The 118,529-nt window shown below is 36.1% G+C and overlaps 4 protein-coding genes and 1 long non-coding RNA gene across 7 annotated transcripts; 1 reads left to right on the top strand and 4 right to left on the bottom strand.

Moving 5' to 3' along the window:
- Positions 1–3,803: 3,803 nt before the first annotated feature.
- On the bottom strand, positions 3,804–6,923 carry LOC127633361 (uncharacterized). Its single transcript, XR_007969199.1, has 5 exons — positions 6,785–6,923; positions 6,557–6,620; positions 5,917–6,244; positions 4,213–4,582; positions 3,804–4,082 (listed from the first exon to the last, which is right to left on the bottom strand). It is a non-coding gene; the product is annotated as an uncharacterized LOC127633361 (long non-coding RNA).
- Positions 6,924–9,510: 2,587 nt separating this feature from the next.
- Positions 9,511–45,850, bottom strand: mapk1 (mitogen-activated protein kinase 1). Of its 2 annotated transcripts, XM_052103746.1 has the most exons (10): positions 45,423–45,850; positions 24,163–24,345; positions 21,371–21,560; positions 19,592–19,708; positions 18,987–19,101; positions 15,399–15,530; positions 15,073–15,182; positions 13,009–13,031; positions 12,903–12,928; positions 9,511–10,772 (listed from the first exon to the last, which is right to left on the bottom strand). In XM_052103746.1, the coding sequence occupies exons 1-10, from the start codon at positions 45,566–45,568 to the stop codon at positions 10,660–10,662; spliced, it is 1,155 nt and encodes a 384-aa protein (XP_051959706.1). In that variant the 5' UTR covers positions 45,569–45,850; the 3' UTR covers positions 9,511–10,659. The 2 variants fall into 2 exon arrangements, with proteins under 2 accessions (XP_051959706.1, XP_051959698.1); XM_052103738.1 differs by having other exon boundaries at positions 9,512–10,772; positions 12,903–13,031.
- A 5,519-nt stretch (positions 45,851–51,369) lies between these two features.
- On the bottom strand, positions 51,370–76,667 carry ppm1f (protein phosphatase, Mg2+/Mn2+ dependent, 1F). Its single transcript, XM_052108711.1, has 8 exons — positions 76,413–76,667; positions 74,937–75,196; positions 69,180–69,310; positions 61,349–61,551; positions 60,142–60,330; positions 54,033–54,176; positions 52,402–52,495; positions 51,370–52,053 (listed from the first exon to the last, which is right to left on the bottom strand). Exons 2-8 carry the CDS (start codon positions 75,110–75,112, stop codon positions 51,719–51,721), a joined length of 1,272 nt encoding a protein of 423 aa, XP_051964671.1. The 5' UTR covers positions 75,113–75,196; positions 76,413–76,667; the 3' UTR covers positions 51,370–51,718.
- Positions 76,668–78,342: 1,675 nt separating this feature from the next.
- Positions 78,343–101,992, bottom strand: top3b (DNA topoisomerase III beta). 2 transcript variants are annotated; one of them, XM_052106382.1, is made up of 18 exons: positions 101,836–101,867; positions 101,600–101,703; positions 98,286–98,417; positions 98,032–98,138; positions 97,655–97,729; positions 97,319–97,515; positions 95,994–96,150; positions 93,098–93,211; positions 92,891–92,981; positions 92,168–92,322; positions 91,919–92,024; positions 90,238–90,384; positions 89,825–89,998; positions 85,622–85,750; positions 85,226–85,375; positions 84,808–84,908; positions 80,440–80,641; positions 78,343–78,870 (listed from the first exon to the last, which is right to left on the bottom strand). In XM_052106382.1, the coding sequence occupies exons 2-18, from the start codon at positions 101,667–101,669 to the stop codon at positions 78,392–78,394; spliced, it is 2,586 nt and encodes an 861-aa protein (XP_051962342.1). In that variant the 5' UTR covers positions 101,670–101,703; positions 101,836–101,867; the 3' UTR covers positions 78,343–78,391. The 2 variants fall into 2 exon arrangements, with proteins under 2 accessions (XP_051962342.1, XP_051962335.1); XM_052106375.1 differs by having other exon boundaries at positions 101,600–101,992.
- Positions 99,396–101,391, top strand: LOC127629245 (interleukin-17F-like). Its single transcript, XM_052106394.1, has 3 exons — positions 99,396–99,542; positions 100,383–100,558; positions 101,015–101,391. Exons 1-3 carry the CDS (start codon positions 99,432–99,434, stop codon positions 101,232–101,234), a joined length of 507 nt encoding a protein of 168 aa, XP_051962354.1. The 5' UTR covers positions 99,396–99,431; the 3' UTR covers positions 101,235–101,391.
- Positions 101,993–118,529: the final 16,537 nt, after the last annotated feature.

Below are 118,529 nucleotides of genomic sequence, written 5' to 3'. Positions count from 1 at the left end.
AAGAAAGTGGATATTTATAGTAAATAAATAAAAAAGGACTTAAATATTTATCTGTTTCTTATTCACACCTATCATATCGCTTCTGAAGACATGGATTTAACCACTGGAGTCATATGGATTATTTTTATGCTGCCTTTATGTGCTTTTGGAGCTTCAAAATATTGGTACCATTCACTTGCATTGTATAGACCTACAGAGCGGAGATATTCTTCTTAAAAAAATGTTTTTGTGTGTGTGTGTTCAGCAGAAGAAATAAATTCATAAAACTCTGGGATGGCATGAGGGTGAGTAAATGATGAGAGAATTAAAATTTTTGGGTGAACTATTCTTTTAAGCAAGGAAAATAAAATAATGTATGCCCGTAGCAGAGTACATGTGATATTTATTGAGTGTATTTTTTTTTTCCCCCCTATCCATTATTATTTTTTATTTCAAGTTTTTTTTTTAATAATAATGCTAAATTATATCCTATATAATAGGAGTTAAAAGGAACATCCAAATTCCTTTATTGTCACTCAACCCAATACACAAGTGATTTTGTGTATATTGAAGTGAGACATATACAAATATACAATAACATCAGATTTACACAACACAATTTACATATCTCATATACACATCATTACACACAACACAATATACAAATGCACAGTATACAACGCACACAATATAGAATATACAGTATACAATAAAAATAGTATACATTTGAAGACAAAATTATTAGCCCCCTATGAAATATTTAGTTAATTCCCAAGTGCTGTTTAATGGAGCAAAGATTTATTCAACATAGCATTTCTAAACATTTATTTACACAACTTAGAGTGTTTATAATACAAATAGAAACAAAATTATAACCAATAATAAAAAATCTACTCTGATGTTAATAGTCAATAGGGTATCACTTTTGCTTGCTAACAGTCTTTAGTCGTTTGTTGTAGTTCTCAACAAGTTTTAGGCATTTCTCCTGAGTCGCCGCAACCCATTCCTCCTTAGCAAATCTCTCAAGCTCCTCCAGATTTGTTGGTCTCCTGGCATGGACTCTAGACTTCAGTGTGGCCCACAGATTTTCTATGGGATTCAAGTCTGGACTTTGTGCAGGGCAGTCAAGGATGTTCACTTTGCTCGGTTGGAGGTAGTTCTTCACCAGAAGTGAGGTATGCTTTGGGTCGTTATCATGCTGGAAGACAAAATGTCGACCCAAACCAAGTTTAGTTGCAGATTGCCTGAGGTTGTCTTTCAAAATCTTCTCGTAGTCTTCCTTTTTCATGATTCCTTCGACCCGGATGAGATTCCCAGTTCCAGACGCACTGAAACATCTCCACAGCTTATACTCCCACCGCCATGTTTCACTGTGGGAACGGTGTTCTTTGGGTTGAGCCCCTCTCCCTTCTTTCTCCAAACAGGTAACATCTCTATGGCCAAAGAGCTCTAGTTTTGTCTCATCTGACCAAAGGACACATTTCCAGTATGCATATTTTTTTTTCTCTAGGTTGTCCTTGGCAAAATTCAGTCTAGCTTGGAGGTGTCTCTTCTTCAGAAGTTGAGTTTTTCTTGGTCTGCAACCTCACAGTCCATTCCTGCGCAGGGCTCTAGTGACTCTTCGTTGAGCCATCAATCCCAGACTTGGCTAAATCATTCACAAGTGCCTTGGCAATTGTCCTTGGGTCTTTAGAAACCTCTCTCACCAGTTTTCTTTCCAAGGTTTTTTAAATCTTTTGCTTCCTGCCTCTGCCAGTCTTGTTCTCCACTGTGTGGGTCTCTTCAAACTTCTTGATAATACTTCTCACGGCAGTTCTTGACACCTGAAAACGCTTTGATAAACGTGTATATCCTTCTCCTGCTTTGTGAGCATTAACAATTATTTTTCTCTAGTCTAAACAAATGTATTTTGTCTTTGCCATGATGACAGTTGTTTTGCAAGATACCAATCCTCAATTTGAAGTGCAATTTATAGGCTTGGGGGATTAATTAGGTGAGTTAGGTTAATTAGGCATGTCATTGGATAAGAGGTTGGTTCCGTAGCCAATCAAACAGATAATTTCTTAAGGGGGCTAATAATATTGACCTTTGCAGTTTTTTTTTTAAATAATTATTTTATTCCAGGCAAACTGAAATAAATAAGGCTTTCTCCAGTGGGAAAATACAATAAGAAATGCTGTGTTAAAATCTCCTTGCTCTGTTAAACATCACTTGGGAAATATTTGAAAATGAATTTAAATTTCATATGGGGGCTAATCATTTAGTCTTCAACTGTGTATAAAATATACAGTAGGGTTGTATGTGCTGTATATACATTCAGGCTGTCGGCTGATAGTCAGTTGCCAGTGTGTTGTTAAGAGAGAATATCATTTATGACAGTCCAGTGAAAGATAAAGTGCAGTGCTGATGTATATTGATCTTGAGAGATCAAGGGTTCAAAAGTCAGATTGTTTGGGGGAAGAAGCTGTCATGGAGTCGGCTGGTGCAGGTCCTGTTGCTGCGATTCCACCTGACTGATGGTAGCAGTGAGAGCAGCCCATGGCTCGGGTTGGCTGGAGTCTCTGATGATCCTCCAAACACCGCCTGGTATATATGTCCTGGAGGGAGGGAAGCTCACAAATGTCTGGTTTGGTGTCAAATGGATACTAATGGGGCTTTAGTGATACATAAGACAGAAAAATAAAAAATAAAATTGGGAAGCACTAAACTAGACTGTACATAAATACATGTCTAAACATTTGTAAATGCCCACAAACTGTTGGAGCTTACTCTAAAATCATGGATCAGTGTTGCCTACACATCAGCAGTATTTATTAATCTGTCATAAAAAAGGGCTTTTTCTGTTCTGAGGGTTAACTGAGAGTCTAGTTTGTTTTTATTGAATGGCTATCTAATAATAGTCTACATAAACTGTTATTTTAGAGTGGCAGATATTGCCACTGGTAACCATGGATGCAGACTCTCACATAAACTAAATTAGGTTTAAGCCACTGATCTATATATATATAATTGGATAGCTCATAGAATTCTAAACTGCCAGCAGTAGGTGAAGCTACCGGAAGTGCTCTGGCGGCCATCTTACTATTCCCTACCGACAGAGGGCATCGCGGTATGTGCAGCGTTTAACCGCGAAACAACACTCACTTAAGGATGCGGCTAAAGTGCCCACAGGTTGTAATTTATGACTATGTACATATTAAGCACACATTAGTCGTTATCCCCATGTAGAGTGTCCATAACGATCATAATCTTTAATAATCAACAGTAAAAATACAACACCAAAGTGTATTAATACCCCTTTTTAAAGCAAAGTTATCCATCTGCAGATTGTTACAGGATGCAATGTTTCTCTGCATTCATAGTTTAAATCTGTTGATGCTCATTGTTCATAATGTTGACAAATTATACATCTGCATAATTTGCCAACATTATTAACCATTTTTGACTAGATTATATAGTAAATGTGAATCATGCACATCAACAAATTTTAAAGTTAATAAAAACGACTAGCTTTGTGTTGATATTGTAACTAGACAGTACCTCTTAGAATAAATCCAGAACCAAATATAAAAATGTAGCATAGTATACACACACACACAGGTTCATATGTAGTATGTGTGTGTGTATATATATAGAGAGAGACAGAGAGAGAGAGAGAGAGAGAGAGAGAGAGAGAGACACACACAAACTAATTTACATTTACTTAATGGAATTATCCATTTCCATTCATTTCTGGAATATGTACATACCAGCTTGTGAGCATTTAATTATTTCAACAATCCCTTGATATTTTAAATCATAATCGAAAATAGGTTTATTGACATATGCACACTCAAGGAAATCATACATATTTATTTGTTCAATAACAAAAGCTTCCAAGTACATAAAAAAAATTGACTTAAACTGAACAATACAATAACAATTTGCAGATATGTGGGAACAAATCTGCTAATGGATTTAACAACAATCCCACATTATTCAGCTTTCAAAAGAATGGTAGCAAGACGTGCCATCAGAGCTAGTGGCAACAGTTCTCCACCGGATATCACAGTGACACTGGAGGCAGCATCTTCTGATATGCATTTCAGGCAGTGACGTTCAGCCTGAAACAGAAGACGAAGAGAAAAACATCACTGTATGTCTTCCCAGCTTGTCCATGTTCAAAGCGGCTGTGGTAGGGTACAAAGCAGGCTTTGCAGTTAAAAAAACTATGAAGATGATTCTGTGCACTACCTGTTTATCAGCACTCAGTGTCGAGAGCTCTTCCCAAGATGAACACACTAATCGACATGAAGTCCTGAGGTGGATTTATAAGACCGTCAGACAGCGTCCTGCAAGTCTGCAAGACAGCTGAGAGATTTCTTCAACAGCACACACTCACAAGGCCCATCTCTGTCCCCACAAATGTTCTGGATCTTCATAGTGGCTCTGCATTCAAGGAACTTGAGGCAAACATGTTCAACCTAGAACCATACAACAATCACATCTTCATACTCAGTGCATTGCAGAAAGCTGCACAAACATCAGCCTCCACTTCATTGCCAAGGAAACATGTGCTGCATCACACTCCAAACGGCTTAAGAAAACTCTGGGCAAGCATGTACTGCAAAAAAGAAGAAAAAAAGAAAAGTTTGATATAAAGATCAGGAGCCGGTTACACCAGCTATACAAAAGTTTAAACTTAGCCTAGTTGTGGCGTAAATGGGCACGAAGTCACAATTTACGCACTACTAAATAATTGAGCATTGCAGCATTAAACTTCAGTACGACGTAACCCTACGTATAAACTAAATATTTACGGAAGACTCCAAGCAGGTGTAACTGATGGAATAAAAAAGCAGACTGATATTTTATGACATCAATAAGCTCACGTTTTGCATAACAGGCATCAATCAAATAATTGTGATTATGACAATGAATTGCCTGTTTTAGGCGTTTCATAAATATGATGAATAATTACCATACAAACTCACTAATTCATTTATACAAATTTAGCTTGAGTCATAAAATAAAATAAGGGTATGATTTCCTTTTCAGGCTTCAAAAACATATGAATGACAGTCAAATATAAAAGTATAAAATGTTAATTAAAATAATATCTTAATTATCAAAATATGTCTCTCAAGAGAGCTGCTCTTGTGACGTCTGCAGTGACGGTTACGTAAGCAAACAACGTTTGTACATCAACCGTAACAAAATCACATTTAAGTTCACGGCTTTTTAATACTTCTGTGTACAAATATGAACGCTGCTTATTGGATCAATGCAGGTAAACATCATAGTATGCACTACGCATCACTTTACGGAGAGTTTACAAATACTAGTTAAGACTTGCCTTAAGAACAGATGGAGCAACCAAATTAAGCACCAACTTAGTTGCAAACTAGTAGTTACGAAGCCTTGAACTTTATACCCCAACTTAAGACCTTACGCACAGCTATTTACTCAACCTCATGTCCTTCCAAACCTGTATGACTTTTTCTGTGGAACACAAAAGATGACATTTAAAAACATGTTTTTGTCCATATAATGAAAGCCATTGGTGACCAAAACAAGCTATTTTGCTCACCATTTACTTTCATTATATGGAATACAAAATACATTTTTGGGGGTTCTGCAAAAGAGTCACATGGATTTGGAAGGACATGAGGTTGAGTATATGATGACAGAATTTACATATTTGGGTCAACTTTTCTATTAATATTAAATGTTATAATTATCTGAAACACAGTAATTTTATGAGACTTATACTGCATGTTGCAAAAGTATCTTCACTGCAAATAAAAACAGACAGTATAATATTTTTTACTCTGTTAAAACAGCTCTTCAGTGAAGCCAGGCTGACTCCTCATACAGCTTTTCCTCCTGTTGCAAACCAATTCCAGTTTTATCTAGCATTCAGTGCGATGTTTATTGAAATCCAAACGGCAAATTTACCTTGTTTAACTTCAACAATATCCATGTGCACCTTTTCAGGGCTGGACTGGAAAGAGAAATCGGCCCGGGATTTGACATAACTGCCAAAAAGTTGTTGTTGGGGGGGTAGTGTTCGCTAACGCGGCGGCTCGTTTTAGATTATCGCGGACGACACAGCGACCCGCTCGGTTCTCCCGATGGCCAGTCCACCCTGATCGGCCCCAAAGTTTGTCGGTCCACCGGAAAAATGTCCGGTAGTCCAGATTACCAGTCCTGCCCTGCTCCTCGTCTATTCCAATTGATCACTTTATAAATGATGCCCGTGAGCTGGTCCGTATTCAGGCCTGCACTGCAAAAAGTACAAATCACACACAGAGAATTAATGAAAGCCCACATTATATTTATCATATGTAACCGGTGTTGATCTGCAATTAGATATTCAACTTGACCAAAAAGGCTGACTTAGGAAAATAACCACAATGAATCACAGTATAACTCACTAAGTTAACGTTAGCTGCATAGCTAATATTCATTTATCCTAAGAAAATAACCACAATGCACGTTCAACGTAAACAAAAGCTACAAAACATAATTATGTATTCAGAATAAAAACTTTAAAGCCTGCAAAAAATATGTTTGAAAATGTCTACTCATATCTTACCTCAGTTTCTTAAACTTGTTTCTATTGAAACACGTGCGCACGTGCGCCGCTGAACGTAATGCTGCTGCAATAAAGAGTAACATAACACGCTCACATTTAGAATAAGCAGGGGGATTAAAGTCAAAATAAATAATGAATTACATATTTAGGAAGATTGCATTGTGATACAGTGTATGCAGACATAAAAAAATGTGTTTTAATGTGACTGGATGGGTACAAATTACTCACCAAAACAGACGATTTCCCATTGAGACACATAGGAGTACAGAATGTTAGGGAATACCAAGATGGCGGCGCAGTAGCTTCACTGTTGTGACGTCATGAGCTATCCAGTTATATATATAGATCAGTGGTTTAAGCTCATTTTTTGATTACATCACAGCACTTTATCTTCTCTTATTCACTTAATCAAGAGTGCAAACTGAAGTACCTCTGTTGCCTTGCCAACCAAGACAACAAAGTGGAATCAGAGCATTACATCCATGCCCTACAGCCAGACTGAACAATGCCAGGCACATTTTAACCGGAGCTTAAGATCTCTGCTAACAGATGATCTTATGCAGATATGCCGATATTTGTTCCATTTATTGAGACAAGTCAAACACAAAATACTAGAACTAAAATCACACTTAAATACATCAAACACGAGGCAGAAATATAATACAATTAGTTTTATTCTGCTGTTTCTAGGTTAACTTGGCAGATGCAAAGATCAACATTGATAATTAAAATTGGCCATCTTTTTCAGCAGTAAAGACATACCTCTGAGACATATTTTTTTTATTATTTTCAATAGATTGAAAGGGTTTGAACAGATTAAAATGTTTGTAATCATACATTTCCTCCGTGATTATACTGGCACCGCATAAAACACAACCAAGGGGTCGGTTTTGAAACTTGCAAGTGAAATTCACAACAAAAGTTTGCCATTGATAACAAAGGAGATTAATCCACAAAGATAATTTTTGTTTTTACAAAATTAATATATCACTAGACATGAATGTTTTTACAATAATAAAAAAAAGTTCAATAACTGGGGCAAAAGGCAATGTGGTTAAACCAGAAATGGGGGAATAAAAGGCCTGTTTAATTTTTCTTCCACAAACAATCACAAAAGCTGAGAGAAATAAGACTTAAAATTACAGAAAGAGAAAAGTTTTTTGGGGGGGGGGTTCACGTATATAATTTCATTAATATACTGCAAAAAAAGTCACAACTGATCCCCAACAAAAAGCTGCACAATAAATTGTTATTTGTGACGCATAAAGGCACACAGAAACAGACAGGCTGTACACTGATTCAGCAAAGGCTATCTTACAAGAGTTTTTTTTTTTTTCTTTCTAATTTTTGTTTTATTTTTATTTGTTTTTAAAGAGAATAGCTCATTCTCTGCTTGATCAACCAATATCTTGCTAAGCAAAATCACCACAAGGTGGAGTCTTGGTCGGATATCTACGCAAAAAAGGGCTGGTAAATCAAAGAGGAAGCAAGAGTGGGAAAGAAACACTTTGCTCAAGCCATGCACAATGATGCATACATAGTGTCAATAACATAACCATGAATTTGACTGCCATTGTGGTCCATTTTACAAGTGCTGTCTTGCTCATTAATTGCACAAGTGCGAATAGTTGAAAAATTATGCAACCATCAGTTAAACTTTGTTTTTCTTAGGGTCTCAATGCACCACATAATTCATTCACCAGCAGTGATTGAAAAGGCATAATAAAAGTTATATTTACTGTAGTGAATGCATAACATGGCTAGAGGCTCCTAATTTCTATTTATAAGAATTAATAAACTTGACATTCTGGTTGAGCTGGTTGATTAAATTCTTCTAAAAATCTAATTTCTCACATTTTTGTCCAAACACTGAAAGGTTCCTGGATTTGAAAGAAGTGCAACCAAAATGTGCAAGCAAAATAAGTGTATTTTTAAAACTCTTTTTTGCACTCGTAATACTCAATATAGGAAATGTGAGACCACAAAAGGTAGGATATAACAAAAACCTGAGAGTCCAATAGTGGAATCCCCAGCAGGAGTGGCACTTCCATTTTCTTTGTATAGAAAGCTTTTTTTTAACAGTCATGCAAGGGCACAGTCTTATAGATAGATACAAGGCGGTATAGGGCAGGGAGGAGGCAGAGAAAATGAAAGAGAAACAGAAATATACAAAAGGAAAGAATGAATACAGATGAGGCACTGACTTTGAATAATACGACACTCAAAATTGACAAATTATCACAGAAAAATTTGATTTCAAGTCCCACAAAACAATATTTTATAAACCTAACTAATATGATGCATCTCTAGATATATATATAAAAAAGAAAAAGATATTTTGGGATATAAGTACACCTGCAGTTTAAAGGAATAGTTCACACAAAAACTAAATTCTCTCATCATTTACTCACCCTCATGCCATCCCAGATGTGCATGACTTTCATCTGCAGAACACAAACGAAGATTTTTAGAAGAATATCAAAGCTCTGTAGATCTATACAGCGTAAGTGAATGGTGACCAAAACTTTGAAGCTCCAAAAAGCACACAATGGCAGCATAAAAGTAATCCACAAGACTTTTAATCCATGTCTTCTGAAGCGATCCAATCAATTTTGGGTGAGAACAGACCAAAACGTAACTCATTTTTACTGTACATCTTGCCATTGCAGTCTCTAGGCACAATCATGGTTTCAAGCTCAAATACACTTCCTGGTGCTCAACGCATGGGCAAAGCGCTAGATGGTACAGGGATGTGTAATAGAGCTTGAAATCATGATTGCCAAGGAGACTGCTTGTTTCAAATTGAATAGTGCAAAATTAGTTACATTGATTAATTACATATAAACTGACTGGATTGCTTCAAAAGACATGGATTAAACCACTAGTCATATTGATTACTTTTATGTGGCCTTTATGTGCTTTTTTCAAGCTTTAAAATTTTGGTCACCATTCACTTACATTGTATAGACCTACAGAGCTGAGATATCTTTCTGAAAATCCTCATTTGTTTTCTGCAGAAGTCATACACATCAGGGATGGCATGAGAGTGACTGAATGATAATACAATTTATATTTTTGGGTGAACTATCCCTTTAACACAGGCGGACCTCACCTTTTTTGGTGGGTAAGGTGAGGGCTTAGGTCTTCATCAACTTTTCTAAATATATGGACAAAAGTAAAACAATTTCCAAGGTGGTAAAATAACCTCAAATCAGTTTTTTCTTTGGTGCATAAGCAATTTTAACAGATTAGTCTCTTCTCTATGGATCCTATATATTAATTTAAGTGATCCAATTGAGTGATTAAGTGTTTAAGATTGAGAGTTAATGTACACATTTTAAATGTATAGGTGCGGTTCATTTTTCTGTTTGAAATATTACACAATATCCCTTGATTGCCTAAAGGCACATCCTGGGTGGTAATTAAAATGAACTACAAATGGAGGAAAATAATTCGATGAATGAATAAAAGTAAGGTTTTTTTATACATTTTGAGGGGCAGAAATACATGGCAAAAACATATTTGTGTATATGAAAATACATGAATCAGTTTATTAAAGCCTCAACTGGCACCTTGGCAAATTTCCATCTTTGTGCATTTTGAGGAGTTTGGCGATGCACAAAGAGAATAAATTTGTTCCTGTGTATATGTATATATATATAAAATAATCAAGGAGATCCAGGCCTTCAGTTTGGCCTCTGTGGGACTTAAAAATGGCTTACAGACACCTTAGTGAAAAGCAGCTTGTTGGAAATATTAACAGGAGGCTAAAAAGAAGCACAATAATAACAATCATATAATTTTTTTACTGAAGTGTAATAGAGGTCTGACCAAGACGAAAAGGGTTACCATACCCAGAGTCAAAACCTCACCTAGATGGGTCATCTCAGATCCATAATCTCCACACACACAGGTTACGTTTCACAGATAAGCAAAAATGAGAATAATAAGATAGAGAAAGGGTGTGAGAGAAGCTCTGCACATTTCTTCCATTATAATGTGGAGTGTATGTAAATGACTGTAAGAGAGCAGGAAAGGTGCAAGAGTCCATGTTTTCTGCTGCAGTTTGGATGAACTTTGAGGGTTGCCTGTAGTTTTGGGGTTCAGTTGGAGAAAGAGGAGTTATGATGATGATGATGGTGAAGACCAAAAGAGGACCACAGCACACAGTGTAGTGGAGATAGAAGCATCACCATGACTGAATCTAGAGCAACACCTACAGACATAAACATTGGGATTAGTCATTCCTGTTTAAATTAAATCTGCATCAAAAGGTAAATATTGCAATATTATCTATTATCTTCAATATGCTGGGATGCACAAATCTGAGCAACTAAACTTAATTAATATTTTTCAATTGGCCAGTAATTTAGATGTGTACAAATCCATAAATGCAAGTATGAGCAATATCAATATTTACCACTAATAACAAAACATTTGACATCATAACCCATTTCAGTCCATCTATAGTTCATTATCATCCAAGAGTAAAATAGTTATTCTGACTATTTTATTATCAGGACTATGTGGAGCCGTGAGTAATTTCATCTTTCTAATAATATCCATATTTTTGGCACTGTTTTGTAATCTAGGAAGGGTAAAATGAAAAGACATGGAACAGCTGCTCCCTCTAGAAAAGCATCAGGATTACACACAGGAAACACTGTCTTTATGCGACTGACAAACAGGGTCCCAATCATTTTCAGTATAATTAAACATGTACTTATTTAAAACATTAAGGTCTATGATAAATAATTTATTTTCAATTTAGAAGTATTTAGCTGAAATATTTAGCACTATTGGCATTAGAAATATACAAAAATACACAGCAAACAATCTATTTCTTGTCTTGTTTTCCAGAAAAATGTCGAAATATTCTTTAAACAAGATAGATTTATGTAATGGAGAAGCAAAATAACATGTATATTAAGTAAAATCTAACAAAATGTTTTGAGTTTTTTTTATGAAGTCCCCTAGAAGACATGGCGGGAATTTTGTTCTCAAATAGATTTGGGTTCCATCACAATACATTTAGCATTCTCTTGCAATACATTTACCGTGGTTTTACTAGAGTAACCATATTTTAACATTGATATTCATAGTAAAACCATAGTAATAATGCAGAAAAATGAAAATTATGGTATTTAAATCATTATTTTGTGGTTATGTTTTTACTACAAACACCATGGTAAAACCATAGTAACCACAAGATTAACCAAGTTTAATCCATAGTAAAACCATGGTAAATATATGGATACAGTATACTGTAGTAAAACCATGATTTCCACCAAAAAACTATAGTTCCTACAGTCTACAATATTACTATAGTAAAACAATGGTTTCCACCAAAAACAGTTTAAACTACAATCACGGTTACCTCAGTATTACTATGGTAAAACCAAGTTTTCGGAACTGTAATGTTACATAAAGTAAAGCCATGGTTTGAGCACAGTACCATAATTAAACTATGGCATTTGTATAGTAAAACCTTAATAACAACACAATAATGATTTTTATTACCCTAGTTTTCGTTTTCCTGTATCATCACTATGAGTTCAAACTGAATATCATGTTATTATATGGTTACTATAGTAAAACCATGGTAAATCTTTTGCGAAGGCAATACTACTACGTGGGCATGCAAAACTAATTCAGAAATAAAAAACATTCCTGCATTTTCCAAAGAATTAGCATTTTGTATTATTATTTTGTCTTACCCCATTGGAATATAGTTTTATATTTTCGTGTTCAATACAAGTTAAGTTCAGTCAGTAGCATTCGTTGAATAATGTTGATTTCCATGCCTTTCCATGACTCATGCCTCTTTTGTTTAAAAATACAAATAAAAAGCATATATAACAGTTACAGTGAGGCACTTACCATGAAAGTAAATGGGGCCAGTCAATCAAGTTTCAAAAGTATAGCCACAACACAAACATTATATATGATAACATGATTTTAGTGTTTTGAATACAGAACATTACGTTAAAATAGTAAAAATAAAAAGTTATTTTATCTTGTTTTAAGGATGTTTAGTTATTTTTACTGGAAATGATGGCACAATAACTCAGTAAGAAAATTATTTTATGTAGTGTAATAAAACATTCTGATCTGCTGAACAAATACTAAACAAAACATTTGTTATTTGCACGCAGTGTGAATCTCTAAGGGCTTTAGAAATCAACATACTGAAATTCACCCTTAAGAGTTTGTGCAGCAGACTATTATCTTCAGTCATTTATACCAGTGTAATAGGAAAATATAAACTACAGATTATAGCCGATGCATATTTGGCTTTGGTCTAGGCCTATTATTTACCCATACAAAATTTTGTTCTGCAGTTTACCTGTGCAGTAGGCTATGGTCTGTAGCCTGATTGGAAGCGTTCAGTTTCTTGAAAGATCAGCTCTTTCAAAGTCTCTTTGGGCAAGTCATCCAGCTCCATATCAAACTTAAATGGTGCCTCAGCAACAGGCTGTGAACAGTAAACATAGCATAGTTACCATAGAAAAACTTTACACTTTACCATAATTCCCTTGTTACGTGTACAATTGACAGTACAAAAGCTGTTACTCAGTTCTGATTTATGTCCCCAGTGCACAAATCATGAATAGCATTCATCAATATATTAGTATGGTGTTGCTGGATGTATGGCATGTTTGTTTCTTTCCATGTCCATATTTTATTGCTACAGAAATCTTATGTAGTTTTGTGGCTGAGCACAAGCTTTGATGGGTGCCAAACTCCACATAACAATATCATTTGTATTTACAAAAAAAGCCATTTACAAAACGGGAATGTGCGGATCACACACACAACACTGTAGTGGCATTAAAGTTCCATTCACATGCTTAACATCTAACCACATTCTAACTGACACAATATAGTTGGTCCAAGGTTATTGTGGCCATTAAAAATGCAATTCATAATGTGCACGTATGAAACGTTCATGACCTTTGATCGTTAGAAATTGCTACAATTAGCAAAAGCAGAAGACATTATGGGATTTGATAAAGTTCATGTTCTAAGAAGCTGTAAGGAACAAAATGCAGACAGAAAACTTTGACTTTAAAAGGAGTAATTAACCCAAAAAGAAACATTGTCATAATCTATTAACTCTGATGCCATTCTAAACCATAATGCCTTTGGAATGTGGAACACAAAAGAAGTTAAGGAATATCAGTTAATAGGGACTCACTTTAAAGCTGAAAAAGGTCCCAAAAGTATAAATAAATGAGTGTATGCAACCTTGATTATAGTGTTACACAACTTTGAAAGTTCTCACATGAACAGGCCACTGTGACAGAGTCCCTCTTATAGCGCTCACTGATGCACAACAGACACCAAATTTGTTTTATTGCAAAAAAATCTCACCAAACCCTATAATATGCCTTCGAAAGATTTGGAATATAACTGGGATTAACAAGCATGGACTACTTTTATGGTACTTTTTGGTCCTTTTAAAAGTAATATTCTGCGTTCAATGCAAGTTTTGCTCAATCAACAGTATTTGTGCCATAATGTTGATTACCACAAAATATTATTTTGACTCGTTTGTCCTTTTCTTTGAAAAAAGCAAAAATCGAGATTATAATAACCATGTTTCCATCCAAGGATTTTTTGGCAAAAAAGCCTATTCAGGTTTAGCGCATCAAAATATTTATAGATATTGATGATGGAAACACAAATTATCGATGACATTTCACATGTATCAACGTTTAACTTTAGCGCATCACTCCTATGTCAACACATCAAATGTCAGGAAAACAATTTGGCAAAAAATATGGTGTCACATGACAGAATATCCATCACATCTGTCCTCAAAACAAACAGCATAGCGGAGAAGTATACTTGGACTGATGAGAAGACTCGAGTTTTCCTCAATTTCATTAAACCCAATGCCATTACCTTTATTCTTGATGGAAGTTTTTCCAGAATTTTTAATATAGATAAAAAGATAACGTCTTTTACCAAAACGTCAGTTAGAAAGAACCCATTTTACATTAATTCCTTCCGAACCCAGTGAATCTGCACTGTCCAGTCTGTAAGCACGTTATTTATGGTTAGGTAAGTTCTCAGTGTCTGAAGACACAATGAGAAGACACAAAAACACACTTCTTTTTCTTATTGTAGTCCAATAACAGACAAGAGTCTTCAGAACAGAAAAGCAAAAAGATTAAACAAAAGTGCAAAATAAATCATAAGGTGTACAGAGACATAACCAACCTCTCTGTTTTATACAAATGTTGGGACATCTGGGACGTGAAAGGTATTCAACTTGCAATGTACACAAAATTCTGTATGGAAAGGCCTCTAGGGCAGATTTCTTTTGAGCTAAACCAAAACTTATGGAACAATGTTTTTGTTTTTTAAAGAATGACGTCACGACACACACCATTTTTTTTAATCCCCACCCCATACTTTGTAGCAAGATTAAAATGCAATCAAAGTTATTCTTGATCCTAACCCAGACAAAAAACTAAAAACAAAGAGAAAATGTGAAGTAGCAATCTGACCTCATCTGTAGGGTCATAGTACTGCTCCAGATAGGGGTGAGCCAGCGCCTCCTCCACCTCAATCCGCTTATGAGGGTTAAAGGTCAACATCTTATCCAACAGATCTAATGCTACAAGAACAAAACAAAATCTGTTCAGCACTCAAAATGGAACAATAAAACAAGATCACTGATAAACATTATTTTACGACTATATACATTATTTATGATTTATGAGTCATAAATCACATTTAGCATGTCCCACATCCTGGAGGTGGCTTAGTCTGAAAATATGAGGACAAGATCATAAGTTTGTTTCAGTCAAGGTTTGTGGAGTTGAACTCTGACCTTTAGGGTCTGCGTTAGGAAAGAGGCGGTTCCAGGGCACTTTGCAGCGCAGAGGCAATGACAGTAGGTAATTTCTTGCCTTAATGTTGATGATGCAGTTGAGATCTTCCTGAGAGGGAGAACCCAAAATACCTACAGGAGAAATAATGGATGTATTAAGAGGATTTTAGAGTATAGACAACAGGGTGGGACAGGAAATAAAGAGAAAAAGGAAATACAACACCAAGGGAATAGAGTAAAAGAGTTAGGAATTTAGCAAATTTAGGAAGTTGCAATTTAGAAATGTATTTTATCGTGTCCATTTTATATGATACTGTGCAAATGTAGCCGATCCTTTCTTAATTTAACTAATTTGGATTTTAGAAAAGTTCAGAAAAAACAAACAAAAAACTTTAAAATAGCGTATAATATTAGGTCAAAACCATGAATGAGAAGATGTCATTGTAACTGAGGCTAACATTCTGCCTAACATCTTTGTTTATGTTTAACACAAGACGGAAATTCATATGGATTTGGAATGACATATAGGTGAATAAATGACAGAATTTAAATTTTTTTGTGTGAACTATCCCTTTATCAACCTTAATTTTATCATCTAAGATTGGACAGCTACTTGTATATCCAAGACAAAACTTACAATTTGGCAACCAAAAAGCTCATCAATGCTGCTTCCTGTGATACTAAGCCTTCAGAGCATAAGCAATAGTATTACAATAACCCACTGCAGCTTGATGTGCACACACACACACACACACACACACACACACACACACACACACACACACACACACACACACACACACACACACACACACACACACACACACACTCTCTCTGAATGAGGAAATTAGTAGTTATCAACAGGGAAACACATGCTTGCACAGGCCAGAGAGGTCCAAAAACACAAGTGATAATGGAAGAAAACCTGCTACAGAGATTTTTTTTTTTTTTTGCCTCTTTTGAACCCAAGAAACATTTACTGCGTGTTTGGATGGAAAAAATACACACCCTCAAACACGTAGCAACATGCACAAGGTTCTGGGAGTGATCAGCTTGTATACAGGCCAAAAATCAACAGCATCTCTGACAAGAAATAGTTTTTAACGGATGTAACCTAGAGAAAGGGAAAACGAGAGAAGGGAAATGATGATGAAGCTGTTTCAGCAGAAAACCATCAAAAAGTCCTACGGTGCAAACCTCACCACAATGTCTCATATTTCTACCCAGAGATGGATGGCCTTTTCAGAGCTTTTGAAGAGCACTCAATATGAATCAATTATTCATTCGAGCGAATAAGCATGTTTTCCTTTAAAAGATGAGCAACATTTTTAAGGACCATCAAAAACATTTTTGATTAACTGCCTAAAACCAGAGTGCGACTGCTGCATGCATTTTCCATTTCCCTTTTTTATTTGTAACCAGTAGCATATAATAAACATGAAAAAAATTCAATAAAATAAAAAAAATATATATATATATATATATATATATATATATATATATATATATATATATATATATATATATACATATATATATATATACACACACACACACACACACACACAGTACTGAGCAAAAGTTTTAGGCACGTGTGAAAAATGTTACAAAGTAAGGATGTATTCAAAAATAATGCCATAAATAGTTTTCATTTATCATTAAACATAATACAAAGTCCAGCAAACATAAAAAAGCTAAATGAATATTTGATGTGACCACCTTTGCCTTTAAAACAGTACCAATTCTCCTAGGTACACCTGGAAATATTTCTTGGTTGTTGGCAGGTAGGATGTTCCAAGCTTCTTAGGGTGTGTTCAAACTTGGCAGGTTTAGTTCGATTTAAACGAACTCTGGTGCGATTACTCTGTTAGTGCGGTTCATTTGAACAAGTGTGAATGCTGCCACCCAAACCTTGGTGCGCACCAAACAAGAGGACCGAGACCACCTGAATAGTGGGACTCGGTCCGCAGGAGTGGTTCAATTGATATATGAATGCAGCATGGACCAAAGATGTCTAAACGGACCAATAACAGGAAGTAATTTGCCTAATACTGACCTCAAGCATATCTGGTTCTTCTCATTATAGGAGCTATGTCGCCCATTATAGTTCGGTACAGGCGTCAGAAATGCCACTCCTTGCAGCAAACTTAATTTGTGTGTGCAACAGAGGAATTTTTCCTGCCAGTTTTTTTAATGCCAGTGTGAACGCTAAGCAAACCAGGACTAAATGTATCATTTTCGGTCCTGACCAAAATTTTTATTTAATTTGTGAACACACCTTTAGAGAACTTACCACAGTTCTTCTATCTATTTAGGCTGTCTCAATTGCTTCTGTCTCTTCATGTAATCCAAGACTGACTCGATGTTCAGTGGAGGACTCTGTGGGGGCCATGGCATCAGTTTCAGGGATCCCTGTTCTTCTATTCTATTTCCAGAATGAATGTTTGGGAGACCAAATTCATATTTCCTATTGACACACTAAAGCTGAAGATATAAATAACCATCTTAATACAAATGTTTTTATGAAACATTGTATGTGTCTAAGACTTTTGCAGAGTACTGTTTATTTTTTCGAAACATTTATGGCAACGTATGTGGACAGCGGTACTAAGTTGTGAAATAAAAAAACAATACCAAGCTATAGAAATATAGAAGCATATATAGATTTATTTAATTTTTTTAAAATCAAATTGTTTATTAATTTTCCAGGAGTGTTTATTATTCATGTTTGAGAGACGTTACAGACATTACATTAGAAATTAGCATAATTAATTTGGATTCAAAGTAATGGCCAGCATCATCCAATAACTTCCAATCATGTTAAAAGAAAATTATACATTGTAAATTCTGAGTCTATGTACTGATTACCATTGTCCCATGTCTGCCAAACATGTTGAGTGGTCCAAACATCATCTGCAGCCTGAAACTGAACTTTTGGTCAGATTTTAGTAGTGAATACACTTAGCTGCATAAGAAAGCTATAGGATGCTCCCTTGCTCCCTATTTATTGAATGACTTAACCTCCAGTGTGCAATTCACCTTATTTTCATCCTAACTCAATAAAAGGCCTCTAAAAGGAAAAAGTTTCAGCTTTTGGATGAACCCATTGATTCTCAATGTGAAAATGCACAGTACAGGATTTCCAAGGGAAAAATTAGCTAAAGTACAAATAAGTGTACATTATACAATCGCTCAAATAAAAAAAAAAAAAACGAAACATCGGATGAAACTAGAGGCTCTAGTCATTTGACTCAAACAGGTTTCAATGTAAAAACATAATTACGTTTCTTACAAGATGTAGTTTTGTTGGCATTTCTCCCAAAGACAAACTCCGCCGTGATCAGCGGCATGATGTTTTGTCACATGTTTCCGTACTTCCGTAAAGTTGAACCCTTCACAAACAGCCCAGAGTCTTCTGAACTGAGATCAATATTGATTCAATGAACTTAAATTAAGCGTTGTGCATAGCAAAGCCAAAATACAATGTCCACCACGCTTGTGTTCGAGCAATAAAACTTTATGGGATTCGAACCGCCTACAGCTTTTAAGTTGCCAGCCATGAGCTTTCGACTGTGCATGGTTGTTTACCTAAAATGTGATTTAGTTGGTCCAGGTAGTGTTTCCCAGGGAAGATGGGTCTATTTGAAAGCATCTCAGCCAGAATACAACCAACTGACCAAATATCAATGGACTTCGTGTATCCCTGAGAGAAAGAGAGAGAAAAAATAAAGTAAAACAAAAAGTATCATGTTTTAATGAATGGCATAGTTTTTGGGCATGTGTCATGGTGATACCATGGTATCCTTTGAAGTACATGTTAATGCCATGGTATATGAATATGGCAATCATTCAGTACAACAATATACTGTATATCAACATGCCATGGTATTACCATCGCTGTACCACCACTATACCACTGCTACCTTAAGGAAACCCTCACTTTAAATTCAGCACTTTTAACAAGCATTAAAATGTTTGCTAAAGACTTGAACACAGAGTAGTAGTTTAAGAGAAAAAATGAAAATAATTAGCATTGATTTGCTACACCTGCAATGGCCAAACACCAAAAAGCTAAATAAAAAGCTAGATACACAAAACAAACAGTAACATAGTAATCAACTCTACCAATAGACTTAGTCTGTGTTCAACAAATCAGTCCAACAATTTTTGAAAGATCAACATTGACAGCTTACCTTAGAGTTGAGCATAATCTCTGGTGCGCGGTACCAACGTGTGGCTACATACTCAGTCAGGAAGCCAGTGTGGTCATGGTCTGGATCGGCCACTCGGGCGAGCCCAAAATCACAGATCTGAGAGAAACAGGATAGCCAAGGAGAGTATTTAGTATTACTACAGTAGGTATCCAACCAGAATTACCCTTACTTTTGAGTGAATTTACACAGCGGCAAAACGTTAAGTCTTTTTCGCAAAATGGGACATTTTTGGCACCCTTGTTTAGTGTGAAGAAAGTGTGTTATTATGAATAACATTGTTAATTTTATTATTGGTTTTGTATTTTTTACATTTTATATCCTGTATTATATTAAAATATGATTTTTCACAAAAACTGATGATAAAGGGCATAAGGATTTGGTTTGATTTACATTTCTGAATTCACGATTCTATACTGTCACAAACCTTTGAATAGAGCCATCATGAAATGTTATGTTTGGATTTATTATTCATATTATTATAAACAGTTCCTTTACTTGTAACAATTATCAAAAAGTGCTCATCATTAAACAGTAAAATGATCCATAGGGCATGGTGTGGGACAAAAGATCATGCCCAGCAGAGGGCAATAGTGACAGGAGAATAGAAATATTAATAACTCAAAAAATACATAATTATGTTAGATACATATGCTTGTACACTGTCACTGAATACATACATTTAAGTATTTTAATATTATAGTTTTTAAAATAGTATTTTCACTGATTACATGCTTCTAAACAATTCTTAACAAAAAAAAGTGTCATGCTATATCCAGTAAAATAATGTTTGCCATAGTATACATTTACGAGTGAAATCAGACATTACACGTGGCATTATCAGGAAGACTTTCAAATATCAGGACCCTTAGCATTATAATACATTATATTCAGCATTACATACAGTTTAATATAGTACAATCATCTGTAAACCCTGTGTTCACCCTCCTGCTGAAAAGACTCATCTTGGTGCTCACTTACAAAACTGGCACACCTTGACCGCTAAGACTTCAGTCTGATGTCCATGAAAGCTGCACAACTGATTACACTGAAACTGAAATTGTGGTATGATGTTGGACAGTTTAATCAAAATGATTGCTCTACCTTTCTCAAATGCAATCAGTTTGATTGACGCGGATGTGCGCGCCCGCTTAAAGTTTAACAGAGACTCACTTGTGATAAAAACAAACAGTTTCGACGAAATATGTGGCAGATTTAGAATTCATAACATGTTTACATTATAAAACATAGAAAATAGCAGTAAAATGTAATTGATGCACTGGAGAGAAACAACTCTCGCCCATCATACAGCACAAGCACTCTGTAAACGCACCTGACGAAGCAACCGCTCCACATTAATCTGTATGATTATTATGATCTTCTTTGAAGTGTTATAAAGTGCTTTGAAAGCTGGACAACTTGGGTCCTATTTTTATCGCTTCAACTTGAGTTATCATGCGACACATTTTTCACTTGTCTGTGAAGTGACGTCAAGTGATGCCCTAGTTAAAAGTGATGCATGACATTTTTATTTTATTTAAAGATTACTCAAAACATGGTTGACAGAGTCAACTATAAGTAGGCCATTCATAGGTTGATTTCCCTGAAAACTGTTAACACTGTGCCTCTGTGGTGCTCTCAAAACATTACTCTGTTTGTCTATGTATCTTGCCTTATCTATGTATTGGCTCAACTAATTGCATGAGTTTGGGGCTGGAAAATTAAAATGGCATGATGGCAAAGAACTCCAGTGTACTTCACCTTGAGGTCGCAGGTAGTATTGAGCAACAGGTTAGATGGTTTCAGATCTCGGTGGAGAACATTTGCAGAGTGTATGTACTTGAGGCCACGCAAGATCTGGTACAGGAAGTAACAGATGTGGTCATTGCTCAAGTGCTGCGTCTTCAACAGCTTGTACAAGTCTGTCTCCATCAGATCCTGTACAATGTAGCTACAGAGTGCCAACGTCAAGGATAAACACAAAGCTTGACATTTCAGCAATGGTAAAAGTATGCATATACATGAACTGACAAATGCATTTTGTGAAGTACACTCAACCTTTACACACTCAAGAGTGAAAATTGCTGTAGATATGCAGAGCTATTTCAAGAAATGTACATTTCGCCCACGTTTCATATTGTCTGAGAATCTTCTAAAAGCACTACAGGGCCCTTGAAAGACCCACTCTGTTTCCACCTACTTCTCTACTCCGCTATTTGATATCGGATTTCAACATTACCCATGCGCTCACTTCCATCCCACAATCTACCTATATACAGTAGATCAAGCCTGAAATTAACAACCTATCCAAATGTTTTTTTAAAGACTCTCTGAAAATTAAAATAGAAGTTTTGTGGCTTTTAATCCATATCTGTTAGCGCTGAGGCCATCTATATGCTAGTGTACTCCAAAATACAAGTTCACAAAAGACTTTCTCTTACAGGAATTTGGACCAAAAATATTGATTACATCATCTCCTGCTCAGGGGCGGACCCATTTTTTGTCCAATAAAATGATCTCTAGAATGAGTATGTATCCTCCCAGGTGCCATCGATTTGTATTACCAAGTAGTACAGTCAGTAAACACATTACCAAATTGATTTACTATACAGCATTAAATTTAATGTTTTTGATAAATTTATGTGAAGTACTTGCGCTGAATATGTAAGCGTGGTAGGATAATTGACCCACAGGGATTGCATGATAGGAATATTAGCATAGCAGGCTAATCAATTTAGCATGCTAACTGGAAACTAGGGCTGTCAATTTAACATATTAGTTTAGTGCGATTATTTAAATGAAAAATCAAACCAACAAAAGTGAGACGCTCAGAAAGAATCCATCTGACGCATGAGAACTCAAGCTCAAACAGAAGTAGGCCAATAATAGCCACTTCTTGATTTGTAGAAATGCTTAAAGGGATAATTCACCCAAAAATTTTAATTCTCTCACCATTTACTCACTCTCATGCCATCCCAGATGCGTATGTCTTTCTTTTGCTAAATACAAACAAAGATTTTTTTGAAGAATATCCAAGCTCTGTTGGTCCATACAATGCAAGCGAATGGTGACTAGAACTTTGAAGCTCCAAAAATCACACAGGCTACATAAAATAATCTATATGACTCCAGTGGTTAAATTCATATCTTCAGAAACAATATGATAGGTGTGGGTGAGACACAGATCAAAATGTAAGTCTTTTTACAATAAATCTCCACTTTCACTTTCTCTTTCACATACTGAAAGTGAAGATTATTGTTAAAAAGGATTTAAATATTGATGTGTTTCTCACCGTAAGTGATTGCATCACTTCTGAAGACATACTAAACCACTTTTTGCTGACTTTGTGATTTTTGGACCCCGAAAGGTCTGGTCACCATTCACTTTTTGTGAATTGTATGGACCTACAGAGCTGAAATATTCTATATAAAATCTTAGTTTGTGTTCCGCAGAAGAAAGAAATTCATACACATCCGGAATGGCATGAAAGTGAATATATTATGAGAGATTGACATTTTTGATTAAACCATCCCTTTAAGTTGTCTACTGCCACAATACATGTATATAATGAATTTGAATGATCTGAATTATAATATTTAATATATATAATACATATTTTATTTATTCTATGCTAATTTATCTTTATTTTGGGGCCTTTCTCAGTAAATACTTAAATGTGCGATCAGTACGATTAAGTGGCACACCATGCAATTCATTTGAATACAAATTCAATCAATTGACAACCCTACTGGAAACACAGCGTTTAACTTAACCATGTGTTTAATTGGTTTTATCATTTTATGTCATGTATAGCTTACATTGTATACACATGTATTTTCATGATTAAGACAACATAAATCTAGGATTTACTACCAGGCACCGAATAGAATACACAAAACAACTTCTTTAAACCATTGAAATCAATTCATTGTCTTACGGGGAACAGGATTTCAGGGTCCACACCCACTTTTGTTTCAATCAGAAATACATAAAAAAATTAAAATTGTTTCATCAACCTGTTGTTTCCACACAAAATGCCTGCTTATATCATACAAAACTACTCTCACTATCCACCCGCCTACGGACTATTGATTCTGGTCCTAAAATTAACTCTTACTAGAGAATGTTTCATATTCTCAGCCTACACATTGGGAGAGGAGAGTGGTTTGTGCCAGAGGCTTTATTTTCAGTCTGTACATGAACATTTAGAAATTGAAAACTTTTTTTAAATGAACATAACCAAATCAGTAATCCATTTCCTACTGATTTCCGAAATAAATCATATTATGCCTGAAGGTCAACAGACATAGGACACCGATGACATTGCATCCTGCTAGAGATGCACCAGTGGTGTGTAAGCATTAGTCTATGTGTATGTGTGGGTCTGGACATATACAAAGTCTAAGACTACAAGTGAAAATGCTTCTATTTTGCATTCAGAATGTGCACCCTCAGAACATTAATGTTTTCAATATAGCAGAGCAACAATTCTTGAGATATCATGTGTGTTTGTGTCAATTCCTTGCTTATCCAGGCCGTAACTAAAAGGATACACGTCTTTCATCTGATCGATTGTGGGGGTGCGGTTGATGTCGTTGATGCTGATGATGTTCTCATGCTTGAAGCGAAGCAGGATTTTAATCTCTCGGAGTGTGCGCTGACAGTACGTCTGGTGCTCAAATGGACTGATCTTCTTTATCGCCACACGCACTTTCCTATCACGATCGTACGCTGAGCTAAAGAGAAGCAAAAGAGGAGAGAGGGGGAAAAAAACATGATCAGATCAAGAAACATTGTTTATCAAGTGACAGGAAAAAGGTCATGCATAGAGTACAAAATGCAATATACTGCATATTAAAAGGGGATAAAAACCGTTTAAAACTGGGTGTAAACAAGCTGCCTTCAGTTCACTATCAAATCAACACTAACCTTCAACTATGCTGTGGCTTGAAAAAGTTTCACACTCTTTGTCCCTGTAACTCTTCACACATGTTGGGGGTTTATAAATGTGAAAAAATTTAAATGCAATCAGAGATGTAATCTCTTCTTAACCGTAACTTGCATCAAGTGGAGGGACAACTCTTCATTCACTCTGCATTGTTAATGCTTAATCTGTGTCAGATGCACCAATAAATGCACCAACAACCCTTTTCTCTTACACAGCAGAAACATGCTCATCCAGCAACTTTTTTTATGGTTGTCATTATATTTATAGCAAAGATGCAGACCAGATTAACCCGCATCACCTGTTTGAGGACCTCGGTTCAACCACCAGGCCATGGCCTTGTCAACCTGTGTAAAGGGCCGTTCAGACCAAATGCATTCTTGCAAGAAAAAGAAAAGATGCATTGGAATAATGTTGAATATGACAGAACGCAGGTGTCTTCAGACATGGTATCTAAGAAAAACAGAGGCACGGCTGTGAAAGGTATAAAAGGAATAGCGAAAGGCTGTGCAGCTGTAAAAGACATCCATGCAGTGGTTCTCAACCCTGTTCCTGGACCCTGTTCCATTTTTTAATTGTCTGTGAGCTTGCTTGTGTGAATAATCCAAGGTTATATCTTTGATGCCCAGAACAAAATATGCATTCCAGCAGGAAAACCATGCTAAACACATTTTTGGAAATACGCTCACCGACCAGTGAGTGTTTATGTTATCGACTATTGATAAAATAGTATACATCATTGAAAATAGGAGGCTCCCAGTTTCTAATTAACACCTTGTTTGAGCTTCTAGTCCACTCAGAGGCTGAGATATTCAATGAAACAATGGGGGTGGTGCATGAACTGAAAATTAGGTTGAATGTCTATGGACGAGCACATCTGCGAGGGCTAAAATGTGTTAGAGCATTACCTACATTTCTTTTTTTATAGTGCTTGCTGCCATCTAGTAGAATAAAATAAGACTTTTTGCAGAGAGGTGGAATTAACAGAACCAGAATAACATGCTTACAACGTTTTTTAATAAAAAAAAATGTATTCTATTCATCAAAGGATTGTAAACATATACAATATTATTTATGTCTTTTATATTTTGTTTATGAGAAGCGCATTAGTCTTTAAAACACAGAAAAGTCTAAATGTTGTAATGTAAATGTTCAACTGCATAAAGTTTTTACAACATATAATCTTATACTTAGTGTAATGTGTTTTATAAGAGCTCAAGGTCAGTTTAAAAAAAAAAATTATATTATGTTGCTTAAGTATTTATAAGTTAAAGCATTTTTTATTTTATTTTACATGAATTGAATATTTGGTTAAACTAAAATGCTTTTTTCGTTGCCTATAATTACATGCCATTTTAGTTAGAATTAAATAGACTACAATCAATGGATGATGAAATATAAAAAATGTAACTACATCAAAATGTGACATTGTCAACAAAAAAAACACAACTGTCCATTGGAATTTGGTTACGGATTATAAAATTGTGCATTCTATTCTATCCATAGAGTTCACCACTGCAGCACTGCGTCTGTAAACATGTATGTGCTAAGTGGAAAGCTTAAAGATACAGCATCTGGTTGCACACACCACATGCCAAATTGTGTAGAATTTAGCAGAAATGAACTGAGACCATGACAGAGAGAGAATTGGAGTCGGAGGGATATATCAAAACATCACAGAAATGAAAAAAAAGAAAAAGGAAAAAGGCATGGTTTCCACAGAGATGGACAGGCGAGACTTTGCGGTTAGGAGTTATGAAACAGGACGTTGCCATGGTAATGTGAAGGAGGGAGGCGGAGATAGGCTGAACATGCATAGTAAATTTACACAACACTTTGATAATGCCAGATACCCTTGGTGCAACAGGGGAGGGGAAAAAAGACAAATGCTCCAATGGCGTACCATCATGCCACCAAATAATAAAGATGCATATAAATATGACGGATGTGCGTGCATCTTAGAACAGAAGAAATGGATGTTGTATGTGAACATCTTGAGATAAATGAAGACTAGAGATCAGCACATGGTTTCAATTCAGAACATGAAAGACATGGTACTGAAGAAAATGTTTCTTGGGCAAACAAGTGATGAAATGGACGAAACTGAATTGAAGTTCTACTGCAGAGTCAGAAATGAAAGGAGCACAAAATTCCCTTGTAATGAATTCTTTAACATCTGATATGTTCTATTGTTAATATTCTAATATAGTTATTTGAATTAGGGCAAAAATATGCATTGATGTTGATTTAAATCTTAGGGTAAGAGGTAATAAATCCTCAATCTTGAGAAACTGTATTAATGAATTGATTAAATTTACTAGAAAAAAAAAAAAAACGTATGGTACATATGACACCGAGGCCTCAAAAGCAACTATCGAGTATGCAGGCCAAACACTTGGCCCTCCTTTTTTTATCGAGTTATAAACCTTTATTATTGGGTATGCCACTGAAACAGGACATCTTTAAAAACACCCTAAGAGCTTAAAGGGCACTGACACTGTTCTTCTGCCAGTTTAACTTATGAACATTATATAATTTGGGTGAATCTTGCGAGTCCTAGTTCACTCCCGAATCAAAAGACAAAAATTATATTTTGCATAAAGAAAATTAAGCCCATTTTGAGTCTATTAAAGGGACAGTTTACCCAAAAATGTGAGTAAATTATGACATAATTTTTATTTATGGATGAACCATCCCTTTAAGATTTTTGACAAATTAAGTACACCCCCCTCCGCCCCAAATTTTCCTTACTGTAAAGCATCCAAACAAGGTTTTTTATAATGATCTTTCTCATTAGATTCTCATTACTGAAAAAGAGATTTTTTTCTTTCCTCTAATACAGTATAAATTACTACCATCATAAAGAGAGTAACAACCAATACTAGTATAATATATAAATACTTTTATGATTGAAAAATAATTTCACATTTTAGTAATTTATAGTAAAAAGAAAAGAAAAAAAAAACTAAAAACTGTCATGATAATAATGCCACAATGCCAAAGAAAATATGAATAATTGTACAAGAAATTTTCTTTAAAGCAAATGATCAATTATTGATTTAGTGGTGGAATTCGATATTTCATGAGATTCACTAGGGATGGGTATATCGAGTATTCTTACCCAGAAAAAAAAAAGTTATCGATTACTCGTAAAATAAAATGTCCGTTCAAAATATCAAGTATGACACATATGTAAAATGTATTTTGTTAACGTTACCAAGAACGGTTTAAAAAAAACAGTTTTTTTAAGATGCTTTTTGTTTAGGGTAAAAAAATGTATTGAATAATATGCATCAATAATAATAATAAAAAAAATACAAAAACACATTTGCACTCACCCAGAACTCACATAGAAAACAATATTGTCAGCATTAGGGTAAAGCACATACATAAACTCAGAGTCTACATAAAACGTCCATTTCAATTTGACCATTTCTCGTGTTATTGGTTAAAGTATAGCTTTAAATAAAAAATGATCTGCCGATGTTCAGGTAATTAACACACAAAACGGTCTGATAAGCTTTTAAGTTTCTTGTACTGCTTCGCATTTCCTTTCCACCATATAAACAGATCCATGTCCGTTGGTATGCATGACTTCAACAAGAACCGAATACCAAGAGTAGATTTCTTCCATACAAATCAAAATGTTACAAGTATTTCCATACACTGCTTGCTTGAAAGCACACAAAGACACCATCATGTCTCCTCTCATCCAACACCTTAATGAATAGCACCCCCAGTGGACTCGATTGAAACTGCAAGATTCGGTCCAGAGGGAAATGGCAGGATAATTCAGCATTGCCCACGGTAGGCCAATGCGTGAAAAGTAAACAAGTTTGCAATATTTCAGTAGTGTTTTTAAAAGTCGACTACCTGTTGCAGAATTCAAATAGTTGGTTATTCGTGCACATCCCTAGAGATTCACCCATTTAGATGCATTATATTGTTAGAAATTGGGTGTATGTGTGCATTTATAAAGATCCCCTTTTCACAGTTTCCTCCACTTGCTTTAAGGAAAATGACGTGTTTTCCTTTTAATGTACCTTTTTGTGGGTGGATCTTAGAACGGGGCTGTAACACCACAAGCGTGGGTAATCCTTTCCTTTCTGTTCCTAACCAAGAAAGCCTGCACATTTACTGCTGTGCAGTAAGAAGCTTTCACTTTCTATAAAACACAACATCTAAAAGAACATTTCTTGAATCCAGCCCCTGGTCCCTAAAATGGCTTTGGTCCCTCCTTAAATGCAAGTCAAAGATTGTTTCTCATTTTATTATCTGCCAGGTACAAATCAGAAGTCTGACTGCTTAATTAATAGCAAAGTAAAGTTTTAGTTTCTACAATAATAACAATTGTTAGCAAATTTATTCAACTCATCAATGGGCCAAAGAGGAAGGGATCATAAATCCACCCCTTCAACATATGATAAAACAAAGCCGAATTGTTGTAGAATGCAATACAAAAAAAGCCTATCAATTACAACATGAATTCTCTCAAATATCATAACTGAAGCAGCTATATTTCCATGCTCTTGAATCAAAGCTCTTTCATAACAAGCCTTGACAAAGTCTGCAAAAATTACCAACCATGCAAATAAAAATAATCAAGCACTCATTTTCCATTGCTTTTTTTTTTTTGCTCCGTCTGTTGCCTGCACATTCTGACACTCCTCCCAGTCAGGCTGGATCGCATGACGGCCGATTGACGTCCTTGACAGAAGAGTTACCATGGAGACTGGCACCGTGGTAGAGTTTAGCATGGAGGCACGGCCCAGGCAGTAGCCACACAGCCTGCTATCAAACAGTGTGTGTGTGTGTGTGTGTGTGTGTGTGTAAGTGCAGACAGGTGTGAGCATGTACATCTATTGACTGATATATCTGTATGTACATGCACAATGCTGTATAAGGGCTTTGTTCAAATTGCAGGAAAAATCTAAATTTTCTTCAAATCCAAAACGCTCAAGCGTTCTGTATTTGTGTGAGGTTACTGCACCTTAGCGTATCTCTTTTGCTAAGTTAAGCCAATGTCTGTATTATTATAACAGGTTTGCAGTGCTTTGCGTGCCCTGTAACATATAAATGACACAAGGGTATGTATAAATTTAGAAGTGATTATCTCTATGCCATGTTAACCTTCCACTGTGAGAGTTTGTATGGCTGAATGTATAATAAAACAGACTGAACTCACTTTTGAAGTCATTTTTATTGAAAATTCTGTTTGTAACAATCCTCCTTGAATTAAATTCAAAGTGCCCTGTGAAGGCATTAATTATGTTGTTCGGAGCTCACTAGGTTTTCTCGTGGGAAAACCTGACGCATAACAACCGTCGCGCACAGCAAATGAATTATTATTTTTTTTTCATGAAATTCCATCTGACCGTTCAGACTTTAAAATTGTTTAACGCACACCTAGCCATGGATTATCCCGCTTATACCATGGTCACTTGCCAGAATTGATAAGTTACAGCTGTAATACATTTCTTACAGCACAAATTTTGACTGGAAGCATAAAAAATTATGGTTACACTAACTTCTAGTGGCACTTCAGCACATAACATCCACAACTTTCATATCCATATGGAACCATATCACTTCGCCAAATTATTTCAGTTATTTCAAAGAGACCTACAGACTACCACAAGAAAATAATGAACTATAACAAAGACATTGGTTAAAGTAAATTGGTTAAGAATGTCTAAAATATACTACATTTATTTCAATTTTGGTTAAAAATAGGCCCCACGCTCCCTTGTCTTCCCCGCACTTAGGATGCACTGCTTTTCGGCATTAAAAAGGTAGTGTGTGTGTGTTTGAGAGGGAGCGAACGAGAGACAGCGAGTAACTGAGAGAGAGTTGAATTGCCTGTGTTTAAAGTAGCTCTCGTCAGGCCTAACATCTATTAAAATTGCCAAAGTGTAAGTTTAAATCTCAGCAGCAGCAGCAGTTAGTTTTGCCATTCTTGCATATAGCTTTTCTATTGCTCCTGCATGAGAAAATTCAAAATCATCAAGACAGTCTCGGGTACGGGACGTGTTTCATTTTAAGGCCCATGCGGACCTCTAGCGCTCCTGCACGAGACACTTCAAAATCATCAACACATGGCGCGACATCCATCTAGCGCAAGTTTAAATGGGTGAACATTTGAAAAAACAGCATGAAAAGACACAAAACTGAAAATTTCAAAAGGGCTTGATTTGACCCACAGGCCGCAAGTGTAATAATTAGGGCTGTCGATTTAACGCGTTAATTCAGTGCGATTAATTTGACAAAAAAATAACACGTAAAAAAATAAATTTACGCGATTAATCGCACCATAATAAGGAAGATTCCTGAGAAATGCAAGCTTGTAGTACCACCTGTTTACTCCAGAGGGCAGTAAGTGAAATTTCAGCTGTATGAGCAACGCACAGTTTATACAGTGAAGAAAACACTTCAGTAGGAAGAACAATGCGTTCAAAACACTTGAAGGAGCGCAAATGCGATCTAAGAGATCTCAAGATGTGTTTAAAGATTGAGTATTAAACTATATTTAACATGAAACAATTAACTAAAAATTATGTTAATGATGCAACGCACCAGAGACGCTACACAAGCATGTCTGAAGCAGGTGTAGATTGACGGGCTCTTAAACAATCCCTCATAATAAATCTCCAACTGACTGACAAATTCACTGGTGAAATGGATTGCTGTGAACTGTATGCAATGATTGACTTATGATCAATAATATGGTAGTAAACAATACATTGTTTTCTAAAGCTGCTTTTTGCATCGTCTTATCAATGATTAACTCTTCTGCCATGAGAATGTAATGCATTTTAATTATCTGAATATTTTTATATATAAATATACATATATAGTAATAAAACTATTAATAAAGTAATAAATTAATAAAACTATGACATTAGAAAACTGAAAAGGGAGTTCTCAAACAAAAATGGATTAGTGTGGATGTGGCTAAATCAGAAATGTTTGCGTCACTAGCTACATCAAACATACTTGCAAAGAAAAAATAATGATTTTGGATAACTGCCCATCGACCAACAGATGGCTTGCTTGTCCTTGACTCTGCATATTGAGGTAAGATAAGTATTACACACATCATCTTTAACTAACTGCAGTAAGTATTTCTTTAAATGTCTAGAAATCAGCTTTGGTCATGTCAAGATTTTATAGAAAATTCTCAGAGATCATGGGGCCCTACAAATTTCCAAATATTGGCTTGATCAAAACTCAACCTATACAACATGATGGGTTTGTTACAACTTAATAGATACCCCAGTTTACAGATGTCAAACAAACAAAGTTTTTACAGGCTGAACATATTTTTTTTAAATAAGGTTGAAGGTTTTCTATGGTACTTTTTCAAATGGACTGCTGCATCTCGAATTTCCATGTGAAAGCTCTGAACGTTCCAAGTTCCAGAAGCTTGATGGTGTAGTACAAACATTTATTTGTACAAGCAAGTCCCATCATTTGATTCAAGACTTCTACATTGTTAGGCAGTTTTTCATCTTGGATAATCAACATTGCAATCAAGAAAAATAGATTTTTACATTGGCAAACCATGAATCAAGCACTTCAGATCTATCTTTTTTTTTATTATTATTAATATTTAAATAGTTATACAAACGATTTTACAAATTTGCTCTGCTTTTGTTAAATGAATAAGTCCCAATATGCTTTCAGAATGCATAAAATGTTCAACCCCTACCTCTCCCAGAAATACGAATACCGGCAACGTAAATTCAACCTGCACCCACTCAAGTGGACAAACCATCATTATCATAATTATTCACAGATAATAAAGAGGTGCTATTTGAAATGAGGACACGAAAACCTCAATTTACTCAAGCTATAGATACATATCAGCCATAGAGTGATAAGCTTGAACTCAAAACCTGAATGACACATTTAATGGTCTAAGCTTCAGGAAACTCTCACCCTTCAACAATGAAGGAAAATTATTTTAATTACCTAATAAGCAGAAAAACTGCAGTTAGAGATGCATAATATTATTTGTACTAACAGTAACATTTTGAGACCTCTTAAAAGTTAAATTGCCCATGTAACACGTTTACATTTTTACACTTAAAGGGATAGTCAGAAATACAAATTCTGTCATCATTTACTCAAGACAAATGTTGTTCTAAATCGGTTTGACTAACTTCCGTGGAACACAAAAGGAGATGTTATGTAGTTTGGCTTCACTCGCCATTCACTTTCATTGCATCTTATTTACATTCAGTGAAAGTGAATGGTGACTGAGGCTCACATTCTGCTTAACATCTGCTTTTGTTTTCCACAGAAGAAAGGACGATAAATGGGTTTGGAATAACATGATGAAGGTGACAGAAATGCAAACTGACATTTCTAAACAGATGTTTACAAATCATTAATAAGATCCTATACGGCAAGGGTCAAACTGTCTGTGGAGCATGTGCTGCAGCAGTGCATTAGCGATTCGCTTTTTTCAACATCGCAAATGACACTAAATGTGCATAACAGACATGAGATACAGTGTGTAAGACAAGACGGTGGTATTTCAAACAGAGAATTCAGATGTTTTAAAGATAATGGTTTTAAATATCCATTACTTGCAAATGTATGGCCTAATCGCATGCTAAATCATTTTGATAATGCATCGAAATTGATTTAGGAATATCAGGCTACACTTTTCAAGGCTTCCATGGACATTGCAAGGGTAAAAAAAAAAAGAAAAAGAAAAAAAGGTAAAAACAAATTTGGAAAAGTGTAAAAACTGAATGAAAATTGTCATTTCCACAAGGAGAAATTTTGAAGAATGGAGCTGCTCTTTACCACACAATAAAAGTAAAGACTTTGTCAATCAATGACATTCTGCCTATTTCTCCTTTTACATTCCACAAAAGAAAGTCATACAAGTTTAGAACAACATAAAGATAATACTATGGCAAGGGTAATCACGTAATTTCACAATGGGTTCAATATAAGTTATGCTAATTTAACAGCATTTGTGGCATAATGCTGACTACCACAAACATTTTTATATTAATTATATTACAAGAATAATTATTCTCATCCTTTTCTTTAAAATAAATAAAACATCAAGGTTACAGTGAGGCACTTACAATGTTTTATAAAAGCACTTCTGTTAAAACTTGTGCTTTGAGCTTTAAAGTTGTTTAAAGTTTCGTTTTTACAGTCGTTTCAGGATTTACACTGTTACACATGTTAAAGCACCGAAGTTTAAAAATAGATATAACTTGACACAGATAAGGTTAGTAAGCATTTTAAGGCTAAAATCATGTTAACATCTTGTGGCTGCTTTTGACAGTTCATATTTTAACGTTTATGGATTGGCCCCATTTACTTTCATTGTAAGTGCCTCACTTGAACCCAAATTTATGCTTTTTCTTCTTCTCAAGAATAAGAGGGACAAGTTAAAATACATTTTTGTGGTAATAAGGGATGGGCATTTTGGTCATTTCGTGTACTAGAGTACTCAAAGTAATTACTCAAGTATTTGGGGTGAGGGCGCACAGACATACATATACAGTATAGTATGTACATATATCTCATACATCTCTGCTGCATTATGTGTCGTTGTTCTAGTGTTTATTCATTAATATAGGCTGTTATAATGTAGTCTGTTACAATAAGTACAAAAGAGGGCATAATCAAAATATAATGCATGAGATTTTGTCATTATGTGAAGACTCACTGGCCAATTAATTGAAACAATGTTCAGAAGCGTCTCTGTTCTTCCTTCAGATTACCTTAATAAGATTAGTAGGAGCGCACCTCTGTTTCTGAACCATGTATCTGCAAACCGCGGTTGGCGTGACTAGAGACGCCATGACCACTGAGTTTTTAAAATGCTGTGTCAAGTTGAAAATAGTTTTGAAGACCCTGAATTCCGTTACATTCAGCTGTGCTTCATCTAAATGTTTGAATGAAAGATTTGCCCTTGTTTGTGTGCACGCTTCTCTAGAGTTCAGAGTGCTATCTTTGCCCCTGACAGAAAGTCATGCTGCTCTCTGTTGAAATATGTTGATGATTCATTCTTCCTCCCATTTAACTCGGAATTTTAAACTTCATGCAATGGAACGCCACTTTATGTTGGACTTACAACTCGTGTGGAAAACTTCAGCTCTGAGTTTGAAGGTAGGCCTTAAAATACATCCACAAGTACACCTCCAGTTCAGTACATCTCCTATCAGAAGCTAATTGTCTAAAGGTTTGACATCATATTCTGGAACTTTCCAAGCTGCTTAAAGGCAGTTAACTTGGTGTATGTAAACTTCTGAGCCACTGGAATTGTGATATAGGCAACTAAAAGTCTATCTGTCTGTAAACAATTATTGGAAAAATCGGGTTGTATGCCTTCATATGCGGTTTCATCAGATACCATCTTGTGAGATATTGAATACATCTATAGAGCGTGCACCAGTGTCTCGTGCCACTTTTCACCCATTCTGTTTCTGACAAGCTCGCTGCACTGCATGCAACAACAAACCCAGCGCGAGAGAGTCATTATCAAATGATTCTTTTGAACCGGATCTTTTTCATGAATCACCCGAAAAGAACTGAGGGTTTGCAGTAAGCAAGGTTTGAATCAGATTCAATTTCTCAGAGAATCAGCTGTCAGGAAGCTCACAACTGGGAGTAGTTCAGACATTTCAAAATAAGAGTCCCATGTGTATTTCGGGCTACTTTATAATTAAAATTCCTGTATTGTGTACCACATTCTTTTTTCTCCTGGTAATTATTGATTGGGATAACACAATAAACTGCATCTGGGATTTCATTCAATTTGCACTCTTGTAGTCTGTATTAGTAAAAGACTAATACAATATTGTAAAAACTATAATATACTGATATATATATATATATATCTACTATATGCATACTATACTTTGTTATTCTCTGTAATGTACATTTTGAAGAGCAGTATTGAATAAAAAAAAAATTGTTTCTCTTATATTTGTATAAATTATGAAATGGGTGTGAAAATTTATGAGACAAAAGGGAATGCAAACTTATCTTCCCAACTATATACTGTATACTGTTTATTAAATTGAACCTCAAATTAATGGGTTATCAACTGTCTCCCTTTTCTTCTGCTTTCTATATTGTTTCTGAACAGCAACCTAAATTGAGCAATTCTGTGATCTGAAGACTAAAAACAGCCATTTGGCTCTTTAATGTTTCAGTTTAGCAGCCAATGGCTCCCGAGTCATGTTTTTAGTCTGGAGCTCTTATTACTGTATATGACAATAAAACTTATTTTGCAAACGTTTGCAGAGACAGATGTTTAAAACACAGTGGATTAAACCTTCTTTTGATTATCGTAAACCTGTAGAACAAACGCTAGCACTGCAGCATCGTTTATCATTTTGGTTCCTATGAGATGTCTCTGTTGTCAATCAAGGTACCGTTTAAAATCACACAATCTCAAAATTAAAAGGCCCATCTTTGACACGTTCTTGTACAGTTGTCAGAAAGTTGTCACTGAATTTCGAATTCATTGAAAAGTCAAGCCAAGCATTATCATTATCATAATACTCGAGTGAATTCAACTAGTATTGAACCCAGAATATTCCTTTAAAAAATACATCAGATTTTCTTAAGCATTGAAAACTTTCTGAAACACAGAGGCAGGGTCATGCCCCCAATGAGAACAATTAAAGGAACTGTAACTGGCAGTCAAACCCACAACAATCCTCCTCTTGGTCGAGAGGCGATGCCTACAGTGCCGCTTCTGCAATAGTATGACACCACACTAGTGTCGCAATACTGCTGAGAATTTAACCGGCAATTATTATCCATTGCATCCAAAGAATCCATTAACATACCAATCTTCAGATGTTGAAAGTTGTTTCTGAGAGTTCCAGTGCCCTAGGATAAGCCACATTATGCAGACTCACTGACAAGCACAACCTCCCATCAGACATTTTTGAATCAGCTCCAGCATGTTTACCATCCCTTATGGTGTGACCAGAAGATCCCCCGTTGAAACTAGGTAGTAATCGCGTTCACATAATAAATGATGAGTACTTGATTGTGGGGTTGCATTTTTCATAATTTATTCCACTGATGGTTAAGTTTAGGTTTGGGGGTACAATTCATAAAATACGTATTCCTTTTCACTGTATTACAGCCTGTACAAATGAAAACAACTTTTGGTGCCCGTCTGTGGACTTTTCACCCTACAAATGTAGCTTACATGTGCCAATACGCCCAAAAACACTTACCACATTGGCCACTGAGGGCAGTGTTTCGAATTCTGGTAAGCAAAGACAGATTTTAGCTAAAGAAATGTTAACCTACTCTTTCCTATTTCACCGAGATCAGTCTGACCAAATCATAGATACTAATGATTTCTCCATCAAGCAGTATTGGAGCTTGTAATAGATCATAAGCATCTCTTATTTTTAAAAGCATCACTGCAGTGTATGATGCACACTTTTCCCACAATTCTGATGGATTAACTGAATCTCCTGACCTGTATCGGCATGATTTTATGCAGTGCACTGCTGCCTCACGATTGGCTGATTAGATAATTGTCAGATGGGCTGGTTTGAGTATTTCTGTAACTGCTGATCTCCTGGGATTTTCACACACACTCACTCACACACACACACACACACACACACACACACACACACACACACACACACACACACACACACACACACACACACACACACACACACACACACACACACACACAGAGAATGGTGCCAAAAACAAAAAACATCCAGTGAGGGGCAGTTATGCAGATGGAAACACCTTGTTGATGAGAGAGGTCAACAGAGAATGGCCAGACTGGTTAGAACTGACAAAGTCTACAGTAACTCAGATAACCACTCTGTACAATTGTGGTGAGAAGAATGTTATTCTGAGATATGTGTTGGTGCTGTTTTGGCAGTACAAGGGGGGACCTACACAATATTAGACAGGTCATTTTAATGTTGTGGCTGATCGGTGTATACACCTAACCTGATGACGCATACTCAATTTTTAATAGTAAATGATAAGATGTATGTATTTATTACATTTCAAGAACACCTTTGTGTCAACCTAACATTGTTACAAACCTGTACGGAATGACAGAATTACAGCAACAGTAGCCATTGCCATTTACTGTATGGGAAAAAAATGCAATGAAAGTGAAAGGCGACTGAGGTAATTCTGCTTATCATCTCCTTTGTGTTCCACAGAAGAAAGTAACGGCATTTTTCCACTGCACGTTACGGTTCGACTTTGCTCACTTTACTTTTCTGAGCTTGCTTTTCCACTGAAGTTCAGTGCCGCCTCAACGTGGGTGGGATTATAGGCTGATAGTCATAGTTGCGCGGCCTCTACTGCATCTTAAAAGTCACAAACACACAACAAATGAGCAATGGAGGATATCGAAGGAATGGTGTTCTTGAGTCAAAGCAAGATAACAAACTTTGATTCAAAATAGGCTGACAGCAGCAAGACAAAATACAGCTAAAAAACAGGAGAGTTTAGGAAATCATACACTTAAGCGCAGACGAGGACCTCACTGTGTTAGCTCGACAACGCATGAGGGTAAGCTAACCTGCCATCTAGCTTATAGATTCTCTCTGACCAATCAGTGATCTGCAGGGTTTTGACGTCACATTTAGTATCGGCTCGGCTCGCTTGGAACCTCGACTGAGGTGGTACTAAAAATGTACTAGGTACCAGCTACTATCCACAGTGGAAAACCCCAAAAAAGTGAGCCGAGTCGAGCGGTACCGTGCAGTGGAAAAGCCCCATATGTTATGTGTTTGAAACAACACGAGTAAATTACAGAATTTTCATTTTAGGGTAAATATCCAAAAGTCTCATATTGGACATCTACATCTAGCAGTTTTTAAATGCAACATGTCCAGTGTGAACAGCACCTGAGAGCTGCCTAATTTACTGCACAGCTGGAGAAAGATGGAATGCATAAGCCATAACGATTAGTGAAAGACTGCAAAAGTCTGCAACACTTTAGAAGTTTAAAAAAAAATGTAAGTGGAAGAGACATCACCGTTCTGCCAGTTTGACAACATGTACTTACTGTCAAGAATACACGTACATTAACAATTTTTAAAACATAAAATGCTAAAAGTTGCATTTAGGTCTCCATAACACAGCTTAATTACACTTGCTGTCTGAATCTACAGAGGATGTCACCTCCAGTAATTAGACCCTGTTGTAGAATGGGCTCAAGCGCTTGTTGTACACACAGAGTTATGGGAACCACCGCTTCAGTGCAGCAGAACAAAAAAATGGACTGCAGCCTTAAGCCTCACTTTCTCCATTCCCAAATCCACTTACCCAGCCCTTTCCATTTCCACTCCCTCCCTTCATTCAATCTATCTCTGATTTAAAACTGAAACCCACAGTTAAACTCAACATTCTCCAGCCATGACATCACAGGTGGCCTCTCAGCACCAGGCCACTGGATGCAATTGAAGGAAGTTGACCCGCAGCTGCAGTCACTGGAACAGTTTTATGCTTAGAATAGCATGTGGTGTACAGAAAACAGACCCAAGATCAGTATTTTAGTGGTCTTTTACATCTGATGTATATAATTCCCTTTAAAGTCAACATGAAATTATAACTGATCTTAACTTCAAACACCCCATGAAACCATAAAGTCCACATGTTTTTGTTTTGAGGCTATGTGCTAGTGTATTCCTAAATGTTAACAAAGCTACTTTTTAGTTATGGATTACATGTACTCTAATGGGGCTTTTCCACTGCACGGTACAACTTGACTCAACTCTGCTCACTTTTTTGGGGGTTTTCCACTGTGGATAGTATCTGAAATACTTTTTTTAGTACCACCTCTGTCCAGGTTCCAAGCGAGCCGAGCCGATAATAAATGTGACATCAAAATCCTACCGATCACTGATTGGTCAGGAAGAATCGTCACTACCAGAGTCACTGGATTCAACCCGCTAGTTTTAAAGTTAGTAACAGCGATAACAGTATCATTTGTTCATGTGACTTTTGAATTGTGGAAAAAGAAATGGCTGTGCGCAAAACCCCGCCATGGTCAATAAATGAGGTGCAGACGGTCCACTCATTAGCGATGAGCGAAACAATAAAGTCTCTCAGGATGTGTATCAGCTGTTGGATGTACACGGCTACCACTGGACCTACCAACAGTGTAGGGAAAAGTAAAAAAAAAAAAAAACTTAAGTGACTACAGAACTATCAAGGAAAATTGGAAGTGGTTCTATGTAATTTTTTTTATGTTAACTCTATACTCTGCTTGAAAGCTTCACTTTATTTAGTTGACCAGCTACTGGAAGATTGCTTCTAAAACAAACAGGCCAATTTAACGGTTACACTTGTTTAAAATCAACATGCAACAACATTATGCAGCACAACAAGCTAGTAGCTAACAGCTAGTGGACATGTTATTGTTTTGGTCAATTTGTGTCGTGTTTTAGATGATGTCACGGCAGTAGAGACGGCGCAACTATGACGATCAGCCTATAATCCCACCCACGTTGAGGTGGCACTAAACTGCAATAGAAATGCAAGCTCAGAAAAGTAAAGCAAGTAGGGTTGAGGCGAGTCGAACCGTAACGTGCAGTTGAAAAGTGTCATAAATTACGTAATCAGATTCCAAAAATCTAGTACTTGTTAGAGATGGACCATTATATCGGTTTTACCGATTAATCTGTGCCGAGTTGCTTTTTGGAACTATCGGCAAAAATGAATGCAGATAGTTGACGATATTCTTTTTTATTCCACTGTAGCAAGCACTGAATGAGTCTACAGTTAGAGCAACTTCAATGCAAATGTGGTTATTTTGATTAGTTAATCAGTGTTCTAAATTAAAGCAAGGATATGAAAATAAATATTTGACTATTTGGAAACGTGCCACGTCAGCACATGCATTGTCTCAAACTTCAAAACTTATGACTAATAATAAAAAAAATATCTGGTGAAATTTGTATATATATATATATATATATATATATATATATATATATATATATATATATATATATATATATATATTAACAAAGTCCTTAATCTAATGAATACATAAGTTAAATGTAGATTATTGCAACCGAGCCAAATCTGTCATTTCAAAATAAGAGTCCTGAAATAAGTGTATTTCGGGCTTGTTCATAGTCCTGCGCCAAACCTTAATTTTTTTTTTGTTTTTTATTGGGGTTTTGGTTGCACAATACAGTGCATCTAGGATTTTATTCATTTTGGAATCTTGGTCATAGTATGGAACGGTTAAGAAAGTTATTTTTTAAACATTCTATAAATCAATTTTAAAAACTATCAGCCGATTAATCGTTATCTGCCTTTTTCACCACTTTAGTTATCAGTATCAGCAAAATCCACCATAGGTCGACCTCAACTTGTAATTAGGTTAAATTACATTTTAATCAGATTAAAGGTAGTGCGGTAGTACATGTTAATAAGCTACATTTTATTTCCTGCATTTTATTCAAATGTATTTATTAAAAAACCAAACGATTAAGGGCATAACAAATTAATCTCGATTCACGATTTGATACTCTAACGATAATTTAAACAAAGCCTGAATCAAAAAAGGTTTATGTCTGAATGTTTATTTTAATGACTTTTAATACATATGTAAAACCGTTCTTTTCCTGTACTGGTGTAGTGGGACTAAAATCAACACAGCACAGGGCAATGCTGATGCCAAAATAGAAATATTAATGATCCTTCTCAGTTTAAAATACAGAATTATGTTAATATCCGTATGCTTGCACACTGTCATTGATTACATATATTTGAAATATTCACACATACATACATAATTGTTTTAAATGGCAGTGTACCATTAATTCTACATTACAGTGCATTCAGCATAGTAGTTTAATATGGTTAAATCATATGTAAATAAAAATTCTCACGGAGTCCAGATTCACTCTGGCACTTTCAAAGTGAGCTTTGATTCTTTCGCGCACTCACATCGGCTTACATGATTAGGGGAAACCATCTATAGCACTTTACACAGCTGCACAGCTTATTACATTGTACATTAAATTGTGGAATTTGCACGATTACTAATCCGCAAGGCACAATTTAACCAAGATGATGGTGCTCCCTTTCTCTGTTGAGATCGGTCTAATTTTCGTGGTTTAATGGAGACTCACCTGTGGTAAAGACAAACTGTTTTGCGAAATGGAAATGCGCACCTTGAATTCATACTGTGGCAGGGTGGAGGGTCGGGGGATCATACACACTCGGTCCCTTATCAGGCTAATCAAGCCTCCGAGAGGGATAAAGGCCGACTGCTGAGGATTGTGCAGGAGAGAGAGATATTTTACGGACATGTCCGTCATGTGTGTGTTTGTCTTTTGTTTGAGTTTGAAATTAAACTATTATTTATATCGTCAAGCCGGTTCTCGCCTCCTCCTTTCCATTGACTGCTTTACACATACACTTATACATTAAAAATCCACATTAAACTTATAATGTACAACGTGGGTTGTGTTTTTTCCGCTTCAAATAGTCTCTAATACAAAGTTATCCAAAGCTCCAAACAGTACTAAAATAAAATGTGTTGCGAATGCCTTTTTATGTTAACTTTAAGAATATTTGGAGTGGCTTTCACACAAGCTTTTTGGCCAGTAGTTTTGTGCTTGCACTATGAACGGTAAAAATACAGACAAGAATATAGGAAAACTAGCAATACATTTGCCCTGGTATTCTTGGATTCAAGGAAATCTGATGACTATCAAAATACCACAATTACAACAGTACATGACATGCATTACTGGTTTTCAAAAACCCATGCCAACGGTTGCAGCAGGTCTTGTTTTGTATATTACGAGTCAGGAAGGCTGTGACCCAAAATGCATTTCCTCATGGAGACAGGGGTAATGCAGGATGCAAAATCCATTAACAAGTCCAGAACTAACAACCGGCAGTAGAGCTGTCAACAGGACACTTGAGATGCTTTAAATTGTTACTGAAATTTGATCAAAATTCTATTTATATTAAAATTTTAAATTTGAACTATATTTTAATTATAAAGACATTATTACAGGTAGGAGGAAACATCTATAACACATCCGATTTGTAAAGCGACATTGTCTCCTACATCCACAAGAAGGCACAACCTTTTTTATTAACTTTTGCAGAGAACATATCCGGCTGTTTACGAAGTCAAAAGATTTCGTTTGAAGTCTCAGATCTTGAGTCAAAAGTAAATGAGAAAAGAACGCTTCATAAGACGGTTCTATGTAAACTTGGTTTTGCACAGTAGCCTATACCGGTGCCATAGCCACGGACTCAAGCTTCTTAATACCGGTGGTACAACAGTATTTTTCATTTAAAAACAGTTGCATGTACACACCAAATGCTTATGCAGCGAGACATTCATAAGAGCGAGCCAAAGACCTTCACCTAAGGTCTATGTATGCATTTGTTAGACGGACGGTTTTTTACTGTTGTGCCTCATCTCACTGTTTTTTCACCATCTTGTGCAGGAGCTCTGTGTTTGATTAGGAGTTGTGTTCATTTAAAAGGAAATTCAGCCTTTAAACGCATAGAGACACCCACGTTCTATTTTACATTTGCATTTATGTATTTGGCAGATGCTTTCATCCAAAGCGAATTCCAGTGCATTTACATTTTTTTCATTTAGGCTGTTCAATGGGAATCAAACCCATGATGTTGCCATTGCTAGCTCCATGCTCTAACAGTTGGGCAACAGGAATGCCATATTATTTTAATCCTTGCACAGTCTCTGATTAAGCCTAAGAATGCGAACAGTCTGAATGGCCCTGCAATTCATCATATATTCTTCACAGATCCAACATTTGAATGCTCATTTTAGCATTCAAATGTGCATTTTATTTTAATTCTATGAATATTTTATTTTTTTAATTTAATTTTACAGACTTCATCAGCAGTGCAATAAAGGAGCAGGGAAGTAGAACAGACCACATATTATAACATACCACTATTAGAATTACTTGCACTTGGCAAAAATAAATTAGAGGAACCATTAGGTGCAATTCACTTCAAGTGTGACACAAACAATATTATGACTACTTGAGGAGTTGGATGAAATCATCAGCCATTCATAGTGCTACTGCAAACCGATTTCAGCATCATCATGGGTCAGAAATTATAAGCAATTTCATAAAAATGTATCCTCCCCGTTTCATGCTTTTCAATGATCCAAAAGTCATTACATTCTCAAATAAATAGTGAGTTTTAGCCATATTTTATATTCACCAAAGTAGTACCAACAGTATGAATTTGCATGCATGTCAAAGATTAAATAAAACAAGAATGTTGAGACAGATATCCTGTACATGTGCCATAAAAAAGGTTTAGAACTTGGCTAAAAAATTATTACATTTTAATAACTTCACATCGAAAGACACATTTTTAATTTTGAACTAGACAAGCTCGAAAATGTATACACATTTCTGAAACACTAACAGAAAATAGTACCAAAAAGTACCATGGTAATATCCTGTTTTTCTTTTTTTTTTTAATTAACAAGTATGATTGTTCTGAAGTTTTTTTTCTCTTCCAATATGTTAAAGTATTGGTATTGTACATGCTTAATTATTAAAGTATTAAGTCACGTCCTTCTTCGTGCCCAAATTCCTTTCACTTATAGCAAAATGCAATGAAAAGGCTGTTGTCAGTCAAAAGTGCGGAACCATAAAGACTCCAGTACTGTTACAGCATGTTCTGCACAACATGTTACAGGCCTTATGACAGTCAACCCAGGGTGGCTTGTTCTACTCTGTAGCTATTGGAGTGGGTGTGAACCATTCATTCATCTGTGTGAGAAGAGCAAAACTAGGCCTGCCAACGATGAGCTCATTCGTTTAGCCAACGGACTCCAATCATCAGAACAGATGGGCGATCAGACAACAAAATCAAGCCAGTTGGTCTCTCAACTAGAACACTGAGCTAGCTTGGAACATACCCACAACAATCGCCTGGGCTTGATGTCCAATATAAAATCTGTTTTTGTTTGTAACCCTGTACATTTATATTTGTAAAATCATGCATGTCCACTTTGGTGTGTCTGGGCTATTTGTAAGATGTTGGACCAACTCAAGGACTATCCATTTCTATTTCAGTGTCTTTTGAGGGCAGAACCACTCAGTGCACAGTTGTGCTCAACCTTGGGAAGGCTGCCTACGCAGCCTTGGGAAGGCTGCCTACGCATGGCTCTCCAAGGCTGCCTACGCAGCCTTGGAGAGCCATGCCACCTTGACATTCCTGGAAAAGCACTGCACAAATTACACAAACTACAACAGCCTTATATCTTGGTATTTTCAGACTGGAACTGGCCATAGATCATGCACAGAGTGCATAAAACAAAATAGGCAACTTTTGCACAGCTTGCAAATCTGAGCACTGTAGTGATGGCATTGTAATCTAAGGCTGAATTTAATTAAAATGCCATCAAATCTAAATCATACAAGACTGACACTTCGGTAAACGCAACATAATGCAACAAAATATGTTTGAAAGAAACAGCACATAGCCTAAACAAAATCTGCAATGCAAATTAATCAAATAAAGCATCTCCAATGGCCTCTCAATAGCAACCTTGAGTTAATTATGATCAAAAAGTACTTTGAAAAATGTTAGACCCTGAACCAACTTGTCTATTATTGCCAATACACATTTAAAACCATTAGGGAAATACTCCAAAGTCCACAGTACGCATTACAAGGAAAAGTGCATGCAACTGGTTTCAAGACAAGCAATAGTAGGCAAGACTAGGGCTGGTGCACAGCGCTGTGATTGAATGAACAAACCCGTAAGAGAAAAGAAAACATTTTTACAATTCTAGGAAATACAACGGTAACAATGCGGAAGCTGGTGGTAAGTATAACAGCATCTTACCAAACCATGCCGTATGCACCCTCTCCGATGTACGACAGGTTACTGTAGCGCGGCCCGACATCGAAAGCTTGACCACGGACCATCTCGGCACCGGATCCGGGATTTGGGCCGCCGCCGGCAGGGGCAGAAACCGCAGCTGTCGCCATTGCTGTAAAACCGAGCTGCTTTTCCACGCACAACAAACGTGTGTTTCTTTCCAACGCCGCTTCTAACGACAAGACAAATACCTTATGTTGAATAAAACACCCACAGAAATATTTATATGCGACTTGTTTAAACTAAACGGAGGAGTGAAAGGAAAGGAGCGGCTTCGCTGTTGTTGACAGGCATTCATATATTAGTAAATGTGTATATACAGTAATAGTAATCAGCGCGTGAGACTGAAGGCAGCAACGAGCGCGAGCGAGCAAGAGAGTGTTGCCGCAGGAAATAACGGAGGTCACGTGTGCAGGGAGCGGAGAGTGGTTACCATAGAGATGGAAGTTACACTTCACTTCTCGAGAGGTTTAACGATGTTTACTGGAAAAGTCATGGGAGGATAACCTGTCGATAAAACGAGATTTAAGATGAAATTATGGTATCTTTTAAACGTATAGAGTGCATATAACTTAAAGGGATAGTTCACCCAAAAATCACCCTCACGCCATCTCAGATGTGTATGACTTTCTTTCTTCTGCTGAACACAAACGAAAATTTTTAGAAGAATATCTCCTCTCTGTAGGTCCTTTCAATGCAAGTGAATGGTGGACAGAACTTTGAAGCTCCAAAAAGCATATAAAGGCAGCATGAAATTAATTAATATGACTCTAGTGGTTTAATACATATCGTGTGGGTGAGATCAATATTTAAGTCTTTTTTTTATTATTATAAATTGCACAAAGAATGCAAGTCATCAAAAATGACTATATACCTATCTTATCACTTCTTGTGGAGTGGTGGTGGCGTAGTGGTCTAACGCACATAACTGGTAATCGGAAGGTCACTGGTTTGATCCCCACAGCCACCATCATTGTGTCCTTGAGCAAGGCACTTAACTCCAGGTTGCTCTGGGGGGATTGTCCCTATAACAAGTGCACTGTAAGTCGCTTTGGTTAAAGCGTCTGGTAAATGTAACTCCAGTGGTTATACCCATGTCTTCAGAAACTATATAATAGGTGTGGGTGAGAAACAGATGTATGCCCTTCATGCATATCACCACCTACTGGGCAGAAGGATAATCTATAGTAAAAAAGGGACTTAAATAGTGATTGTTTCTCATCCATACCAATCATATTGCTTCTGAAGACTGATAGATTTAACAACTTGAGACAAGGTTACTTTTATGCTGCCTTTAGATACTTTTTGGAGCTTCAAAGTTCTGGTAACCATTCACTAGCATTTTATGGAGATAATCTTCAAAAACATCTTTGTGTTCAGCTGAAGAAAGTCATACACATCTGGGATGGCATGAGGGTGAGTAAATAATGAGAATATTTTTGGGTGAACTATTCCTTTAAATAAGATCCCTCAGATGATTGAAAGGTAACCTTAGTAAACAAAAGAGCATAACTGTGCCAACCACACTAGAGACAGCTACACAAAACTAACAAGTGTGCCTGTAGTGCAGTTGCAGAAGCAATTGTTGAAAAATAGAGAGGAAAATATTGTCCACTAAACAGAAGTGAAAGGTTTTTATTCACATTATGTCTGAATAAATTGCAATATTTTTATCACTGGTTCCAAATCCACAAAGAGGCATGTTAAATGCTTAATAGAATTGCAGAAAAATGTCACATTTGCTGCTTTTATGTTTTAAGTCATAAAAAAGTCACAGACAGTAGCATTACAATATGCAAGAACACTAGTCAAGATACAGTTCCACTCAGTGTAGAAGTGGTATTATGTTATCCAGTATAAAACTTAACAAAACATTACTGGTACACAACATCAGTAGTAGAGGTAAATGATATGCAGCATTAGGTAACTAATAGGTCCAAATGGGTCAGCTCCCTTGCATCAGTTAAGTTGCCTTTGCAAAAATGATTTAAAGCAGATATTATGAAAGCACAAAAAGATAAGGCACTTTATCATGTACTGTGAGAGCTGTAACACATCCACAATGTGTTCCCATTATATTTATGTTCACTCTTTAGTAATACAAACAGCAACAATTACAAAATGTCCAGGCCAAAGTTCCTGATAAAAACACAAACACAACCTACTAAAGCATTCATTCAAGATTTCGGTATCTATTCTTTGATCTGGAAAAGCACTTGTAGTTCAGTGCTTAAACTCTTTTAAATCCAATACTGTAGTATTATTAAATACAAAACACGTAGAAGATGCAGTCAACAGCAAAACATACATTTTGAGTAGATGAAATACACAGATGGACAATTTCATTTGGCACTACATACAATAAGTTAAAATAAGGCATTATGCATTTACAAGGGGTTCATTTGCTGTTGAGGAAAACCATTATTAAAACGTATCAAACCATTGTGAGCTCACAATAACCATCATTGGTACGTCTCACTTTCTAATAAACAATCGGCACAGATGTTGTGCATAGATATACAGGCAGGAACATGACGAAACAATTTATAAATGTAGATCATTTGCATTGCCGACCCATACCGAAAAGAAATGCTTTGATGTAAAATAAATTAGAAATATTTAAGATTCTCCACTATTTCTAAGTCACTGATCGAATAATAATTTCTGATTTTAACCATGTTTACTCCTTTAAATAAGGTTCCTTTCATTAACATTAGTTAATGCAATATATATCATGAATTAACAATGAACAACATATATATTTCTTTTTACAGCATTTATTAATCTTTGTTAATATTAGTAAATAATAAAAATTGTTCATTGTAAGTTCATGTTACTTCACAGTGCATTAACTAATGTTTACAAATTCAACTTTTGATTTTAAAAATGTATTACTATGTTGAAATTAACATTAACCAAGATTAATAAATGCTGTATAAGTTTTAACAAATGTTATTAACTAATGTTAACAAATGGAACCTTATTGTAAAGTGTCACTAAAAACATTAAAAACATAAACTAAAAAAGGGACAAACTAATTTTTCCATATAATCAGCAAATCAACATATCATCGCTCTGTCGTCACCATTTTCATTAGGTATCCATTAGGTTAGCTCTATTCTTGGCCTTATCACATTATCGTGACTGTGCTACTATATCAGCTACTCGTCACAAGGCTTTCATAATATTGAGCAGCTGTAACATGAGAACACTTGCAGTATGCAGGAGTGGTTTGCTAGGCAGCGAGTCAGGCATTGATAATATAATACACGTACAAGCCAGTATTAACACTGATATTTAAAAAAGGCACTGTAACAAAAATGAATAAGGAAATAATATGCACAAATATAGGGTTACTGTACACTAAAAACTAAACAGCTTGTTGAAAATTTCAGTAGCACTCCGCAACGGAGAGCAGATCTTGGCAAAGTTAAGACTCCTACATACACGTTTGGCACATTAAAGAGCATGTTTACACAGTTCAGTTCAGCCATAAATACTTTTTTAAAATAAATAACAGTCTTTAAAATCCTAATCACCTACAACACTGGATTAGTACAACTACTGACAGAGCTAAAGGCTTGAGCAAACAGGTATTTCAATAAAAAAGACATTTCATTGTGAAGCCAGTGTGGTTCAAAATACAATGCAATGCTATGTCTGTTCAGATTACTAACACCTGTTTTAACTCCTGTGTAACAGTCATATCAATAAGGGAAGCACAATCACTAAAATGACTCTTGGAATAATGATCGCTTTAGGTTTTACATTCTTCATGACATATTAAAGCTATGTTCCAGGTTCAATACAAGCTAACCTCAATCAACAGAATAATGTTTATTATCACAAAAAAAAAAAAAAAAGTGTTTGAATCATCCAGGCACGGCTTATCTATATGGGCATGTAGGGCAGAACCCCGCCTAAATATTCATCCACTTGAAAACATAGATCCATACTATAAACAGTCAATAATGTAATTTTTTTTTGCCCGTAAAGGTGTTGTCACATATGTATTTAAAAGCAGGCCTAGTAGAAGTTATTTTTAAGTCATAAAATAGCTGAAAGCTCCATTACACAGTGTTTGATATAGATATTGAAGCATGTGGGGCAGAAAGTCTGTTGCCCTCCCGAACTCCACAGTGCCCCTCAGTTTTCCCTAATGGAAATCTGTGGTCAAATATGGTACTGCAATAAATCTGCCCATAAACATAGTGCCAAAACAAAGGCAATTTTAGTATGTGCACGCCAGCAGTGTGACAGATCGCAAACATGGCGAGCACTAACGATTGACGTGTGTGTAGCAGCATGTCATTTATATTGTAAAGCCCTGCCAACTATATCTGTGGTCACGAGCCACTACTATTACTAGTCCTGGACTAGCAAAAATTATGGTTCCAGTGACGCACTTATAATGGCAGTAGTGAATGGGTCCATAAACTTAAAAGTACACTGTTTTAAAAGTATAGCCACAAGATGCAAATATGGTACGTGTCGATATAATTGCTTAACAACATTATCTGTGTAAAGTAACATTCAATATTACAACTGCATTGTCATGGCAACGTAACACCAGTAAAACCTGTAATCTGTAAACGCCCAAACGCAAGTCAATCCCTGGTTTTATGACACAAAAATCATGTTAACACTTATAATGTTTACGTCTTGTGGCTATACATTATTATTTTTTATTTTTTTTAAAGAGGTCATAAAATGGAGAATCAAATATTCCTCGATATTTAGATATATAAGAAGTAACTGTACTATAAAAATATACTGTAAGTTTCAGAACTTAAATCGTCCTCCCCAGTCTAAAGAGAGCATTTATAGTTACCATCCTGCTGAAATGTCTCGTTTTGAAATCTGTGTTCGTGTACGTCACGAGACATTGCTCATTTACATGCGTCATTGTTGTGTGTTTACTGTTAAGGAGAATGGCTCAAGTTACTGCTGCCAGGTGAGGATGTCGAGTATCAGATTTTGTTGGGTGTCTGGATGTGGACAAACTGCACCGATGGATCACAGCATTAGTAATAAATGGTTTTGAAAGTTGCGCAATTACTTGTTTGTTCAACACATTTTACAGCGGACTCTTTTGTGAATCACTCACAATATGCTGCAGGCTTTTCAACGTTTCTTTTTTTGAAAGATGCGGCAGTGCCAACCTGCAATTCTCAATACATAAACGGATAAAGATTATTTGTTTGAATAACTGTATTATGCATGAAGCAGAGTGAAATTAAATATATTACGGTGTAGTCATATACACGGAGGGGCGTGGATGAAATTTTTCCGATGCAATAACGTTAGCTAATCAGAACAGTGGGTGTTTAATTATACGTTTTAAAGGACAAGCAGCCTAAAACAGAGCGTTTCTGACAGAGGGTTAGAATTAGGATGGAAAATTATCATGTTTTACAAATATTTTACTGTTTTTTGTGCAAAAAACTTTGACAACATTATAAGCTAACCTCAAAGAATATAATAAAATTGTTCTTTTAAAGTGTTTATGGACTGGCCCCATTCACTTCCATTGTAAGTGCCTCAATCCAACCGTTATGCTTTTTATCAATAAACGTAAAATCTGAATAATTATTGTGGTAATCAACTAAGTCACAAATGCTATTGAGCTTAAATGTTATTGAACCTGGAACATTCCTTAAAAGGAATAGTTCACCCATAAATGAAAATTCCATCGTCATTTACTCATGTCGTTCCAAACGCATGACTTTTAGAAAATAAATGGTGACTGAGACTAACATTTTGCCTAACATCTCCTTAGAAATTAGAAAGTATGTCATACAGATTTAGAACAATATGAGGGTGAGTAAATGATGACAGAATGTTCGGCAAACTATCCCTTTAAGCCCAAGTAAACTAGATAACCTGTTACAAACAAGGCAAGTAGTTAGTAGATGGAAATGTCTCATTAAAAAAGAAGGCAAGTTAAGACTTAACTACGAAGAGAGTTAATAGATGACCAAGACTTAGACATTCTTGGGGAAGGAGAAAAAAAAAAAAAAAAGCAAACACCTTTCACTGGTGTTCAATACTTTCTTCTAAATGCATGAATGGACTTGTTTCATAAAATTTTTTGGATGACCTCACACGTTAGTTAAACAAAAGTCCAATTCAACAACTCCTTAAAAACATCATTCCCAAGAGCCTTTTCTCAACCACTGGAAGCTGCAGATGGTGCAAACACCTTTAACACATATTGGTCACCTGCTTCATTCATGGAAAATGTCTTCCTATTCTCCCTTTCATATCTCTGCTGCTTCTCCAGTGGCTCCTCTCTCTGTTCCAGAACTCGTCTCGTGGGTCAAAAGTTGCTGTGGTTCCTTTAGGAACACCACAAGAACAGTGATGTTATCACTGGAACCAGCAGCCTTTGCCTGGGCCACCAGACTCTGAGCCACTTCATCCCCCGAGCCACTGCCCTCTCTTAGAGCTTCCAGGACAAGACCCGGGACCTCCCAAGGCTGAACCACGTCAAAGAAGCCGTCACAGGCTAGGAGGATGTAATCTTCATCACCATTCAGCTGGACTGATGAGCTGTCAGCTTCATTAGAGACATATGGCTTTTGATCAAAGTCACCTGTTGGGAAAAGTGGAGGTGTATTACTGATATCAAGAATTTCTTTGTAACTTTAGACAAGCTTAAATGGACCTACAGAGCTGAGATATTCTTCTAAAAATCTTTGTTTGTGTTCTGCAGAACAAAGTCTGAAGTCTCAAGTCTGATATTTTACCTCGCATTTTAAGTTCACTTTAGACATAAATGACGTGTTTACCTTAACACCTTTTACAGAGAGTAAAAGACCGATCTTGTTATTTTAAGAATCTATATTGGGATCATTCAAATGATGATCGTGATAAACGGAAATTTGTTATTTTTTTTACCCGGCCCTAACATTTGTTTGTCTGATCTGGTCATCTTATTTACCTATAGCCCTGGAAACTGCATATGTGCCATTTACACGCCAGCAACCCATGAAAGCAATGCATCCACCTAGATCTTCAATCCTTTTCTTCTCATCCTGCACAGAAAAACAAGCAGAGTTCAAAATACATTTAAAATACTGGTGCGTTTGAAGTCATTGGTTCTTGGGTGTCACATGACTGATCATCATTGATGTCAAACCTGTTGCAACATGACTTAAAGCATCATATCTGAAAGTACACCAGCCCAAATGAGAATTAAGATTTTCACTGAATTTTCCCCCGAAAGAAGACTTGAAATATGATGCAGCAATCACATGGACTACTTTTGACAAAACGGCCATTGTATTAAAAAGGTGGAATAGGATATTGTAGCATGGTTGAAATGAGAAAGGAGGTGCCGGGAACCGGCTGAACAATAAAATGAACAAACAAAAAAGACACAACAACATAAAACGCACACATGGCAGCTGCATGTGGCTCTCTCTCTCCCAAACTGATTAGCCCGATTGGGGGCCGGGTGTGCGTAGTAGTCATGGCCCGGCCCTCCGGGCAAGGTGGAGCGACAGTGAGAGAGAGAAAGTAACTTGCTCGCCGGTTCCCAGACATGCCGTTGCCTAGTCCTCGATCACTCCTCCACCCTCTGGCAGACAACAGCTGCTCCTCCCTGGGCGGGCCAGCAGCGAGCCCCTCCTTCCCTCACAGATGGCGGCCGTACCTCCGTGTCCAGGTGGCCAACAGTAACTCCTCTGTACCTCGGCGGATGGCTGGAGCTGCTACTTTTGGTGGATGGCTGTGGCGAGGACTCCATGACAGCGTATCCCTCCTCCTTAACAGGTATTGGCACGAATGTAACATGGTTGAAAAGGAAAAGGAGGCGGTGGGAACCGGCTGAACAATCAAAGTCATATTTTAATAGGAACTTAAAGGCAAACGTGGCTCTCTCTCTCCCGCAATGCCACGTTCCACTCCACTTATCCCTCTCCTCGGCTGATTAGCCCGATTGGGTCCAGGTGTGCATAGTCACAGTCCGGCCCGCCCTCATCCTCCTATAAATGGTCTGCACTTATATAGCTTAATATACTATATACCTTAATGGTATTCAAAGCGCTTTACACTGTGACTCATTCACCCATTCTCACACACACACACACACACACACACACACACACACACACACACACACACACACACACACACACACACACACTCATACACCAATGGCGGCAGAGCTGCCATGCAAGGTGCTAGCCTGACATTGGGAGCAACTTGGGGTTCAGTGTCTTACCCAAGGACACTTCAGCATGTGGAGTCGTGTGGGCCGGGAATCGAACCACCAACCCTACGATTAGTGGCCAACCCGCTATATTTATAAAAATAACTTTTGTCTTTTATGCCTGTCTTTTATATTAAAACAAGACCACACTAAATTTGAAGTCTGTCTGAGCCTCTCTAGGGTCTCTTCTGATGCTTTGGGCATTTAGTCAGTGTAAGAATGCAGGACACACCACTAATATTGATTCAGCATGTGGTCAGCAGTTCATCTGTCTCACATTTCCATTGCTTGCAGTGAACAGATGAATATCTGATACTGTCTTGTGGTTCAGTCTGGCAATGGACTGTAGTGTCTCGTACCTCTCTCTCAGGTTTGTGTGGGTCCATTAGTGTCACTGGTTCTCCTTGTCTGACCAGCATAGCTTGAGAGTCACCCAACCAGGCGACAGTAAGGCAATCCAAGGTCAGCAAGACAGCCACACCAGTGCTGCCACTGCGAAGACGCTAAAGAAAAAAAAAAAACAGATTGATGTTTAGTTTGCCTTCCTCTTGTGACTGATGATACACCGCATTGTTTGATTCAAGTTTCTAATAATGCACACTCAGATTTCTAATCAGCAGATAAAAATGTGTTTTTAAACTTTTTAAAGTGTAGATTCTTTAATTATGCTGTGTTCACATCAACATATTGTAATTTTGAGCTTCCAAATATTAAAAAAATGACTTTTTTTTTAACTTGTAATTATACATTGCAATTTTGTGGTGATGGGGACAAAAATAGCAGCAGCTTTAACAAATAAAGGTAGTTAGGTAGAAAGCTCTACACATATTTCTGTTTAAAATGGCATTTTATTATAGCCAATAACCAGTTTTCTTCATTCTTCCATATAGCATGTAGACGTTAAAGCAGCAATTTATAATATTTTTCAGTTAAAAATTGCATTAAATTGCCATTATTGATTCAGTACATAAACAATTATTGATCAAAACAATGTCCTTCCCTCGATTCACTACAGTAAGCCTTTAAAAATGATTTGTATTTTGAGCTGCCATGTTGGATTTGGTGCGAAATCGCTGACTTATGCCGTTCATCCTTACGTCATTACTCCACATCCGTAAACAAAGAAAAGAAGAACCAGCTGTCATGCGTTCCAGCTGCAGAAACTATGTTAAGTTCAGTCAGTCACACTCAGGACAGCATCGCTGCCGTCTGGATGGATGCTTATCTGTTATCCATTTGGTGAAGTTGCTTGCCTGCTATAATAATTAGATATATTTTCTGGTAGGGTTGATGAAGCTTATATTATGAAATCATCAAATACTCGCATGTTAACCGATTGCAATGTATCTACGTTGACGGGGAAGTTACTGTGACATGTTAATGTATGACTAAGGAAACTGACTTATATTGCATATTTAAGCACATTATTTTAATGTTTAATCAAGTATATTTTATCCCCATCATTATTGAAGCCTTGTTTTATGTTTTTAGTTTATGTTGTTATTGTGTGCATTGCATAGACATGCTACTGTAGTATTACAGTTTACTTGCATTATCAATGGAGGCTGTAAAATATAATATCAAAATAATAAATCTTCTATTGAACTCGTATCAGCCGTAACATGTGTCACCTCTTAAATGTATAAGTGTAGAACAAAAAAAACATTAGTAGTATATAAAACACTTGAATAATCCTATTAAAATATACCGGTAATGGTTGAGGAGAGTCCTCTAATATAAATGCACTCTGTGTAAAAGCACTTCTAACAGATGCATCCAGTGTGCATCCCTCTTTAACTTACCCTGCCGCTCACACTTTACCATAGTTGTGTTGTGAAATATGTTTGAAAACACTATTGAGACTATTGTCCAACAAGCAGTCCTATTTATTTATGAAAAGAAAAATCCATATATCAATAATCAAAGGGAAAATCTTCCGATGATCAATGCATGAAAAAGGCATCGATCCCAATCCTAATCCTAATAATATATTTCAATTCATTAATTCTACTCTCAATACACATCTTACCATTTATGTCCATTGTTCCATGACAAATTCAATGTAGTACTGCAGAAATCCCTTTATTTTCTGTATAGTTGCACAGCTCTAAATGGCAGAGGAACTATAGTTCCTCATGTGCGAAAACAACGAAAAGTAGTAGTTCTGAGTAAAAGTACCTAAAACAATCTTTAGTTCCTGCAGTGGGAAAGGGCCTTTAGATGCATACATCACCTTGCAGTTAACTCGAGAGCGTCCATTGTGCATTAGCTAGACAAGCCTGAAAATTGCGTGATCTAAGCTAAAGAAGCACAACTTATAATACCATTGCTGTCAGGTATTATACTGCAGTTTACTGCTGATTTGAAACATGGTCTTTAATCATAATCTTGACAAACAGTTTTGGAGATTTCGGTCTTTCCTCATTCAAGTAGATAGGAGCTACACTTTTATACCACTTGTATCCATAGAAAATAGCTGCCTGTGAGCATTCCAAAGATGGCCGCCGAGTGGATTGACTTGCCTTGAAAGGGACTTTGGTATAATTAAAAAAAAATCCTTTTAAAAGTAAATAGAGTTTTGCTTTATAATAAAGTTATATTCTGAACAAACAATTAAAAATATTTTTTTACTGCATTTATTCATTTTAATATTAAATGATACTTTTATGTTATAAAAACAATGATAAAATTGTTAATTGTTCGTGTTAGTTCCCATTTCATTCAATAACGTTAGTGTATCCTCACTTTTTATGTAAATGGTTTATTTATATGTTTAGAAATGAACATTAATAAAGATTAATAAATGCAGTAAAAGTATTATTTATTGTTATTTCATGTTATCAGGTGCATTTACTAATTTAAATGAATACAACCTTATTGTACCATTTACTGTAAATGATAAAAATTATATATATTCTTTTACTCTTGCGCTGACCATACCAGTGAAACAGAAAAAGTGCTTACTCATATCTGTATCTGTGGAGGCAGATGGAGCAGTGCAACATGCAACATGCACAGTTTGCTTACCACGTATCTAACCCAGACTCTATCTGTGTTTGTTACAGTGTAGGAAGATTAGATTCACACAACAGTTCCATCTTAAGAAGTGGGAGAAGTGCGAAAAGATTTTTCCATCGAGAACAACCACATAATGTACCGGCTTGACAAGTAAAGGAAAAGATAAATCGAACTGTTGAAACTGTTTTCAAAAATAGATTAATTTAAAAAAAAAAAAAAGCAGGTTTACAGGAAAAACAAGCTTACACTTGCAAACACTGATTTTCACTTACTGCATTTGATGTTTTTTGTAATATATGCTTAAAAGTGGTTTATCTAGAGCCATTTATGAGTTGAACATACTGTGGGGTCCAAAACTTTTATATGTACAGTTGAAGTCAAAAGTTTACATACAGCTAAATACATTTAAACTCAGTTTTTCACAATTCCTGACATTTAATCATAGAAAACATTCCCTGTCTTAGGTCAGTTTGGATCACTACTTTATTTAAAAAATGTGAAATGTCAGAATATTAGTGGAGTAAATGATTCATTTCAGCTTTTATTTCTTTCATCACATTCCCAGTAGGTCAAAAATTGACATGCACTTGATTAGTATTTGGAAGCATTGCCTTTAAATCAGTGTTTCCCAACTTTTTTCTGCCACGACACACCATTTACGATTAAATAAATCCCACGGCACACCACTATCCCACATAACCATTGTTGATAGTTTTGCTTTTCAAGAACTTGTCCATGTTTTCTGTCTGTCTTAGTAGCATGTTTACTTGTAATGTTTGAAATTTGGCTGTGCAAAAAAACTCAAGTCGCATAAGCACGCTGTATAATGAGGTCACAGGTGACAAGAGCGCTAATTGGGTAATAAAAACAACTTTTCCAATTTGTAGATTTGTTCTTCCGAATTAAATCTCACAATGCAACAGCAAATAAATGTTTTATTTATGTATTTATTTACCGTATGTTCTGGAAATAAAGTCTCACCTGACTATAAGTCACACCAGGTCAAAATCGTGTTGTTGAGAGAAAAAAAGAAAAGAAAAACACAATATAAGTTGCATCTCTGTATAAATCGCACTGACAGAGTGGACACTGCAGGCATTAGGACCCTCGAGTAGCCGCTAGACTTCCCTTCAGCAGTTCAGATGTCAAACGCACTCTGTGAAGATTACAGTATCTCAAAATCTACACATTGTATCAGTGTTTTTGAGCTTGTTTTAAATGGGAGAATTAGCTTTTAGTAATCACGTGTAACAGTTTCTAATATTTGGTTTATGTTTCATGAGAGAAATGTGACAAGTTAGCCATATCTGTTCATAACATCTGTAACTATGCTATGCCAAATAAACAGCTTTTAGTCTGCGAGTAAAACAATAAACCTGTTGTATTCTATTCATTCATTCAAGTTAGCGACTGTGGATATTTCTGATATTTGCAACCCTCTTTGCAATGTATTAATTATTTGTTTCACTGACTGAATGTTTTTACTACAAGTAATGATGAAACGTCATTTTGTGGGCATGTGAGTTGTTGCATTTCTGAATTGACAAATTTAAAATGCTTCTACAGGCTCTACGACTTCTCTGCGTTTTTATCTGTTATGGTGCACATTTGACCAGCCAACATCAGTTACGTATAAATTATGTATATAAATCGCTTCGGACTACAGTATAAGTCGCAGCACCTTTCAGATGATGAAAAAATCTGTGACGTATATTCCAGGGAAAACAGAATCTATTAATATAGTGGAATTTGATAATTTTCCACGGCACACTGCTTTAAATTGTTTAACTTGGGTCAAACATTTTGGGTAGCTTTCCACAAGATTCTCACAATAATTTGCTGGTATTTTAGCCCATTCCTCCAGACAGAACTGGTATAACCAGTAACTGGAGTCAGGTTTGTAGGCCTCCTTGCTTGCACACGGTTTTTCAGTTCTGCCCACAAAATGTCTTTCGGACTGAGGTCAGTGCTTTGTGATGGCCACTCCAATACCTTGACTTTGTTGTCCTCAACTTTGGTGGTATGCTTGGGGTAATTGTTCATTTGGAAGACCCATTTGTGACCGAGCTTTAACTTCATGGCTGATGTCTTGAGATGTTGCTTCAATTTATCCACATAATTTTCCTTCCATATGATGCCATCTATTTTGTGAAGTGCACCAGTCCCTCCTGCAGCAAAGTACCCTCACAACATGATGCTGCCATCGCCATGCTTCACAGTTGGGATGGTGTACTTTGGCTTGCAAGCCACACCCTTTTTCCTCCAAACATAACAATGGTCATTATGGCCAAACACTTAAATTTTTGTTTCATTAGACCAGAGGACATACCTCCAAAAAGTAAGATCTTTGACCCCATGTACACTTGCAAACTGTAGTTTGGCTTTTTTATGGCAGTTTTGGAGCAGTGGCTTCTTCATTGCTGAGCAGCCTTTCAGGTTATGTTGATATAGGACTAATTTTACTGTGGATATAGATACTCGTCTACCAGTTTCCTACAGCATCTTCAAAAGGTCTTTTGCTGTTGTTCTGGGATTGAGTTGCACTTTTCGCATCATCTCTATGAGACAGAATGCTGAATGGTATGATGGCTGCGTGGTCCCATGGTGTTTATACGTGTATACTATTGTTTGTACAGATGAACGTGGTACCTTCAGGCATTTGGAAATTGCTCCCAAGGATGAACCAGACTTGTGGAGGTCCACAATTTTGGACAAAGTCTTGGCTGATTTCTTTTGATTTTCCCATGATGTCATGTCTAAAGGCTTGACATAATTTTCTGGAATTATCCAAGCTGCTTAAAGGCACAGTAAACGTAGTGTATGTAAACTTCTGACCCACTGGAATTGTGATATAGTCAATAAAAGTAAATAATTGTTGGAAACATTACTTGTGTCATGCACAAAGTAGATGTCCTAACCGACTTGCTAAAACTATAGTTTGCTAAAAATGTAATCTGTGGAGTGGTTAAAAAAAAATATTTGAATGATTTCAACCCAAGTGTATGTAAACTTCTGACTTCAACTGTATATTTAGACCTGGAACTAAAAGTAAAAATTAAAACAGAAATGTTGTCATACAATGAAGAAAAAATTAAGATTCTGCACTATTTCTAGGTCACTTATCAGATGCAAGCAAATGTGACATTGGTGATGTTAACTTATTTGTACAAAAGGTCAGATTTCCTTGCTTCCATTGCATTTTGGAACATTCTCAGACTCATGCTGGAATAACATGGATCATCAGATTTTGGACAAACATGTGGAGTCCATGCCAGCTCGAGTGCATGCTATCATTAAAGCTAAAGGAGATGCACAAAATACTAAGAAATAATATCATTTGTAATAAGAAAATATATATATATAAAAAGAAAAAGCCAAATAAAATGCATTTGCACTAGTGGTCTCGGACTTTTAGACCCCACTTTACATGTATTCAGTGATTGTTCTGACCTCTCTCTTGGCTTTGACCTTGAACATGTCATCTGTTTGTGTGAAGGTGTTTTTGAAGGCTGTTGTCACATCACTTTTTAGCACCTCCTGCTGGCTTAGTATGACATGGAGGTGAGAAGCAGCGTATATGGCAGCATCCACCCCTCCATGCCCATCAAACACAGCGTAATACTCGCGCTCCACACCATCCTGAGAAAACAACATGGAGGTGAAATTAGAATAAATCTCTATATTCTCCTTAGTCCACCATTCTGAATAGTCCAAACTGCCCAATTAAATACATTATTTCATTATTTCCTCCTTTGGTGATCGCCACATTGAGATCACATGACCAGTCAAATACTACTTTATTGATCTTGCTAACCCACCATTATCAATATATACAATAATCTTCAGTTACAAATGCATTTGCAAATAAATTTGCCAAGGCCAGCGAAACAAAAAACTATTCTGTAACTCTGAAATGTCACATTAAAAACAAGTCAGTTTTTTTTGTTTTGTTTTTAGCATTAGTTACACGCTTCTCTCAATACGGAGTACCCTTTATGCAAACAATTCACACGGTTTTCTTTTACAGCTTGACAAATCAGTTCATTTCTCTTCCAAAATTCACTAACACAACCAAAACAGTTCATACATGTCTCGAAATCAGTGCATTCTTCCATAACATAGTATAAACACTCTCGCCCAGCAAGCACACTTTGTCATTCAAAAAACACAATAACCTTAAAAACACTAAGTACTGGTAACATATGATGTATAATTTATTTATTGCGAAGCATCTTTGCATTTACAAACAGATGTGCAGAATTGTGTGCATTTGTGGTTTTCTGAATGGTTACAGAGAGAGTTCACCCAACAATGAAAATGATGTCATCATTCATTCACCCTCATAATGTTCCAAACTGGTACGACTTACTTCATTCTGTGGAACACATAAGATGACGTTAGGCGGAATGTTATGGAATATGGACTGACAGCCTCAGTCACCATTCACTTTCATGCATCTTTTTTCTATACAATGAAAGTGAATGACAACTGTTTTGTTTCACTATTACGGTTTAATGGAAGAAAAACAATCATGAAGGTTTGGAACCACATGAGGGTGAGTAAATTACAGAATTTTTATTTTTGGCTGAAATATCCTTTTAAGAATGGACCAAAAACTAGAACAAACTCTAACATCTACCCATTCATGAAGTCTCACCTGCAGTCCCAGTAGCTGGTTAAACTCTTTCAGGATTACATGTCGATCTTCCATCTTCCTTCGAGTGTTGCGAATGGCATCCACAGAACAGCTGTGTGTCCGTGAAGATGAAGGCTTATGATTGGGCAGCTGTTTCTGCCAGGCCACACCCACCTCTATCAATTTATTTATAAAGAGACGCTGCAATGGCTCAGACTCCAACACTAAAGAGACACACAAATGCATTGACTGATCATGATGCAACAGTGTTTATATCATATTTAGACTTAAATGCAATCATTTTTCCCCAAGAGACTCAACTTGCCAAATAACATTGTGAAAACATTTTTTTCATGCATTATACTGTATTTGTGGGCAGCAATGAGATCTCATCAGTTCCACTAGAAATAAATGCAATTTTGATGATTAATGTGGTTTCATTATGAGACACATTATAGTCATTGAAAAATGTTTGTATTAACTCAGTTTTGCCTATTCGTTACATCATGATTTAGCTACTTAAAGATGTATTTACATTTGATGCTGCTAGTGCCAGTGCTGAAGAGTAATTAACTTAAGAAGTGATGCTACTAACTTTAAATTATTCAATAGCGTGACAGCAGCTCAGTTATTTTTACAACAGTGTATCTTTTCCAATTTTGCATTGAACTGGAAGTTCTCGCCCCTATTTCGCCATTGCAAAGCCTTTCTATCAAACTAACTGGAGAAGTTAAGTTGCACCCCGTTATCACGCACTTGCACGCGGTATGGACAAAAGTGTGTTTAATTCGGACATTTATTTAAATGTTGCTTCGAGCATATGGCTGAACCCCAAATTATACATTAATAAGTCCCCTTTCTGACAGACAGAGTGGATTTTGAGGGAGGTTAATACGCTCTGTGACATATATATGAGAGTGGAGTGTTGAGGTCCTTTTGAAAATTTGGTTCCACATTTTGGAATTCCCAGGTATCAATTTTTTAGGTATTTACAGCTGTGCCACCTGCTCTGTTTCATATTTGGGAGTAGCATGCACCCCCCCCCCCCTAAAGCAGCAGATACTCTGGGAGGGGTGATTACTGCTTTTGGAAATGTTCATGAGGCATCAGTGTGTTACTCCCTGCTAATTCAGAGTCTGGGGGATGAAGCTTTACATTCTATCAAGAGATTATGGGAGAAAGATTTAAACTTTGTATTGGAGGGGGGAGTGTGGTCTAGGATTGTAAAAAACATCAAGTTTGCATCTAGAGGTGCAAAGGTGTGCTTTATGCAATTCAAGATTTTACATTGATTCTATTGGACCCCCTCTAGATTGTATAGGCTTGGTCTTAAAGAAACACCCACCTGCTAGCGAAGCGATGGGGACACTACCCATGTTTTTGGTGGGGTGTTAAGATCCAAGAATTTTTAGTTTGTGTGTGACGTATTGGGCATTCAAATTAAATTTTGCCCCAGACTCTGTATTTTAGGCGATGGAGCGATCATTAATATAGGGGATAACTACATACAAATTTGGATGCTAGCCAGTGTTATGATCAGCAGACAGATCATCCTTAGGGGATGAAGTCGTCTGGAGCGCCCTCATTTCAGGAGTGGTACATGGAGATGGGCAGGGTAGTGGCATGGGGAGGGGGGGTTCATTTCATACAATTTGATTCCACATTTTCTTTTATGTCTGTTTGGCTTGTTGTATGGAATCAATAAATATGGTAAATAATTAAAATCCAAAACGTTCTCACACCAGAGCTGTGGAATGCGGCTTTGAAACCAAGTCCATTTGCATTTATTCTTCCAAACTTTCTGGCTGGAATTATGCAGTCGTCGGGATAAACACATATTAAAACATTAATATGCCTCAAGTAACACGTAAACTTCACCTGTCGCTGTCCGCTCTGTACAAGTATCCCTGGCTTCAGCTTGCAGAATGGGGCGGGGCAACATATTGGGGCATGGCTACACATGTCACCCTGCCCATAACTTACTCTCATTGGCTTGGTCATCCTTTAGTTAATAGTTGTTTTAAAATAGTGTAGCCTGATAATTTTTATTATAGTGCTGTGGCTCATAAGTGATATGAAACTGTGTTCCTCATGGTTCATTGCAAACAGATGTAATATGAGTCTGACTGAGCAGTCTGTTGTTGTTTCAGTCGTGTTGAAAGCAGAGGGCAAAATTACTAATCCTACAATGGGAAAGATTCAACTCTAATGAGGTCGTAGTCAGTGTTGAAATAATTTAGCAAGATAATTTTATTTTAGTGCTATGACTCGTAAGTGACTGTGTTGTTCCTCACATGTCATTTCAAACAAATGTAGTAGGACTGAGTTGCATGGACTGATGAACAAATTGTTTTGATGTGTCTGCTGTCATTCAAATCTGTAAATCAAAAAGTTGTGCAATTTCACAAAGCCTTCATTATAAATCATGGTTAGAGAAATGAATTAAGAATAAAATGAATTATAAAATGTGTTTTTTTTTTTTATATCAGCATAAAGTAAAAATGAAAGTTTATCAGCGTTGCTGTAATATAAACATTTTAATTTATAACACAACATATGGGTTATGAAAACCTACAGCGCCATCTACTGTAAATTAACTGTAAATTACACTCCAATTCTCAAAGTTATAAAGATATATTATAAACATATTTTCAAATATACTAATATTGTATCTACTCGACCTATTGATTACTCTGCATTTAAATTTTTTTAGACATTTTAATTTAGCCATCAATTACAAACAAGAAGATGAACTGAGTTGCTGTGCTTTCACTCATATTCTATATTGATTCATATTCAATTCTTTGAAGGACATGAACAGTTAAAACTGCCTCATTGAGCAATAATGATGTGAAATACATAGCTTAGTCTATTTATATTTATCCAACATCCTACCTCTTCTGCCATTACAGTCCCTTGCACTGTATATAACAGATTTGTATTTTTTCATACGCATATATATATATATATATATATATATATATATATATATATCAGGGTTCCAGACTGCGACCATTTTTTGAGAATGTGCGAGTTCAAATTTTATGTGGTCGCATTTATGCGAGTGGACGCTCGCGCAACAGAACGCCGTTGTATCAACAGCAACTGCAGTCCGTAACTTATGTTCAAAATGAACGAGTACATCATGAATCCGTTTTCCAAATCGTGTTTTTGACTTATCTTGAATCACTACGGTACGCCTATAATAAGTGTTTATATTCTGACTATTTTATCCCGGGCTCGGCTTGGCTGCGATGTTGCCCAGTGCCTGCGTGACTCGCCATAGACATTAACGGAGAGAAGTAGCTCCGGCTACAGTGTTCTTCCGCAAGAAACGTGCAGTTTATTCATAAACAACGTACACGTCACGCGCATTGCACACTGATGGTGAAACGCGCCAATTCCGAATTCACGAATTAAAATGAAAAGGTCAATTGCTGAATACTTTAAAAAACAAAGTGTGGAAGTCAAGGATGCTGGTGGAAAGGACCAGCCAACGAGCCAGCACACAGACACAACTGATGACGAGAGCACATGTGCGGACAGGGAGGAACCGAGTGAGCAAAGGAAAAAGAAAAGGCACAACTTCCAGCAGCAATGGCTTAGACAGTACCCGTGGTTGCGATACGAGGCTAATGCCATGCATTGTTTGTACTGTAAACAGTGTGGCCCATCCATTGCAGGTCATTCTAAATTTGTTACAGGGTCTACGCAATTTAAGATTGAGTCTATTAAACTGCACAATGAAAGCAAAAAACATAAAACCTGTAGGGACCGGTGTGTCTCTCGAAACACTGAGCCCCTTCCTACGTCTTTTCAGCGGTTAGATGAGAGTAATCGCTCGACAGAGGAAAAGGAAATGATTATAAAATGTAACACTGCTTATAACATAGCAAAAGAGGAACTCCCGTTCACAAAATTCAAATCAATTTATAGGAGTGATAGCAGACAATCTGCGAAAAAAGACGGCTGAAAAAATTTACTCCGGGGGTTGAACAGCTGTGAAGACAGTACAATTATATATCAAACATTAAAAAACATAAATGTTTTTATAATAGTTTTTTTATTTGATAGTTAAAAGATTAAAACATTTTGCTAACATGAGGTCTTGTGTCACTATCAGTCTTTTTACATCAGTGCAAAACTAGGGTATGCAGATTAAGACCACTATTCATTAGCATGCATTGATTAATCCCATGGCATGTAGCAGAAAAAAAAGGTGCGACCAAATCATATGCTGGTGTGACCAACTGAGTAAATTGGTAGCACCAGTGCAAAAGTTAGTCTGGAGCTCTGTGTGTATGTGTATATATATATATATATATATATATATATATATATATATATATATATATATATATATATACACACACACACACACACACACACACACCCGTACACACATATACATTGGCGACCAAAAGTTTGGAATAATGTACAAATGTAGCTGTTTTGGAAGGAAATTGTTACTTTAATTCACCAAAGTGGCATTCAGCTGATCAAAGTATAGTCAGTACATTTCTGATGTAAAGAAAAAACAAACACCACCATCACTATTCAAAGTAAGTCATTTTTTATCAAATCTAGACAGGCCCCATTTCCAGCAGCCATCACTCCAACACCTTATCCTTGAGTAATCATGCTAAATTGCTAATTTGAGCTACTAGAAAATCACTTGCCATTATATCAAACACAGTTGAAAGCTATTTGGTTTGTTACATGAAGCTCAACATTTTCTCCCCACAGTATGCAAGAGACTGGCATGTCTTAAGGTCAATAAAAAAAAAAATTGCAAAATAGAAACAGCTTTCTCTAGAAACTTGTCAGTCAATCATTGTTTTGAGGAATGAAGGCTATACAGTGCTTGAAACTGCCAAAACAAATGAAGATTTCATACAAAGGAAAACAGGTTCTAAGAAGGACAGAAAGAGATGTGGAAGGCCATGTTATGTACAATTAAACAAGAGGATAAGTACATCAGAGTCTCTAGTCTTTTGAAACAGAAAAAGAAAAAAGAAAAGGTTAGAGTAGGCAAAGAAACAGACATTGGACAACAGATAATTGGAAAAGAGTGTTATGGATCTTAACCCCATTGAGATTTTGTGGGATCAGCTAGACTGTAAGGTGCGTGAGAAGTGACTGACAAGACAGCCACATCTATAGCAAGTGCTACAGGAAGAGTGGGGTGAAAGGTCACCTGAGTATCTGGACAAACTGACAGCGAGAATGCCAAGGATCTGCAAAGCTCTCATTGCTGCATGTGGAATATTTTTTTGATGAGAACTCTTTGAAGTAGTTGAAATTGAAATACTAATTTCTTTCCATAAGAGCAAAATCTGTACATTATTCCAAACTTTTGGCCACAAGTGTGTGTGTGTATATATATACACATACATATTTTGTCTTATTATGTATTTCTATATATACTTATATTTTCTATTCACTTTTTATTAAATTTTTTTATTATTATTTATTATCTTGTTGTTGTATTGTTTGTGCATTGGAAGCTTCTGCCACCAAGACAAAGTCCTTGTATGTGTAAGCATACTTGGCAATAAAGCTCATTCTGATTCTAACTGATCTATCTCTCCTCCTCACTCCAAAAATGTGTGTGCTGTTATCTTGTCAGCCTAAAAATTACATTCTAATTGGCATGCACACAGAAACCAAAGGCAGTCAATAAATAGTCTGCTACAGCAGAAAATAAGAAATATTGCATGAGGCATACAGGCTATAACTGTAAATACTGTACTGACGTACTGGTGCATGAGCGCCAAACACAAAAATCACATATACATGATTTTCAGTTGGCATTTGCTTAAGAACATTGTCACATCAGTTTCAGCATTTATAAATCTCGATTTGATCCTCACTTTTAATGTAGGATAAAATCCATGGAATTTAAGATTGAATATCACATACAAGCAAGCACTATAATCAAATTGTTTGGTTCAACTATTCAATATCTCTCAAACAATGATAACACACCAGCAATGACAACCAAATCTCCTATCGTGTATGTCTATGAAAAACAAACGAGCCAATGAGACTATGTTATGGGCAGGGCAACATGTGTAGCTCTGCCCCATATGTAGCCCCGCCTCATCCTGCAGGCTGAAGACAGGTCCTTCGTGCTCAGTGTGTGTGTGTGTGTGTGTGTGTGGAGGAGCTGCCTGAGCCCTGCCTCCGACACAGAGAGCAGACGAGAGGACAGAAGCAACGCAACTGGCTAAAATGTTAGTGACATTCATTCTTATGCAAACAAATATGCATGTAAACACAATGGGCAATATCGAGGTCAACAAAAATTATTGAGGTCATGTCCATATATTGTAAGATAAGTCCATAACATAATTATCGTGACCGGCCTATCACAATGTATTGCAAACACAGCCATGAAGCCAAGGAAGTAATTCAATTAACTCAGCTGAACCATCCTCTCATGGCTAGGAACTCCAAATCATTTCAGTGAGTCGGTTCATGTAAATGAACTAGTTCACATAAATGATTCACCTGAGCCCTGCAGTCTTAAAGGGACTTTGTCTTCGTTTTTTAAGCTAAATATTTAGTGTATTGCTGCTGTTTATCACTATATTTCAATCCACTTGTATACAATAGGGTGTTTTTCTAGTTTATTAGTGTAAATTAAAGGGATAGTACACCCAAAAATTTAAATGCACTTATTTACTCACTCTCATGCCATCCCAGATGTGTATGTCTTTTTCTGCAGAACAAATACAAAGATTTTTAGAAGAATATTTCAGATCTGTAGGTCCACTCAATGCAAATGAATGGTGACTAGAACTTCTCAAGCTCCAAAAAGCACATACAAGTAGAATATAAATCATATACAAGAGTCCAGTTTTTAAAATATCTTCAGAAGCGACATGATGTGTGGGTGAGAAACAGATCAATATTTATATCATTATTATACTATAAATCTCCACTTTCACATTCTGAAAGTGAATGTGGAGATTTATAGTAAAAAAGTATTGATATATTGATTTGTTTCTCACCAAGTGATTGCATCACTTAAGAAGATATACATTAAACCACTGGAGTCTTCTTAATTAAATTTATGCAGCCTTTATGTGATCTTTGTAGCTTGAAATGTCTGGTCACCAATCACTTGCATTGTATGGACCTACAGAGCGGAAATATTCTTAAAATAATTTATTTTTTTGTGTTCTGCAGAAGAAAGTGAAGATTTTTAAATAATTAACAAATGTAATTTTTTTTAGTATCTGGAGTGGTGGTGGTGTAGTGGTCTAAGCACCATAACTGGTAATCTGGTAATCAGAAAGATGTTGGTTCGAGCCCCACAGCCACCACCATTGTGTCCTTGAGCAAGGCACTTAACTCCAGGTTGCTTCGGGGGGGATTGTCCCTGTATAATAAGTAAGTAAGTCGCTTTGGATAAAAGTGTCTGCCAAATGCATAAATGTAAATAAATGTAAATCTTGTAGTGTAGTGTCTTGTTTAAAGAGTACATTGACTGTAGTTCACCTACTTTAAGTTATGAGTAGTTTGTAGCTTGAAATTCCACATTTCACCTTTAAATGTATCAGTTGTTCAATATTTTCAAACTGCTGTCTTTATTGTCATCAGGGCTGGACTGGTAATCTGGCATACCGGGCATTTTCCCGGTGGGCCGACGCACTTTTGGGCCGATCAGGGGCTGAATGTCCATTGTGAGAACTGAGCGGGCCGGTGGTTCGGCAGTGGAACATGCGATATGCAGAAACGGACAGTCAAAATTTGGGCCAGTTGCCATGTAAAATCCCAGGCCGATTTCTCTTCCCAGTCCAGCCCTGATTGTCATCATTTCAGTTGTATTTTATAGGTCACTTACAAATTACTTCCTGATCATCCTCTTGTTGCTGTTCAGGATCTCGGGGGCAGTGGTGAGGTGAAAGGTCATCTTTAAGCAATTCCGTAACAGCAGCATTGCACATCATGGCAGCAAGCCAGAATGGGGCATTCCTTTAAAAAAATTCAAATAAATAAACTTATTACATGGTTCACAGACATATTTGGTTGCGATTGGCATCTTGCACCATACTGCAGTGAAATATTTGTGTATAATGGTCGATAAACTGTATAATTGACCATTGCTCAGACCAACGATTTCCTACAAACCTGTAGATGTGCATGTCTCTCATATCACTCTGTGATCTATCTCTTCTCAAATAATAATAAAACTTAAACATAAATCAATATTTCATGTCTATTTTTGTTAGGGTTTATTCTGCGATAATGACCGGCAGACTTTACATGTGCTTTCATGCACTCCACACATTTCAATAGTGTACTATACACAAACACTTTTTGATTGTGAATTTACATTGATATTTTTGTTTAAAAAAATACTACTAGTAGATTCAAAATTGCTCTCCTTGGTGGGTGTTCAAACCTTGGAGCACAAGTGCATCTTGCACTAGACTTCAGAATCTATTCTGTTTTTAGATTTAGCACTTTGCCTGCTGAAGCAACAAGTGGTAAATGGACTGACCACCCAATCATTACACACACACACACATATATATATACATATATACACACATACACACCCACTTGGCTGTACAGGTGAAACTCGAAAAATTAGAATATCGTGCAAAAGTTCATTAATTTCAGTAATTCAACTTAAAAGGTGAAACTAATATATTATATAGACTCATTACAAGCAAAGTAAGATATTTCAAGCCTTTACTTGATATAATTTTTATGATTATGGCTTACAGCTTATGAAAACCCCAAATTCAGAATCTCAGAAAATTAGAATATTACATGAAATCAATAAAAAAAAAAGGATTTTAAATACAGAAATGTCGGCCCTCTGAAAAGTATAATCATGCATATGTACTCAGTACTTGGTTTGGGCCCCTTTTGCATTAATTACTGCCTCAATGCGGTGTGGCATGGATGCTATCAGCCTGTGGCACTGCTGAGGTGTTATGGAAGACCAAGATGCTTCAATAGCGGCCTTCAGCTCTTCTGCATTGTTTGGTCTCATGTCTCTCATCTTTCTCTTGGCAATGCCCCATAGATTCTCTATGGGGTTCAGGTCAGGCGAGTTTGCTGGCCAATCAAGCACAGTAATACCATGGTCATTGAACCAGGTTTTGGTACTTTTGGCAGTGTGGGCAGGTGCCAAGTCCTGCTGGAAAATGAAGTCAGCATCTCCATAAAGCTTGTCTGCTGAAGGAAGCATGAAGTGCTCTAAAATGTCCCGGTAGACGGCTGCGTTGACTCTGGACTTAATAAAGCACAGTGGACCAACACCAGCCGATGACATGGCTCCCCAAACCAACACAGACTGTGGAAACTTCACACTGGACTTCAAGCATCTTGGATTGTGTGCCTCTCCATTCTTCCTCCAGACTCTGGGACCTTGGTTTCCAAATGAGATGCAAAATTTGCTCTCATCAGAAAAGAGGACTTTGGACCATTGAACAACAGACCAGTTATTTTTTTCTTTAGCCCGGGTAAGACGCTTCTGATGTTGTTTGTTGTTCAGGAGCGGCTTGACAAGAGGAATATGACATTTGAAGCCTCAGTCCACTCCTTGTGAAGCTCCCCCACACATTTGAATGGCCTTTTCCTGACAATCCTCTCCAGGCTACGGTCATCCCTGCTGCTTGTGCACCTTTTTCTTCCACACTTTTCCCTTCCACTTAACTTTCTATTAATGTGCTTTGATACAGCACTTTGAGAACATCCAACTTCTTTTGCAATTACCTTTTGAGGCTTTCCCTCCTTGTGGAGGGTGTCAATGATGGTTTTCTGCACAACTGTCAGGTCAGCAGTCTTACCCATGATTGTGAATTCAACTGAACCAGACTGAGAGACCATTTAAAGGCTCAGGAACCCTTTGCAGGTGTTTAGCTGATTAGAGTGTGACACTTTGAGCCTACAATACTGAACCTTTTCACAATATTCTAATTTTCTGAGATTCTGAATTTGGGGTTTTCATAAGCTGTAAGCCATAATCATCAAAATTATATCAAATAAAGGCTTGAAATATCTTACTTTGCTTGTAATGAGTCTATATAATATATTAGTTTCACCTTTTAAGTTGAATTACTGAAATTAATGAACTTTTGCACGATATTCTAATTTTTCGAGTTTCACCTGTATGATTCATCTCCAAGAACAAACAGCCATGCATGAGATGCTATCTTATGACATAACAGCAAGATTTCAGCCGAGAAACTTCCAACTTGACAAGACCTGAGCTAACGTCATGTACATCTGGCCTATTTGGAGACATAAAAAGGGTTAAGCTTAATGAATCTGCACTGAATTCAGCACAGCTTCCAACAAAGAGGAAATTAATTCTAAATGTCAGGATGTGGGTATAACAATAGTGATTCCACAGAGAGGAAGTCTGCCCTAGAGAAATGCGTCAGGGGAGAGAAAGAGAGGGACCAGGATACAGCAAGAGATAAATCAAATACTCTATTGTAAATGTAAAAATTGAAGGTGACGTATGTAATTTCTGTGCCACTGGCGTCACCAAATGGAATTGTAAAAATAATGCGATTGTTAATGTTTTTAATTACTAAAAATAATGTTTACTGAACCCTGTCTTTCATTGGAAGAAACAGAGTCTCATCCCAAACTCACACCATTAGTTGAGCCATTTTTGAGCTTCTCAGGATTCTCAAACAAACAGAGCAATGTTTTGATTTGTGTTTACACTCATAGAATGAACTTCTGCCAAGTCCACAGTAATACGTTTTCATTTGAAACTCATTAATTTCTATGCTTTGGCCTTTCATTCACACCGAGACGGCGCTTTTATCTGGTTAAAACATCCCTAATGGATACATTTGAAAATGGCGTCTTCGCACAGGGAAAATGGAAATATTTGCTGTCACGTGATGCTATCATGTGATCAATTCAACCCAAAATAATCAAGATGGCGGCCCACGTTGAAGCAGCATTGTTGGGCTCGCTATCCACGTCTGCATTTTTGCACGTTGTTAGCATGTGCCTGGAGTTGATTGTGCTAAAAGAGTATCACAAAGCAGTCAAATACATCCGTATGGGCTCACGGTCAAAAGAGTATACCTTGAAAGTCTATGCGCTCAACCAAGCCCATGACAGGACGGCACGTGGAAAAACAAAGTATACCCTAGCCTTTACTTACACTTGTCTCTGCATTTAAAACTGATATAGTTGAAAGTATTTTAACTAGGGCTGGGAAATGTAACACTTTAATGTTTGTGATTATTAATAGTTTATTAAATTGTTTAATGCAGAATCCAATTAATGTTTTTCCCCACTTAGTGTGTCTCCAAATTGTCATACTGTATATACATTTCCAGGAGGCAAATGGCTGCATATTCTGGCACAGAAACTGATTGTGTGGAGCAGTGCACGCTTATTCATTCCGCAAGATGCATGTCCCAGTCATAATAAACACGGGAGCGGATTTACTGTACAAAGAATGGAGACTTCACCCGCAAGTGGCCAGCCAGGTAACGTGCTATTAATAATTGTGACTAATCACAGAAAACTAATTAATCGTTTCACAGCCCTAATTTTGACATCAAAAAGTTTTTTAGGTCATCTAAAAAAAATTTGCTTTGATTGTCACATAGAAAACTTTGGATAGGAGATCTAAATCTCTTAATCTGCTCTGTTTATGAGGCACTGCTAATACTGTCAGACAAACAGATCATGACAGAGAGAGAAAGGAATGACAGGAATGTGAGAATGCGCTTCCTCTGGTTAAAGAGAACAGGTGTCACAACATTTTAAGTACACTTGCAATCACATAAAACCTGTATCTTTTTCCAATGAAGTAAAATTAGAACATGCAAACAACAAAAAAGTTTTTTGTACAAGTGAATCTCACTTAAAAGATGTCCTATATTTACTGCAAAATCAGAAGAAAAAAAGAACATTCTAACCTAAAGAAAATTAAGCCTATTACATGTACAAAAAAACATTAACATTTGTTTTGCATTGTAACACAATTTTCAGAATGATCAAGCCCACAAGTTCTTATTTGTCTCTAGTGTAATGTTTTTGTGAGGTTTTACTTTAAGCTTTTATCACCTTCCAATTATTCTCAATGGTGATTCTCATTACTTTAAAATGAGTATTCTGCATTCAATACAAGTTAAGCTCAATCGACAGCATTTGTGGCATAATGTTGATTACCACAAAAAATTATTTCGACTCCTTTTGTTTTAAAAAAGCAAAAATCTAATTTGCAGTGAGGCACGGAAGTGAATGGGGCCCATTTTTGGAGGGTTTAAACATAATTTTATAAAAGCACTTACATTAGTTCTTCTAATAAAACTCATGTGTTATTTGAGCTGTAAATTTGTTTAAATTGACATTTATGCAGGGATTTTAAGATTTTAGGGTTTGTTGACATTCCATCGTCATGGCAACAAGGTTGCAAAATTGGATATAAGTTTACAACGAAAAGGTTAGTAGCACACAAAAATCTTGATAACAAGCATATAATTTATGTCTTGTGGCTATACTTTTGAAATAGTGAGTATCAACGTTTGCCGATTGGACCAGTTCGCTTCCCTTGTAAGTGCCTCAATGGAACCCCGATTTTTGCTATTTTTTGGGCCAATCAATATTATGCCACAAATGCTGACGATTGAGCTTAACTTGGATTGAACCCGGAATATTCCTTTAATACAACCATTTAAACCTTTTCATATCAGCATAAATTAAAGGCAGTACAACAAATACTACTACAAAGTGTTTTGCATTACTTTAGTGAGAAGGAGAGTTTTTGCAATACGGTTATTCAAATTGTGAGGAAAAATTGCTTAATTGTAGAGCTTGATAAAAATATTGATTTTACAATTAATCTCTATCATCATTTGAACAATGCAAGATCATCTTTTACTTAATTTTTGTTTGCATTGATTATTATATCTGTTCAATAAAAAGCAATTGAACTGCATAATTTGGGCCACATATAATAATATTTTTGTAAGGTACAAAGTTAGAAAGTTCCCTGTATAACATACAGCATTAACAGAGAGAGGATTTCTTTAATATGCAAGCAAAGTGGACATAATATTTTAAATGTATCCAAATTATTTAGAATCTAATCGGGAAAATCAGTATCGATACACAGCCCAATTTAATTGTCATTAAAATAATGCTAAAATATGGGCTTCTATGTCTTTTAGCAAAATATAATAAATGTTTTCCTTTTATTGATTTTAGCACAAAATATGACATTGACAATGTCTTGACAGGCTTTGTGAGACTCACCTATTCATACCTTGTTGAGAGAAGATGAGATTTTCATAACCAACAGAAAATATAAACACATTGTAACAGTGTTAGGGATAGGCAAAGACGCGGCGGGAACCGGCTAAACAGTCAACGTAAAGTTTAATGATAAAACTCAACATAAAACAAACATAAACAAACACAGACACACATGCAAAGCGTCTCTCTCTTGAACTGGTGCCTCCGGCTAGTCTTTATCCCCCTCCTTGCTGATTAGCCCGATCCAGGGCCGGCCGTGTCCCCTCACGGCCCGGCCCCAACCTCCTCCTCATCACACACATTTAATTCTCTCTTTTGCAAACCCATATAATTATATATGCACATAACAAACCTGGCTGTCAGAAGTCGGAGACCGAGATCCAGACTCTCTCCCTTCACCTCCTGGAAAGACACTTTGCGGCTGAGTGGACTGACTGGAAGCGGGTCCTCTGTCACAAGCAGGTTTGGAAACTCCTTCAAAAAGCTCTCCAGAAACTTCCCGGCATCACCTTGCTCTGCACAACTCATTTTGAGTACAAGCTTGTAACTGCTACTCAGGCAAGAATTCAGCGATATCAAAAACAAGTTTGAATGCCAAAGTCACGCATGAATCTAAAGAAAAAACATAAGGAGGAATAAGATTAACAACACAACATGACTTCCTGCACAACAATTCTACTTGTAGCCTAAGCAGGAACACAGTTAAATGGTATATTAGATTTAACAACAGTTTGAAAGTCACTTTCGTTCCTCTGTCAGTTTAAAGCTGAATATGTAACTTTTTCTGTGTTAAAACACTTTCTCCTATTGTCCCTTTTGTAGAGACAACTATTGGTAAGCCATTCGTGAGATACATTTTCTAGAAAATGGTAAACACTGTCTTTTTGTGGCACTGTTTGTTTAGAGCGACCTCTTACACCGGCCCCAACAACGTTACTCAACCAATGGCGTGAGTTGGGGGCGGGACTATCATTTTGTTTGACTAACGGCAGACGGGGGGCGTATTAGGAAAGCCGTTTTGAAAACCAAGTTTAATTTTGCCATTTGGTGGCACAGAATTGACATACTTCAGACTGTTTTTGCAAAGAAAATAAAATAGGACCAATTAAAAAAAAAAAATCCACAAAATATTTGACGCTCTGATTGCTATTAATAAATGCAATTTACGTAAACATATTATGTACAATTCAAACTCTACTTCCTGAAAGATATCACTAAAATAGGTGTCCTGAAAAAATATATCTTCACGCCTGGCAGTCTGAGGCGGGTAAACATCAAAAACGAATCCAAGCCAATCAAAAGAACCGGATGCAGCTTTCCACCAATGGAGTGAGTTTGGGGCGGGACTACCTGTTTGCTCGAACAATAGAACAAGGAGGAGCGTTTAGGAAATTCCACACTAACAGTAAAGAAAAATGTGACATTTAATGTACAACAGCTTATGTGCTTTAAAAAATGATTTTGTATTGGTTATGCACTTGTAACTTATAGCACAATATACAGTAACATCTATCAAAGTCCATCTTGCATAAAGCTTTCCACACTTGAGCAATAAACCCCAGTAACACTGCAAAACTTAACATAATTCTTACCGAAATGCACTGCATATAGGGCACTGTTGCTTAATGTATAACAGCATTAACTGCATGGATTCATGATGACATGCTACTTGTCTTGTACGACAAAGTGTTCGCACTGTCGCCATGTGAAAAGCAGAGCAACGGCCAGGGCCTTGAACTACACGTACGTACTAACTAGTTAAATTAACAACATAAAATGTATACGCCTTACACAGATAACAGAGATATGCATGCAATAGTCTATATACCTCTTTATGTGGATGGATGTTCTTGCTTTATGCGCCGACACTCCCTTTTTCCAAATCGAGAGCTGTTTGAGGTGCTCGTGCACGAACGCAAGCCCTTTCAATCACTACACAACAAAAGCCAATCAAGTTGCGGAAGTCACCGTGACAGACCGGAGAACAAAATATGTGTGGTATGTAATAAATAAGGATTAACGTCTGCGAATTCTGGGAGATGGTTGTCCGAACGAAAGGAAGACAAGTCGTGTGGTTACAGGATCGATATGGCCACGAGGGCGGCGATATAGAGCTCATGAATATTAATGTCGCCATGCTGTCGTTGCTAGTGACAGGAAAGAGTTATTAATATTAATGACAAATGCTATACCTGATTGGACGATACTTGGAAACGGTTAATAAACAACCGTTATATTTTTTCAGAGTAATAATAAATGCAATTGAATAAAAGTAATAAAAAAAATGTGTGTGTGTGTGTGTGCGTGTATTTATCACTTTGTGGGGACCAAATGTCCCAATAAGGATAGTAAAACCCGACATTTTTGACCTTGTGGGGACATTTTGTCGGTCGCCATGTGGAAAACAGCTTATAAATCATACTAAATTATGTTTTTTGAAAATGTAAAAGTGCAGAAAGTTTTCTGTGAGGGTTAGGTTTTGGTGATAGAATATAAAGTTTGTTACAGTATAAAAACCATTATGTCTATGGAAAGTCCCAATAAAACATGGAAACACTACGCGTGCGTGCGTGCGTGCGTGCGTGCGGGCGTGCGTGCGTGCGTGCTGGGCTAAAGCACCGAACCGAACTGATAAGCAGAAGGTTGTAGGTTCGATCCCCACAGTCACCACCATTGAGTCCTTGTCTCCAGGTTGCTCCGGGGGGATTATCCCTGTAATAAGTGCACTGTAAGTCACTTTGGATAAAAGCGTCTGCCAAATGCATATACAGGTATATAATACAATTGAATAAAAGTTTTTTTTTTTTTTTTTAAATATTACATTATTTTAATAATAAATACATAAATATTTAAACCATTCGTTTTTAATGTTATGAAGAACAAAGGTGTACTTTTATTCGGTTTACTTTTTAACCAAGCTTCATGTATGTACATATGTATATATGTATGTGTATATAATTTCCAGTGTCCTACATATTAATTTAGCTAATACACATTGTACAGTAATGATATCGGATGATACCTCATTATTGGTTTCATACCATGGTACTGAATAATTACTACACTCTTGCATCATGGTATTTGCAACAAGATACTCCAAGGTTTCTGAGAAAAACATAAAGTGGTATGGTCATGGTACAATGTTCAAAAACATGTCAGTACCATGATACTTTTTAGTTAGTGAAATTACTTTAGTTAAATACTTTTGTGGTTTCTGTTGATTTGTGTCTATGGAACATTTTAAGTTTATCATTCATCAACTTGAAGATTAATCAATGACTTGTAAGTGTTTTTAGTATTGTAAATGTCTGTTTTAATTGACTTTGTATTTAGGCTGTGTATTTATTTTTTGACTTATTTGCTGTCCATCTTGGCCAGGACACTCCTGTAAAAGAGATTATTAATCTCAGAGAGGTTTTTCTGGTTAAATAAAGGTTATAATAATAATAATAATAATAATATTAAAATGCATTATGGTGGAGTTTATATACAGTGATTTACTAAGTATTGTACTGAACACAACATGACTGATGTTATATATTGTTACATATGTATCCATGTTAAGCCCTGTATTGTGTTCTGTTTGTTTGTTTCTTTCTTTCTGTTGGCCAACAATGCATGATGATTCACTCACTTATGAAATGATATATTGCATATAATCACCCACAAGCCACAAAAAAAAAAAATCAGACAATGGTACAGCATAGATTCTGTTAAACAAAGAATTTATTGCAATTATCATCTATTAGTTTGCACCTTTAGTTTGTTTTAATTATTACAGCACAACAAATTCTTTACAAACACATTCTATACAAAATACGCCGCCAGTGCTGCCATTTTATCCTTGGGCTTTTTGGGATTTCCTCTCCCCACTGGCCTCCTCCCCCTCCCCTTCCCTCTCCCTCTGCGGGCTCCTCCCGCCCGGTGCATGGGATGCCGCATGGTCGCATATTTCAGCTCGACTAGATCCTGGAATGCAGAGTCGCAAAACACACAGCCAGTATGCTGTGTTTCACCATCAGGTAACGGCGAGCGAGTCTTGTTGAAGTCTACGATGACCAGTGAGGCTTCACAGGACTCACAGCTGTCCTGTGACACCTGCACTTTATGTGCGTGCTCAAAGAAATGCACCACCACATTGCATTTATTGCAGGCCATGCGCCACTTTGGACCAGATGTAGGATCGAAGACCAGGACGCCTGTCTCGCATTCAACACACTGACAAATCCCAAGAGAGTTGAGAGAGTGTTGGCAAGATGGATGGGTGCACTCATTACAGCCCATACCTGCAAACGAAGAGTAAAAAAAGATAGAAAGAAACATGACATTTACATTTGAATGAATATTCAATTTGGGGACATTTCTGTTTGAAATCATGATTATTCCTAGAGACTGAAATGGCAAGATGTAAAGTGAGAAATGAGCTACATTTTGGTCTGTTCTCACCCAAAATCGACTGGTTCGCTTTAAAAGGCATGGACATACCCATTGAAGTCATATGGATAACTTTTATACTGCCTTTATGTGCTTTTTAGAGTTTCACATTTTTGGTCACAATTCACTTGAATAGTATGGACCTACAGAGCTGAAATATATTTCTAAAAATCTTTGTTTTGTGTTCAGCAGAAGAAAGAATGTCATACACATTTGGGGTGGAATGAGAGTGAGAAAATGATGAGAAGATTTTAATTTTTTGGGTGAACTTTCCTTTTTATCATTTTAATCGAATACCATATTTATGGAGCCTGGGTAGCTCAGTGGTAGAGACACTACGCTGTCTACCACCCCCTGGAGTTCGAATCCCTGGAGTTCGAATCACAGGGCGTGCAGTGACTCCAGCCAGGTCTCCTAAGCAACCAAATTGGCCTTGTTGCTAGGAAGGGTAGAGTCACATGGGGTAACCTCCTCGTGGTCACTATAATGTGGTTTGTTCTCAGTGGGACGCGTGGTGAGATGAGCGTGTATGCCGCGGTGCATGGCGTGAAGCCTCCACATGCGATATGTCTCCGTGGCAACATGCTCAACAAGCCACGTGATAAGATGAGCGGGTTGACGTTCTCAGATGCGGAGGCGGCTGGGAATCGTCTTCCACCACCCAAATTGAGGCGAGTCACTACGCCACCACGATTACTTAAAAAGCGCATTGGGAATTGGGCATTACAAATTGGGTGAAAAAAGGGGAACTCTTCTGTGGGATCAGACCAGACGGGCTAGACATCGCTCCTGTCGACCTGTCGTATGTTTACCGGTTGTCCTTCATTGCACGACTTTTTGTCACGACTCAATAAGACTTGCCATTTTGGAGATGCTCAGACCCAGTCGTCTAGCCATCACAATTTGGCCCTTGTCAAAGTCGCTCAGATCTTTACGCTTACCCATTTTTCCTGCTTCCAACACATGAAATTCAAGAACTGACTGTTCACTTGGTGCCTAATATATGCCACCCCTTGACAGGTGCCATTGTAACGAGATAATACATTTTATTCACTTCACCTGTCAGTGGTTTTAATGTTGTGGCTAATCAGTGTAATTGTGTAGAGGGAATGCACAGGACTTTCCCATAAGGGTTAAACGAGAAGATTTTGCTAACAATAATGTTGGCGAATACATCTATGATATTACTACTTATACAAATATTATTCTGTTTTGTTATGTTAAAAAAAAAAAAAAGATTCAAAGTTAATTAACACATTATAGCAAAATCTGCCAACCTGCAGTATCATCATGACATAGATAGATTTCTATAGTTCAATTGGTAGAGCATGTAAGATTTCAAGTAGTCAAAAGTGCCTCTACTTGAAGAATCACCAATAGATGAGTTGATTTAAGAAAAAGAGCGTGTTAATGTGTCATACCTTTCTTCATATCTCTGAAGGGAGCATTGCTGAAGCAGTAGGGACACAAAGGGTAGCTTTTGCCACGAGACCCAGAAGTCCAGAGCACCAGCTCAAACTCATCCAGAGGACACTTGAGCTCTTTGTACAGTTTAATGGCTCCATTCTGAGGTAAACTGTAAGTCTCATCGCAGTGGGAGCAGTGCAAGCGACTGGGTTTAGCCTGAGGATAGAAAAGAAAGGACAGCTCAGACCAGAAAACGGCAAAAGTTGTTTAGTGTTTGTAACCCGAAGCTATTCATATAAATGTCTACAACTTTCATGATTTTAAGCTGTACACTGTCATGGTTAAGACATTTTTGAAAACTCAGTAGTTTTTTCCTCATTAAATAGGTTTAACTCCTAAAGACATGAATTATAATTAGGTAATATATGTAGGAAATCATGACCACTAACATTAAAATGAAGTCATATCAGTAACCTTATAAAAGCTGTTTTAATTGTTGGTGACTTCAACATTCAAATAGATAATGAAAAAGACACATTGAGATTAGCATTTATCGATATTCTCAACTCTCTTGGAGTCAGACAAAATGTAACAGGACCAACTCATCACCATAATCATACGCTAGATTTAATTCTTTCATATGGAGTTGATGTTGATAATTTAGAAATTCTGCCGCAGAGTGATGACATCTCGGATCATTAACTCGTCTCTTGTATGCTGCGATCAGCTAATGTTCCTCAATCTACACCACGCAATCATTCAGGTAGAACTCTTCTTTCGACCACTAAAGATAGCTTCACTAATAATCTTCCAGATCTATCTCATACACTCAGTAAACCCCAAAGACTAGAAGAACTTGATGAAATAACAGAAAATATAAATACAATCTTCTCTAGCACTCTTAATAGTGTCGCCCCCCTTCGATTAAAGAAAATAGCCCTGCACCATGGTACAATGATTACACTCAAGCTCTCAAGAGAGCAGCACAAAATGGAGAGCAAATGGAAGAATACAAAATTAGAGGTATTTGGTGGTGCATGGAAGGATAGTGCCTGTAGCTACAGACAGGCACTAAAAGCTGCCAGGTCAGCATATTTTAGCAAACTCATAGAAAATAAACACAACAATCTTAGGAGTTTCAGTACTGTGGCTAAATTGGTTGGGAATAAAGCCTCAACAGAACCAGATATTCCATCACAGCACAAGAGTAATGACTTAATTTCTTTATGATAAAATTTTAATAATCCGAAATAAAATGGAATTATGAAATCATCTGTCACAGTACCACAGAAAACAGTGTCTAATAATTTTCCTCAAGTGCAACTTCAATCCTTCGCTGTCATAGGTCATGGAGAGCTAACAAAACTTATCTAAACATCAAAAGCCACTACATGTATGATAGATCCAATACCAACCAATCTTTTAAAAGAGGTATTCCCTGTAATCTCAGAACCTCTTCTTAATATTATTAACTCCTCACTATCATAAGGACATGTCCCAAGAAACTTTAAAATGGCAGTTATCAAACCACTTATAAAGAAGCCACAACTTGATCCTGGAGAATTGGCTTATTATAGACCGATTTCAAATCTCCTGTTTATGTTGAAAATACTAGAAAAGGTAGTATCCTCCCAAATATTTTCATTTCTACAGAGAAATAGTATATATGAACAATTTTAGTCAGGATTTAGGCCTCATCACAGTACAGAGACTGCACTTAACAGAGTTTGTGGACAGGCATTAGCATGGTTTAGGTACTATTTAGCAGACCGCTACCACTTTGTCTATGTAAATGAGGAATTGCCAAACCAAACAAAAGTATGGAGAGCCACAGGGATCAGTTTAGGGCCTCTGCTTTTCTCCTTGAATATGCTTCCCCTGGGAGATATTATCAGGAATCTTGGAATACACCACTATGCCGATGATACCTTTATATTTCTTCAAAACCTGATGAGATTTCACAATTCTCCAAATTAACAGAGAGTATCAATGAAATAAAAGATTGGATGGCCAGAAATTTCCTTCTTCTCAATTCCGACAAAACAGAGGTACAAATTATTGGACCAAAACCTCTAAAAATAACCCGCTAAAAATAATTTGACTCTCAATGGATGTACTGGTACATCGTCTTCAACAGCGAAGAACTTAGGTGTTATATTTGATACCATTCTGTCCTTTGAAAATCAAATGACCAATGTTTGTAGAACAGCATTCTTCCACCTAAGAAATATTGCTAAATTAAGGCATATGCTCTATGTTGCTGATTCAAGCATTCATGACCTCAAGACTATTTTATTGTAATGTATTACTAGGAGGATGTCCAGCAAGATAAATAAATTAACTTAAATTGGTTCAAAATGCAGCTGCCAGAGTGCTGACCAGAACCAAGGAATATGATCATATTAGCCCCATTTTATCAGTTACATCGGCTACCAGTTAAATTTAATATAAATGTAAAAATTCTGTTAGCTATGTACAAAGCTTTGAATGGTTTAGCTCCGCAGTAATTAAGTGACCTTCTACCATGCTATATTCCATCACGTTCATTATGATCACAGGATTCTGGCTTAGAATATCAAAATCCACAAAAGGAGGTATATCCTTTTCATATTTGGCTCTTAAACTATGGAATAGGCTATACTTACATTTTATGGACCTACAGAACTGAAATATTCTTCAAAAAATCTTTGTGTTCAGCAGAAGAAAGAAAGTCATACACATCTGGGATGGCATGTGGCTGAGTATATGATGAGAATTAAAATTTTTGGGTGAACTATTCCTTTAAATCAGTACATTTCTTTAAACCAGGACAAAGGAGAACCGGCATTCAACTCACTCAGCAAGCAATGGATAACTTTAGCCCATATGAAACATGATTTAACAGGAACATTAAATCAACAAGCTAGGGTTTAATTTGAAAGATGAGGGACAACTGTTGAGGGACATTTATGACTCATTTGTGAGTTTTCATTGCGAGTTCACATGGAAGCATGAGAGTGCATTCAGGTAAAAGGCTTCCACATTGAAGGTCATTTTTAGGTACACAGGGATGGACAGAAAGCAATAGAAAGATGAAAGAGGTAGTGAAGGATGAAAGAGAAAGTAATACTGAAGAGAGTGGAGAGGGAGACAGACAGAGAGAAAAAGTATAAAAGTCTGTATGGAAGCCTAATGTGCATCAGAGCAGCAAAATCAACCACGTGATTTACAGCAACATGGCCATGCGTATGGTAATTAGGACCAGAGTTAGCATGTATATGTAGATGCCCTGGTTTTGGGTGACTGAGGGAAGCCTTGTGAGGAACATGGCACACCATGAGCAATATGCATATTAAAAAACTAATTCAAAGCAGTTCAATTGAATTTCGGCTGCATTAGTCACTGTGCATAATCAATATCTTTTTCATCACAACATGAAATCAAATATTAATAAGTGGCATTTCTGATTTAAAGCATTCTGTGTAAGGATAGGAACTCTGTGGATAGACAATGCTTATTAATGACCAGTTGACTGTACATTTTCCCTTACAGTTTATTCATATTCTCATTAGTTCAAACTATGGTTAATGTTAACAAAGAATGCAGCTAAAAACAAGAATTTCTGTTATGATTATCTGTTTAGAGCAGTGTTTCCAATCCATTTTTGCCTCATCATCGAAACAAAATCAAAGATGTGCATCAAAGACTATATCATTTAACATGGTAATTAATATTGATTATTATCAATGATTCTAAGCAATTATATTTCATGCATATTTAAGCTATAATGTCTATTTTGCTTGCATAGTCTCTTAGCTAATGTTATTAATTATATAGGGGATCTTCTAACTTTAATTACAAAGTTTATCATTAGTTTTTCATTATTCATCACATTTTAGCCTTTTACAAATTCCATGTATCCCATCAATAAATAAGATGTTTTGGAATTGCATATATTAAATGGCTTACGTAAGTTTTATTACATGTATATTGTTTACATGCATAATTTGTAATATTTACAAGTATATACATTGATATGAAAAACAAGAGCTAAATTGGTACCGTCTCTTTAACACCACTAGCAGCAGTTTAGCCAGTGAGTGTTTATTACCAAGAGAGAACATGCATGGTTTTTTAGCACATTCCTGCTGTTTTATTAGAATTAATGCTTCTTTTTTGTTATTTTTTTTATTAAAAAAACTGAAGAACAGAAAGTGTATAAAGAGACATTATTCAATGACAAATGTATACACTAAATGTACACCTACCCCCGGTTGGGAATCATAGTCTTGAGCAAAAACAAAAAGGAAGGTTGTAAACTTACCTAAAACTTTATCAATGTAAACTTCATTTTAAGCTAAACTATCATGTCAAGCATTTCTGAATCTTGAGTTCTTACAGACCTGGATGTATTTCATGAAGCGACGGCATTTGCCACAGCGAGAGAGAGGTTTTCCTGTAGCAGCGATTGGAGAGAAGGACACCTCCATCAGTTCATCCATGCCTGTTAAGAACGAAAGCACAATTTAAGAGTGAATAGGTATGTAACAACAATGATAAGCAATTATAAGTGCAACTTACAAATGATAAGTATACAAGCAGAAGTTTTGGTATGCTGGAAATTGGCACAATTTAAGCCTATTCGTTTTTGAATGTTTTATGGATGGTTAAAAGTGTTCAGGACAGCCTAGACTTGACAGTTTAGGTCTAGATTTCACTTTGACTCAGAACGCACCTCACATAAACACGAAGTTGAATTAAATATGACACAGAAATAAAGCCTTCAACTAATTAATCTCAGTGTTGATTTTATTCAATTACCTGCAATGGAGTCCACAAAGTAGTGGAACTTCCTCTTGAAAATGTCAAGGGTGTGTTGTAAGACCTGTTGGAAGTTTGCCTTTCCTAAAGATATCAGATTCAGCTGCTTTTCCACAGCACTGCGGATGGTGGGTAACACCAAGTCTGCATCTAATACACACAAAAGTAAAGAAAACCCATGCAAATTAGTAATTTAAAGCAACTTAAAGTGCACTAATTAAATGGACAGTCACCCTGGAGTAAACATGAGGTCAAGGAATGCTTCTTAAGAGGTTTGAACCAGCCCAGATCTTCAACCACTAGGCTACACCACCCTCACAAACACTACAACCAATTATACACACAAACTAAAAACTGCATTATTAATTTAATTAAGGTTGAAATGTCTTCTCTTACCAATCTTATAGTACCCGTGAACCAGAACAATCCCCAGGTTGGTGGGTTTGAGTTTTCGGCCACTTTCAACAGTCACATAGTTCCTCTGGCAGATGTTATTAATGTGCACAGGGATGCTGGCATCCGTACCTAAAAACAGAGCAATACTTAATGCGGTCTATAGGAGAGAAGGGGCTAGTTGTCACATGGGGAAGTTGTCCAAAGGCTATTTCTTTTGTGAATTACACCCTCCAAAGCCTTTTTTTATCATTATATTTAGGGGCCAAGCACCAAAGGCGCTGAGGCACCTATTGTTTTTGTTAGTTTTCATGTTATTCTGCTTCTGCTCTTGAAATCTATGGCCACCCATAGAACTTTATGTAGGAGAATGCTGAAATTTGGCACACTTATAGGGGTGGGTATGACTAGCCCCCACACAGAATTTGAGGTCTTTAATTCAAACCCTCTAGCGCCACCAACAGTTCAAAATTTTACTTACGTTTCATCTTATAACTTTTGATCACATAGTTTAAGATCTTCCCACTAACTTCCTTTTTCAAACTCCTCCTAGACCGTATGTCTGATTAGCTGAATATTTTGCATGTATCATCTACGAACACATGACAAAAAGTTATGAGATTCATGATGACAGACCAAATCATTCTCATATCAACGAATTTGACGACGAGCACGCCAATATGGACTTGAGGTCATTTCTTCGCAACGCTTTGGCGTATTGACAAGGATGGTGTGAAGGTACCTGCATAGTTGTAAGTGGTAAAGAAATATGAAAAATTACTATTTTTGCTGATATCTTTTGAATAGTTTGGCCTACAATCGTGAGACTGGTCTCTTTAGATTCCTTGGGGCATGATGAGTCAAATGATACCCAATTTGCCATGGTCGGCCACATATCCTATACACCATTTGGAATTTCACAGAAAACAAATTAATTTGGAATTTGAGTTTTTCAAACTCCTAGGCCATACATCCGATTTGCACAAAATTTGCCATGTATTAATTATCTAGGGAGACTCATTCAAACAGTTTTGTGTAACGCATAAACTAATTACATTTCAAGATGCCAATAAGGATCTGAGGCTGTATCTCATGAAAAAGTTGGCATATTGACATGGAACTTCATATGTGGCATTGCAACCAAGCCCTGACAATACCATAGCAATTTCAACTTTGTAAGGTCCTTAGACCTTTCAGGTATCATGTTATATTTTTGAATAGGGAACAGGTTAGGGGCCCTGCACATGTTGCAACATGTAGACTTAACACAGTCTAGTAACACCAGGTAAGGAATGGTTGCCACCAATTGTAAGTTTTTGTTTTAGCTAGAGTAGGCAGATTTATTTTTTGTTTTTGTTTTCAGTAAGACTTTTCTGCCTTTGGTTAATTGTTTTTTGATTTTCCTTGTTTCTTTTTGTTGGCAACACTCTTGTTCCCTTTTCACCATTTTTGTGTTCTTTTGTTTGATCATATGCATGTAAATATGTAAATGCATTTAATTATTCTCAGAAAAGCCTGCTTCTTGCGCTTCAAGCCTTGTTGGTGGTCTGCTTGAACTTCTGTTTATTTATATAGGGTTGTTCTAGTTTATGTTGATGTCCCTTCGATACCCCTAGATTAATAGGGACGTAACATTGGTCAAAAGTTGTAAGCATTTGTATTACAACCGGTGATTAAATGTGGTCAGGTGAGACACATCGCGGTTTACACCTGGTCACTTAATTGAGTCACTTGTGACCACTTGTGTTCGGATTTGGAGGGGAGGGTCTCTGTTTCATAACATACATAACATTCATAACATCAGTCACTATGTCAGTGTGTTACTGCATGATAATAAAGCGCAACAAAGTCAGAAAAGACAAAAGAAAGCGAAAAAGCACTGTTTCTCCCATATGCGGTTGAAATTTAATCCAAGCAAAAACGCAACATGTCAAGCAGAATTTTCCGTTTTGTTAGTGGCTACCTGTATTAAAGGAGCTTCAGGTGTTCATGCTTGTCATCTGTGTTGATATCAGACATGCTGAAGAAGATCCGTGAAGCTCTCGTGATTGTGCATGTATCGTTTTTTTTTTGTTTTTTTTTTTTGTTTTTTCGATCGGATGGTTATTTCCTTTTAAATCTGCTTGTAAATGGCAAAGTTTAATCTCTTGTTATAGCGCAGCCGTTGATTGATATGTGAGGGTTGGCACGTCACTGCTGCCGGGATGCATACAAGACAGATTAGCGTTTACACCTCAAATGCGATGTGGCTACATGCGTTTTTGACCATATTCAGACATGTATTTAACTAATGTAATTAATTTTTTTTCTTTTTTCACCACTCTGCTTAAAATCATTAGCGAAATTCTAAATTCAATCAAATTGTTTTCTATTGATGTGCTTAATGTGATCACACCCAAGGGCTGAGGGTGCTATTCATACGCTAATGTGCTGAAGCGAACAATGCAAATGGTAAACGCCCCCAACTGTGCCATAAAAACAAAGTTCATTCACTTTTCTGCACGTTTGAAAGACAGCATGATACAAGAGTGAAAAAAATCCTGGATAGTGACGAAGAGTTACAATTTTCGTCAGAAGAAGAGCGGGACTCTTGAACGTTTGTATTTTGAAGAGAGACTTGATCCAGCCAAGGATACAATTTCGGACGAGTAAGTCATTTAGTTTTAATTAGTTGACATGCTATTTTATATAAACATGTACATATTTTAATAGTGGGACTGTTTCCAGACTTGCCAGCCAGGATTCAGAGTATTGAAATTTGAAATATGTCCTAATAAGCAAGTTTTAGTTACATTTAAATGCTGTTTCAGCTGAAGCAGGTATTTAAATTGTATGCTGTATGATATAAATATGATATGTGATATGATATAAAAATAATATGAATGTTTAATTATATTTTATCTAGTGTTTATGCTGCCTCATTATCATCAACAAAGCTTGTGCTTGCAAATGTGTTCAGGTTAAATGAGTAAAATGCACTTTAAATATGCCCATATTAGAAAATCAGCATATTATTATGATTTCTGATGGATCATGTGACACTGAAGACTGCAGTAATGATGCTGAATATTCAGCTTTGATCACAAATTGCATTTTACAATATATTCAAATAGAAAACTGTTCTTTTAAATTGTAAAAATTGTTCAAAATATCACTGTTTACTTTATTTTGAATCACATAAATGCAGTCTTGGTGAGCAGAAGAGACTTCTTTTAAACGGTAGTGTAGGTCTAAAATTAAGTAAAGTCTTTATGTAAAGAATATGTATAGTCAGATTACTTCTTTTAACTTAAAACTTGATTTTGATCATTAAATCTCCTCACATTCATTCTCTTTCTGTCACATCCCTCATTGATAGGCCCAGGGGAGGGGTCTTTGTCTCCTCAGGTGTGAATTACAATCAATATTCATGATAATTCACGCCTCCTCGCATATGACCTTTCTAACACTAAAAGTGTCTTACGAACGTTAAATTACTATATTGTTTTGTATGAATGAGTGATCAGGATGGTTTTCACCTAATTTTGTAGCAAAAACTCTAGGCTACAAGATCCAGTTCTCAAAAGGCTTGTGGACAAATGTTTAGTATGTGTTATATGGCCTTATTTCAATGACTTAAAAATTTACTTTTTCAAAAACCATGCATAAACGTTATTTTCTCAAAAATAGAAACATGTACACACACATGTTGCTGACATATTATTGTAGCCCAGCTTGTGCTGAATACAGTGATATCAGACTTTAGCCATTAATTTGTTTTTAAGCAACTGAAAAAAGCACAAATGTCAAGGCATGTCAAAACTTCTCCAGAGCCCAAAACACCCTCAGACCCCAGAGGGTTAAAGGGGTCATATCATTAACAATCATATTCTTCTTGATCTTCTGAAATAATATATTTTAAATAATGTAATAAAGTTCAATGCACTACAAAAACATACTGTTACTTTTGGAATATGTTCTCCCCAGATCATTTACTGCAAAAACTACTCACTCCAAAAGTGCATGCAAAATTGTTGTATTCATTAGAAGGATGAACGGTCATGTAAAATGAATTTTTTTGCACAAGACACCTTGACTAACAATATGAGAGGGCATGTGGGGAACAATTAAATGATATGCCCCTTTTTTCTTTCCCTGTGAACTGTGAAAGAATTAGTTGTCTCAGCATGAATATACTGTGTATATACTAGGAAAACTCTCTCTTACCAACACCGTGTTTTTCCATGAGTGTGATGAGCTCTGCTTCAGTGAGGTAGTCTGGTGGATTGGTCTGTTTCTCCAATAGTTTGATCTCATCCACTGTGAATATGTCTCCTCTCTCACACACTGGCAAGGCCTCTTCCAGTGGGATACCCTGCCAGGGCATCACCTCAGTGTAACCTGAGACAGAGTGAAAGAATATAGTAAACACAATCTCCCAAATAAACTCTCCTATTAAACATTCCTACAATCAAACACTACAGTCTGATTATAGAAATAAACTAGCAGTGGTTGTATAGCTTAGTGGTTATAAAATCTGGGCTAGTAACTGGAAGTTAGGTTCAAAACCCTGTAACAAGTGTACTGTAAGTTGTAAGTCGATAACAGCATCAGCTAAATGACAAATCAGTAATAAATACCAGCAGAGATGAGCGTCTTGCCACTGCATGTGAAGCTCTCCGTGGCGATGCTGAATGAGATAGTGGTCTGTAGGAATTTACAGTCGGGGCTGATCGTTGCTATGAAATGCCGTGTGATGTAATCATAAAGACGCCAACCATCACTGCCTACAAAATGATAGAGAGAGAGAGAGAGCAATAAGGCTTTTCATTAGTATGGCATTTTATAATTTTAACAACAGTTATTCTTTATTTTGGTTTAGAGATGTATATTTGGCATGCTATTTAATTTGTATGCATCTATCATTATTTAACCATTTAAGCAACAAATATTAATAACTACAGTCTTGACAAACAGGAAATAGGTATTGTTTTAAAGCTTAGAAGCTTTACTTACAATGCATGCAGGCATTATGACCAAAACCGAACAAGTGTTTTGAAATTTGCAGACAAATCAGGAGTGTTCCATTTTGATCATTTATTATTCATTTTGCACTGCACATTTTATATTGTAATCGGTAAAAACATCAAACTGATCAAATAGCCATATGTCATATGTGGTCGGAAAGCTCTCGAAGAGTGGAATACAGCCATGCTATTTGTTTTACTCCCAGACAAAAATATACTGAGTAATAGCGAAGAATATATTTTTTTACATACACATTACATGTAAAAAGGTGTTGCTTATATGCCGCATTTTCTATTAAAACTTCAAGAAAAATAAACAGAACATAAAGTATCACATACCATTACTTAGGAGGAGGTGATTATATTTGAAACAAGCCAAAAAGTAATCGGATGCATAGATCATTAGATAATCCACACGAAGCACAATGTGCATACTGCATATAATGTGCTATCTGGTTAAAAACATGTTAGCCATCCTGGATCAGATGACTTCATTGGAAATTATGTAGTAAGTTGTCCAGCATCATGGAACGCAAAACTAATCGTATTAAGATTCAGATCGCTGCAACCAGAGATGGAAGTCTTCCATATATGGGCAGAGAGGATCAGTCACTCTAATTATATATAGTATGGCCACCAGGAGATGGAGCAAAGTACATAACACAGACTCAATGATGGCTTAAATGACACAGAATGGAACTGATTGAGTTCTCGTTACTCATGCCTGCATGCTTTAGAGAAAGAGCATACCTTTAGTCACTGTTGTATTTGCATATATATTTAGTTCTTATGTACAATTATTCTGTTTTATTTGATTGTAGAGGCTTTTGGATACTAGAATACATAATTTTTGTAATGATATCATTTTGATTGGTTTGTTGTTCAACACAAAATTTGACTCCTTTACAGGTGACATGATTGAGGACAAAACAAAAGTTTTTCGGAGCACCATATTTACACCCCGAGATATACAATGTAAAATCAGAAAAATAAGTATTTAAGTAATATTTGAAAAGTTCTCTAAAAATTATACTAATTTATTATTTTATTTTTAAGTTATAAGCCTTTAATTTTGGGTATGCCACTGAAACAGGAAATATAAAAAAATTTAATAAAAAATAAATTAAACAGAGCTTAAAGGGTAATGAAGATCTTTCACAGGATCATGTATGCTGCCCTGAAACTTAGGTGAGATGTGAATCATAACATGACCTGGATGTGTTTTATAATACACTCTATATTTGACATTTCCATACCACAGATATGTTAGAAAAAAACTATCTGACTGCAGTACCGAGCTCATTCTCAGAGGCTGCTCGCATGGGTGTGATTGGCGGGTGGTCTCCTGCATCAGATCCTTTTCTCGGCCTGTTGAGGCCTTCTGAAAGTAAAGCTTTTACCTGCACACAGAAACAGATGTGCACTGTTCCAAATATGATATAAATCACTCATTAAAGAGCCCAAAATCTATAACAGACACAAACCAAGAGTTCAGTTTGGCTGAAAACAATTTAACACAAGCTACGATGATGGTCATCCTCACCGATTCTCCCCAGAAAGAGCTGTTGGCCTGTTGTTTGAGGGTGCCCTTAAGGTCAAAGTTTTCAGGGTAATGTGTTGTCTCTGTGCGAGGGTAACTGATATAACCTTGTGTGTAGAGACGCTCTGCTATTTGCATGGTGTGCTGTGGACCCATTCCTGATAAACACGCACATAAAAGTAAAATTAATTTAAACATATACACTTGAGGCATAACTTGTCAATTAATCTTTTTAAATCAAGACTTTCGGTTCAAATTTACAGAAAGGTATATTAGGGAAAGTATATAATTTTAATGCGGTGACTGGTCACCCATCTCTTTTAGGGATTTCATTTTTTTACTGGTTCATTTTAAATGAGTTTGCATTAGGATAAATACTTAAACTGCATGCATACATTTTAAAAATTGAAAAAAAAAAAAAATTATAATAATTCTAAAAGTACTGTCATCAATTACTCAAAAGTAATTATTTGCCAAAAAAGCGACATGTTAACATTGAAATATGGTATGAACATTTTAATCTTATATTTATTTAAACAAATGATTTATACATTTGTTTGTTTCTTTCAAATGAAAAAAAAATGAAGCAGCTGATCTTCCTTGTCCCTTAAGTGATCTCTATAAGGCCTGGATCTATTACTCTCATTCAAATCTTTCTTAATATGCTCCAAGAATCTGTGATTTGTGGATGGAAATTGAAATGTCACAAGTAAAATTGCTGCCCACCCAAAGCAGAGCTGGCGACTCGTAACATCTCCACTGTATTCAATGCGAGAGGTCTTTGCTTGGCTTTCTCTTTCTTAGTCACAGACTCAACCTGCAAGAAAAGACACATAACACTTTTGAAGAGCTGAAACACATTCACACATAAATTGACCAAAATGTTAAAATCAAGGGAAATTGAATTCATTTGAATTGAATCAAAAGACATACCTTAGCCTCCTTAGCAGTCTTTGCCATGTTGACAAACATTTGTCCAACATCTCGGTCAAAAACTCGCACACGGTCCCAATCCAAGGTGAGTGGGCTGTCCTTCCCTCTGAAAACCTGTGTGCACAAAAATATGATCTTAAAATACATGTATGACAGGAAGAACTTTCACAGACAGAATTCACAACATGTAGATTCGGTTAAGACAAACAAGGTCTCAGTAGTCAAAACCTCAAAAGTCCTGCTGATCACTTAGTATTCAGGTCTACTATAGTGTATTTATATAGTGTAATATACTATTTATATAGTAACACTTAACACATAAGGTTCCATCTGTTAACAAAAATGAATAATACTTTTACAGCATTTATTAATCATGGTTTATGTTAATTTCAATATATAATAATAATAATACATTTTTAAAATCAAAAGTATTTGTTAACATTAAAGCAAGGGTGTGCAATAATTTTTTGTTATACTGGTTTTGGTATACTCTTCACAAACAGATAGCAATCAATAATTTAATGTATTGATGTGGTCTAAATGTAAAAAAATAATATTTATATATCTTCTGTGGAAGGGACAGGACTAAAAAAATTATCAACTAATCATTGCATTCAGTCTGAATGTAATGATAGGATGTCCTTCCTGTCTGTCAATCTATATTTGCATACTGTCACGCAACTTGTTCGCGCAGAAAATCACACGTCATCAGCGCGGGTTCCTTGATGCTGTGCGCAGAGCTAGCGTTGGAATTATGAATGTTATTATTGTAATGTCTAACCTGTGAATGAGACATGAGGTAATCTGAAACAGTTGCGATCGATTCCACCAACACGTCTCTCCTCCTGGCGCTAATACTCTGCTCTGAGAGTGTGTGTTCATGTGTGATAGAGGAGGCGTGGCTTTGGAGACACCTCTGAAGCGAGGGCGGACTCTATGCTTTCAAAGCTAGCTTGCTAACTGCTAGCCTCTCTCAATTACACACCCTAGCTTTAATGCACTATGAACTAACAAATGAACAATTGTATTTTTATTAACTAACATTAACAAGGATTACTACAGGCTGTAAAAAATATATTTTTTATTGTTAGTTTTATAAATGTTAACAAATGGGACCTTATTGTAAAGTGTTACCAAAACAATATACACCCTTAAAAATAAAGGTTCCAAAAAAAAAAAAAAAAAAGAGGTTTTCGCTGAACACTTTTAGGTTCCCCAAAGAACCTTTCAGTTAAATGACCATTATGAAGAAGCTTTTTATAATCTAAAGAAAATATTTTCATTAAAAAGAAGCTTTTGTGCAATGGGAAGTTTCCATTAAGTTTTTTTTCCATAATTGTGGAACTAGTACCTGAAATAAAATCAGTTCGCTGTGGAACTACACACGTTCCAAAAATGTTCCAATGCCATTATTCCACCAGGGACACAAAAAGCAAGAACTTTATTTAAATAACATCTGATGCAAATATGTGGTAACGGCAATGTCCCAACATAATGTGAAAACAGCCGAGTCAACTCACTTCAAAACAAAAACAATGGACTCTGTACAAACAGTGAAGCCTTTAAAATGTGCCAAAGAGGCAGTGCAATAAGGCAAGTAAAACATTTCAAGCACCGAATAGTAGAACAAGCGAACTATATACAAAATAAATACAATAATACAAACAATATACACAATAATCTTGGAATGTAAAACATTTTATGATCCGGGGGGCCTGGGTAGCTCAGCGAGTAAAGACGCTGACTACCACCCTTAGAGTCACGAGTTCAAATCCAGGGCGTGCTGAGTGACACCAGTCAGGTCTCCTAAGCAACCAAATTGGCCCGGTTGCTAGGGAGGGTAAAGTCACATAGGGTAACCTCCTTGTGGTCGCTATAACGTGGTTCGCTCTCGGTGGGTCGCGTGGTGAGTTGTGCTTGGATGCCGTGGGGAATAGCTTGAAGCCTCCACGTGAACTATGTCTCCGCGGTAACGTGCTCAATAAGCCACGTGATAAAATGTGTGGATTGACGGTCTCAGACGCGGAGGCAACGGAGATTTGTCCTCCGCCACCCAGATTGAGGCGAGCCACTAAGCCACCACGAGGACTTCGAGCACATTGGGAATTGGGCATTCCAAATTGGGGAGAATTCTTTTTTTTTTAATGATCCATCATTCTCTTGTAGTCTTGTTTCAATTACTTTCTTTTTTTCAATCTACATAGATTAATGTCCTGGTCAAGAAAAACATATTTGACGAGATGATAAGATATTATTTGTACACAATCTCAGTTTTAGCCATTACCGCTTCAAACTCTTTTTTTTTCTTCTCCATAAATACTTAGCAGATCATGCAGAGTAGCGTCTGTCCATCTATCCATTTCTATTTTAAACAACCACTCAAAAAGTTTATTGCAAAGCTTACTAGCCGGTCTTTTAAAAATGTTCCACTTTTTGCAAGGAAAGTACTACGTCTGGAGCAGGTACTAAAAAGTTTCCTGATTTGATTCAAGTATTAGTTCCATGTGGAACTAGTTATTGTATGGAAAAACAATGTGAATCTGAAATAGTTCCAGTAAGTATGAAAAGTTCCTTTTATGCCTTTAAGGCCCTTTCCGCCCTGCAGGAACTGAAGCCCATTTTAGGTACTTTTTGAGGAACAGCTCAGTTTTCATCACTTCCGCACATGAGCAGTTACAGTATAGTTCCTCTTAGCCGAGATGTTAAATACATATTTGCAGATAAAGAACATTTAATTATAAAAGTGTATAGTGCAATAACACTTTTTAATGCTTACATTTCTGTAATCCAAAATGGATTAAGATTTTGTCAATTAGCAAAGACAATTTGGACAATTAAAAATGTGTAATTCGATTGATCCCTGCTGGAGATTCTCAGATTCAATTTCAAAACTTACCTTGGCCTGTACAACCCAGTATGACTCTGGTTTGAAGGACTGGATCTTGTCATGACGGTCCACGCAGAATCCCAATGTTGGAGTCTGGCATGGGCCAAAGGAGATCAAGGAGGAATCCAAATTACCATATTTCCCCTGGAAATACTTGGTCTGGAAACTAAAATTTAGATAGAATGGTTAGGTCTGATGAAAGGCCTACAGTGCTAACAGACATCTGAATAGTTTGCTCGATAATAAATAGATGTTCGACTCAAAAATATGCTTGCACACCTGAAGAAATCTAATATTTGTATCTACTATATATGGGTTTTTCTTAATCTTCAGGCACTTTTAGCGATGTGGACTTCTAGAAAGCAAAGTCTCGTTAAACATTTTTTTTTGCTATTTTTTGTTTTCACTTTTGTCCTTTTTTTTTTTTAAAGCTCCTAAACTGTGGATCTCGCTCCCAGCTGATATTAGATAAATATTTCTTAAAACATATTATTGTAGGCATGCTTTTACTTGATTGATTCATTTTTGTACTCTGTTTATTATAAATGCATGTTTATATTGTATCTGAATATATTTTATTTGATATTTTTTCATACTTTTTATGCTTATGTCTTGTCCACTTCATGTAAAACACCTTGAGAAGCTAGCTTTAAATGCACTATATGCACTAAGTTTATTATATTATAGAAATTACATTTTTAACCTTTTTTTCCTTTGGCTAATTTTATTGCCAAAATGTTACAAATATGCAAAATTTTATAATATTTTCACACTTCAAATAATTTGGCAAAAGTACAGCTTTACTGGAAATGATGCCCAATAAAAATATTCTGCTCAAAAGCTAAATTCACCTTGATTTCTTTTCTTTGTTTTCTTCATACATCATATGTCTTGCATTTCATCTTATGCATACTCATCATCAACAGTTTTATCAACTTAACAAGGACACTTTTGAAAAAACTTTTGAAGGAGCAAAATTGATGACTGTGGTGGAAATGACAGTGTGGGACAGTCAAAATAAAGAGTTTTAGTTTTTCTACAATAAATATTGAAATGGTTTATGTTTATTTCAGTTTTAAATATGTAATAATATGTACTTTTTTAATGGATTTTCAGAGTTTAATTTTACAATTCTGAAACAGTAAAATCTTTTTCAGGTCTTTTCAAAAAGTTGAAGAAACTCCCATATGCTGTATTATCTATCAATTATCAGATTCTAAATAATTCAAGCCTTGCATGAGTAATATATGCATATGTGGTACAAAAATAGATTCTATTCTAATGGTCCAAGCTAACCAAATTCAAAGTAGATCAGCTATACATATTTTCCATACCGTGTGAAAGCGCAGCCGATTCTGAGGTCCAGTTCCTGACGCGCATCTACAGACAGAGCTTCGTTCTTGTTGGGTTCTCCCAGCCGGTTCATCGCGTTACAGATATCAGTGTCTGTGATGGAGCTGAACTTGGCTCGATACACAGTACTGTCATTACCGTAAGACTTATTCATCACAGGCTGAATGGCATCCAACACCTGGAATGGTACAATATGCACACCCATTGGGGGAAAACACAAACTGGAAAAGGACTGGCAGGTAGTCACAATTAAGGTAATAATGTCCATTTGCATTCTGCTTTAGAAATCCCTTTTCCATAACTAAATTCAGACTCACCTCAAAACATATGTTCTCTCCTTCTTTGTCACAGTCCAACCACAGGACGACATAATCACAACCTTTAGCTTCAACCTGTGAAAAATAATATAGCTGTTTGTTAGTATATAAGAATGTGTTTTTATTGGTTAAAAAGGATCTCAATAACTGAAGTTGTTTATCACTGAGAGTTTGTGAAATATAACAACACTTTTTTTATGTTGATTCTTTGACATGATTGGACATTTTGTCCAAGATTAGTTTTTTGAGGATAACTCCGTAATCAATCAGTGCATAATTTCAATCTTCTCACTTGTTGTAGTAAAGCTTTATAAAAACACTTTAGACAGTTTGTTAAAGGTACTTAGAGCTATCATATAATGACATTTAAAAGTCACCTGTAGGAATTTAACCATATTTAGTTTGGGATTTGCTTCCTTTTTCTCAGTCGGAGCTTTGCTAAAAAGCTCAGCTGGATCCACTTTATCCCAGTTGTTATATTTTCCTGTTAAACAGTAAGGAGAGAAATTATTCTACTCTTCGAGTTGACGTTGTTGTCTTCATACAATACACTTTAAAAGCAAATATTTTGGGGTAAGAAGACACCATTGGTTGAGTTCAGAGGAGACAATCAACACATTTAAACACTTGCCGATGAAGTCCAAACTCATGACATGTCCACACACTGATGTCATCTTAAATCTCACATTCTGACCCACGAAACTTCCAGTGTATTCGTGAACGGAGCATGCTCCATTCAGGCCTTTTCGTGATGAACAGCTACCTGTCAATCAAAAGCAAAGAAAGTTTAAATGAGTTTTAAAAAATGTTTTCCAACTATCCTTCGATATGTGCAAAACCTGTCATGACATTACATAGTGACAGCTTAACAAAACAATAAGGTCAGACTGAAATGATCAATTTCAAATAAATGGGACAACAAAATGTGTGCACCGAAATACAATAACAATGGAACAAAATGCACTGACCATTATGAAATTACAATGGAAGTCTATGGGGCAAGTGGATTGTTCACGCAAAAATGTCTGTCTTCTATGAAACACAAAATATGTTTTGATTTTTAGGGACTGACAGTCTTGGTCACTATTTACTTTTATGGCATCCTTATTTCCTTATAATAAAAGTGAATGGTGACTGAAGCTGTAATTCTATTTAATATCTTCTTTTGTTTTCCACAGAAGAAAGCCATATGAGTTTGAAACATCCTGAGGGTGAGTAAATAAATTTTCATCTTTGGGGCAAACTTTCTCTTTAATTCTATTTAACCCAGAATATTCTTAGAATCATACTAACACAACCACACACAGTTTATTCCTCCGATTTGACTATAACTGCATTTAAACTGTATCCAAAGGTACTTTGAGGTCATTTTTTTTAGCTTCCTCAATGATGGAAGTGCCACGAACACAGAAACATCAGACCAGAATAGAAATAGTCAGGTTGTAGATCCACCAATCAGCAGTGGGTGACTAAAAGCACTCTATTTGGTGCTTGTACTGAGAGAAGAGCTTATACTGTATACTTCTTTTCATTCATATTTATTTCCATGTTCCTGCCGTTTTGCTCAACCAACTTTAAACTTAAATGACCTAGACAGTCATCATTAGCTAATGCGATGTTCTTCCCAAGGCCGAACTCTCATATGCAGATGGGGCCCAATTGTGAATGAGCCCAAAAACTGGCCATGTGGTAATGACGCCATGAGATTCTTCCGTCATGGGCCTTTGGAGGTCTCCATTGAGATGGCGGTACATAAATATAAGACAGAGAGGAGGGAATGGACACACTCGGGCCAGTAGCTTTACCCCCTACAGACACAGCAATCCACCGGCCTCTAACTACAGTCATCACCTCCGTTTTTCCACGATACATCATGCAGCAGCAAAATGTAAGTAAACAAGTTCATTGATAGACTGGTATATCGGCCGGGGCAATTAACAGGCTATTATTTGGCCATTTTGAGGTAATTGGCATTGGCCAATTTAAGCTGTAAAAGCTTGTTTACAGTAAAGCTATCAACATGAAGAGTGAATAAAAATATTTATCTTTATTTGACCTCTTAAAAAAAGCAGTGATAGACCGATATATCGGCCAGGGCATATAATCAGCCAATATTTTTGGCCATTTAAAATAATTGTTATTGCCCAATTTAAGCTGTAACAGCTTGTTTACATTTAAAAAATTTATGAATTTAATTTCAGTTATTTTGTGTGATATAATTTGCTAACATGAAATTGTATTGCATAATATACTTGTATATTTGACTACTGGCATTATATCAAACCTTGCTCCCAAAATATTAGCATTTGGGTAATTTTAAAAGACTTTTATAATGTTTAAATTATAATATTAAATTAAAAGAAAAAAAAAACTGTTAGAGCAGATAAATAAGATATAAGATGGGCACCTTGGTAAATAACTCTTGTAAGTTTAAAAAAAAGTCTCCTTAAGCAGTGATGTAGCTATATATACCAAGTACTTCTCAAATTTATTGATTCACTCTTTGTTCATTGTTGATTTCTTTACTTTTTTTTTAATTATCTGTTGTACAAATAATGTGGGCAGTTTACTTTGCAATTACCTTTGTAATGACCTCAATTGGTAACTGTCTAGCAACAACTGAAACAACTGAAAAAATACTGTTTGCATGACATTATTAGTTTGCACCTGTCATGTAAACACAAACAACCTCAAGACAAACTTGTTGATGCCATTGTCTTTCGTTCAGATCTTCGGACTCCTGAGCATTTTTCTGCTTGTGTTAGACCCGAGCCAGTGCAATCCAATCACAGCTCAGTGCATGGAGCACACCTACTGCTCCTCCACGCTGAAAGAGTACCACGCGCAGCTGATCAGCCTGCCCAGCAGAATCAATGAACGCAGTGTCGCCGCATGGAGCTATGAGTGAGTTAAGCTGAGGTTTCGGGGCCTTATTCACCACACATTTTTTGACAAATACAAGGGAATGTATATGACAGGTATCTCTTATACAGAACTTTTAGAATGCTGTTCTCAGTTTTAATTTAAGAAATTTGATTCAGAATTATACATGTTATGTGCATGATCATAGATGTACATAAATGCCTTTTTAACCATGATTTTAGGTGCACATTCAATTAGAAACAATAACATTTCATGACCTTATATTAATGTACATTAACTTATAAATACATGTTAGATTATTAAATTAGAGTGAAAAATGCATTTTTAAAGTATGAATTTTACATGTAGCCTCTCAATTAATATAAGGTTATAAACTAAAACTCCACAAAGTTAGAACAACTTTGTTTTAAGTAGTTTTGAAAATTTATTTTGATCACTATATGAATATACATGTTTGTTGTCATGCACCAATAACAGGGATAATATCGACATGGACCGAGTGCCACAGATCATCTCTGAAGCACACTGCCTGAACAGCCACTCCTGCAAGGGGGTAGACAGCTCCTTCAGTCTGGAGGCCATCCCTATTGCCATCAAAATGCCATTTCTCAGAAAGAACCCAAGATGCCCGACTTACGCACTGGAATTTGAGGATGTCAACATCGCCTGTATATGTGCAACATCCAGACAGAATTAGAGCGGAGTAGAAGATTTGCATCCTCAAGATTCCTATTTAATTATTACAATTATAGGACGTTTTGTGTTATCTAAATTCATGTCTACCACAAAGCAGTCTACTGAAACTGGACGGTTATTTATTTTAACACACAACGTATATACTGCAATATGGATGTTCCCTAATGATTGTAATTGATTTCAAAGATTACCATGATGCATGTTCAAAATAAACATGTCTAAATGTACAAAAAGAGTCTACCGTGGCATTTTTGTTCGTGAATCTGCACTTAGCAAGTGTGGTAGTGTTTAAGTCTTTCAAGATCAGGGAACCTGTACATTTATGTAAGGTGTAAAAGTTTTAAAAGCATTATGTTACATACTCACCTTTAGAGAGGATTTTGGCGATAGATTGAGCCAGTGAGGGCTTCTCGGCCACCATAAACACTGTCCTCATCCTTGGTTCTGACTTGTTTACTGATCTCAGCTATCTGTCATGTATATCAACAAGCCATGGAAATGTATGAAATCACACAATAATATATCTTACATACAAAAACTTTGTAAAAGTGTATAAGCTAGATAATTAGACTTATTAGACCAACAACAGACAACTGACAAACCGGTACACGAGCAGACACGGTTTCATTTGCACGTTAACTTCCGGTTGTGTCAAAATAAAAGTCCTTCCAGAACCCTGCTACATGGGGAGCCTTCAACCTTAGCATAACCCATCGGGACACTGGCGAGGACACAAGATGCCGGTTTTTGGATGTCTATGGTGGAGATGCTTCTGTGAATAAACTGCTTTTGTGAGAAAGAAGCTAATCACTCAATTAATTTATCACCTGCTCGACGAGCTTCAACACGTTTTATACAAAAAAAATCCATTCGGCATTAGCTATGTGGGGAGTTTACTACGATAAAATTTCTGCTTTATAAAAGACGCCACAGACAATGTTGCGACAGTTAGGTTTCAGTTTACGGCTCTCTCCATTCATTTTATGGTATCCGCAAACGGTGACTTACTGTCGTAACACACTAGTTGATACGCTCTCTATGATTAAAGCGCGAAGGTTGTTTCCTTCAACCTAAAAAATAAATCCTAAATAATAGAAACGCTGTTACTTTTGCAGTGCAATTATATTTATTTATTTTGCACACTATGCACATTTTATATCTTAATAAAACATGTAAAAAAAAGTGCCATAAATTCCACAGAAAATGCCCAAAATGTCTTTGTCTTAATGTGATCCACAACCCAAAGTTTGTTAATTTTCAAAGTGTTTTGTTTATTAAAAGTTGTTCATTGAATATTTAAGGATTTAAAAAGACAATTCATGCAGGTAAATGAACATATTTCTTGCCCCTAATAATTTTTTTTTTAATAAACCCCTTTCAATTTTCTGCAATAGAAGCTGAAATGATGCAGTAAATAATATGCTGTCATGTAGACAATAGTTGTAGGATGCTTACAACTACTGGGAAAAGTTAGAAAACATTAAGTTAAATGTAATGCCTATAAACATTGCAAATATTCAAATATTCAACTATAAATTTATATATTTACAATATATTATATATATATATATATATATATATATATATATATATATATATATATATATATATATATATATATATTTCCTCTCTCCCCAATTCCCACTACTTACTAGGTCCTCGTGGTGGCGTGGTTACTCATCTCAGTCCATGTGGTGGAGGACATGTCTCAGTTGCCTCCGTTTCTGAGACATCAATCCACGAATTTTATCACGTGGCTCGCTGTGCATGACACCACAGAGACTCACAGTATGTGGAGACTCATGCTACTCTCCACAATCCACGCACAACTTACCACGTGCCCCATTGAGAGCGAGAACCATTTAATCGCGACCATGAGGAGGTTACCCCATGTGACTCTACCCTCCCTAGCAACCGGGCCAATATGGTTGCTTAGGAGACCTGGCTGTAGACACTCAGCACACCCTGGATTCAAACTTGTGACTCTAGGGGTGGTAGTCAGCATCAATACTCTCTAAGCTACCCAGGCCCCCCCATAAGATTACAATTTTTAATATTAGTTGTATAGATTTATTACAGATACAAGAAATATCAGAAAACACATATTTTATGTTTACACGTTTCTTTATATGAATTATTGATTATTCTTTCATCCACAGTCTCCAGCAGAGGGACATTACAGTATAGTATGTACTGCATTATTTAAGATAATGTGTTTTTTTTTTTTTTTTTTTTTAAATAGGCTAAGAGGTCATTGTTGAAATAACTGAATCAAATGATTGTATCATAGTTAAAATTAGCTACTGCAGAATTCCAAACCACTTCAAACAGAATTGGTCAATTACTTCAGTTCTTGTGTTTGGAATTGTTTGTAGCATAATGACACAACTCAAGTATGATTCATACTCAAACTTGATGTCAAAGTGTAGTCAAGTTTTCACGTCTGTCACATCAGTGCACCTCTTACTCCCAAACTCCATATGGTGCAGCATTCTCAAAGCAGATAGGCCAATCATATTGATTCACTGTATAATATCTTGTTTGATTCTGTCTCTTTTTGATACTGAAGGCAGAGAGATTCATGTCCAATTGATTTCAACAGTTTGTCATGAAGTTCTGGCACCTAAAATGATCTACTGTATAGCAGTGGTTCAATACAGTATATATAAATGTTTTTGCTCAAAAAGGACTGGAATGAGGCCATTACTATAGTCAGTGGTGTAATTAGCTTCTTAAAATAGGGGCCTAGTTGTCACTCTTCTTACTCCAGTGAGTATTTCTCAAAGTGTATTTTGAAAGTCAACACAGTACCTCAAAGTCTTGGCTAAAAAAATAAGCCATTGAACTTTTCCACAGCTATAAGATTTTTTATAAAATGAGAGTTTCACACAATGACCTTTTTTGACAGTTTAATACTTGTATACCTTTTTGGTGAAATATAAAATAGGCCTGCTAATGATTTTAAAAAGCCATCTTCCATAACATATCTGTTGCCTCTTTTGTTATTAATGACTATTAATGGATTTTCAGCTATATTAATATATTTAAACAATTATGAAACACAAAACAAATACATGAAACAACAAAAATTGAAATGGCAATTATGCAAAAATATCAAACCACTGTTTGGCCATTAGAATTAATTTAATTGCAATAGCTGCTATCAAAACGTATAAATTATTATTATTATTAAAATAATTATAGAGAAATATGACCACAAGCCTTGGTCTCCCCTATTGATTTAAGAATTCGCTGACAAATAATGTCAATGCAGAGTGAGAAATGCAATTGCAATTAATCACCACTAGATGGTGGCGTCACATTATAAGAATCCCTTGATCCTTCAAACAAATTGTTGCACTTGCAGCAACTGAATTCTGCGTCACATAACCGCCTGCAAGTGTTCATGTGAAATCTCGCCACTTGCAAAGTAAATGCAGTATTGGATTTAGATCGATATGTTCCGCCAATTTGTTCAGTCAAGCGTCCAATGCCGAATCACTTATGATTGTTATAAAAAAATGACTAAGAAAAGGGAAAGAATTTGAAAGAAGAGGAAGAAAAGTAATTAGCGGGTTATGTGTGCGCGTGCCTGTGACCCCACAGATAGAAGAGGGAATGTGGAGATCAGTTTGTCTCCTTCAGTGGAGTGATCCAGTTCACAATGTCTGCCTCCTCCAGTATTTACTCATCTGGACAGTCACAGCTCACACAAAATATTGGATGACACGAATAAACATTTTGAAGTAAATTGTACATCAATAAACATAGATAGATAGATAGATAGATAGATAGATAGATAGATAGATAGATAGATAGATAGATAGATAGATAGATAGATAGATAGATAGATAGATAGATAGATAGATAGATAGATAGATAGATAGATAGAAAATAACATGAGATAGATAGATAGATAGATAGATAGATAGATAGATAGATAGATAGATAGATAGATAGATAGATAGATAGATAGATAGATAGAAAATAACAAGAGATAGATAGACAGAAAAGAACAAGATATAGATAGATAGATAGATAGATAGATAGATAGATAGATAGATAGATAGATAGATAGATAGATAGATAGATAGATAGATAGATAGAAAATAACAAGAGATAGATAGACAGAAAAGAACAAGTAATAGATAGATAGATAGACAGACAGACAGACAGACAGACAGACAGACAGACAGACAGACAGACAGATAGATAGATAGATAGATAGATAGATAGATAGATAGATAGATAGATAGATAGATAGATAGATAGATAGATAGATAGATAGATAGATAGATAAACAGAAAATAACAAGAGATAGATAGATAGATAGATAGATAGATAGATAGATAGATAGATAGATAGATAGATAGATAGATAGATAGATAGATAGATAGATAGATAGATAGATAGAAAATAACAAGAGATAGATAGACAGAAAAGAACAAGTAATAGATAGATAGATAGATAGATAGATAGATAGATAGATAGATAGATAGATAGATAGATAGATAGATAGATAGATAGATAGATAGATAGATAGATAGACAGAAAATAACAAGAGATAGATAGATAGATAGATAGACAGACAGACAGACAGACAGACAGACAGACAGACAGACAGACAGACAGACAGATAGATAGATAGATAGATAGATAGATAGATAGATAGATAGATAGATAGATAGATAGATAGATAGATAGATAGATAGATAGATAGATAGATAGATAGATAGATAGATAGATAGATAGATCGATAGATCGATCGACGATCACAGTGCAAATCGACAGCCAGTAGAACATAAGTGTAGGAAGAGGTATTGATATATGGTCATATATGGTCAAGGAAGTGTTAGAACAACAATGGGCAAACACATTGTGTGTGTGACACTGATTGGGTAAGATGAGTCATACTTTCTATGATTGCCCACTTTTCACTAGTACTCTCTGTCTCTCTCTCCCTTCTCTTTCAAACACTCTTTCATTCTTACACTGTCATCATAGACAGACAGAAACACAGTTCATCTGGTGCATAAAGAAAACGGTGTTGAAAATAACAAGAACCTTAAAGGAGGACCTTAAAATGGAAGACAAAAAGACAAGTGAATGATTACAGGGCCAAGCATGGATGAAATTACAGACATGGCTGAACAAACACTACTCATTTGCCTCTCAGTATCTCTCTCTCTCTCTCTCTCTAGCCTATATATACTCATTCACTTTCTCTCTCAAATTAAGAGGATTTTATTGACAAATGCACTATATGAACACTGCAAAAATACTGTATGTCTTGAGAGATCAAGAAAGAGAGGTGGAAATGGACAGGAATGATGGCTTTTTTCAGACGCTTACCCATTAAAACTGCTTCCCATGCGCATGGGTGACTCACTGGCTTGATCTAACCAGTGTTGTGTTGAAACCAGAAAGCTTGTGAGTTAAAATCTGGAACTAAAAGCCTTGCGCAGGGTTTGTTCAGCAGCCTCATGGTGATGTTTTTTAGTCGATCATTACCAGAGCACAGAGGAGCTCAGGCTTGACTGTAAAGATCCCATGTGATGTTGGAAGCAGGACATGGAAGATCTCTTAAAACAGTGTTTTCATTGTCCCTTCCTGTTTATTTTTTCTCTAATGTCTGTCAAACCAACACAAACTGAAGAGCATTCTTCCATGTTAAACTCCCCATAGTAATAACACAAATGAGATCCTATTGTTAAGAGTATATGTAATAAGAGTAAATGTAGAGCAAACTGAGACTTAAAAAGACTATGGTTATCTCACATGTGTCAAGAATTTCAGAAGAGATCTCAGTAAAAGCTGTGCTCAGATTTGCCAAGAGGAATGAGGAATTCTGAGGAATCCTCATTCATTTTATAGCATTTTATTCTTACTGTGTGTCAAACAATTGTTTCATTTCATTCATGTCTATTTTAATTCTCCAAATAATTTTAGGAGAAACATGGACAAAATAAATATAAAAAAAAAATGGGAAAATGCAGGTTGTCCGATTTACTAACTCAACTTCATTAGATTCATCAATGAAGGGGGGGTTGGATGATAGAACAATTTCTAAAATGCTGGGTTACCATAGTGGTAAAGAGTAGAGCTTATGTTGCGGACGGGTACACAAACACCATGCTGTACTGTATGTTGCTTTACTCAAGTAGCAGGTACTATAGTGTTTAGTATGCTAATGTATGCTATTGCTAGCACCAACAAAAGCTAACTAGCATAAATAAATAACATAAACCAATTATGTGACACAAAAATGTTATGTAAAACTGAAGAAACTAATCATGCTCGGGACACATATAAAATCACGTTGAAGCTACTTAATTTGGTCATTTAAAAAAAGTTATTCCACTATATTAATGCGTGAAATTTCCTTTTTCTGACAAATAATTAATGAGCTAAACCAGGAGGAAAAAATGTGTTGATGTAATTTAATTGATTCCAGTGGAACCGATGTACATGATTAAATCATGTCAATTCAAAACGTTTATTTATGACATATCCGTGAGCTATGAGCAACCTCTGAAATAGAAAACATTTCATCTGGGTCTCTTCAATCCACTTAAATATAATGGACCAAGAAAATGAAATTGTGAGATTTTTAGACAAATAATCCCCACCCTGCAGTCTGTCAGTTGTTTAAACATCACAATATGCTTCCTTTTTATATTAGTTAGTTTAACCTGAAAGTATACAGTGTGTTTAAATTATATTCAAAGTTTAAAATCAATGGGGTGTGAACACAACGTTATTCACAAAAGAGCTAAAATTCATTCATAATAACTATTAATAATAACAAGAAAGACATACAGATTTCTGCTTGTGTGGATGTGTTGGTGATGTGTACACTGGAATCCTGTGTACACATCAGTGGTGGTGGCGTAGTGGGCTAAAGCACTGAACTGGTAAGCAGAAGGTTGTTGGTTCGATCCCCACAGCCATCACCATTGTGTCCTTGAACAAGGCACTTAACTCCAGGTTGCTCCGGAGGATTGTCCCTGTAATAAGTGCACTGTAAGTCACTTTGGATAAAAGCGTCTGCCAAATGCATAAATGTAAATGTTGAAGATGTGAAAGGAAGAGCAAGACTTGATGTGTGAAAGGTCAATATATCAGTAATGAGAAGGAGAAAAGCAAATGAAAAAAAAGCAAATTTCTCTCTCTCTGTCTGTCTCTGTCCGTTTAGTCAGCACATGTTTTCACAGTTATAGTTCGCCCTAAAATGATCATTTAAATTAATAATTGTGTCGTTTCAAACCTGTTTGACTTTCTTTCTTCCGTGGAACACAAAAGGAGATGTTATACAGAATGGCAGCCTCAGTCACCATTCACTTTCATTGTATGGACAAAAGATGCCTAACATCTCCTTTGGTGGCAGAATTTTCATTTTATGGGTGAACTGTCCCTTAGGAGCATCCGATGTTTGTACTTATTCCTAGCCAATCAGCACTAATTAATCCAAAAGGCGACTTATTAATCAAATAATTTTAAGCACTCATGCTCACTTAATTAATCATCATTGCCATTGTTTCAGATGTCAGATATTTAGTTGCTCATGATTATCATCATCAACATCGGTTAACTTACAGAATAAGCAGATATATTGTTATTGTTATCAGTAGTCTCTTCCTTCTATTCTCTCTCTCTCTTTCTCTCTCTCTTTCCTGTCATCTCTTTAATCTTCATCTTTGTCCTTCCCACTCTCTTCTTCACATGTTTCTATGAGATATGCAGGGAGCACGCAGCATTCTGGCACTCTTCTGTGAGGGAAGTGAGGAGCAGTGATAGAGAGGGAAATACAATTCCTCAGAGTAAGTGCTTTAAAGGGATAGTTCAAACACAAATGAAAATTGATAACGACAAGTCATAATTTGTTCACCCTCATGTTGTTCCAATCCTTTATGACTTTCTTCAGTGGAACACAAAACGAGATAAGGCAGTATTTTAGACTTCATCTTTTCTCAATACACTGAAAGTGAATGGTGACTGAGGCTGTCATTCTGCATGACATCTCATTTTGAGTTCCTTAGAAGAAAGAAGGAAAGTTGTACAGGTTTGAAACAATATGAGGGTGAGTAAATGATGACAACAGTGTACTATCTCTTTAAGAGGAAAGTTGTATGTTTTTAAAAAGCATTTAGAAGTGTGTGACAATATGGTTATTATTTGATAAAATGTACAGAACAATGAACAACCAATTAATTCATTTATGATCAGTACATGATATTTTCATGCTGCAGATAACAAAATAAATAATTTGATTTTGTTCTTAGATTTGTTAATGACATAAAAACATACAGAACAGGTTACGTTATTCTTTGAAAACATACAAACACCGGATAGGTTGATAAAGTGTGATCTATAGCTGAATCTGTTTTTATATATGATGTATATAATCCAATAGGCTAAATAGTGATGAAATTATGAAGAACCAATGAATACTTTTGTGATGATCATGCATTAGCTTACAAAATAAATAATGTGCATTTGCTTATAGAATAAATCATTTGGATTTGTTCCAGATGTAATCTGACCAAATCGGTTGTGTTCTTCTGCTAAAAAGCACAAAAGATTGTTAAAGTGTGATCTCCAGAGTAGTTTGATCTTCTGAGAATTAACTTCTGCTTTAAATAGAAATAATTTCTTCCTGAAACTAATGTGCCCAAAAGCTACTTAGCTAAACAAGACAGACAGCTTTCCATGCCGTAGATTGTATATTTTTGAATATTTTGCATTGAACACAAATTTTGAAAAGAAGTAATGAAATTAGACATCAATGAAGGTAAGATATATTGTTTAAGGAAATAAGGGTATAATTTACTTTAACAATCCCTCTCAATAAGACTGGAAACAACTTTTGCTGCATATAATGTATCTCATCCATGAAAAACATTATAAAATTACAAATAAATAACGAACATGATCGATATCTACATGATCAGCGAATGATCACCATGCAGTATCTTATAAAATAAATCATTTGCATTTGCCTTTATACAACTAATCATTCAGATTTGTTCCAGCCCTAAACAGACACAAACAGTTATGCTTCTCTACAAACACTGGATAGGTGGTTTTAATTAGTTTTTCCTAAAATAGTTTGATCTGCCAAAACAAGAAAGAACTCTAAAGTCTTTAGATGTTTCTAAAGTCTGTTTAGCTGTAGAAGTATGAAATATAACACATATTATTAAAACATACATTTCTTAATATTTCACATTTAACATACATTTTATAAGGAAAGAATGGAAAGGAGACCCATAGGAGTTTTAACAGAATTTGCTTTTTCAATTCCTTTTTGTTTGTTGTATAGATATATGAATTGAAAGTTATTTTCATGTCTTTTCTCAAAAGCTTAGCAGTGTAAAATATTAATTAGTCTCTTATCACATTTTTGTTGCCACCCTGTTCTCCTCTCCGCCCTGTTTGCCTCGTCCATCTTTCATTCTGTCTTAGTTGGGAACCTGGGATTCCAGGATTGTTTGAACAGGATCCTCACATCAAGGCCATGCCTTTAGCTAGGGGCTGTTGCCCTCTGACCTCTCCTGCATTAGGTATGTGCAACAGGACCTCAAAGAGCTGGAATTCGTCTGAAGTTAAACCTGTGCGCTAACACACAAACTAGAGTGCTACACACATACACACACACACACACACACACCATTGAGGACCACCAAGGGGCCGGGAAAATGGTAAACGTATTGACTTATTTTCACCCAACCACATACGTGAATATAAAATCCATTTTGCCCAGTAACAAGAGAGGGATATACACTCGATGTCCAACCATCATGGGCTGTTCAATAAGAGCATGATAAATCACTCACAGGTCTCTACTATCATTGTGGTTTTTCATCATCCTCTTCCTTACATGCTTTAGGGTTAAATATTAATACATTGTAAATGACAAACCAGCTATTATCTGTTTATCTTGTAACAGAATTGAGCAATATATTTCTCAGGAAGAATCAGATATACCAATTCACATAAAACAGAAATGACAAGCAATTGTAAATCATTTCAGTTAAGAGAAGATTTTTTTCTTTCTTTTTAAAGTTGTAAATTCATTAAAGTGTCTTATAAATTTACTGGAATATTCCCTGGGAGAGAAGAGAGTGCTTTAAAAGTGTAAATGTTGTGTTTGTGTTTGTCTCTTAAAAATAAAGGTTAATGGATCTTATCAAGAATTTCTTGTTATAGGGTACTTAAGGTGATTATATCATTATTTGGAGATTAAAAATGCTCTTGAAGTCACATTATATAGGTGTATAAGATCAGTGTATTGGTTTCTAGCTTCTTTAACCACAAGTACATAAACATCTATAAAGTTAGTTATTTATGGAAATAATTTTCTCATATGCCATCAGCCTAGAAAACCTTTTGGTTCAACCTTTATTTGAAGGTTTATGCTTTATTTGATTATTTATTTGAGTGTAATCAACTCACAAAGTCATCCAACCTGAAAATAAATAAATAAATAAAAAACTTATAGAGCCTGAATTCATTTATAGCCTATAAAAGTAAAAAAAATAAATTGACATTTTTTTCATGGAGTACATTTTTGAAAAGACTATGTTAAAAGCTACCATAAAATAGTCTATATTTAGATTGTTATTTTTAGTTTTCTAGTTCAAGCTAATTAAGAAATGACATTTCCCAAATTATTAAGGTCATGGTTATTTTAAAAATCTTACTTAATATCTATTTACATTTATACTTTGTGCTCACTTGCTGTAAGTGTTTCTCTTTAAAAAGGGAATACATTTATTATTGAAAGTTATTCAAGTGTATTACACATTCAGTAAAAAAAATATTTAAAACAAAACTTTGTTGCAAAAAATTTGACCTTTAATCTAAAAAAATAAAACAGACAGAAAATAATATAGGTTTACTGAATGCTAATAAACAGTTTTTGCTCAACCAATAAAACAGACAAAAGAGCTTTTGTTATAGACCTCTTCCAATTATGTTTTCCATTTTATTCGTTTAATCATCATTCACAAAACAATTAAATGTTGTAATTCGATTAAATCAACTCGTGTCACATACACAAATATTATCATTCGTTTGCTATTCATGGAATAAACAAATTAAATGCTGGTTTAATCACAAGTCAATTAAAATGGACTGATATATCGACAAGAAATCAATATAAAATAAATATGTTAAAAGTGTAAAGCAGCTTATCAATAATGATTTTATCCGCGCGATTAAAAACATAAAACGATTTTCTATTTTCAGCGTCCCGATTAAACTTTCGTTTTGAAAAACAAATATTTTCGCCTCCTGTCTAATTTAAATTGCACATCAACAGACGGAATGAGTGTAAACTGTCACAAATGAACGAAAAAAATCCGTCGCTTTTCGATGTGATGACGAATAGCTCGACCACGGTTGAATTTTCAAAGATGTGACAACAAATGAGCACTTTACATAGACACACCTCTTAGCAACACACACACACGCGCGCACGCGCGCGCATCTCTCTCTCTCTCTCTCTCTCTCTGAGGAATGTTAGACATCTATGTGACCTTTAATCGCTTTTAAAGATGAGGTCCAATGGTTTTAGATGAATGAACCGTCAGTTTTATGTCTCAATAAGGATCATTCATAAATTTGGAAAGAAAAGAAATCAACTTCATATGGAGGGTGTTCATTAAACGTGTAGTGGAACATAACAAAATGCAATAAATGTAAAAAAATAAATAAAAATAAAAATCATAAAAAGAGTAAGAGTTCATTTTCAGCGCCTCAACTGTTAAGCCAAAAAGCTAAAACAAAAGCTAATGATTTAATGACAGAGTTCAGTTCACAACCTGTGCATTATTTAAGAACAAACAAACAGAGCAAATGTTTGTCATATTTTATGGCTTTGTGTTTTTGATTGTGTTTTCACTTCAAAGACAACTTTAATGTCTTGTAATTATGGCAAAATGCAGTGATACTATGTTTATGTTGATGACAGAGGTGAACATTGAGTAGAAATCTCTGTGCAGTGTTTACACACACACACACACACACACACACACACACACACACACACACACACACACACACACAAACAAACACAAAAAGGATTTTGCAAGTTGTTCACTTTACTTAATTAAACTTAACTAAAGCATGTAGCTAGAACATTTTGGCTTAACTTAAATTCATTACGTTTAATTCAATTACATTTACAAAATAAAGTTTACTTAATCCATTTGAGTAAGGTCTACTTGCATAGTTTTTGTAGCATTGGTGAAACTGGCCATTTCCATTTTCCAGTATGCATTGCAGGGGACTGGATGGTGTGAACAAATGTTGAAAGTGTTATTTAATGCATTTTTTAGCAAGATAAGAACAGGATCAGTTTTGTTCATGTTAAAAGTAGTGTATGTTTAGCTGGAGTTTGGGGGTTACCATTGTGGTGAAGACTGGTGCTTGTGCTTTGTGAGGATGGACATGCATTTTAAAGTGATGTCTGATTTGAATACTACTTAGCTAAATAAGTAGTTGCTATCAAAGTGACCGTGCAACACTCATTGTCACTATTGTTGTGTAACTAGCTTAACAATTAAAAAAAATTAAAAACGATTCATTAGATAAACCTCAGTAAATTAATCAAATGAAGTTGGACCAATATAAACAAATTAAGTTTGATGAATCTAATGAAGTTGAGTTAGACCGAGTATATTACATTGATTTAACCTAATCCAACTAAATTATGTTGGTTTAATGAAACTAAATTAAGGAGTCTCTTTTTAAAATTGCTTATAAAACCTTTCATAAATTATATTAAGTATTAGTGTAAGGAAGTGCCAGAGGTTTGGGTAATTTGACAGGAAATGGCCAAACAACCAATCATAACTCCTGTTAAATTATTTTATTTATATAAGTTTGATTACATTAGTAGATGCAGTTTGTAGCTATTTCTGCTGTGAGCAAATGGAATATATATATATATATATATATATATATATATATATATATATATATATATATATATATATATATATATATATATATGATAACACTTTACAATAAGTTTCAATTCGTTAACATTAGTTAATGCATTAGGTATCATAAACAAATAAAACTACATTGTTTACAGCATTTGTTAATATATGTTAATGTTAGTTAGTGACAATACAATTGTTCATTGTTAGTTCATGTTAGTTCATAGTGCATTAACTAATTTTAACTTATACAACTTTTGATTTTAAAAATGTATCAGCACATGTTGAAATTAACATAACAAATGCTTAATAAGTATTGTTCATTGCTAGTTCATGTTAATGCATGTTGCTAACTTTACTGTTAACTGTTACTATATATATATATATATTTCTTCTAGAGTGGCGTTACAATTGCATTTTGCTTTGAATAATACCTCAACATAAGTATAACACTATTATGAAAAGGTCAGTGCCATGAAAAATAACCAAATTAAATAAAAAAAAGCCAACAAATGCAACAATAATCAATCAGTCCTCTGTTGCCCTCTTTTGTTAATTTTGAAGATCTGATATGGAGCAGCACTGATACTGAGCCTATATAGACTGAATAGCAGGTATGTAGCAGGACCCGGGTGGTATGTACGGTGCAGCGCAGTGGCCTGGCGCCACATGGATATGCACGAAACCTGAGACCATGAGCAGTGGCTCTGAACTCTGACATCTGGGAATTCTGTGGATGCTGACCTCTTGGGGTCAGAGGTCATCTGGGGGTCCACCAGTTTCCTTTTTAAGAAGGGGAGAGAGAGCAAGACAGAGAACGAGAGAGGGGTGTTGGAGAGAGAGAGAGCGAGGAAATCATAAGTGGGGCATTGACTGGTTTGAAGAGTGGAATAAGAAACGTTGATGATGCCCCAGCCCACATCTGGCAATAATGGTGGATTTCTTATTATTTACATTTCCATTCAAGGAAGCATTTCCTGCACCTTGGTGAAAAGAGAGATTGAGTGTCCTGTGAGAGCAGACATCTGTGTGTGTCCATGTGTATTGAGAGGGAGTGTGTCCCTGGTTGGCGAGAGGTTGTGGAAAGGTGACCGAACAGTCAAAACGTTTGGATTCAGAATGTGTTTGCTCATTTTTTATGACAGCACCAAACACAAGGCAGATGGGAAAGATTGTCATAATCAATCTAAAAGATATTTTTCATGTTAAACATGTTTTAAATATGTAGCATGTTTGGGCTGAAAGGCAGAATAAAAAAATTGAATGATGAATGGCAACAATTACACTGATAACCTGTTTGATTTTCTACAATAAAAATATTTGCGTACTTGACATGAGGTACTTTTTGGAAAGTTGACATGTTTAACTGCCTCTAAAATTATTTTAACCCTCAGAAACCCAGCAAAGCAGAATTGTAACATTTGTTTGCAGCAATTAAAATGATCAAAATGAAATGTGCTGAAAAATCAAGATTTTCCCATAGACTGCCATTGAATTCTGAAGTCACAAAAATTTTTTTATTGGTAATCAGTGGCTTCCAGGTGTGGATCTAGAATTTTTTTAATGGGTGGCATGCAGACTATGAGGGAAGGTAACACCAAAGCAAGCGCCCATGTGTAGTGTTATGGATTAAGATACCAAGCTTCATTGCAATAAGTACTAGTTAATTAATTGGAGTCACTATCATATTACAAATGTCCATGAATTTGCGATACAACCGCATTTCCACAGGAACCACATAGTAGCCTTTTTGCAACATTAAAAATAAATAATTTTTGCATAATAAAAAATAAGTAACAAAATGTACAGTACTGTGCAAAAGTTTTAGGCACATAAGATGCTTCTCAAAAACATTTTATTTATATCTTCAGCTTTAGTGTGTCAATAGGAAAAATACATTTTAGACTGCCAAACATTACTTTTGCAAATAGAAAAGATTAGAATAGAAGAACAGGGCGCTCTGCAACAGATGGCATGAGCCCCCCACTGAACATTGAGTCGGTCTGGGATTACATGAAGAGACAGAAGCAATCGAGACATCCTAAATAGACAGAAGAACTGTGGCAAAATCTCCAAGAAGCTTGGAACATCATATCTGCCAACAACCAAGAAAAACTGTGTCCATGTGTACCTAGGAGAATTGGAGGCTCTTTTAAAGGCAAAGGTGGCCACAACGAATATTGATTTAGGTTTTTTTATATTTACTGGATGATGTTATTTGATAAATGAAAACTAATTATGGCATTGTTTTTGAAGACATCCTCACTATGCAACATTTTTCACAAGTGCCTAAAACGTTTGCACAGTACTGCACCAAGACATTAAACACATCTATAAATTCTAAATGTTCCTAAGCTTCACATAGAGAACAGGCAATCTATACTAAATGTCACCACCAAATTGTTTTATTTTGTTAAGTGTACACATGGATGGAAATGCATGCATATCCCATGTTATTCTGATTATGAAGTTCTGTAGGCCTATCACCATTGTAACAGCCGGAATAAGTCATTTGAAAGTGAAGATTAACACAAAACTATATACTATATACAGAAAATGTATTGTGGGGGGGCAGTGCTGCAAAACTCATGAAAAATAATTGTGCTATGCACAGTAAAAGATTATTTTAAATGACCTGATTTGATCAACAGTCATTCTTAATGACAGATTTGATCTCTACATATGCCACTATCAGTCTTGGGATTTTGTAGTCCATAGATGAATACATAGATCAGCACGTTGAATAAGAACATGACTGATTGATATAGTGGTAACCTTTTGCCTTTAGTTTTTAGAGGTTTTGGATTCTAATTCACCCAAATATAACTTTTTATTTGAATAAAACAAGATTGCATCTGTACATCAGTGGATGGGTGTTACGCTTTAAAAATATAATACAATAACAGATGAGGGGAGACGAGGCGGAAACACAGACACATTTATTGACACTTCTGTAAATGAAAAAACAGAGAACTCCAAAATTCAGACAGCGACAACCACAAAATCTCTGCACCTGCAATGGGAACCTGGAAAAAAAGTAAACATGTGCCTGAGCACTTGTGAACGAGACAGCTCACGGACAACCGTCTACCATCGCACAGCCATGATACACTCAGTTTATATAGGGAGGAAACACACTGCGCATTGTTGTTGAGGAAATAGCATGTACACGTGCTGCATTAGTAGGTAGGCGATTGGTCAGAGTTGTGATTGGCCTCTGCAGCTGCTGTAAACAATCACAGGATTGGTCGCTGCTGTAATTAATCATGCAATGGGTTTGTAATCATTTGTGCGTTCTGTGAGAATTTAGGGAGTTTCACATGAATATACCCCCCCAAACAATGTCAGCATCAACTATAATATACTTGTTTAATACATTTGGATACTTAAGTTGGGGTGGCAGATGAGGTGGCAATTATTTTTCTTAGGGTGGCATTTGCCACCCTTTGCCACCCTGGTAGATTTGCCCCTGGTGGGTTCCTAAAAACATGTTCAAGAAGGAAAAAATAAAGCATCACCTGCAGATGCTTGGGTCTCTTAAAAAGTACTTTTTTTGTAATACTTATTACACATGCATTTTTTTATAATATCATGTTATTTTAGAGACTACAATGAAATATATGTAGTTTAAAGAGTTCAAGACACACTCTGTGACCATTTAAAATAATCTAGTGGAGGCAAAACTGAGATACTTTCACTTATGCATTCATATACAATTTAGCCTAAAATCTTGATGTTGATTTAAAAAGTCTGTAGACATGTTATACATCAACTACCAATTCATTTGAATAAATAACTATTCTTAACACAGGCTTAAGATATCAGATCATATTTAAGCTAAGGAGTCAGTTGTACATGAACAGAAATAAGGGGCAAAATCAACACATTCATGCCTGTTTGACATAAACATAGGAAAAAGATCTGTACCCTTTTTCATGTAAAAACAAGTCAACATCCTTTAGTGCTACAAAAAGGTTTGTAATGATAAAACGGAATTTGCTTTTCAACTGTTGTAAAATAAATACTTTGACCATAACAATTTATACAATTTATTTAGGATATTTAAAGAGACTTATCAATATCTAATCATACTAATACACAGAATGAGCAGCACGTGTTACACTTGCATGAAATCTTAAAGTGAGAGTGCACAACATGCTCCTGCATTAATGTATATGTGTTTGCACGTCACTCAACTCTAAAAAGCTCTCCAGTTCCTGCTATAACACTTTACAGTGTACAGAAGGCCCTGTGCCACCCACCCAGCTGGAATGTCATGCATGCAATTAGGAGAGATTGTAGCAGGAGCTGGGGGGCTGGGACTGGGGGTGGGGGTATGGCAAGGAGAT

The sequence above is a fragment of the Xyrauchen texanus genome, chromosome 3 (genome assembly GCF_025860055.1).
Source record: "Xyrauchen texanus isolate HMW12.3.18 chromosome 3, RBS_HiC_50CHRs, whole genome shotgun sequence".
In the NCBI taxonomy this organism is placed as follows: domain Eukaryota; kingdom Metazoa; phylum Chordata; class Actinopteri; order Cypriniformes; family Catostomidae; genus Xyrauchen; species Xyrauchen texanus.
This window is presented reverse-complemented; position numbering and strand designations above follow the sequence as displayed.

Bases quoted from the DNA above. Each gene is read 5' to 3' on its own strand.
- mapk1 (XM_052103746.1), bottom strand. From the start codon at position 45,568: ATGGCGACAGCTGCGGTTTCTGCCCCTGCCGGCGGCGGCCCAAATCCC. The intron at 15,183-15,398 runs GTCAGAGTTCAA...TTGTTCTTGTAG, and splicing joins TCCTAACGCAGACCCTAAAG to CATTAGATCTGTTGGATAAG. The intron at 13,032-15,072 runs GTCAGATTGCTA...TACTGTTCACAG, and splicing joins ACTATGACCCTACAGATGAG to CCTGTTGCTGAGGCACCATT.
- ppm1f (XM_052108711.1), bottom strand. From the start codon at position 75,112: ATGAGTTGTGCAGAGCAAGGTGATGCCGGGAAGTTTCTGGAGAGCTTT. The intron at 61,552-69,179 runs GTAAGTGACCTA...GTGTCTCTTTAG, and splicing joins GGATGATCAGGAAGTAATTT to TGTTGGAGTCTGAGCCATTG. The intron at 52,054-52,401 runs GTAAATAAGATG...TTTTCCCAACAG, and splicing joins TGCAGTTTCCAGGGCTATAG to GTGACTTTGATCAAAAGCCA.
- LOC127629245 (XM_052106394.1), top strand. From the start codon at position 99,432: ATGGACACACTCGGGCCAGTAGCTTTACCCCCTACAGACACAGCAATC. The intron at 99,543-100,382 runs GTAAGTAAACAA...TCTTTCGTTCAG, and splicing joins ACATCATGCAGCAGCAAAAT to ATCTTCGGACTCCTGAGCAT. The intron at 100,559-101,014 runs GTGAGTTAAGCT...CACCAATAACAG, and splicing joins GTCGCCGCATGGAGCTATGA to GGATAATATCGACATGGACC.
- top3b (XM_052106375.1), bottom strand. From the start codon at position 101,669: ATGAGGACAGTGTTTATGGTGGCCGAGAAGCCCTCACTGGCTCAATCT. The intron at 89,999-90,237 runs GTATTTATTACT...ACTCTGTCTCAG, and splicing joins CAAGACGCTCATCTCTGCTG to GTTACACTGAGGTGATGCCC. The intron at 85,751-89,824 runs GTAAGAGAGAGT...CTCTGTTTTTAG, and splicing joins CATGGAAAAACACGGTGTTG to GTACGGATGCCAGCATCCCT.